Source organism: Mustela lutreola, chromosome 4, assembly GCF_030435805.1.
Source record: "Mustela lutreola isolate mMusLut2 chromosome 4, mMusLut2.pri, whole genome shotgun sequence".
NCBI classification, from domain to species: Eukaryota; Metazoa; Chordata; class Mammalia; order Carnivora; family Mustelidae; genus Mustela; species Mustela lutreola.
Window position 1 is genome coordinate 69955873 of NC_081293.1, and position 144179 is coordinate 70100051.

The window sequence follows — 144179 nt, forward strand, 5'->3', positions numbered from 1 at the left end:
GCAGGGCCCCATCTTCAATTGTTTACTGAAGTAGCCACTTCCCACCCAAGATACACTGTAGGGTTCATTCCACGGTCATGGTCATGATCCTCCTGCTTGCAAACACCCACTCCCCTTTCTCTGTACTAACCCATCAACACCTTTAGGAAGGATACTTCCCTCGCCTGCTGCATTGGAGTAAGGGAAGGACAATGAAAGAAAAGTGTAATTTGAAAGACAAGAGATACAAGCTATTATTTGTCGAGTGAGGCAGATTCTGTATAAGTGTGTCCTAAAGATAACCTTCCTAATACACAGTAAAAGGAACCTGCTCCCCCTCATCCCCCCGCCCCGGAGAGGTGAGGCATCTCAGCCAAGTGTGTGAAGTTCAGAGTATAGCATAAGAGTGTACATCTGTCACTGTTTTTCAATTTTTCAATTTATTTATTTTCAGAAAAACAGTATTCATTATTTTTTCACCACACCAGTGCTCCATGCAATCCGTGCCCTCTATAATACCCACTACCTGGTACCCCAACCTCCCACACCCCCGCCACTTCAATCCCCTCAGATTGTTTTTCAGAGTCCATAGCCTCTCATGATTCACCTCCCCTTCCAACTTACCCCAACTCCCTTCTCCTCTCTAACACCCCTTGTCCTCCATGATATTTGTTATGCTCCACAAATAAGTGAAACCATATGATAATTGACTCTCTGCTTGACTTATTTCACTCAGCATAATCTCTTCCAGTCCCGTCCATGTAGCTACAAAAGTTGAGTATTCATCCTTTCTGATGGAGGCATAATACTCCATAGTGTATATGGACCACATCTCCCTTATCCATTCGTCTGTTGAAGGGCATCTTGGTTCTTTCCATAGTTTGGCGACCGTGGCTATTGCTGCTATAAACATTGGGGTACAGACGGCCCTTCTTTTCACTACATCTGTATCTTTGGGGTAAATACCCAGGAGTGCAATGGCAGGGTCATAAGGAAGTTCTATTTTTAATTTCTTGAGGAATCTCCACACTGTTCTCCAAAGAGGCTGCACCAACTTGCATTCCCACCAACAGTGTAAGAGGGTTCCCCTTTCTCCCCATCCTCTCCAACACATGTTGTTTCCTGTTTTGTTAATTTTGGCCATTCTAACTGGTGTAAGGTGATATCTCAATGTGGTTTTAATTTGAATCTCCCTGAGGGCTAATGATGATGAACATTTTTTCATGTGTCTGATAGCCATTTGTATGTCTTCATTGGAGAAGTGTCTGTTCATATCTTCTGCCCATTTTTTGATATGTTTGCCTGTTTCGTGTGTGTTGAGTTTGAGGAGTTCATTTTAGATCCTGGATATCAACCTTTTGTCTGTACTGCCATTTGCAAATATCTTCTCCCATTCCGTGTGTTGCCTCTTTGTTTTTTTTGACTGTTTCCTTTGTTGTGCAGAAGCTTTTGATTTTGATGAAGTCCCAAAAGTTTATTTTCACTTTTGTTTCCTTTGCCTTTGGAGACATATCTTGAAAGAAGTTGCTGTGGCTGATATCGAAGAGATTACTGCCTATGTTCTCCTCTAGGATTCTGATGGATTCCTGTCTCACGTTGAGGTCTTTTATCCATTTTAAGTTTATCTTTGTGTACGGTGTAAGAGAATGGTCGTGTTTCATTCTTCTACATATAGCTGTCCAGTTTTCCCAGCATCATTTATTGAAGAGACTGTCTTTTTTCCACTGTATATTTTTTCCTGTTTTGTTGAAGATTAATTGACCATAGAGTTGAGGGTCCATATCTGGGCTCTCTACTCTGTTCCACTGGTCTATGTGTCTGTTTTTATGCCAGTACCATGCTGTCTTGGTGATCACAGCTTTGTAATAAAGCTTGAAATCAGGTAACGTGATGCCCCCAGCTTTATTTTTGTTTTTCAACACTTCCTTAGCGATTCGGGGTCTCTTCTGATTCCATACAAATTTTAGGATTATTTGCTGCAGCTCTTTTTAAATTTTAAACTCCTGGTGTGCCTGGGTTGCTCAGTGGGTAAGCATCTGCCTTCAGTTCAAGTCATGTTCCCAGGGTCCTGGGATCAAATCCCGCAATGGGATCCTTACTCAGTGGGGAGTCTGTTTTTCCCTCTGCTGCTCCCCCTCCTGCTTGTGGTCTTTTTCTCAAATAAATAAAATCTTAAAAAAAAAAATTAAGTCCCAAGCTTTTTCCCTCCCACGCCTCCCACTTATGGAAATAATTAGCTCATGATTGTATGCCTTATTAATCATATTGTGTTTCCACACAATGGTTACAACCATTTTAGAGAATACATAATTCTGCTTCCGTAGGATGGCATTTGGGATTTTACTAGGAAATTTTGCATCTCCTGGTTTGAGGTGTCCTTGGATCAGCTCCATCAGATACCACGATGAACCCTGATCTAGTTTGTTTTTCTCACCCTGTGTGATGCTGCATGAAAACAAGTTTGAAGCTTATTGATTAAGCCCAGCAACTCAATATCAAGATATAAAATATAATCCATTTGGGGGATATAAATGAGAGGGGATTTTTTTTTGTCTGTTTCAGTTATGTTAAGCTGTTTTTGGTGAATTTTTGACTGGGGTTTACCAGCTTTTTGCAGAACATGTAGTATGATTATCAAAAAAATTTTGTCTGCATTTATCAGTATGGATATCTGGGTGAATTTCATTATCAAATATTTATCTTAAAGATCTTCAAACACATAATTATAAAACTATAACTGAGATGAAATTCAGCTTTATTCTTTCTTAGTAATTTTTTTTCCTAAACATAAACATATTTTATATAATTTATTTTTAGGACTTTTTGATAATACATACATTAGGTATGAAAGAAAGGGCTATAATATTTTACTCTTTTTAAAATCAATTTATTAGAAGAACTGTATATGTGACAAACATTATCACGTCATTTTTGGTGTGATTTTTCAGCAGAGGTGATGATTATGATACTCATATGAGAACTTCGTAAGATCTTAGCTGCTGGCTAAATTACAATAAGTAAATGTTGAAAAAATATCACATTTGGATGGAAAGAAATCTCTAAGATTATGTGCTCACAAAATAGTGTGTGTGTGTGTGTGTGCATTGCTAAAATGTGAGGGAATAATATTATATTATAATCCACATTCTTGAATAAATGAGATTATTTGCATGCACATTATCATTAGGCAATAAAATTATCTCTTATAAACACTGAACTCTACGTCTGAAAGCAGTTATAGAGAAATTTCATAGCAGTTTGATACTGATGGGTGAAGGTCTTCACCGCAAAATTTACCAAATAAACAATTCAAAAAAAGCTTCAACCCTGAAACACTTGTTGCCTTGTTCTGTGTTAACATCTACTTGATGGTCATAATCATGAGGCCTTGAGCACAAAAGATATCTTAGTGGATATCAAAATCTGTGCTGGGTCTTTTACTAATTAATCCCAGAAGCAATCAGATCATTACATGAAGGCTGATATCATCCTAATTTTCTCCTGACAAGCTCAACGGAGGGCTTTTGAGGAGCTTAGTGTGGTTATTCTGAAGGCAGAACGTTCTGTGGTAGAACTTTCCTGCACTAGGACTGACCTGAACCACTTCTATTTAAGCTGTACCCCGATTTAGTACAAAGCAGTGATCCAGGACTTACTTGTAATGTATTGTTGCCTTTTTATCCATTTCCATAGCACCCTGCTTGTCAAAGCAGACAGAGATATATTTTGGATATATTTTTAACATGTTTGTGTTAAAAAAATTAATAATAATAATAAAATGACAGCATGTCGAAGGCAGTCCTGAAAAAGTCTGCAGAATGGGAAGTGCCTATGCCTAGATATTTTTCTGTGAAAAGTCATGAAACAAAATTAGTTTATTTCTTTTGACATTCAAGCAAATTTGATTATTTTTACTAATTTATATAGTATCTTAACTTAAAGCTAGCAAGCATTGTGATAGACTTTGGAGGCATTAAACAAAGATTATTCCAGACTGTGCTCAAATCTTCCTGTCATCCACTCGATTCAGTATCTCAAGCTGCTGCCATCCCACTCGCAACCCTCCTTCCCTAACTGACCATTTGTCACTCTCACCACCTGCGAAACAAAGTCTGCTTCTTTTATGGTTATTGCATATAGCTTTATTATAATCGCCAGAGTACAAGATTTAAAAAAAAAATTGTTTACTGGTATATCCCAGATGTCTAGAAAAATGCTAATTACATAGCTACAGAATGACCAATAAATATGTATTAAATGAACACATAAAATGTTTATGCAGTTAATAGCAATGGCCCAGCAACTCTTGAGAACCTCTGAAATTTGTCTGTTTCCAATGAGAATTCGTATTTGGCAATATGGCACTTTTTGGATAAATAGTTATCCAAGTTTTTGGATAAGTAGTTATATATACAAATATATAGTCAATTATTTTCAATTATGAACTAAAAGGAAAACAATTCCAGGTATGGGTTTATAAACTTATAAATCTGTATTTCTCATTTTTGTGCAGCTGAAGAACAAAGATAGAGCCACTGAATCATAGATAAACATTTATTTTTGTATCTTTCTGATGAATACAAAATTGGAAAATATTAAAGCAAAAATTAAAGATTTTTAAAGCTTCTTAAGGAGAACAGTTTTAGCATCAGACCTTTCCATCGTCTTTGCACATTGGGACATAACTTGGATTCACTTTATATTCATTTGATTTCCACAAATAAATATTCTAAGTTCAACAAGTGAATTATTTATAGGTCCTTCATACAGTTGAATTTATTTTCATGTGATATCTTTTAAAGTGACGGTAGTTCCTTTTAAGATGAATCCTAACTCGAGCTCTGGTATCAAGATGTTACATGACCTTTAACAGTACACTGCCTTTCAGAGCACCATTTTATACCCCCCCAAAATGTGGGGATCAGTCTCCATGCCCTCTGAGGTTCTTTCTTCTGTGATTATATGCCTGTGTATCTTAACACTTTTCTGATTATGTCTTTTTATTTTACTATACGCGATTGAGTTTTTATATTAAAACACCTAGTATTAGCAAAAATATCTGGATCTACTTTTAATTTACCATTTCTACATTTATAAAAAGTGAACATGTTATATTAGTTTTAGAATTTGACATATCTTATAGTTTGTGCTATCTACTAAATATACAACATATCCTATGATGTACTGTACTACACACGACATATCTTTTATGTATGATATGTTATATATATAAATATGACTTTATAAAGTTTAAGATAAAAAATATTTGTCATGTTTTCCTTGGGAACTATACTTTACTTTCAAAAGGGGATTGGGGCGCCTGGGTGGCTCAGTGGGTTAAGCCTCTGCCTTCGGCTCAGGTCATGATTTCAAGGTCCTGGGATTGAGCCCTCCATCGGGCTCTCTGTTCCACAGGGAGCCTGCTTCACTCTCTGTCTCTGCCTGCCTCTCCGCCTACTTGTGATCTCTCTCTCTGTCAAATAAATAAATAACATCTTAAAAAAAAAAAAAGAAATTACTCTCATTATCAGGAGCCTGCCTTGTTCTACCAAAATGGTATTATACTTTCATCATCTCATTTACAGAGAAAAGTTAGGTTGCTTAAAAAAACAAACAGACAAAAATCCCAAAACAAAACAAAGAAACCTAATGAATTTAAGGAGCATATTTTGTTAATATTAGTTTAGGTGATAGCTTAGTTATCTTGCCCAAATATGAAGTTAGATACCTTGTCCTGAAGCCAGCACAATAAACTTTCTATTTTTTGGTATGCGAAATACAATGCTAAACAAATTACTGATATTTCAGTTATTTTGCCCCAAACTTTATTTTGTCTTTTCCAAAAAGCCAAAGCAATACAATGTGAAATATACTTGTATTTGTGAATAAATGAATGTACTGAATGTGTATAAGAAGAAGGATTTTTAATGCCAATTATTTTATTCCTCAAGTATAACTACTGTATATGTTAGTGTACATATTTGCGTATATTTAAATGTCCAGGTTGGCTAAAACTTCTTGTTTACTGAAACTAACCACAACATTTTTTATGCTTTATTTCCATATTTCTTGTGAAACTGGAAGAATTAGCTTTCAAATGATCCGATAATATCTGGACCTAAAAACCACTGAAAGTATTGTTAATACACATTTAATGAGAAGTAACAATTTTTAATGATACAGTCACACCTTATGTTGATTTCTGTATATGAGAATATATAGGGAGAATTATAAAAATTTCTGTTTGTGAGAATATATAGGGAGAATTATAAAAATTATATCAGTCCTGGAAGTTATGAGGAAATATTTGATAGGTAACAAGTAGTTTTGCCTTAATTGCATAACTAATCACTCGGATTCACATTTGAAAGTGCGCTTGACTCATTACTTCTTTTTATTAACAGGAATTTGCACTGTCATGTTCCTGAACACTGCATACACGACCTACAAATAAGGTAAAGTATGGCGTATTTTGTTTTATATTGAAGTTGACACATAAAGCCTCTTGTTAATTGTTGAGTAACTGAGAACTGTGCATTGTCAAGAAAACCATAAGTAAATTTTGGGTTTGGAGATCGAAGTTACAGTCATCATTGGTATGTTGGCAAATTGTTACTTTTCTTTCGTTTTATTGAAAACCTCCTTGCATGGAGATATCCACCATTTGCTGCTTATTCTCCAGTGTTAGTAGTTTACGGCAAAATAAAAATGCTTGATTTGACTTAATTTTTCTGCCATCCAGGAAAGACTTTCTTGCTGAGCTTCATGAGGCAACCGTGAGGCCGACATTTATCCCCCACATGTAGAAACATCTGTCCAATCCAATGGCCACAAGGACAGAAGCATAGAAAGCATACATGTGCCAGTGCTAGGAGAAACATAAAATCGATGGTTGTGTGTGTGAAACAATGTTAAGAAAGTGAAAAGAGTCCACTTTAAAAAAAAAAAAAAAACATGGTTCTCTATTCTCAACTTCATATTGATTTATCTGCGTCATTAAAAAGTGAGCAATGTTATTGAGCTGACATAGTATCTGAGACTATAAATTAATGGTAGACATTTTGTTTACCCCTTTATATATACTGGGGACAGATTTTGTAACAGCAAAAACATTTTGATATGCAAATCCATTCACTTGGGCTCTTGATGTCTCCCAAGAGGCTCTTGTCAGTCTACTTTTGGCTATGCACCTGTTAACAGGAAGGATTGAGGGGGCCAGGGCAGAGATGTTCTTACCTGAAAAGCAAATGCCCCTGGTGAAGGCTCGGGCTTCTTAGAGGGCTGGATGGCAGGAAACACGCTTGTTTGAAAGATCCTGTTGGTGTGTCTTGGGGTTCACGTTACAAGGACCGGTGCTATGTTATTGCTCAGAAAGCAAATTATGTCTTAGTCTCAGAAATGAATCAAGGGACAAACATCACAGTTCAATATATTAGTCATGTTTTTTTTCATTCTTAGCTTCTCATCAGAACTTTAAAAACAGTCTGGGTGGAAGAATTTGGAATCTTTCCAATCCTGTATTTCTCAGCTATTTCTCTTCTGGTTTCGGAAGGAGGTGGGAATATGAATACACATATTTCTAATTGAAAATATGAATACGCAGATTTCTAATTGAAAATAGTAAGACAACATTGAAAATTGGATGAAATATAACTGATTTGCCTTTATATTCATTTGTTTTGTTTCTTGAAAAATGTCCTTTGATGCCAGTGGATACTTTTTCCATCTATCACTGTCGATCATATAAGTTTAAAAGAACAGTAGAAAGTTATATGTGATTGGAAAAAAAAAAAAAAAAAAAAAGAAGTCCCTGAACTTATTTAGCTTGTCTTTTCTAGCTACATCTCCCTGAAAATAAGAACTCATTTTTCCTTCAATCCTTGATAGGATTAATAATGAAAGTAGAAAATGTCTTGCAATAAACCAGTCCTAAATTAAGCCATCTAAGTTTTTGCCTTCTTCAGGAATCCTGTTAGTGGTGTAACACAGTTAAATCTTAAAATAATTTTACTAGTCTGACAAATGAAATGCAGTATGTAATGCCAGTGTCCAAACTTCCTCTAAGGAGTTATTCAGAAGAGTGATGAAAGAATTCAGTCAATATTGAACCTGTCCCTTGTCTTTGAGGTATTTGTCTGGGTTTAGGATCAAGGCTCATCCAATGTCATCCAGACACTCAGCTTAAGAATGGTTATGACTTCGGAAGTCTTCTCTATGCGTTTGGTCCAATCTTCTCACTGCCTGAGTGGGAATAATCTGTAGACGTATAATCGCCAAGGCAGGGAATCTAGGATTTCATTTGGATGTGCTCTTTTGTTACTGACTTTTAGGAGAAGAAAGGGGCATTAAGACTATCCACAACCCAAAGGATCATATGTGTCGCTGTTCTGTGCTTATCAGGATAAAAGTGAATATACGTTGTGCTTCTTTTTATTGCTCATTCTAAGAAGCTGACTTTGTAGGTCTATTTTTATGTATGTCTCATATTTAAAAGATAAAGCAATGCACATCCTGTTTTCTTATCTGAATTTTTATTCTTTTTTTTTTTGAATTTTTATTCTTGATTCTGCTGTCAGAGTGATGAATATGTATAGATAGACACCTAGCAAGAGAACTTCTGAAAGTGATGGAGATAAGGAAATGCTTAGTATTCTCAGTAATGGATAAATGAAACGGAAATATGTTCGTCATATTGGTATTCAGTTCTTTTAATCAGCACTTCGTAAAGCAGACTTACAAAGGTTTTTAGCTTTTTAGAATATTTGACATTCTCTACTTTGTATATGCAAGCCCAGAGGACATTAACCAAGCCGAAGGTGACTGCTGTGGCCAATTCCATATGTCCCACTTTTGGAATGCTTCCTTATACGCAGCCTTCCCTCAGGGCGCCTGGGCATCTCACTCTTGGTTTCATCTCAAGTCATAATCTTAGGGTCATTAGATCGAGCCCTGAGTCAGGCTCCAAGCCCAGTGTGGAATCTGCTTGTCTTTCTCCCTCCCCCTTCTGCTGCTCTTTCTCTGCCCCCAACCCCTCACATGCACATTTTCTCCTTCTCTCTTTCAAATAAATAAATAGATAGATAAAATCTTTTAAAAAAATCCTTTTTTTTAAAAGATTTTATTTATTTATTTGACAGAGAGAAATTACAAGTACACTGAGAGGCAGGCAGAGAGAGAGAGAGAAGGAAGCAGGCTCCCTGCTGAGCAGAGAGCCCAACGCGGGACTCGATCCCAGGACCCTGAGATCATGACCCGAGCCGAAGGCAGCGGCTTAACCCACTGAGCCACCCAGGCGCCCCAAAAAAATCCTTTTTTAAAAAGATTTTATTTATTTATTTGAGAAAGAGAGAGAGAGAATGAGTGTGCATGAGAGGGGCGAAGGTCAGAGGGAGAAGCAGACTCCTCATGAAGCTGGGAGCCTGACACGGACTCGATCCCAAGACTCTGGGATCATGACCTGAGCAGAAGGCAGTTGCTTAACCAACTGAGCCACCTATGAGCCCCCAAAATTCTTCTTTCATTCACATGTCATATTTTTTTATTTCTTTATGGACCTTGGTTTCTAGTTGATTGCTACGGTACTGGATTTTTAACACCGATAACCACCATTTTCATCCCAGGCCAGGTACCAGCTGTAACACAATCACATGCCAGATATTTGAAGTCTAGAATGTTTTGATGAAGTTTAACCTCCAGCTCAGTCTGAATAACCTCTTGATTCTCCTTTAAGTTATATTTACTTATTTATTTATTTGTCAGAGAGAGAGAGAGAGAAAGAGAGAGAATGAAAGTGTGCACAAGCAGGGGGAATGGCAGAGAGAAAAGCAGGCATTGAGCAAGGAACCTGATGTGGGATTCGATCCAAGGATCCTTGGATCATGACCTGAGCAGAAGGCAGACCCTTAACTGACTGAGCCACCCAGGTGTCCCCATGTGTCTCCTTTTTCTGGATTATATCCTCCATCCCAGGTGTGTCTAGTGCACTATACCTTTGCTGTGCTTCTCTTGTTTGTAGAGTGATTTCCAGTTTCCTCTATACCTGCCCGCCCATCCTTTGGGGCCTCCTTCAAGCCTGACTTCTAAATTCTCCCCTATATGTTGCAACCTGGCTACCCTAAAGTCATTTTACCTTTACTATGCAATAATGGAACTCCACTAATACCCACCCATTATAAATCCCTTGTGTTCTAATAGCACTGAATAATACATTAATTTATTAGTGCACATTATTGCCCCTTGACTTTGCATTGTACTAGTGTTGTCTCCCTGCTAGATGGCAAATTTCTAGTGGGATCGACCATGTTACTATGAGAAGAGATCAAATAAAAATGTTTCTGAAGCCCAATACTCCAAGTGGCCATGTTCCAGGCATACACTTTACAAAAGTAGTTTTTAGAAAATTGATGATTTAGGGCGCCTGGGTGGCTCAGTGGGTTAAGCCGCTGCCTTCGGCTGAGGTCATGATCTCAGGGTCCTGGGATCAAGTCCCGCATCGGGCTCTCTGCTCAGCAGGGAGCCTGCTTCCCTCTCTCTCTCTCTCTGCCTGCCTCTCCATCTACTTGTGATTTCTCTCTGTCAAATAAATACATAAAATCCTAAAAAAAAAAAAAAAAAAAAGAAAATTGATGATTTATTAAAGGAGAGGTCTTCTTTTTTTTTTTTTAAAGATTTTATTCATTTATTTGTCAGAGAGGGAGCACAAGCAGACAGAGTGGCAGGCATATATATATATATATATATATATATATATATATATATATACATATATATATTCCAGTGTTTAATGATGTAGAGTTTAGGCACCAATCCAATTCTTATATCTTTAGGTGTTTTTCCCTCTGAAGCTTCTATCTTTCTTTGTCATTAACATTTGACAATTCCCAGAGGATGTGTCTTGTGGAATACTTCTCATTAAGTTAGTCTGCAAACACTCAATTTTTAAAAATGGGATCTTCTTTAAATGAGAAAAGTTTCTTTTATAATTATCTCTTTCCATGCTTTTTTTGTTCTGCTGCCTTTTTCTTTACTTTCTCTAATTATAGATTATATCTTCCAGATCAGTCTTCCATCTCATTTTTTTTCTTTCTTTCATGGTTTATTCTCTACTCTTTCACTTTGAATTTTTGGGAAATTTTACTGCATTATTTTCTATTAATATAAATTATTGAGTTCCTTCTTCCAACTGTTCTTTATTGTTTTTTTTTCCTTGAGTTTTAATTTGACAATCTTGTTTTCCTTTGTTAGCAAGATCATGAATTTACAATAAGATCATGAATTAACATTATTCTTATAGCTAGTTCACATGATTTTACTGACAAAATTGAACCTTGAATCTGCAGAGAAAATTAAATTTCTTCTCTTTAGGCTGTAACTAATTTAAAGTATACCTTAAACCTTCATGTTTTATTAGCTAGAAGGAAGAAATAAATAAATAAACCAGTCCAATTTTAATTAACCCAACTATGCAGTATTTAATCTCTCTTGGATAAAAAACAAACAAACAAACAAAAAACAAACAAACAAAAAAACCACAAATAGAAACAAAAAACTCAGTGTTTCAGTGATGCCAATTTCTCCTCCTGCAATCCCCCCCCCCCCGAAAGAAGTGATTTCATGTGCATCTATGTGGTGGTGTGTGGAGTGAGATATATGGGGGAGAGTGTCACCAATGGGATCTCATGATGATGTGAATGAAAATGTGGCTTTAGGCGCTCTGCTTCTTCTCCTCTTTGTCATGACATTCCTTGTTGCCCTGGGTCTTCAGATGGCCCATGGTCTTGCTTAGGTGCCAGTGGTGAGGACACCTTTTCTTTGTTGAAGTGTAACTCTGGAGTTCCATTGTCTGGGCAGTTTGAGACTCTCTTTGAAGCCCTCTGTGAGGCCACTGTCCCTGGGGCAAAGATTCACTCCTTAGCTAGATTCTCAGCTAAGATGGTGTTTATGACACTAAAAAGGGCACTAAAATTCAAAGCTCCCCTCTCCCTCACAACAGTGTGGTTCTTTTTGGTCTGTTTTTGATAGGGCTTCTGCAGTCTGTAAGGCTGTGTGAGGATGGGAAACCCTACTCTGCTCTTGGTGGTATCTTCTTTTACATAACAAAACTTCCTTCTATGTTTGTCCACGTTTGTCACTCTTCTGTCATCATGATTGCTCTTCTCACAAATACCATATATCAGAAATATGGAAGCCAAACTTTTATTCCCATCTTTTCTCTGTATCTGCCAGATGTGGGAGCAGTAATAATCAGAAGGGAGGTTACTAGCTGTAAGTCCTTATTGTTCTGTAGCTTTTATGCTAAACTGAGTGTGAAGACCTTTCTATCCCAACACGGTGACCCAGCTCCCAAGGCTACTGACTCTTTCTATCAGACCGATTTATAAGTTAGAAGCTGAAATTCTTGTTCCTACTCTCAGCATGCCCATCTAAAATATATTTCAATCTTTCCCAAAAATACTGATGTGCTGGGTAGACGAGAAATGATGCCTTGCTACCCAGAAGACATGAAAGAAGCTCATAAGTAATATTCAGTTGTTCTCATAAATTTTATAGAGTGGTGAATAATTTATTTTTCAATCACCTCTTCTATTTCCTATAGTGAATCAGTGTCAATAGGAATACTCATTTCCAATAAGGGGACATGCGATGTCCCCTTTCCTGAGAGCAGTTTTCCTAATACACTCCTTTTCCTCTCTTGACTTGCTCATCTTTTGGACCAGGAGAAAATGCTTTCATATGATTTATATATAATTAAGGAAGGCTGAAGGTGTGTTTTATCTAAGATTGGGTTTCTTGTGGCTGTAATCTTTCAGAGACAGAGAATTTTAGGTACAGATGAGTTGCAAGAAAATCTTTCTGGAGGGTGTCTGGATGGCTCAGTCATTAAGTGTCTATTTTCAGCTGAAGTCAGGATTCCTGAGTCCTGGGATCAAGTTCCACATCAGGACCATTGCTCACTGGGGAGTTTGCTTCTCCCTCTCCCTCCTCCCCTCCCTCTTCTCCTTCTCTCTCTCTCTCTCTCCCAAGTAAATAAGTAAGGTTTTTAAAAAAAAAAAAAAAGAAAGAAAGAAAGAAAGAAAACCTATCTGGAATAGTGACAAGAACAAAAGGCAAACCTGTATTCAGTTTAGATGATCACCTTTGCCATCCTGACCCCTACATAGAATGGTGGGAGATTGTGACAGATTTTCGTAGACTAAGACAAATGGTATCTCAGGTAAGGTGCTACCTCCCATCCAACCCATGGGTCTTGAGCTGCTGTGTTCTTCTGACCTTGACTTTGTGAGGATGTGATGGTCATCCATGACCATGTAAACTGGGGGAAACGTTCTCTCAATTAGATTAACACATAGGGCCCCGACACCTTCCTCCAGTGCTTTCTCCTCCCTTACACCAGCACAAATTCCTTGTTGTATCTGTTATTAGGTGGATTATGCCATCTACATATTTTAGCACCAGGGCACAGTTTTATTCTTTATTAAATTTTACATTTTATTTACATTTTGCTTTTACTTTGTTTTGTTTTACTTGCCAAACTAGATGCCAAGCTCAGTAAGATTGCTTACGGTTCTTGAATAGTTTTGGAATTTTATGGCCTTTACCCTCCTTTTTTTTATTTTTCAAGATTTTATTTAATAGAGAGTGAGTGAGAGCAGAAGCAGGAGGAGCAGCAGAGGGGAAGGAAGAAGCAGATTCCTTGCCAAGCAAGGAGCCCGATGTGGGGCACAATCCCAGGATACTGGGATCATGATCTGAGCCAAGGGCAGATGCTTAACCAATTGAGCCACCCAAGTGCCCCATCCTACTTTAAATAAATGTATTCAGTTGTTTATCAGCTTTCCTCTTTTTGAGCTCTATTTATGAAAAACTGTGATATCTTTTCATGGGATTATTTGATGAATTTTATTTTTATAAAATTAAATTTTTATAAAATTAAATTATATTAAATTTTACTTATTTTTATTTTGAAATACTTTGTTAAGGATTCCTATTATATTAGTTGCTTATCATTTAAGTCAATCTAAGTGACCTTTTCGCTCCAAAGATCAGTCTGCCTTGAACTGTTTTTCATTCTCTGAGCATATGGTGTGTTTCTGAGTCTGTATATTTCCTCAGTCCAAACAGTGTTACCAAGGGCAATATTTCTAAAATGAGTTTTTCTACTTTAATCAATTGTTCAGTAAACCAAGGGTTAAAAATGAAATGGCATCGGCTCCATAGTTAATCTTTTCTCTAATTTTGTTTTTAGATACTACTGGGTACTCTAGGGTTTGGCTGTGAAGTTCTTTGCCTTCCCTTACATAAAAGGTTATTTTGAAACTTTAATGGTTTTCTCTAGGATTTTTTTCATTCTCACAGTAAATAAAACAGATTGTTCATATCCTATCCTGTTTAAAAAATTTTAAGAGCTATTTATTCAAACGCATTTAACATACTAAAACTTCCTGCAGTCTCTCATCTGCCTCCTGAGTTTGTCACCATCCTTCTGTATGACTGATATCACTACAGATAACGTAGTAGAGTCCTGGAGGACTCCACGCATTCATCCCAGTAGGCCAGCATGACTCTGCCATGCACAGGTGTGACTAAGAGCAGCCTGTCCTCTCATCTGCAGGAAGAGAGACTTAGCTGGGACACCTAGTTTTCTGCTCAAGACACTCTGCAGTTCCCATCTATCTGACCTTTATTTTCTCACGTGAATTATTGCTTTATATGTGCATGTTTGGGGCAGGGTTGAACATTCAGTCTCGTTGACAACTCTTGATAAAGAGCAAGCACTTAGTATGTGCCAAGTGTTTACACGTCGGTGACATCATTCAGTCTTCCTAAAAATCCACATAGGTGTTATTTCCCATTCCGTGTGTGGGAGGTAAGTGGACAGAATTATACAGGATTAGTGGAACTGATAGTACACAGGGTCTGTCTCACACTAAGGGCCATTTCTCCCTAATTTTATTTTGCTGCTGCTTAACTGTGCTAGCAGTAAAAATATGGGAGTTCATAGATTTTGAGAGTCATCAATTTTTCAATGATCTAAGTCACTGATGCATATTCCACAATAAATGGGCTTCTCTAAGTGATGCAGCTATATTAATATATATAGCTGATTGGAAACATTATTCATAACACATTGTGTCAAGTGCACTGCATGGAACATTTAACAAGACAGACCATATTCTAATTATATTCTTACAATACAATTAAAGGATTTAAGTCAAGCCAGCATCTGGAAGAAATCACTTGCAAATAGTGTGTCTCATAAAGGACATGTACTCAGAATATATAAAGAACTCTGAAGATTCAATAATAAGAGAACCCAATAAAATAAAAGAAAAACTATCTGAACATTCACTCTAACCGAAAAGATGTTTGGATGAAAAATAAGAATGCAAGAAGATATTCAACATCATGAGAGAGATGCAATTTAAAGCCTACATGAGGTCCCTCTAAACACATATCAAAAATTCTAAAATTAATAAAATCCTGCAAAAGTTTCTGGAAATCAGCTTGGCAATTAAAAAAATATATTAAACATACACTCACCATATGACCTTGCCTCTTCATTCTTATATATATATACCTAAAAGAAATAAAAGCACGTCTTTTTGCAAAGATTTGGATACGAATGTGCACAACACCAACCCAGGAACAACACAAATGTCCATCAGCAGATAAGCATATAAACATTGTGTTATACCAATGCAATGAAATATTCAAAATTAAAAGGGAATGATATGCACAACAACGTGTAGAAATCTCAGAATACTCAGGCAGAGTGGATGAAGCCAGACAAAAGAACTAGCGTGTGTTCTATCTCCCCATGGTTGCATAATTCTAGAAGTCAAAAACTAGTCAATGTCAGAGGCCATTGGCAGTTGGGAGTGGAGAGTTCAGAAAGGGGCAGGGGGAGCTTATGGGGATGGTGGACCTTCACAGTCTTGGTGGTGATGATAGTTTCACAGTGCTTACATATGTGAAACTTGTCAAATTACATACTGCACATATACAAAATACCTTGTATGTCAAAACTCAACATAAGCTCCTAAAAAGTACTTATTGTGGATGGTGTTGAAAGTACAAGTGACATAAAAGAAAATTCCAAATAGAATCCTTCAGTACCAAATCCTTGGTCACCATTGTGGGAGAGCGGAATATGAATTCTAACTGGAAGTTTAAAAAGAAAAAAGTATACAAGAAGAAAAAGTAAAAATGATTGATTTTCCACTGTGGGCTGGAAGTAAGTTGTTTCTCCTGAAGTATGTACAGTTTTGTTTTCTTTTCCTGTATTTCATTGAAGAAAAAACTGAGCCTGAAACCAGAACAAGGAAAGGCCAATTCTATCCAGATGTATGAAATTCATCATTTTTAAATAGTATCACTTAATAATCATTGTAAATATTCAAATGAAATTAATTTCCCCCAAATGAATGTCTTATTATTTTTCATATTTAGACATAATTTTAACATTTATTTCCATTTAATTTAAAATAGCATCACATTACCTTTTTTCATTTATATTTTCTTTATATTCTTTTGAAACAGTGTTGAAATGAAACTATCAGATTTGGTAGTAAATGGACTTGCATACAAATCAGTTAATGAGGAGCAGAAGAGGAATATAGTTAGAATTTCAATGGGTAAATGTAAGCACTTTATTTACATCAAGTTCTTATATGTAAATCTAGACACAATATGAATCAGAGATATGCACATCTTTATAAAGCATCTCTTCATCATAGAAATTTTCACGTGACTTCATTAATAATTACAAAGGCCTGGTGTTATAATGCATTCCCAAAAGATCCCAAGGAGAGGGGAGCAGATATAGAGACTATGATTCATCAGTTCACATGTTCTGGCAGAGTTGAATTCAGTCCAGAAGTGCAAAGGAAGTGAAGTCCTAATTGATACTCTGCCTATTCCTAGTTGTCTGATAACCTCTCAGTCAGATATAAAGATAAGCAGTGCCCTTGGCTGAGCCCTGTCCCACCCTGCTTCCTTGTGTAGCCCTCTTGGGAATTTCGTTAGCAATTTGAAGTTCCAAACTAACAAGTGCAGTACAATCTGTAATTTTTGTGAGCACACCCTTTAAAAGACTCCTATCCAATAGATTTATAAATATGTGAATATGTTATCATTTAAAATACACAAATTAATATCATAAGTTTGTGTACACACAGAATTCGTAACTTGAGATATGCACAGTTTTCTCTGTTACTTTAAAAATGTGGAGGGAAATACTTTAGAAATGTGGAGAGAAATAGGAAAACCTGGGTACTTACCCAGGAAGATCTGTCTTCCCAGAGTAAGTAGAATATAGAAGGGGATTTAAAAAAAGCCTGGAAAATATGATAGCTAGATCATTCTTTTTAAAATTTTTATTTTTATTTTTTACACCTAGATCATTCTTGCAGTAAATAGGTATTGGAAGTAATGACTGCAAAATATCAATAATTCTTAGCTATCTTTCCTGGTGTGAAACTGTAAAAACAGGAGGTTGATATTTCTCTAATGTCAGATTTTAGAATGAATGAGAAAAGCCAAGTCATTTAGTTCTTTTTTTTTTTAATTTAATTTTTTTTCTGTGTGCCAGCATTCATTGTTTATGAACCACATCCAGTGCTCCATGCAATATGCACCCCCCACAATACCCACCACCAGGCAGACCTAGCCCACCACTTCCCTTCCCTCCAAAACCCTCAGTTTGTTTCTCAGAGTCCAGTCTCTCATGCTTCATCTCCCCTTCCGATTTTACCCAACTCACTTCTCCTCTCCTTCACCCAATGTCCTCCGTGTTATTCCTTATGTTTCACAAGTAAGAAAAACCATATAATTGACTTTCTCTGCTTGACTTATTTCACTCAGCATAATCTCCTCCAGTCCTGTCCATGTTGATACAAAAGTTGGGTATTCATCCTTTCTGATGGAGGCATAATACTCCATTGTATATATGGACCATAGCTTCTGTATCCTTATGTCTGTTGAAGGACATTTTGGCTCCCTCCACATTGCTGCTATGAACATTGGGGTACAGATGGCCCATCTTTTCACTACATCTGTATCATTGGGGTAAATACCCAGTAGTGCAATTGCAGGATCATAGGGTAGCTCTATTTTTAATTTTGGAGGAATCTCCACATTTTTTTACAACGTCATTTAATTCTATAAGCTTAGAAATCAATTAAAAGATGTTTTCCTGTGTGAGGAGAAACTAGTCTAACTTTTTTAAAAGTAAAATAAAAATGGAATATTTTCCCATTATTATACACAGATCATATTTATGTGTTCTTTAATTTACTGTCATTCATGTGAATTTCACTTAACTTACAGCTTAATGACCTGTTTCCATATTTGTAATGTATAAAAACAATGCTAGAGAATAAAACTCATTGAACTCTATTGTGAAAGTAATTTTTTATTATCTTCAACAGCTGAATCTGAGAGAGACAGAGACACTGAGACACAGGGTTGGGGGAAAGGCAGGAAGGAGACTGTGTAGGCGGATCTATGGGTTCTTCTTGTAGTAATATATAACTAGATTATCTGTTCTTTTTCTTTTTTCTACTTATGAATAAAGTAATTTATTTCCGGGGAATAAATCACATTGAGACATAAAATAATTTTCCACCAGTGCGGACCACTTCTTCCATATTTTCCACTTATGCAAAATCATTGTGCTTAAAACAAAGCCATAATGACAATTTACTCATTTTGTGTTTCCTTGTAAAATCCTCCACTCTGAAAAACTGGCAATCAATTTTATTGACTGATAGCTGAGTAAAATCATGGCTAGGAAAAATAATTTGAAAGTTATATATATTTTTATTAGATAAAAGATTTTAAAATAAGCTTCTTTTTACACTGAGAATCTCTATAGCATAATGAGATTTGATAACACATAAAAATGTTAGAATCCACTTTATACATGACTTTTCCCCTTTTACCTGAAGGTAATTTTTCAAAGGTGTATATTTGCTGGGATATATAAATATTAAGCTGAACACTTCTTAGATAGCCATATTTTCTTTAAGATACCTCCTGTCATCTAAGTGTAAAATTAGATTGGAGACATTATTCATCCCTTTTATACTGTCTAGGGAAAAAAAAAGCTCTCCAAATTTAACTAAATTAGATTCCAGGGTACTTACACTAAAATATAAGAATATATACATTTACAACACCCATCCTATAAAAGTGTCCAGTAGGAATTTATTCTAAAATTCATTTTTTTTTTGAATAGCCATGAAATGTGTGTGATAGAAATTCTGAAATTGGTTTTATTTGGAGGTAATATTTTGGAACACATTTATTTATTTTATTCTAAAGCTTTTCATCAAATGAAGCTTAAGTACTTTTAAGTGCTGCAGTGTAGTTTTGAAATATAAGCCAGAATAAATTCAAGAGGTAGCTCTTGGCTTCAGTCTTCCCTGGGTGATTATTTGAAAGGGAGAGATGTTTGGGTCAAGACAGAAAAAGAAAACAAAGAAACAAAGAAAAAACACTTCCTCTGTGGCCTGGAACACCAACTTGAGAAGTCACACTCTATCACAGAGGAAATTCCCCTGACAGCATCATTTAAAGCTGGTTTTCTATGGGTTCTCTTGCATTTCACTGAACTAGATTACAAATCAAGCCAATTTGGCATGAACTACATTTACTCTGAGGAGAATAGTGCTTCAAAGCTCATGCTCTGGTTAAAGATGTAAATTGACCACTCATAGCTGTGGTCAGAATGAATGCTACTAATTCACTTCCAGTCCCACTGTCCTCTGTGACCCTAACTGTCAAGACAGCAACAGGAGGCATTCGGGTTGCTATATATATATTTTTTTTTCTGCTTTTATTTTTTTTTTTTAAATTTTTTATTTTTTATAAACATATATTTTTATCCCCAGGGGTACAGGTCTGTGAATCACCAGGTTTACACACTTCACAGCACTCACCAAATCACATACCCTCCCCAATGTCCATAATCCCACCCCCTTCTCCCAAACCCCCTCCCCCCGGCAACCCTCAGTTTGTTTTGTGAGATTAAGAGTCACTTATGGTTTGTCTCCCTCCCAATCCCATCCTGTTTCATTTATTCTTCTTCTACCCACTTAAGCCTCCATGTTGCATCACCACTTCCTCATATCAGGGAGATCATATGATAGTTGTCTTTCTCCGCTTGACTTATTTCGCTAAGCATGATACGCTCTAGTTCCATCCATGTTGTTGCAAATGGCAAGATTTCATTTCTTTTGATGGCTGCATAGTATTCCATTGTGTATATATACCACATCTTCTTGATCCATTCATCTGTTGATGGACATCTAGGTTCTTTCCATAGTTTGGCTATTGTGGACATTGCTGCTATAAACATTCGGGTGCATGTGTCCCTTTGGATCACTACATTTGTATCTTTAGGGTAAATACCCAATAGTGCAATTGCTGGATCATAGGGCAGTTCTATTTTCAACATTTTGAGGAACCTCCATGCTGTTTTCCAGAGTGGCTGCACCAGCTTGCATTCCCACCAACAGTGTAGGAGGGTTCCCCTTTCTCCGCATCCTCGCCAGCATCTGTCATTTCCTGACTTGTTGATTTTAGCCATTCTGACTGGTGTGAGGTGATATCTCATTGTGGTTTTGATTTGTATTTCCCTGATGCCGAGTGATATGGAGCACTTTTTCATGTGTCTGTTGGCCATCTGGATGTCTTCTTTGCAGAAATATCTGTTCATGTCCTCTGCCCATTTCTTGATTGGATTATTTGTTCTTTGGGTGTTGAGTTTGCTAAGTTCTTTATAGATTCTGGACACTAGTCCTTTATCTGATATGTCGTTTGTAAATATCTTCTCCCATTCTGTCAGTTGTCTTTTGATTTTGTTAACTGTTTCCTTTGCTGTGCAAAAGCTTTTGATCTTGATGAAATCCCAGTAGTTCATTTTTTCCCTTGCTTCCCTTGCCTTTTGCGTTGTTCCTAGGAAGATGTTGCTGCGGCAGAGGTCGAAGAGGTTGCTGCCTGTGTTCTCCTCAAGGATTTTGATGGACTCCTTTCGCACATTGAGGTCCTTCATCCATTTTGAGTCTATTTTTGTGTGTGGTGTAAGGAAATGGTCCAATTTCATTTTTCTGCATGTGGCTGTCCAATTTTCCCAGCACCATTTATTGAAAAGGCTGTCTTTTTTCCATTGGACATTCTTTCCTGCTTTGTCGAAGATTAGTTGACCATAGAGTTGAGGGTCTATTTCTGGGCTCTCTATTCTGTTCCATTGATCTATGTGTCTGTTTTTGTGCCAGTACCATGCTGTCTTGATGATGACAGCTTTGTAATAGAGCTTGAAGTCCGGAATTGTGATGCCACCAACGTTGGCTTTCTTTTTCAATATCCCTTTGGCTATTCGAGGTCTTTTCTGGTTCCATATAAATTTTAGAATTATTTGTTCCATTTCTTTGAAAAAGATGGATGGTACTTTGATAGGAATTGCATTAAATGTGTAGATTGCTTTAGGTAGCATAGACATTTTCACAATATTTATTCTTCCAATCCAGGAGCATGGAACATTTTTCCATTTCTTTGTGTCTTCCTCAATTTCTTTCATGAGTACTTTATAGTTTTCTGAGTATAGATTCTGTGTCTCTTTGGTTAGGTTTATTCCTAGGTATCTTATGGTTTTGGATGCAATTGTAAATGGGATTGACTCCTTAATATCTCTTTCTTCTGTCTTACTGTTGGTGTAGAGAAATGCAACTGATTTCTGTGCATTGATTTTATATCCTGACACTTTACTGAATTCCTGTATAAGTTCTAGCAGTTTTGGAGTGGAGTCTTTTGGGTTTTCCACATATAGTATCATATCATCTGCGAAGAGTGATAATTTGACTTCTTCTTTGCCGATTTGGATGCCTTTAATTTCCTTTTGTTGTCTGATTGCTGAGGCTAGGACCTCTAGTACGATGTTGAATAGCAGTGGTGATAATGGACATCCCTGCCGTGTTCCTGACCTTAGCGGAAAAGCTTTCAGTTTTTCTCCATTGAGAATGATATTTGCGGTGGGTTTTTCATAGATGGCTTTGATGATATTGAGGTATGTGCCCTCTATCCCTACACTTTGAAGAGTTTTGATCAGGAAGGGATGTTGTACTTTGTCAAATGCTTTTTCAGCATCTATTGAGAGTATCATATGGTTCTTGTTCTTTCTTTTATTGATGTGTTGTATCACATTGACTGATTTGCGGATGTTGAACCAACCTTGCAGCCCTGGAATAAATCCCACTTGGTCGTGGTGAATAATCTTTTTAATGTACTGTTGAATCCTATTGGCTAGTATTTTGTTGAGTATTTTCGCATCTGTGTTCATCAAGGATATCGGTCTATAGCTCTCTTTTTTGGTGGGATCCTTGTCTGGTTTTGGGATCAAGGTGATGCTGGCCTCATAAAATGAGTTTGGAAGTTTTCCTTCCATTTCTATTTTTTGGAACAGTTTCAGGAGAATAGGAATTAGTTCTTCTTTAAATGTTTGGTAGAATTCCCCCGGGAAGCCGTCTGGCCCTGGGCTTTTGTTTGTTTGGAGATTTTTAATGACTGTTTCAATCTCCTTACTGGTTATGGGTCTGTTCAGGCTTTCTATTTCTTCCTGGTTCAGTTGTGGTAGTTTATATGTTTCTAGGAATGCATCCATTTCTTCCAGATTGTCAAATTTATTGCCGTAGAGTTGCTCATAGTATGTTCTTATAATAGTTTGTATTTCTTTGGTGTTAGTTGTGATCTCTCCTCTTTCATTCATGATTTTATTTATTTGGGTCCTTTCTCTTTTCTTTTTGATAAGTCGGGCCAGGGGTTTATCAATTTTATTAATTCTTTCAAAGAACCAGCTCCTAGTTTCGTTGATTTGTTCTATTGTTTTTTTGGTTTCTATTTCATTGATTTCTGCTCTGATCTTTATGATTTCTCTTCTCCTGCTGGGCTTAGGGTTTCTTTCTTGTTCTTTCTCCAGCTCCTTTAGGTGTAGGGTTAGGTTGTGTACCTGAGACCTTTCTTGTTTCTTGAGAAAGGCTTGTACCGCTATATATTTTCCTCTCAGGACTGCCTTTGTTGTGTCCCACAGATTTTGAACCGTTGTATTTTCATTATCATTTGTTTCCATGATTTTTTTCAATTCTTCTTTAATTTCCCGGTTGACCCATTCATTCTTTAGAAGGATACTGTTTAGTCTCCATGTATTTGGGTTCTTTCGAAACTTCCTTTTGTGGTTGAGTTCTAGCTTTAGAGCATTGTGGTCTGAAAATATGCAGGGAATGATCCCAATCTTTTGATACCGGTTGAGTCCTGATTAACTAGATGACCATCACTATTTTAAATAGGATCTTTTTTATTTTTTTTTGAAGACTTGCTTTACCTTAAAATGGAAACTTGAAAACACATTTCACATCATTTTTTTTTTCATAAAAGAAAATGTTCTTAAAATGAAATCCTTATTATAGATGGCATGTCATTAGAAAGGAGAGGATTCCCAATAGTAGAATGTATATATGAAAGTCTAATCATTTTGGGGAAGAGCAGTGGTGCCTTTTTTTTTTTTTTAAATTCACTGCCCCCTTAGGTGTTAGGAGAGATTTACTTAATTTCTGCAGTCCCCCCCCCCATAGTTTTTTTTTTTTTTAAGACTTTATTTATTTATTTAACAGACAGATCACAAGTAGGCAGAGCGGCAGGCAGAGAGAGAGCGGGCTCCCTGCCAAGCAGAGAACCTGATGTGGGGCTCAATCCCAGGACCCTGAGATCATGACCTGAGCTGAAGGCAGAGGCTTTAACCCACTGAGCCACCCAGGTACTCCCGTTTTTTTTTTTTTTTTTAAATGTATTTTTATTTTCAAAAATTAAATATTTTATTTATTTATTTGAGAGAGACAGAGAGAGTGAGAGAGAGCATGAGTGGAGAAAAGAGGGAGAAGCAGCCTCCCTGCTCAGCAGAAAACCCCATGCAGGGCTCAATCCCAGGATCCTGGGATCATGACCTGAGCAGAAGGCAGATGCTTAACGGACTGAGCTACACCGTGCCCCTGTTTGTTTTTGTTTTTGTTTTTTTTTTTAAGATTCCATTTATTTTACTTGACAGACAGAGATCACAAGTAGGCAGAGAGAGAGAGAGAGGAGGAAGCAGGCACCCTGCTGAGCAGAGAGCCCGATGTGGGGCTCGATCCCAGCACCCTGGGATCATGACCTGAGCCGAAGGCAGAGGCTCCAACCCACTGAGCCACCCAGGCACCCCCCCCTGTTTGTTTGAACAAAGAGTTTGTCTGTTTGTTTGTTTGTTTGTTGTTTACCCAATGATGACTCTTTATAATATCAGTAAGAGCATAGCTATGGAGAAGTAAGTATTTTCTGAGGTTCAAACTATGGAGAAAATTCAACATTTAAAGCATGGTGCCTATGATATTACTTTCATAGGTAAAAATGCAAAATTATAGCAGGCTATATGAAACAAATTTTAATTGTTTTAGCTATAAAGGTAAAAATGATTTTCTAATATGTCTATTAACAAAGGGAAAGTCATATTGTTAAAAGTTCATTTCTTAAATCTGTTACTAATAAAGATAGGAGATCCTTTCTTTTCTTCAGTGATTTTTTTTTCTTTTTTGATGCTAAAATAAAACTTCGTCTTCTATATTCAGTATCTAAATAATGTAGATTTAGTCATTCAACAAGGGAATACAGCTGGGGTCACTCAAGTTTCTAGACTCTGACAGTCTAGTCACGAATGAAACAGAAAAGAAACCTGTCTCCATTGGCACTTACTTTTAACCAATACTAGTATTTTCCATTGCTTTTCCAATGCATTTTTAAAATTAGTAACATGTAACTGGTGACATTGTTGTTCACAACTTCAAAACACCTTTGAGATAACATTTAAAAATAAAATGATACATTATTTTTAAAACTTTAGCTTTTAAGACACTTACTTGAAAAAGTATCACCAATTGGTTAATTTAGATTCCACACCATTCTGATGATTTGAATTAATCTTTGAAAATGGAGGTGCATAGAGTTGAGGGTCTATTTCTGGGCTCTCTATTCTGTTCCATTGATCTATGTGTCTGTTTTTGTGCCAGTACCATGCTGTCTTGATGATGACAGCTTTGTAATAGAGCCTGAAGTCCGGAATTGTGATGCCACCAACGTTGGCTTTCTTTTTCAATATTCCTTTGGCTATTCGAGGTCTTTTCTGGTTCCATATAAATTTTAGCATTATTTGTTCCATTTCTTTGAAAAAGATGGATGGTACTTTGATAGGAATTGCATTAAATGTGTAGATTGCTTTAGGTAGCATAGACATTTTCACAATATTTATTCTTCCAATCCAGGAGCATGGAACATTTTTCCATTTCTTTGTGTCTTCCTCAATTTCGTCCATGAGTACTTTATAGTTTTCTGAGTATAGATTCTATGTCTCTTTGGTTAGGTTTATTCCTAGGTATCTTATGGTTTTGGATGCAATTGTAAATGGGATTGACTCCTTAATATCTCTTTCTTCTGTCTTGCTGTTCGTGTAGAGAAATGCAACTGATTTCTGTGCATTGATTTTATATCCCGACACTTTACTGAATTCCTGTATAAGTTCTAGCAGTTTTGGAGTGGAGTCTTTTGGGTTTTCCACATATAGTATCATATCATCTGCGAAGAGTGATAATTTGACTTCTTCTTTGCCGATTTGGATGCCTTTAATTTCCTTTTGTTGTCTGATTGCTGAGGCTAGGACCTCTAGTACGATGTTGAATAGCAGTGGTGATAATGGATCTACTAATCTTCGACAAAGCAGGAAAGAATGTCCAGTGGAAAAAAGACAGCCTTTTCAATAAATGGTGCTGGGAAAATTGGACAGCCACATGCAGAAAAATGAAATTTGACCATTCCCTTACACCACACACAAAAATAGACTCAAAATGGATGAAGGACCTCAATGTACGAAAGGAATCCATCAAAATCCTTGAGGAGAACACGGGCAGCAACCTCTTCGACCTCTGCCGCAGCAACATCTTCCTAGGAACAACGCAAAAGGCAAGGGAAGCAAGGGCAAAAATGAACTATTGGGATTTCATCAAGATCAAAAGCTTTTGCACAGCAAAGGAAACAGTTCACAAAATCAAAAGACAACTGACAGAATGGGAGAAGATATTTGCAAACGACATATCAGATAAAGGACTAGTGTCCAGAATCTATAAAGAACTTAGCAAACTCAACACCCAAAGAACAAATAATCCAATCAAGAAATGGGCAGAGGACATGAATAGACATTTCTGCAAAGAAGACATCCAGGTGGCGAACAGACACATGAAAAAGTGCTCCATATCACTCGGCATCAGGGAAATACAAATCAAAACCACAATGCGATATCACCTCACACCAGTCAGAATGGCTAAAATCAACAAGTCAGGAAATGACAGATGCTGGCGAGGATGCGGAGAAAGGGGAACCCTCCTACACTGTTGGTGGGAATGCAAGCTGGTGCAGCCACTCTGGAAAACAGCATGGAGGTTCCTCAAAATGTTGAAAATAGAACTGCCCTATGACCCAGCAATTGCACTATTAGGTATTTACCCTAAAGATACAAATGTAGTGATCCAAAGAGGCACGTGCACCCGAATGTTTATAGCAGCAATGTCCACAATAGCCAAAGTATGGAAAGAACCTAGATGTCCATCAACAGATGAATGGATCAAGAAGATGTGGTATATATACACAATGGGATACTATGTAGCCATCAAAAGAAATGAAATCTTGCCATTTGCTACAACATGGATGGAACTAGAGCGTATCATGCTTAGCGAAATAAGTCAAGCAGAGAAAGACAACTATCATATGATCTCCCTGATATGAGGAAGTGGTGATACAACATGGAGGTTTAAGTGGGTAGAAGAAGAATAAATGAAACAAGATGGGATTGGGAGGGAGACAAACCATAAGTGACTCTTAATCTCACAAAACAAACTGAGGGTTGCCGGGGGGAGGGGGTTTGGGAGAAGGGGGTGGGATTATGGACATTGGGGAGGGTATGTGATTTGGTGAGTGCTGTGAAGTGTGTAAACCTGGTGATTCACAGACCTGTACTCCTGGGGATAAAAATATATGTTTATAAAAAATAAAAAAAATTAAAGTCTAAAAAAAAAAAAAAGAAAATGGAGGTGCAGCCTAATTTGTTTCTGTCATTGGTTACACGGCTCCTACTTCCCTGGCTTTTGAGGTGGGAAATAAGATTTCCAAGTACAGGGGATTCCCAGTGTTAATTATGGTGCTTCCTATGGTGAATTAATGCTCAAGACTTTGCATCAGTAATCCACACTTGGGAAGTTAAGAGAAAGGACGTATTAAAATAAATAAATAAATAAATAAAAGTTCTTCTGCCAAACAGTGTTTGAAAGATTTGAAAGATTTTATCCTATTTCTGTACCCTAATATGTGTGAGGCTTCCAAATTATATTATTGAGAAAGAAAATAAAAATACTTCCTTTAAACTATTAACTCAGTACCTATGTCTCTGAACTCAGATAATAAGTGCATTAAATATAGCTTCTGAATAACTCTCATATGACCATATTCATCTGCCTCAAGACATAGAAGAGGCAAAACCACTTCCTTACGTTCACTCTCCCAGAGAGAATACAAGTCTGTTTATCATTCCCCTTTAATTCCTACTGACCCCACTGACATACCCCTCAAAGGTCCCCTGCTCCAAAGCTCCTGAACACACACGGCGACCAAACTATGTTCTCATTTTTACCTTGGGAGAAAACCCCAAAAGTATCAAAGTATCAAAGACATTTAAAATCATCACAAATTGCAGAGGACCTTCCTTCTGCATTTTATAAGTGTTGTTTAAAAGTCAGAAACGATACTGGAAGTCAATGCTGTATTTAATTCTACCTTGCCTGTGTATCTCCATCTGAAATTTCAGTGGAACTTTTATCACAGATATAGAATATTTTTGGAGAGAACCTAGAGTATTCTCCTTTTTTTTTTTTAATTAAGGTGTTTTTTTTTTTTTTAATTACAGTAGAGTTAACTTACAGTGTTGTATTATATTTGGGTGTACAATATGATGGCTCAACAGTTCATACATTGCTACATTGCTCCATGCTCATCGTTAGGGCCCTCTTAATCCTCTTCCACTGATAGCACAACCCACTTCCCCTCTGGTGACCATCAGTGTGTTCTCTAGAGTTTAGGGTCTGTTTCTTCGTTTTTCCTTCTCTCTCTCTCTCTCTTTTACATTTGCCCATTTGTTTTGTTTCTTAAATTCCATATCAGTGAAATCATATGGTATTTGTTTTTCTCTGACTAACTTACTTCACTTAGCATTATAGTTTCTAGCTCCATCAAGAAAATACAAAAACACTAATTCAAAAAAATTATTCTTTTTTCCTTTCAATATAATGCCTTTAAATTATATACAGAAGGGACGCCTGGGTGGCTCAGTGGGTTAAGCCGCTGCTTTCGGCTCAGGTCATGATCTCAGGGTACTGGGATCGAGTCCCACATCGGGCTCTCTGCTCAGCAGGGAGCCTGCTTCCTCCTCTCTCTCTCTGCCTGCCTCTCTGCCTACTTGTAATCTCTCTCTGTCAAATAAATAAATAAAATCTTTAAAAAAATAAAAAAAATAAATTATATACAGAAAAATGTATTTGTAAATGACAACATCAATAGGAAGTCAGCTAGATGTTACATAAATGCATTTTGTATTCCTGTATTTTATCCCATTAAAGACAAAATTTCCTTCAACATATGACATTTTAATATAAATATTACTAAAATCTAGTATGTACCTAATTTCTTATATGGGAATATACAAATTAACATTCTTCCTCCTGATTTAGGGCCATCATTACAAATTTTGATTATTGTACCCAATTTTAATCTGTGAGATAACAAACAAGGACCCAGTCTACTCAAGGGATCCTTGTCAGTAGCACTTTGAGTATCTACACATTACACGTTCTGTTGTATTTGTTGGTTGATGGTGACGAGAGGTGTGGTATGTGAGAACTTAATATGGAATCTGGATATAGAATATTGAATCAGGGTTTAGGGCTTATCCCAAACACACATGAATCTACTTCAGGAAATTGGAAAGATGACTTTAGCTGAATCTCTAATGTTTTATTTTCTTTTTAAATTTAAGATTTATTCAAGAGAGAGAAAGAGAGAGAGCACATGGTGGGGGGAAACAGAGGGAGATGGAAAAAAAGAATCTCAAGCAAACCCCCAACTGAATATAGAGCCCGACTTAGGACTCCATCCTACCGCCCTGAGATCATGACCTGAGCCAAAATCAAGACTCAGACACTCAACCAACTGAGCCACCCAGGTGCCCCTCTCTTCTTTTGAATGAGCTCTGAAGCCAGTTTTGAAAATGTTAACATTAAAAACCATTTTAGTTATAATATTAATCTGGAAACTGTCCTCAAAGAAATATTGACACTCGATAGCTATAAATTAACAAACCGTAGATTCATATTTATTTGTGGTTTTATACAAACTATATTTATGTACTATGCCATATCATAAAGTATGAATCTGCATATATTTATGAATTATATTTTATAAATTAGAATATTGATATTACTAATAAGATTACATTTTTTATATTAAAGAGGAAACCAACATCCAGTGGACTTTTTCCAACATCTGAATATATTTCTTATGCTGTCCTCTGCACTCTAAAAGTACTTTGTTATTACAATTTATTTTACTAAATACTGTTGTACAGTTTTCCATTTTCATGTTGTATTGTATAATATGCATCTTTAAGAACCAGACAGCCCTTAGTTTGACCCAATCTTTGCCACTTTCTTAGTATGTGTCATTGGAAGAACCAGTTAAACTTGATGAGCTTCAATTATTTTGATGCTAAGATAAGGTTTTATAATAAAAATTATATCTTTTCAGAGCACAATAACAAAAACTCATCTTGAGCACTGAACATATAGAAGGCTCAAGAATTATACATATAAATTATTTTATCTATAGCTCACATCTCTGTGGTGTAGGTGTTATTATCATACTTGTATTAGAAAAGAAAAAATTAAGGAACAGAGTTGGAGTCATTTCCCCCACATTGTAACTGTGGTTTTAAGGACTTGATGGTTTCTTCAATCTGCTAGTTGTGAAAATAATGGAATCTGCTCTCTTATGATTGGTATAAATGGAGGATAGTCCAAGGCTGATCAAGCAATGTAGGTTCTGACTCTCCCTATGGTACATCTTTATATTTGTAAATCGCAATAGACACTAATACCACATACATGTGACAAGGAGTGTGTGCAGATGGTGAGCACTTTGGAAATCATGTTGCCCCTGTGATGCTTGATTAAAAGCTCTTGGAGGGTAAGATTCAACATCTTATTTCATTGTTTTATTTCTTTACTTTTTAAAGATTATTTATTTATTTATTTGACACAGAGAGAGAGATCACAAGTAGGCAGAAGGGCAGGCAGAGAGAGAGAGGGGGAAGCAGGCCCTGTGCTGAGCAGAGAGCCCAATGTTCCCGGGACCCTGAGACAATGACCTGAGCAGAAGGCAGAGCCGTAACCCACTGAGCCACCCAGGCACCCCATTATTTCACTGTTTTATCTCTTACATAACAAATAAATGTTGTTCAATATGTCTTGGTTCCTATGTAATGCTTAAAAATGTTAGAATAATTTTCAAGAAATTATTAACATGGAGCACCTGGATGGCTCAGTTGTTAGACATCTGCCTTTGGCTCAGGTCATGATCCCAGGGTCCTGGGATGAGTCCAGCATTGGGCTCCCTGCTCTGCAAGAAGCCTGATTTTCCCTTTCTTACTCCCACTCCTTGTGTTCCCTCTCTCACTGTGTCTGTCTCTGCCAAATAAATAAATAAAATCTTAAAAAAAAAAAAGAAAAAAATTGTTGATAAATTGTTGTCTTTGAGGAAGGAGCTGATGATGGAAAAGACGTGAATAGATTTTGCTATTCATCAAGATGCTAATGTCCTCTCCAATACTTCTATGCCAAATTCTGCATTTAAATTAAAAAAGCAGGGGCGCCTGCGTGGCTCAGTGGGTTAAGCCCAGGTCATGATCTCAGGGTCCTGGGATAGAGCCCCGCATCGGGCTCTCTGCCAGGCAGGGATCCTGCTTCCCGCTCTCTCTCTGCCTGCCTCTCTGCCTACTTGTGATCTCTCTCTCTCTCAAATAAATAAATTAAATTAAATTAAAAATGCATATATTTTATGCAAACTGATTTCTATATGAATACATGCTTGCATCTTTATTAAAAAGTAATATTTGTTTCCTTGAGATGCTCAGTGTTTAATAGTGCAGGAAATTGTGTTATTGAAAATATCAATCATACATTGACCTCAGGGATATAATTGATTAGATGGAGCTTCTTTAGCAGCAAGTAAATTGGTTAAAAAAAAATATGCATTATACCCATGGACCAATATTATAGAGCTTATATTTTTAATGGCTTTATGGAAGTTTGATAATGATAGCCTTAATCTGTAGGTAGTTATTTTCATTAGATGCTGAATTTGAAAATATGTAGACTATAAATCAACTTTATTATCAATCAGCACTTTGCATATCTGACTACAATATCAAATTACTGAGTGTATAATGGAAATTTCCAAGTTTCTTTGAATAAACAATGAGATTTCTCACAGCTGTGGCTTTATTAGAATAAAATATAAGCCAAATGAAAAAACTATTTCAAACTGTAAACCACCAAGTGATAGGTAGCTAAGGTTGTGAATAAACTATTTAAGTATAAAAATACATTAGAAATTTAAGATGGCTATTATTTCTTTTGGATAATGATTTACTTTTTTCAGATACTTTGATTTCCATTCTAAATCTTAAATAAAATTTTAGGTTACAACTTCTTTACATAGTATTTTTTTTTCCTAGTCATTTTATTTACAAGGGACTTAGCACAGTGAGGTTATAAGTTATTCATTAGCATAAAGTTTTCAAATCTATTTGCTGTCTGAAATGTGCAGTTGGTTGCTTGGCTAATGGGCAGCAAGCCCACTGGAATAGTTCGCATTCTTCTCCTTGTATCGATAGAGTCTTTATGTAAGAAAAAACTAACATGGATGTTGTTATGTTCCCACCACAAAACTATCACGCTGAGATAATTTTCTGGAAAATCTAGGAAGATTATACATTTTGTAGAAGCTACTTTACACAATTATGTTTAGTCCTTTAACAGTTCACAAACTTCACGTTGAAATTTTTATTTAGATAGATTTCACCCATTGGTTATCTCTATTAAATTTTATAACTACTCATAACCTTATCAGGGGATAATAATACAGAATATAAGTGATTTTAGACTAAAATACCTGACAACATTATTAAACCCTGTAGACTTATATATTTAAAAAAGTATGCCTAAAAAATGTGTTTTAGTTCATTTCAGAGTTGGTAGCATTTATAACCCAAAAGGTCAAATTTACCATTTATTTAAGACAAGCCTGCCCAGAAAATTGGTGTAACTTATGGAATTTCTTACCTTTAGAAATCAGTTTTTTTTTAAGCTTTTAGAATTCATAGAATAGTTCTAGAACATTTCCAACATGACAGGTTTGTCCTTTGAGACCTTGGTTTGGTTTGGTTTGGTGCCTCAACACTGTGAGATCTGCTTGGCTAAGAATGGATGCTGAGGCATTTCTCTTTTCTTAGAAATGAGAAGTCAAATATCACATTTTCCGGACTGTACTTTCCTTGACATATTTGGCTTATCAGAGATTGATGGCTTGCTCTTGTGATTATTTCCTCAGTCCCATAGTTGCAAGACACTTAGTGACTCAGAGAAATTGTCCACTTCATAATCTAACTATACCAACCATGATGCAAGGATATTTGTTGGTGAGGGAATTAAAAGTTTGTATCATCTTCATCACCAGACTAAAATGGTACCTGTAAAACTTCCCACTTAATCTGATGAAATAATCTAGGGCAAATGAATGCAGAGTTATATTAAGATATAAACTGTAATTATGCTAACATACTCCATACAGGGATCTACAAATATCCCCAAATGAGCTATTCACTGATATGTTTGATTAATAGATTGAGTAGATACAGATTGACTTAAAGTACATAGAGTAGATATAGATTTTCTTTGAAAATGTTACTTGGGAACTTTCAGAATGTTTCTAGGCCATCATCCAGGTTGAGTATTTTCTGAGCTGAAGTGGTTCTGTTTCTTGTAACTTGAAGAAATGAACGAAAGCATCAGGAAATTGCTTTCTCATTGTACACAACATTTATAATTTCTCTCCCCTCTGGCTATTTAGTAAAATTAGTAAATAAATATCTGCTTGTTCCGGGAAAAAAAGTAAAATTATGTAAGAATAATTACTTCAACAAAAAGATGAGTTAAAGATGATTTATTTTGAGCCTTCTTAAGCATGCCCACTTGCTTTGATCCCAACTCACTCGACTAAGGAGGCTAGGTCTGTAATAGCTCTTCCTGACTCACAGCCATGCCCACACCTTGCTTTGTCCAACCCGCTATAGCAAAATCAATTGTTTCGTCACCTTTCTTACCTTGAAATTGTTACAATCACAGCAGTTTATCACTCGCTTATTTTTATTCGGATGCCATTGTCTGAAGATATGAAGGGATGTAGAGGGCATTTTATAGCTTTTCAGTCATCAAGCATACACTGCTTGATCTTCATGAGGATGAAAATATAGTCAAAATTAGGAACTAGAATACTTTATATGTGGGTCTCCTTTACAAGTATAAGGTAATACTGATTTGTTGAATAAAAACAATTTATTCTAAGCCAATAAACATTCAGTTATCTCAACCTGAAAAGATGGAATATGATTTTTTTTTTTTAAAGAATCTTCCTATGTGTTTACTTTATTCTATTAAAGGAGAGGTCTCAGGCAGACTAGAGTTTCATTGGATTTTCCCTTTTTCTCCACACATGCTCGTTTTTCTTGGGATGCTAAGCTAATTCTGTGCAGGTTATTATAGTTTTCTTCCTCTAAGACTTCTTCTGTAGCTGGCTGGTTTTTTTTTTTTTTTTTCCCTAATTCTTTGTTTCTGGAATTCAGAATGCATAAGAATGGCTGACCTCACTGTTTATGGCTGAGATTTATTCTCATATCCTCTGAAGAGTCTGGAAGTTACACCAACTCCAGAGAGCCAGAGGGTTCAGAATCTGAGTTTTCTTCTTACTGTCAGGCCAGAGACCTTAGCTGTATAACTTCTGATAAATCTATTCAGTTCAAGCAGCGCTACTGAACCCTGGCTGCACATTGGAATTAATTTAGAGATCTCTAGGTCCTGAAACTGAACTAGAAATTCTGATTTAATTGGTCTGAGGTATGGATATCTTAAAGCTCCACACACAATTCTAATACGTGGTGACCGTTGAGAGCCACCCTTTAAAACGGGGCTCAGATCCTAAGATGGCCATGGAGCTACAAGGGAGGCTCAGCGTTCCAGGGCTTGTTTTCAAAATAAGTAAACACTTCTCACAAAGTAGCCCTGTAAATAACGGTTTCAAGACTCTTGTTCTGTTTTGATTCATTGTTGTCCATCTAGTTGAGCTGAATGGGGGGATAGGAGTGAAAGAAAGGTATATGAGATATTTTTAGGTGGAATTTTGATCTAAGCGCTGGAAACCAAAATGGTGATGTTGGGGGTTCATACCTTCAGGTGTGTTTCAAAAATAACCCTAAAACAAGACTGCTAGGCTTTAATAGATCACTGTTTCATGCAGGTGAGTGTTTCTCAAACTGACTCACAGACGTCCCGTAGCAGAGTCACCTGGGGACGTGCTGAAATGTGAAATACCAGAAATTTGTGTGTCATAATCTGAGGGCAGGAGCTTGTCTTTCCAGACCATTACCAAACACACTTGGTTTAAGAGACACAGTGTCTTCAGCTCACACTCTGAGCGGTACAAAGAGCAACTCACCCTGCTTCTTAAAGCTCAGCATCTCTGAGTAATGCCAGCCAGCCTGTCGATCCTGATCATATGCAGATCTTCTTTCCTGTTTGACAAATTATTGGACCTCAACCATCTGCAAGGCAGTGTGCTCCCTGAGCAGGTATACACATCAGGAAAAGACTCAATAGTGCTGGTACTGCAAAGGGACAATGGGGCTGAACAGAGTTATTTACCTTCAAAGCCTATGCACGTAGGATATATTATGCAACTCCCCATTTTTGAGAGGATGGAGTGTTGCTAGAGAGAATTCGTGCATCTAGGTGCTTCTGAAGTATTGGCTGTTGGGGGCACTCCCTATGAAAATGTGTCTGTGTATAGAGCAGCAGGCTCCTGGGAGAGGCACTAGCTGTTTCCTGGGAGACAAAAAATATATGTATTGTTACGTTTTACCTCTTAAATCCCTTCACTGGTTGGGCGTCTGACCTTGAGGATTGCTCTTAGGAGGTCACTATGCTTGAATAAATATACAGGTAGCAATTATAAAGCTCTTACAATATGCCAGGCAATGGGACATGTGGTTTACAAGCATTATCAGGTTTTCATGCTGCAGTCCAATGAAGAAAGTACAACTCTTATTTCCGTCTTCTACAAAAGGAAATTGATATGTGAAGAGGATACAGAAGCCACACTACTGAGCGGCAGAGCTGAGCTGTAAGCCCATCATTCTGATTTGGAATCGGAACGCCTATTCATGAGACATACCACATGTGCTTCCTTACAGGAGGACTCTGGGCACTTGTGTCTGAGTCCGAGGGCTGATGTCACAAGCTCTGTGGCTTGAAGCTACAGAAATCTATTCTCTCCTGGATCTGGAGGTTAGGAGCTTGAAGTCAAGGTGATGGCAAAGCCATCTTTCTCTGACGTCTTGGAGCAGGACTATTCCTCAGACGGGGGTACGCTGCGGGCGGACTTAGGCACGCCTTCGTCCTCAGCTATGCACCTGCCATCCTCCCTTCACGGTCACACGGCAATTTCCTTGTGTGTCTGTGTTTCCCTGTCATGGTTTCTCTCTTACTGTAAGAATGCTGCTCATTGGATTAGGGCCCTCCCTAGTCTACTGTGAGCACCTCTTATCTCCGTTAGACCCGCAGGGAACATATTTTCAAATGAGGTCACGTTCACACTTTGGCAATAGACATGGGTTTTTTTTGGGGGGAGGGGAGGATTAGTGTGAATGGGACACTACTCAACCCAATGAGGCATTCATCAATGCCTTGTGGAAACTCTGAAGCCATGTGACTGTATGTGGGCTTATATTTCTGTTAATCAGCCTTAGCTCCCATGACATAATTCCACTGAAATACTTACCTTATTATTTTCTCCCATACCATGAGTCCTATGATTCCTGTAACATTTTTAGGCTGAAGAGAGTGGAGAGTGTGACACAGTCCCTGTACAATAGAGTATGTCCCAGTTCTTTTATATCTTAAGGATCCACCAAAACAAGGCAGTCCTATATGACAGACTCCACTAACAGTTCTGATTAATGGCATAAAAATAATACTGATTGCTTCATAGTTCTCTCCAAAGTCCACTTTCCAGTTCTTTCTGCTTAGTCTGTGATCCACTGATGGTGATAAAAATATGCAGAACAGGGGCGCTGCGGTGAGTCAGTCAGTGAAGCATCTGCCTTCGGCTCAGTTCATGATCCCAGGGTCCTGGGAAGGAGCCCCATGTTGTTAGGCTCCCAGCCTTCTTCTCCCTCTGACCCTCCCCCTACTTGTACATGATTGCTCTCTCTCTCTCTCTCTTTTCCATAATAAATAAAATCTTTTAAAAAATTAAAAATAAATTTAAATTCTAACTCTCCCCTAGCATACTCTGCTTGTATCTGGGCATTGTCAAAAATGAATGTGTCTCTTGGATAACATTGGATACGATGAGGGTAAAACACCGAACAGCAAAGTGTGAAATGCTTGGAATGAGCACGCATCTATTAGAACAATCTGAACACAGTAGACACCCAGTACCTCTTTGCTGAGTGGTTGAAAGTAATCCAAAGTCAAACAGTGCCCCAAAAAATAGCAAACACGAGGGCCCCAGGTGACTGTGTTTGGAGAGATGGCAGGTGGGAATCTCTGGAGACTGTGTCCCAGTATGCTCCGCCACGCACGCTTAGAAGGGCTGCAGAAAGCATGCTGTGGATTTTTTTTCCCTCCCTGCTGCCAGAGCTGGCTGCCTGGTCCTTCGTGGGTATCTTGCCTCTTGGACTGCCTAGGAGTTGGTGGTGGGTAGCTGTGGTTTTTGCTTGATGCTAATCATATCCTGCAGTTTATTTTTGATACATAGACTGAACTCTGAAGATATCACAATTACCGGATAAGCGTTTATTTTTGTCTTTCCACAAACAGCAAAATGACACTGTGTTCATTTCTTGTCAAACAAGAAATATTCCTGAGAGACCTTTTTCTTGTTCAGTGCAAACTCTAATAAAATTTGACAGCAGAGAATGTTTTTCTTTGGGTAAATGTTTGGCAGGCAGTAGATAGCTGCTCCAGATGCCAAGTTGTTAATTTTATCCCTCCAATCTACTGTCTTTCCATTTGTACATTTCTTTCTCTGTGGAGAGGCTAAAGGGCTCTGGCATGATTTTAATTTCTTACAAGAAAAGAGAAAAAAAATGTTATACACCTGGGATTCTATTCAACATTCTTCCTTTTAGAATTAGTTGGGGGGAAAAAAAGGAGAGAAAAATAAGTTTTAAATGTAAATACGGAATTGTAGTGAGATTGAGAATTTGTAAGATGTTTTCGTCTTAGAATGAATTGATTTTTAAAGTATGACTATAGAATTAATAATAAAAATAGAGCACTGTGGAGTGACAGGCAGTAGCTTCTCTTGGGGAAGAGTATGGCTCAGTGTATGGACCTGTCAGATTACAGTGTTGTGTACCTGAAGGTAATGCAACATGAAAGAAAGAGAAAAAAATAATTAGAAAATACTTGTCTTCTTTGGTGTTAAGTTTTTGGTTTTTTTTTTGTTTGTTTGTTTTTTGCTTTTTTTTGGCTCCTAACAATACCTAGAGCTTTTTTAAAGTGTTGTATGCAAAAATGAAATAACCAAGAGATGTCTTGGTTTTTCCACTGACTTTCTGTCAGGAAAGGAAATGTCTGTCCCCATTGACTGCAGTAAACTTCACAGAAATCCCTCTCCAAACATGGATCATAACCCAGTCAGCAAAGGAGCTGGAGTTACGATAATTGGCTTAAATTAATCTACTGGGGTAATAATGGTGTTAGGAAGTTGAACACAATGCCTTCTATAATAACACTCCTTTGGATTAATGTTCTAATTAAATGAAAGAACTGAAATATTCAGAACTGTGCCTGGAACACCATCAGGGTTCATTGCATTGTTAGTATATATTTTTTTTAAGATTTTATTTATTCATTTGAGAGAGAGGGAGAGGGAGAGAGAGAGGGAGAGAGAGAAGAGAGAGATAGAAGCAGGCTCCCTGTGAAGGAGACAGCCCGATGCGGGGCTCCATCCCAGGACCCTGAGATCATGACCTGAGTGAAGGCAGACATTTAAGCATGTGAGCCACCCAGACGCCCCACATCGCTAGTATTCTTAATAGTGCTCCGTGATTCTCAAAACTCATATCTACTTGGCTGCCACATCCTGGGTTTTAGGTTTAAGAGAAGCTTCCTTTTTATCCCAACTTTCATAAACACGTTGATCAGATCCAGTCTGTACTACAGTGTTTTTACTGGTTGTCTTTCTCCTTCCCGTCACAAGCCCTGTTTCCTGAGGCAGAAGGATCACTGTCTGCCTATGTTCTTTGTCCCTTCCTCACAGAGGGATACGGGGGGCCTGCCCTTTCTTAGTGGCTCTGGAACAGCTCAGATTGTCTGTTCTCCTTGTCCCAGCTCTGCAAAATATTCTACTATTGGGTTTAATCTACTTGGTGTTCTGTTCATTTTTCTGATTCAACATTGTCTTCCCATGTGCTACCCACATTTCTATGTTTTTGTTCTTCCTCTAGCTTCAGTTCCTCTCTTAGTTTAGACAACGAGAGTGCCTGTAGCACAATTCAGAGATATTTACTGACATCTATCTGCCTTTATGGAGGCCCCCTGGGGTCCCTGCCTCCAGGACTAACTCCAGGTTTGAATCCCTCCTCTTGGATGCAGGCTGGACATAATGCACTGTGGATTCTAATGAATGGAATTCAACTGAAGTGCCAGGATATCCCTTCTGAGACTGGTGTGCAGAAGGAAGTGGCATCCTCCTGGGGCAGTGTCCCTGTTTTTTTTTTTTTTATCAGAAGTGCTCCCTCCAGGGGGAGTCAGTGAATAGGCTGTGAGTGCAGCGGTATGGAGAAGCATGGAGAGCGGGTCCATACTTCCTGGAGACTGCATCCAGTCGCACTGTGCTACCCACTGTGCACTGGGTCATCAGCAACCTCCAGAGAAGGCTTGGTGCAGGTTTACCCAACTAAGCATTCTGTCATTGGGAAGCCTCTACATTTGGGACAATGTGTGACAATGGCAATAGACAGTTAACAGGAGTTTCCCTGTAACTTTGTGTCACATCTCCATATTTTAATCCATCCCCTTCATTTCTGCTTCTGCTGAGTCACTCACTGTGGCTATGGCTTCTTTTGGCAGTTTTACCTACAAAGTTGCACATGAAAACTGTCTACTACAAATGGACGTGATTTGTGATTTTGACTTTCTCTCCTTCCTGTCCTTGGTCAATTTCCCCTAATTTCCACTTCACACTCTGTAGGTACCTGTATCTCCTGTTCTCAAGGCCACTAATTTGTGCCTGCTAGGTTTTTCTTCCTGACACATTTATCTCTTACATGCAAAAAATCCCATGTGTGGTGAAGGATCACAGACCAGCCGTTTCTCTCCATTTCTCAGTAGTGTCATATTGCTGAATTTATGAAACTTTCATTTGTTAGAATTTGTGGGACTCGCCCACTCCAGATTCACACTGATCCATGCAGCATGATGCATTTTTAGAGAGACTTCGTTAAGGAGAGCTTTAAACATGGTAGCTTATTTAACTGATTAGGTCCAATTAGGCAAGTATTCAAACATAACTGCTACATTTTTGACATCATTAAAAATCATTACAGTAGAAGAACGATATCACTCAGAGCTTGTCCATTTCCTACACACAGACTCCCTGCACAACCTCACAGCTTTCCTTCCGACGACAGGAGGTTCAGTGCCAGTGCTAACCCGGGCCCTGACATGGCCCATCAAAAATAATGACGCTTGACAAACACAGCTTTAAATCTCCCTCTTCGCCTCTCGCGGTATTTTTTACCCCCAGCGCTTCAGTCCCCTGTAAATAAAAACAAGAGCTGTTCTTTATTCTGGCTCTTGCTTTCTGATGAAGGAAAATGGATGGCATAACAGCATGTGAGGAAATACAGTATCTTTATAAAAGTAACCTTACGTAACACTCTTTTTGCAGTGCCAGCTGGGAAAACAATGTTATAATGGTAAGAAAGGAAATATCACGGTAACTACAGTCTTCTATAAAAGATTAAACCAAGATAAAAAAGTTTTATGCACTATGTGTGTCCTAATCATAACTTAACGAACATTAGTGGTAGGAATATGGGAAAAAATGGGACTCCTGGGTGGCTCAGTTGGTTAAGCATCTGCCTTCAGCTTGGGTCATGATTTCAGGGTCCTGGGATCGAGTCTTGCACTGGACTCCTTGCTCAGTGGGGAGCTTGCTTCTCTCTCTCCCTCCCCCTCTGCTCATTCTCTTTCTCTCTCTCAAATACATGAGCAAAATCTTTTTTAAAAATGCCATATAAAAATATAAAAAATTATAAAAACAAATGAAACACTTAGGTGTTTCTATGATCATAGGTATATAATTGCAAGAATTGATAAATGTTTATTTCTACCCCTTTCAAAAATGGCTCACTATGATTAAAATGGGCATATGGGCATAAAAATTGCTCACACCATGGGGTGCCTGGGTGGGTCATTGGGTTAAAGCCTCTGCTTTCGGCTCTGGTCAGGATCCTAGGGTCCTGGGATTGAGCCCCGCATGGGGCTCTCTGCTCAGTGGGGAGCCTGCTTCCTTCTCTCTCTCTCTCTCTACCTGCCTCTCTGCCTATTTGTGATCTCTGTCTGTCAAATAAATAAATAAAATAAATAAAATCTGTTTTAAAAAATTGCTCACACCTCTTCACCAAAAATAACAAAACATTATTCTTCCCTAAATTCTCCCCTCCTCTCAATTGACAAGTTATTTGACTGAATGTGAAATTTCTGTTATTTCCATTAACATTTCTTTCAGCCTTTTACCAATATATGCTACAAATGTTCTAGTTATTTAAATTTTTGCCATTCCATCTGCTCAAGACAAAAAATACAAACTGAGTCAAATATTTTCTAGAAACAATTATGGATGCCCATCTCAGTACATTTACTTTCACTGAACTTGTGTGCCATTATCTCATTGTTTAAATCTTACTTTTGCGCCAAAATGACTGCATTCTATAAAGGCATATTGCTGGTGCAACATTTTATACATGTTTCCTCTCTCACGATTCCCAGAAAGTAGTTCTATACTTAGGGTGTGGGCAAACCGATCCCTAGGATACGGGACAGTCACAGGACCTATGCTATGAGAGCAAATGCTACCAGGGTTTCTCCTACAGTCAACTGAAAGTGGATTGAATTAGAAGCTCCATGCAGAGTCCTGAAAATCCATGGTAATACCTCCTGTCCCGAAAGAAGTGAGCACAAAGCGCGTCTCATCTTCATCTGCTTTGGTTCCATACATCTTCTCCTCCAGAAGACAAGGAGATGAAAGATATAAGCGGGGATGAATTTCAAATCCTTTCATGAGAAATGACATTAAAATAGCTGTTATTTGAGCTAGTTTTTTTTTTTTTTTTCTAGATTAAGGAGAAAGGACACCCAGATATCTTAATACCAAGAAAATAAATGAATCAGACAGATTGAACAAATCTGATTAAAATGTTGGAATATAACACCTAAGAGGAAAGATACTAAAGAGAAATTTTTATATTTGGATTTAGTAGAGTCAATTCTGTATGGAAAAGATGGGGGGAAATGACCCTAACAATCACCTATGGGACAAAAGTGCCCAGGAAACCCAACTACCATGAGGTTAATCTAAAGAAATAATGGTCTAAGTTTGCGAATAACCAACATAGTGGACAAAATATCAATATATTGAGAAAATCATTTGTTAGATAAAATTGATAAAATCTGTCTCGCATCTTCAGTGGAGCAAGAAAACACAATGGTAAATATAGAAATAAATGTATATTGTCCAAAACTAGGTGAAGAAACAAGTTATTTTTGCCCTGCTCTGACCAGATTAGAGCAGGAGTTACAGGCTGTGTCTGTGGTGTATATTTTATAAAATTCATTGACTTATGAGGACACATTGCTGAAGAGTATGACCAGTTTACCAAAAGCCTGGAAAATCATATTAGTTGGAGCATAAGAAGCAGACATTTACATAAGAAAGAGAGGAACATGAATAATATTACAGCCTTATGTTCCTATATCCAGCATGAGACAGTTGTTGGTCATGTATGCGAAGAAATTATAGTTGATCCTTGGACAATGAGGGTTTGAAATACATGAGTCTACTTACATGTGGTGTTGTTTTTGGTTTGTTTGTTTTTTGTTTTTGAGAATCACAGTATAGTGCTGTCAATTTATTTTTTTCTCCCTTACAGCTTTTTTTAAATAACATCTTCTTTTCTCTAGCTTACTTCATTGTAAAAATGCAATATATAATACACATAATGTACAAAAAAGGTGTCAGTCAACTGCTTATGTTATTGATAAGGCTTCTGATCAATAGTCAGCTATCAGTAGTTAAGTTTGGGCGGGGCTGGTTCAAAGTTATATACAGATTTTTACTAGGGGCTAGTGGGGGTTGTTGGTGAGCCTAAACCTCATGTCACTCCAGGATCAACTGTACTTTACGGTCCTGAGGCTTGAACTGCTTAGCTTGCCCTTGTAAACTGTAGATGTCTCTATCAGGAGCCCACAAGGGGCACAGTTGTAGTTCAGTAAATGTTAGGTCCTTTGTATTTGACTGAAACAAGAAAGCACCTGCTGAGACTGGGGATGGGGTGGCTGTGAGGGGGGCTGCACAGCCCGGCAAGTCATCCTTCAGTAAAGCTCGTGTGCGGAACGGGATGAATTTTAACTACAAAAGTCGTAGGGCAAAGAAGACAGATTTCACAGTTAGAGGTTGAAAAAAGTTTTCAGAAAGAAGATGGAAGTCCTCTAAGAAGGCATTTAAAGTCTGTTTCTGGGGACAAGTATCCAGAGAGAATGAGAAGGAGAGAGGAGATATAAACAGTGTGGTTCGGAAGGACAAATATGAAAGGATTACGCTCATTGTAATGGAAATGAACTATTACTAGTTAGAATTGGGATTTATGAATACTAATTTGGAGGGAAGTACGATATATAAATGAGAGTTATTAAGGTGTCTTTGCAAACAGAAGCAGCTTCGTATTTCTCCCCACACAAGAAAAATGAGAAGGCGAGGAAGAGCCATAAAGAGAAAATGTGGTGATATGAATTCTGTCGAGACATTGCTAGAAAAGATAATAAAAAGAGGGCTTTGCCCCCAGGAATAATGATGCTCTCCTAACCTGTGGCCTCGCTGATTTAACTACCTACCGTATTAACATCACATCATACATAAAACCACCTGTATAGATGTCTTTTAAAACTAAGGAAAACCCTAAAGGAGGAATTATCCCATTATGGTCCTATCATTTTATTTTCTTATTCAGTGTATGCGAAACTGTCCAGTAGCTGTTGTTTTCCAGTAAGCTGTTGTATTTTGAAATTATGCTGCATGAGATAACATCTTGCCACTCACCACAAGCAACTTGTCATCCTTTGCAAATTATATATACAAACACATTTATATGCATATGCGTAATTGCATTATCAGAAAGGGTTCAAAAGTGAAATGAGGTATAATAAAATTGTTATTAGCGTATAAAAGAATAACCATGGGAGGATTGCATGCACATCTGGTGGAGCCTATCACTGGTGTTTAGAAGGGTTCTTGGTCATAGGAACTGTAATTCCATCAAACATCAAAAAGCAAGCTGTAAAAAAGTACTTAAACTGAGCAAAATGGTTGCAATTTGATGGGTATCCCTAACACCAGGGCCCAAACCCACATCTGAAAACCAGGGCACTAAAGTCAAGGGACAGAAAATGGATTTCAAGCCCTGTCATGATAGCTATATGAGTCAGGAAAAGCAAGTATACTCCCAAAGTGGAAGAATTCTTTGTTAAATAGAACTTTGGAAGATACTAAACATTTAAATCATATAAATGATCAGTATATTAGGGGGTACTGCTAGATCAAAGATTTAGAGATTTTGGGTTATAAGCCCGATTCAACTGTTACTGAGTGGGAGACTTGTAAGTCCTTTAAGCTGTCTTATAATTTTTAATTCTCTATGAATTCTGAGTTTGAATTACAAACAAACAAACCACCTCAAGAGAAGATGTCATTGAAAGCCATGAGGATCAAGTCCGAGGTCTGTTCCAGCTGTTCTCATTGGGATGCTTGCGATGTTGGTTTTTCACATGCTGTGGATATGGAGGGGTTGTGATGCAGCCCAAAAGGCGAAAAACCCCATTCTCAGACACGGAGCTATTTGTAAGAGCATGTATAGAATCACCATATGGGCATTTAGTGAAGCTGGTATCAGGCCCACAGCTAGAAATCGGAATTCTGCAGCGAAAACCTTTTGGTTTGTTAGGGATAAAAGAGATCAGTAGAGATCATGGCATAAACTGTGAGGCCACCTGAACATCAGGTCCCAGCTGACCAGGGGGCTATTGCTGGTGTTTGTGCATTTACAGGGAAAACTAGGTGTGCCCTGAACAGCGGGCTCCTGGTTCCTGCAGGCCGAAGATAAAGGAAGCCGGGAACTAAGGGCAAAATCTTATATAATGCCGCCTATGACTATTTTCTTTTTAATTTTTTAAAAAGATTTATTAATTTATTTTCGAGTGAGATCGTGCAAGTGAGGAGGGGTGGAAGGAGAGGGAGAGAGAATCCCAAGCAGATTCCTCATGTTCAGCATGGGGCCAATGCAGAGCTAGATCTCATGACCTTGAGATCACGACCTGAGCCCAAACCAAGAGTCAGATAGTTAGCTGACTGAGTTCCCCAGGGACCACGACCATATTCTTTTTAAAAATAGATTTGGAAGCTATATAAAGCCTACTGGAGTCTGAATCTTTGGAATATTTTCTAACAGGTTTCTAGGGATGAAGGCTTCTGATTAGACTTCTTGAGATTGTCTTGTGTGCTCTTCTTTGCATATACCTGTTAGTTCTGCTTCCTGAGTTAGGGGCGAGATAACATTGTGCCCTTCCCACTGAAAGCCTCGATGATGTCAAAAACCCTCGTGGACCCCAACCCTCATATAACAAAGTCCTCCATATTGTGCATGAATCTCAATTCCCACACAGAAAAGAGGGAGAGGATGTCCAGGTGATAAAGTTTCAATCCATGAAGCACTTTGCTTGTCTAGAAGACATACCACTTATTCACAGATTTTTTTTTTTTTCCCCAGAAAACAATCATTAATCAATATTGATTTATCTGTATATCCAGAGTTCACATCTTTTGTTTTCAGGGGCCAAATATTCATTCAGATATTGAGAAATACAGAACAGAATATAGCATATGTGAGGTCACATAGTAAACCACGTGGAGAGAGACCAAGAACTCTTGGTGAAATTTTTGTAGCAATGTCTTAGACCTGTCTTGGGGGAGCATATTTCTCAGGGTGGAAGGTGATTCTTGGAATGAGGTTTTATTTTTTATTTTTATTTTTACTTATTTTTATTTTTTTAAATTTTGTATTAACATATAATGTATTATTAGCCCCAGGGGTACAGGTCTGTGAGTCGCCAGGTTTACACATTTCACAGCACTCACCATAGCACATACCTTCCCCAATGTCCATAACCCCACCACTCTCTCCCTACCTTCTCCCTACCTTACTTTTATTTTTTTAAAGGTTTTACTTATTTATTTGACAGAGATATACAGCAAGAGAGGGAACACAAGCAGGGGGAGTGGGAGAGGGTGAAGCAGGCTTCCCGCTTAGCAGGGAGCCCAATATGGTTCTCGATCCCAGGACCCCGGCACTACAACCTGAGCCAAAAGCAGACGCTTATGACTGAGCCACCCAGGCGCCCCTGGAATGAAGATTTAAATTCTTGTTTATTACTCTTACTGCAGCAGTCACAACTCAGGGCTAATGGATTGGCAATAAAAAGATACTCCAATAGTAATACTTATGATATTTTGCTAGAACTCGTGTCAGAGAAATTTAGGAATTCTGTGGAGTGGAAACTGAGTTGAGCCCGTCATCCTTCAGCTAATTTGAGAAAATGTTTTGGTGAAGGTAAAGATGACAAAGGGTGTTTGGAGGCAGAGTGTTGCAGTATCAAACAAGTCAACAGTCTCTTGCATGTGCTGGCAAAATTCAGACCTGATATAAATATAATATATGCATATATATGCATATGTGTATGTATTACATATTTATATTATGATGAATACCTAGTACAGTACCTAATGCCCCTGGTGGGTTCTGGACAAATATTTCATCATCAAACCCAGTATTTTTTCAATGAACATGTCTGTTTAGTTCAGGTTTTGCTCTCAAATGCATTTAAATGAATCTTAATGAAAAATAAAATAAAAACAACTTTGGATTTTTCAGAGTCTTTTAGTTTCAGGAATACAAATAACATATGATTACAGTGGCATCTTAAAATTGTTATTTATCTATATTCTAAAGTATCTAAAACTCATAAAACTAAAAGAAATTCTGAATATTTTATCACGATATTTTTCACATTTTTACAGGAGCTATCATGGAAAGCTCAAGTATCATATTGCCTGGGAGCCTTCCCTTTCAGATCAGGGTGTACCCTGGGCTAATTTCACCTGCCCCGAGTCCTCACATCCTCCATCTGAGGCACTTTATGCCTTTCTCCCTGGTGGTCTTTCCGTGTCCTGCCCTTCCTGGGGCAGGTTTTCCTGGGGCAGGTTTTCCTGACCAGAGGGGTTGCCGTCCTGGGAAGGGAAGAGACATTACAGGGTCAACCCAACTGATACACATTTTCTAAGGGGGGCTTCTCAGCAAGAGCAGAACCATTAGAAACAATTCACTTTATCCATATGTTACACTTTTTCATTCATACCTTGTGACCTCCCTAGAAACCAAAAGCAATCATTGATCATTCCTCTTTGTCATTTGTGACTGCTGACCTACGGGGTGGCTTTTTCTGCATCTGCTAATATAATAGAGCCTTGGAAAAGAGCAAAGCATATTATCAGCTGGATTAACAGCAATGTGTGTATCCCATTTAAGCTCTTGTTGTATGCTGCAATAAAAAGGGGTATTAGCTCAGGCTGAGAGCTGGCCAATTCTCAGAATGACCAATTTACCAATTTGAAAAAAAAAAAAAAAGAGGAAAAAGAAGTCTTACTCTAAAATATACATTTTGATTATCTTGATTACCACAGTTTGTGTTGAATATATATAATACTCAGAAAAATATTTTGTGTAATACAATAAAAATCCAGGGTGTTGTAAAGAATATATTAGGTTACATTGATTATTATTTAACAATCTCTAAAAACAGTTTTTATAATCTTATATTTATGGTTCTTTTTCCCAGTTATTCAAAGGATTCTTTTAGCAGTTTTTTTTAAGGGTTTTTATTTATTTATTTGACAGAAACAGAGAGACAGCAAGAGAGGGAACACAAGCAGGGGAACTGGGAGAGGGAAAAGCAGACTCCCCACTGAGCAGGGAGCCTGATGTGGGGCTTGATCCCAGGACCCTGAAACCATGACCTGAGCCAAAGTAAGATACTTAAGGACTGAGTCACCCAGGTATACTTGCCAGGTTCTTAATCACATATTAACCTTAATTTGCCATTTATAATAACTAGTGCTCCAAATTTGCTATTATATTTCTCTAATTTTTTTTTTTTTAGTGTTTTCAGCACTTTTATCTTAGTTGATTTTTGAACCTTTTATCATAAGATCACTTTTCTGGGATGGTATATATTACTAATCATTGTGTATTCGTGTACTGTATACTACTTTCTAGGTTTTCTCACTTCCTTTTTTCTGTTTTAATCATCCCACCCTCTCATGTTAAAACTTTCTGCCCTAAGCTACCAACACAATATATTCTGATTGCTGTTTGGTAGAAATCAACATTTTAGTATTTCACTTGACATACGGCGTTTCCAGCCACTTCTGCCTTTTTTCAAATGTTTTTGAATATTATTTTCTTGGAATCTAAATGTAAGCACTCACCTTGTAATTTGCCAAATCCTCAAGTAGCTATCTGACTTAATTGCACACTTGTAGTGATGGGTAACCAAAGCTTGAGCATTTTATTATTTTTTATTTGGCAAGTGGCATTAGGACCTAACTTTATGTTCCTTTTCCCTTACATTGTCTTTCTCTTTGTTGAAGCTTTCCCTTTGTTCATCCATCATTCTCCTCACCGTGATAAGCGTCTTTAGGAATGTCATTTTGAACACTTTATCGAGGAATCCATTGATCTCCGTTTTCCTTAAGGTTTCTGGACTCTTACCTTGTTCTTGTCTTTGGAGCACACTCTTCGTGTCTTCATTCTCCTTCACTCTGCGTGTTGGTTTTGTGTCTTTGATGAAACCACCACCTGTCCAGGTTCTCCCAGGGTCACCCAGGTAGAAGAGAGACCCTGTGCTTCAGCCTGGCCTGGCTCTTGAGTGTTTCTTCCACTCCAGCAGCTGTCTACATCCCCTCCTTGTTCCCAGTAGCTCAGTAGGACCTGCCAGAGTCCCCGGGGGAAGGCTTGCTGCAGGCTGGCTGGAAGCCAGACCCTCAGGCTGTAGCTCAAGTGAATACCTTGACCTCTTACGGGGAAGCCCTAGGAGCTTGTGGCTTCTGCCTGCTCCTTCTGTGCTGATCCCTAGGAGGGTTAGTGGATTAAGGGATGGTTTCTTTGTGGGGCACCTGGGTGGCTCAGTGGGTTCAAGCCTCTGCCTTCAGCTCAGGTCATGATTCCAGGGTACTGAGATCGAGCCCCGCATTGGGCTCTCCGCTCAGCAGGGAGCCTGTTTCCCTTCCTCTCTCTCTGCCTGCCTCTCTGCCTACTTGTGATCTCTGTCTGTCAAATGAATAAATAAAATCTTTAAAAAAAAAAAAAAAAAAGGATGGTTTCTTTGTTCGGCACATGCCTTTGTGACCCGTGAGCTCAAGCCCCACCAGCCACCAGAGCCAAGCCATCAAGGGGTCCATCCCCCAGGGGGCAGCCTTTTAGAGTCTGGATGTCAGATGTGTGCACAGAGCTCCTCCCCAGGAAGTGCTGGGGATTTGGAGTGGGCTGTATGGAGCACAGGAGATGTTGTCTGCTGGCTTCTGGCTTCCTTGCTCCCCGGTAGGGGGGAAGGTGGGAGGAAGAGACACTGCAGTTTGTCCCTAGATCATTGACAAATTAGAAGCTTAACCCTTAGGCTATAGTCGAAGAGAGGCAAACAGGACCTCCTGAAGGGAAAGGCTGGGAAGAGGGTATTTTTGCTGGCTCCCCTCTATGTTGAGCCCGGAGCCCTGAGCCCAGAGTGGGAGCCACCGTGAGTCCAGAGAGGCAGCCAGAACTCACTGATTCTTGTGGGCACAGCTCTGTTTGCTCTCAGAGCTAGGTGTTCTGGCTGTGGAAGGCTTGATTAGCAGGGTGCTAGGTGCTGCGTCCAAACTGTACCCTCCTCAGGGAGAAGCTGGGAGTTGTGTGTTCCCTCCCTATTCCGCATCACTGTGTGGGGGGCAGAATTTATGGTGAGAATGTGTCTCAGCCCCTCCTACCCTTTCCCTGCAGGCATTTTCTTGTTCCCCTGATGTGTAGGAGTCATTCAGCTAGTTTCTGGATTTCCTTCAGAAGGAATTGTACCATATGTAGTGTAGACAGAGTGTGTCCGTGGGAGGCGGGGAGTTCAAGAGCCTGCTGCTCGCCGTCCTGGACCAGAATCTGTCCCTTCCATTTTATAGTCATCTGAAATATATCAGATGCTGGGGGCCAATCTGTTGGGAAATTTTGGTTATACTACATTATAAAATAGACATTTTCATATATTAAATATATTCATACGAAGACTATGTCATCTTTTGATTCTTACAGTTTCACAAATAGAATATGTATATAAATATTCCTAAGAAGACTAAATTTTTCAACAGTGAATTGATAGGTATTATTAAAAACTGCTTAAATCATATTATGTCATATAAATTGCATTTCATCTTTAAATGCTTTCTTTTGAAAATTGGTAAATTTTGAAAATTTAGAGAATTTGTCTACAAATTTTTATCTAATTACCTTGGAATTTCATTTTTTTAAGATTTTATTTATTTATCTGACAGAGAGAGAGTGCAAGTAGGGAGTAGCAGAGGGAGAGGGAGAAGTAGACTCCCCGAAGAGCAGGGAGCCTCACACAGGGCTCCATCCCAGGACCCCGGGATCATGATCTGAGCTGAAGGCAGACATTCAAACTACTGAGCCACCAAGGCATCCCTAACATTCATCTTACACTATCATAGACTGTGTCATGATGTGCCCTACAAAGTAGTCATAGAATCATTTTAGTAATTACAGATTTCAAATGGTATTAACTGAGAAAAAAAACACACATCAAACTCAACCACATTATTAATATTTCACAAATCCTAGAGATACAAACATAGGAACTTATAGTTAACATTGCTTCTACCCTAATGTAAGATGCTGTGGGAGGTGTATTAAAACCTGCCAAGTCATGATCAAAGCATAATTAGTATTCTATGTATGGCCAGTGAATCAAAATATCCCACTGAAACAGTACTTTTTTTTTTTTTTTTTAAACAGCCAACTGGAGAAAGGAGAAAAGGACCTAGAGATTGAAGTAATGATGTAACAGCAGGTGCATTGCATGTTTCTGATGGCCTAAGTTAAAGCCTCACATTTAGTCACAGAAGGAACAGAGAGAAGCAGCCAAGACACTTGGAAAGAGGTTGGGAAAGATTAAAAAAAACAAAAACAAAAACAAAACAAACAAACAAACAAAAAAAACAGTAAGATAATTAAGCCATCGTTCTTACAAGGGACGGACTCAAACAGTTCAGATCCCACAGCCCAGAAGTAAGCAGAAGTCATAGCAAGGTCTTTGTGTGGATTCAGTGGCTTGCTAAAGACCAAAGTGGACAGTAAGTCAGTGAGTACAGTTTTTCTCATTTAAAAAAGAAAATAAAATTTTCTAAGCTTCAGTACACATTTCACTGAGCATTGTATTAAAAACAACAAAACAAACACAGCATACATATTAATAGGCAAATAAAAATGTGTACTTTTGCAAAAAAAAGTTATCCAGTGCAATTTGGCTTTTTTTTTTTTTTTTCAATTTTTCAGATAGCAAATTAGGATATGAAGGATACTAAAGATATTTCTGGTCTGGCCGCATTGGTGTCCTGTGGATCATTAAATAGTTTTAGAGAGCATGTTCTCACTGGGGTAGGTTTCTGTCCATCTTCTTCAGTCTTTACTTGTCTAAATCCTAAAAATGCTGTCACCCTCAGCTTAAATATTACCTTTTCAACAAAATCTCCTCGGACCTCCTTGTCTAAATTAGTCGCCAGCTTTCATTTATAGAGCAGATTTCTGGAGACTGAATGAAACAAAAGTATCTGAAGATGGTAGGATCATGCAGGCACAAAATGAACACTGAAAACACTGCATTATTTATACTGTTGTTGCCAGTCATTATTAGATCGCATAAAGTGTGTGGGTTTGGAATTCAAGTCCTGACTGCCACTGGCCAGTATTTGGCCACTGGAACAACTTTCTAGAAACTTCTGGATATCCATTTTCTCTTTGGTAAGGGAGTCAGAGGAATTATAGCTAATTCTTTAAGGCATAAAGTAGAAGTGGATGTGGAGGTAGGTGCTTGATAACAGTTTTTTTTTAAATTTTTTTAATTTATTCATTTAACAGACAGAGATCACAAGTAGGCGGAGAGGCAGGCAGAGAGAGGGAGGGAAGCAGGCTCCCCACTGAGCAGAGAGCCTGATGCGGGGCTCGATCCCAGGACCCTGGGACCACGACCCGAGCCGAAGGCAGAGGCTTAACCCACTGAGCCACCTAGGCGCCCCTTGATAACACTTTTCATTCATACGCACACTCTTGCTAGCCTTCTCTGCTATGTACTTAAATGGTTTAATTTGCTGCAGGAAAGTAGCCATAAATACAATTTCAGTGTGCTATTACTAAGGAGTGGAAGTCTGAAAGTCCCCATGTGTATTTTATGGTATGCAAAGTTGAAAAGACCTGAGTCTCCAATTTGATTCCAGGTAAATTGATCTGTTCCTTAAATTCTAACAGGAGGGTGTGACCCTGTAGGCAGGGAAGTTCTGAGTGTAGTTAGACAGTGAAACCAAACTACATAAGGATGATTAGTGTTTGTGTGAAGGAGAAGATAAAATATTAATGGAAGAATTCAATATAATTCTAGAAGATAAATGAAAATATAAGGCAATTAAATACATACTAATCTATAATGTACAATGTGAAATCATATGACAAGGTCATGCACCATTGCAAGACTCTTTGCAAAGACTAACTTGGGGAAGGAAGTTTTTGTTTCCATCTTTCAGTATCCACATTGCTTAGATTAAAAGCTACAGTACAGGGCAAACAAACCAATTCAGTTTTCACCATTAAGAATCCTGAAGTTTGGGGCACCTGAGTGGCTCATTGGGTTAAGCCTCTGCCTTCAGCTCAGGTCATGGTCTCAGGGTCCTGGGATCGAGCCCCTCATCGGGCTCTCTGATCAGCGGGGAGCCTGCTTCCCTTCCTCTCTCTCCCGCCTGCCTCTCTGCCTACTTGTGATCTCTGTCTGTCAAATAAATAAATAAAATCTTTAAAAAAAAGAAAAGAATCCTGAAGTTTAATGGCTAATATTCATCATCACTAGCCATCAGGGAGATTCAAATCAAAACCACATTGAGATACCACCTTATATCAGTTAGAATGGCAAAAACTAACAAGGCAAGAAACAACAAGTGTTGGGGAGGACATGGAGAAAGGGGAATCCTCTTACACTGTTGGTGGGAATACAAGCTTGTGCAGCTACTTTGGAAAACAGTGCAGAGGTTCCTCAAAAAATTAAAAATAGAGCTACCCTGTGACCCAGCATTTGCACTACTGGGTATCTTACCCCAAAAATACAGATGTAGTGAAAAGAAGGGCCATATACACCCCAGTGTTCATAGCAGCAGTGGCCACAATAGCCAAACTGTGGAACGAGCTGAGATGCTCTTCACCAGAGGAGAATAAAGAAGATATGGTCCATAGATATGATGGATTATTACTCACCCATCAGAAAGGATGAATACCCACCATTTGCATTGACATGGATGGGACTGGAGGACTTGCTAAATGAAATAAATCAAGTAGAGAAAGTCAATTATCATATTGTTTCACTTATTTGTAGAAAATAAGGAATAGCATGGAGGACATTAGTAGAAGCAAGAGAAAAATGAAGGGGGATATTGTAGGGGGACACGAACCATGAGAGACTATGGACTCTGGGAAACAAACTGAGGCTTTTAGAGGGGAGAAGAGTAGAGGGATGGATTAGCCCAGAGATGGGTATTAAGGAAGACATATATTGAATGGAGCATGGGCTGTTACACACAAACAATGAGTCATGGAACACTACATCAAAAACTAATGATGTACTGTCTGGTGACTAACATAACATAATAAAACAAAATCCTGAAGTTCAGACCTTCACATTTTTAGCAGATTCAGGAAGACTAAGATAGAACTAAGGGGCAGATACTCAAATCCTGAAAATATCTATCAGTGACAAAACTACTTAGGGATATTCACTAATTTGAAGCTGAGACCAGGAATTCTAAGCCAAAACTTTACATAAATTGCCTTTCACACTGTACATTCTGATGTAGCGTAGGATACGTAGTGACGTGGGTGACCCATAAAGCAGAGTGATATACAGTGTGTGTACACAGGGTAGTGTGAACCCTGGGTGCGGGGACATATCTGAATGTTGTAGAAGACCCACATCTGTTCTGACAGCTTTTCATTTTTTTAATTAAAACTATTAATTTTTAATCTTGGCTTGTTTATTTATTTATTTTCCTAAATTGAACATCATGTTGGGAAGGGATCATCCATTCATGAGGCCTATTACCCAAAACAATTAGCATATTGGCAAGGAAAGGTTTTGGCTTAATAATTGGATACAGGTGGAGGAAAGTAATGCCAAGGTTGACTCATTAGCAGGAATGACATATCCTTGCCCTGCTCATCCTTCCTTGCATCTCCTATTAAAAACAAACACACACACAAACAAAACTACACTGCTAGAAAACCTAATGATCAGCAAGAGTCAAGTTTACGTATTTCAAATAGAAAGTTGAGTGTGTCATGGTAGTCTAGTTTCAGATGATGCCCCGAATACCAAGACATCATCAAAGGAGTTAGAGAAAAGAACATTTTCTTTCAGGCATTTCCAGATAGTCTCTGATATTAACACTTAATATGCAGTAAAACTAAATAATTAGTACAAGAATACAAAACTCTGGGGTACCTGGGTGGCTCAGTGGGTTAAAACCTCTGCTTTCGGCTCAGGTCATGATCCCAGGGTCCTGGGATCGAGCCCTACATCGGGCTCTCTGCTCAGCAGGGAGCCTGCTTCTTCCTCTCTCTCTTCCTGCCTCTCTGCCTACTTGTGATCGCTCTCTGTCAAATACATAAATAAAATCTTTAAAAAAAATACAAAACTGTGCACAATTTTTTTAAAAGAAAATAAATTATGGGGCACTTGGGTGGCTCAGTTGCTTGAGCGACTGCCTTCAGCTCAGGCCCTGATGCTGGAGTCCTAGGATCGAGTTCCGCATTGAGATGCCTGGTTGGTGGGAGGTCTGACCTTCCCCCTCTCATGCTTGCTCTCTCTCATTCTCTCTCTCTTAAATAAATAAATAAAATCTTTAAAAAAAAAAAAAGAAAAGAAATTATGTACTTGATTGTTTATGTGACACAGTCACATTCCACAGTCCCCAGATTCCAAATGCATTTCAAGGAAAATTTCTTGCAGACGGGGAAAATTCCTGTGTTTTAATTTGCTTACCCAGTACCCGGCATCGGAAGCATTTAGAATGTAATATCAAGGAAATGAATTATTTCAGGTCAAATCATGGTCCTTTTTTTTAAAAATTTATTTATTTATTTGACAGAGAGAGATCACAAGTAGACAGATAGGCAAGCAGAGAGAGAGAGGGGGGAAGCAGGCTCCCTGCTGAGCAGAGCCCGATGTGGGACTCTATCCCAGGACCCTGAGATCATGACCTGAGCCGAAGGCAACGGCTTAACCCACTGAGCCACCCAGGCGCCCCAAATAATGGTCCTTTTGAGTTCAAACAATGTCATGTATTGAAGACAGTAAAATGTCACTTTTCCATTTACATTCTCTCTGTGCCGTTCTTCTGGGTTTTCTTGGGATTTACACTCCACTCCCCTTTACCTTCTCTGTGGCACTTGCTTCGTCCCTCTGCACGTAGACTCAGCAGAGCAGGACTGTCTACTCAGCATTGCACACTGACCGGCCACAGCAGAACAGACTCTGTAAAGGATGTGAGCACAGCAGATGCTCAACGCTCTCCTGAGGCCCTGGTCTTCATGGACCACATAGGCAGAACTCAGTGTAGCACGCAGTACCAATAGCAGTTTGGCTAAACTTCAAAGAGGCAGCCAGCCTTTTGAGGGGACCGAGAATAAAGTGTCCCATTCCTGATCTGACCCAGCCTGGATGGAGGAGCGAGCCCTGGGGAGTGGGTCTCCATTTAGATTTCAGTGTCCACTTCCCGCTTAGGCAGAGTCATCAGTGGGAGCCCACTGCCTGACCATCCCACAGGGTCCTCGGCACCCTCACAGCTAGTATGTGGCATTTCGGAAATAACCACTCCATTCTGTGTCTACTGCTTTCTTGTCACAAAGCTAAACATCTTTTAAAATTATAAAATTAGCAAACTACACATTCTAGGAGGTAATAGAGCACACTGCAAAGAAAAAAAATCCATTTCCTAAAAACTCTGATTTGAAGAATCCTTTAAAAATCCCTCATTCAATGGGGTGCCTGGGTGGCTCAGTCGGGTAAGCATCTGACTCTTGAAATATCGGCGTGGGTGGTCATGTCCTGGTCGTGATCTCAAGGTTCCAGGTTCAAGCCCCATGTTGGGCTCCAATTCAGCAGGGTGACTGAGATGCTCTGATCTTCTCTCCCGCTCCCTCTGCCCCTTCCCGCTGTGCATGCTCATTTTGTCTTTCTCAAATAAATAAGAAAATCTTTAAGAATAACCCTCAATGTGATTCTACATTAAACATTTAAGTCTTTATCCAAACATATTTTTTTTTTACTATTTAAAAAAAAAATTGTAAATATTTCTTTTAATTTATTTATTTTTGAGAGAGAGAGAGAGAGAAAGAGCAATGAGATGGGGGGTGGGGGACAAGAAGAGAAGGAGAAGCAGACTCCAGGCTGAGCAGGGAGCCAGATGGGGGGTTTGGAGACCTGAGTCAAAGGCAAATGCTTAACCAACTGAGCCACCCAGATGCCCTGAACACTATTTTTTTTAATTAAAAAATAATAGAACAAGAAGAATGTAACAGAGAATATTAGTAGTTTAATCCTCCTCTTAATGTTGCTCTTTGAGGCTAAACCTAAGATAATTATTGTGACACAATTAAATTCAGCAGAATTTTTTAAAAATAGTTATTTTAACACAATTTTCTGACACACATCAAATCATAAAATGGTAGTCACCAGGCTCATAGCAGAAATTTATTAAAAAGTTCTCACAAAAACCTTATTGAGTATTTTAATAACATTGATGAAATGAAATTGAACTTTGTTTCTCAACTTCCTAATTTTAATGGCATTATCAGTGACTGCTGGATGCAGATTTGTATTTCCACAGATGTCAAAAATATTCTGAGAGATAGAAGAAAAAAAAAAAAAAAAGCATACAGAAGCCCTTCTCTGGCCACAGATAGTTTCCAGCAGAGGGAGAGTCAGAGAGAGAAGAGATAGATGCACAGGGAGCAGGAAGGCTCATGTCTGTATACCTGTTAAAAGAATGAGAAGAGTCATATGTCAGTGGCAGGGCTCCAGCCCCCAAGAGATGTTCTTGAGTCCCGTTCTGCCCCCAAACTGTGTCTTAACATCTTGACTTCAACACAGTTTGTTCTGTCTCCCATTCTCCTGCTATACACACACACACACACTCTCTCTCTCTTCATAAAATAGAGATTTCTGGCAGCATGACGATACTTTCCTAAGTCATGGAAACAGCACGACACCTCTTCTGTAACCTCAGTTCATCGTATGTGTGAGCCAGATGGAACTGGCTCTTTAGATTTCATTATGCTTCAGGTATCAGCTCTTCTTTGCGACAAGTGGTTGAATATATAGAGTTATTTTTGCTTCTTTTAAACCGTGCTCCTCTTATCTCAGTCCAGTAACACTGGGCCGTGTATGAAAGGTTACAGCAGCTGTACTCTATTATGTGTTGAGACAAGCAGGCTAGGTGCTGTACCCCAGGTATTTTCTTGTTTTCTCAAATAGTCAAAGGCTAAGCTATGGTTATGATTTTTGTGCTCGTTCTCCCTTTACTTACATTTCCAAAGTGGGAACTCATCACCCTGATCCCCGTCTTGAGCATCTGTGATACATCAGGGACCATTTCCAAGCCTTCACTTGCTTATCTAATCATTGTACTGCAATTACGGAAGCAAACTTATCTAATAAGCTACGTCATTTCCACAGCCCTCAACGTATTTCAATGAAACTTACTTTATGTTGCAGAAATGATACAATGTAAGGATTAAGTCAAAGTAAAGTGTACATTTCTAGGAAAGCTTAGCCACTATTTGAGTCTCAAGTCCATGAGCAAAACCTTCTGACTGAATTCTCTCAGGACGTGAAGAGAACGTTAAGCGGTAGAAGAGTAAGTAAAGATCAAGTGTCAGCCTGTCAGATGTCTGTAAATCACAATTAAGTTGTTTTCTAATTATAGATGTATTCCTCGGCATTCAGCTCCACTCCAGCATGTCAGGAAGAAATGTTAATATTCTGACCCTGAGGTCTGGCAGCATTAGACCTGCCTGTTACGTTTACATATTAATATAAGGTGCTTCTTTGTTTGTCTCCTATGCCTCTCTCTTGCAGCAGGATGACAATTACTTCCCTGCCGGCGTCCTTGGATTGGCAGGCAAGGCTCTCCCTGTGCCGTTCTCACTGACGTTCCAGAAGCCAGGTGATACAAAAACAAGGAGAGGAAGCTTTATTGAGACATTTTAAAAGGCTTCCTGGATGTTGGCTAAGGAGATAGACTCCAGTGTTACATTTCCCGAACTATTTGAAATATATGGTAGATTCCCCTGACTCTTGTAAAGATTATAAAAACCAGCAATGGGCTTTTTATGGTATGTTATCAGTATTTCTCTTTCTAATCATCAACTTTTATTGCATTTACATCTCCTGACGCTTCTTCTCCTCAATAAAGTCTCACTTCCTCTTTCTTGGACCATCTCAAACCTTATTTGCTCTGGAATTTCGTCATGGCCAACTGTTTGCCATAAAATAGTAGAAGCGGTCTGCATTCTCTGGTCTCATTCTGCACCATGAAGAGTAACAAAGGTTTGATTTATTCAAAAGATGTTGTAGTCTGTTTCAAAGAGATTTGTTTAGATGAGAAAATGTAATAGAAAATGCAGCTTAATTTTACTGACAATCCACAAACATAAACAAGAGATTCTCTGATGTCATTTTATAAGTCAGGTGAGAAATTATAAGCAGGATCATAACAGCCAAATCCACACATTTTTGAAGATCAGTTCAACTTTGGGATGCCAGTGTCTGCTGTCAGCTCAGGTCATGATCCCAGTATCCTGGGATCCAGCCCAGCATGGGGCTCCCTGCTCAGTAGGGGGCCTGCTTCTCCCCCTTCCCCTGCTCATGCTTATTTCCCTCTTTTTCTGTCAAATACCTAAATAAAAATCTTAAAAAATATAGAAAGATCAGTTCAACTTTGTCTATAGCTATAGCATTCCACATTCCTCATCTATGTTTACATGGCAAAGTCAGAAGGAGAGCCCTTAATAAGTTTCTGTAACATTTATTTTAAAACTAGAACCTTCGATAAGTCCTTGTAAGAGTTCATGACAGAATTTTCTTCTGGGGCTTAAATCCTAATGTGTTCACAAAAATTCACTGCTATAATAGAAATGGAAGCAAAGGGCAGGTCACCAGATACAAAGCATGAATTAATACAACCATAGAGTACCCAAAAGAAATACATCTTGTTAAGGAAAGGGTGCTCATAATTTAAAGAGTGTGCTGGATTGATAAACAAACAAACAAACAAACAAACCTATAAAGTTATAGGCACTCTCCCAATTAAATAATTTTCATTAGTTCATTCTCTCTTTTTCCGGACCTTCTGTGTCTTTCTCCTGCTCTCTTTCTCTGTCCCTCTCAATCTCTCTCTCACACATGCACCCACACATAGCTCCATACCCACACATATTTGCATAGATTCCTCTTTGCCTTTTCTTCTGTCTTACATATTTGAAATTACCAAGAAATTTCATGAATTTTGTGGTAACTTTAGGGACAAAGTCCAAGTCCCTTGGCATAATTCAAGCTCTTCACCTGTGACGTGATTTATTCTCATAATTCTAACTCTTTTTTCCCTGTGGCAACAATTAAATATGTTTGCTAAAATGAGGTCTAGCAATGCAGAACTATCCTATCAAATAAAACATGGTTTATATCAGAGTAATATCAGTCTAGATCTCTTTATAAGCATATGTGCAGGTAGAAAAAGAGATAGGTACAAGTTTAACTGTTTCACTAGAATGATAAATGTATTTATGAAAATGGATTATAATATGCATATATATTTAATGGAAATATTAAATACAATTTGCTTTCATTTAAGAAAAGAAAATTTAAATGGAAATCAAAGCAATTGATGAATTTCAGATAGTAACTTTTTAAGATTCAATTAAGATTGACAAGAAGATTCCAAAAATATTAATAAGTTAAAGTCATTATGTCTTAAAATACATTTTAATATTACTCAGTGTTGATTGACTTGAAATAAAAATTTGAGAAGACAGCCTGTTATTATATCTCCTAATTTTATGAATCACATTATTTTCTTAAAAACCTTGTGGCATGTGGCAATAATAATTGCATTCAGTTTTTTAATGATTTCTCACTGTTTTTTTTTTTCAATTTAATTGTACTGTATTCTCTCTTCTTGCCCTTTAAACATGGTTCTTTCCATGACGCCTGACTTCAATATTTTCCTTAATTTTTAATCAGTTCAAAGTATGTGTTTGTTAAAGACTCATGGTAATTGTATTAATAATTCTTTTTTTCACATTTAAGAAAGTTTCCATTGTTTTTGTTTTGTTTATCCATAAACAGTGTCTTGGCTGGTTATATCTTCAGGCCATGCTTTCTTTAGAAATTTGAGACACTGTCTGCTGACTTCTTGTTTTCGTTGTCATTTGGGAAAACTCTCAAGCGGCTTAAATTTCACTTTTTTAGGGAATTTGATTTTTTGGCCTTGGCAGATGAAGAAAATTTGTCTTAATGTGGAATATATTATAGTCCTTATGTCCACATTTTCTAGAATATGATTTGTTCTTTCAAAATGCATATTCTGTTCTTTATTTTTTTTCAAAACAATGTCCCTGAAATATTTTGAACATCTTTTAGATCCATTATAAATTAGTTTAAGTAAGTTCTTTGTTTTATTTATTTTATTTTTAAAAAAGATTTTATTTATTTATTTATTTATTTATTTGAGACTGAGAAAATATGAGCAGGGGGAGGGGCAAAGGGAGAAGCCAGTACCCCGCTGAGCAAGGAGCCCAACATGGGGCTGATCCCAGGACTCTGAGATCATGACCCAAGCCAAAGGCAGAAGATTAATCGATTGAGCCCCCGCCAGGTACCCCATTTTATTTTATCATTAATTTTTTTGAGCATAGCTGACACAGATTATAACCTTACTTATAGGTGTACAACACAATGATGTAACATCTCTATGCTCTCCACAGTGGCAGCTCCCACCTGTCACCATCCCATAATGTTACAGTGGCATTGACTGTATTTTCCATGCTGTACCTTTCATCCTTTTGACTTATTCCTTCCATAACTGGAAGTCTTTAAGCCTCTCTCTCCCTTTCCTCTTCTTCCATTTTGTCCATGCCCTCCATCCTTGTTTATTCTCTCTCACTCGCTTTCTTTTCTTTTCTTTTTTTTTTTTTAGATTTCACATATGAGTAAAATCATATGGTATTTATCTTTCTCTGACTGACTTATTCCACATAGCATAATGCCTTCTGGGTCCATCAATGTTGTAGCAAATGGAGAAAGTTCATCCCATTTTATGGCTCTGTAATCTGTCTCTCTTTGTGTGTGTGTGTATATACATACATACCATGTCTTCTTTATCTTTTCATATAAAAATGACCCTCAGGTTGCTTCCTGATACTCAAAGATACTCAAAAGATACTCAACATCCCTCATGTAAACAATGCTGCAGTACACCTAATCCTGCATGTATCTTTTGAATTAGTATTTCTGTTGTCTTCGGGTCATGTACTATATATAGTAAACCCTAAGGACTCCATCACAAAACAAAACAAAACAAACAAACAAAAAACTTCACCAAACCAAGCAAGCAAGCAACCAACCAACAAACAAAAAATGACTAGAAGTAATAAATGAATTCAGTAAGATTGCAGATTATAAAGTTAATAACCAGAAATCAGTCATATTTCTATATCTTAATATTGAAGTATCAGATGATAAATGAAGAAAACCATTTAATTTACCATTGCACCAAAAAAGAATAAAATATTTAGGAATCCAGTCAACCAAAGAGATGAGAGACTTGTACTCTGAAAATCATAAAACACTGATGAAAAAAATTGAAGATGACACAAATGGAAAGATGTTCATGTTCATGGATTGAAAGAATTAATATTGTTAAAATTTCTATACTACCCACAAAAATCTACAGGTTCAATGCAATCCCAACCAAAGTACCAGCAGCATTTTTTTCATAGAATTGAACAAATAATACTAAAATATGTATAGAACCAGAAAAGACCCCCAACAGCCAAAGTGGTCTTGAAAAAGGAGAACAAAGATGGACCTATCAAAATCCCAGATTTCAAGATATCTTACAAATCCTTAATAATCAAAATACCATGGTACTAGCACAAAAATAGACACTTATATCAATAGAACAGAATAGAGAACCCAGAAATAAACCCACACTTAGATGGTCAATTAATCTTTGGCAAAGCAGGAAGAATATTCAATGGGAAAAGATGGTTTCTTCAACAAATGGTTCTGGGGAAACTGGACAGCCACATGCAAGGGAATGAAACTAGACCAATTTCTTATGCTATGCACAAAAATAAATTCACAATGGATTTAAAGACTTAAATGTGAGACCTGAAACCATAAACTCCCAGTAAAAGACACAGGCAGTAAGGTCTCTGACATTAGCTGTAACAACATCTTTCTAGATATGACTGTACAGGCAAGGGAAACAAAAGCAAAAATAAGACGTTGGGACTATATCAAAATAAAAAGCTTCTGTGCAATGAAGGAAATCAATATAACTCAAAAAGAACCTGGGGATAAAAATATATGTATATAAAAAATATATGTTTATAAAAAAAAAAAAAAAAAAAAAAAAAAAAAAAAAAAAAAGAACCTACAGAATGGGAGAAGATATTTGCAAATGACATATCTGATAAAGGGTTAGTATCCAAAAATATATAAAGAATTTATATAACTGACACCCAAAAACAAATAATCCAGTTAAGAAATGAGCAAAAGACATGAACAGACATTTCTCCAAAGAAGGCAGCCAAATGGCCAACAGACACATGAAAAGATACTCAACATCCCTCATCATCAGGGAAATTCAAATCAAAGCTATGATGAGAAATCATTTCACACCTATAAAAATGGCTAAAATCAAAAACACAGAAATAGTAAGTGTTAACAAGTGCACTGTTGGTGGGAATGTAAATTGGTGCAGCCACTGTAGAAAACAGTGGTCTTCAAAAAGTTAAAAAACAGAGGGTCCTCAAAAAATTAAAAAAAAAAAAAGAAATACCATATGATACAGTAATTTCCAGTACTAGGCATTTTTAAAGAATTTTTAACTTCTGTGATAAGTTGCTCTTATATTGGACTGTCATTGCTGTAATAACTATTATCTTCTCTCTGATGTTTTCTTACATTCACTCATCATATGATATATATATATATCATATGATTTATGATATATATATATGTTATATATATGTCATATATCATGTATATCATTTATGTAATCTTCAGAATGTCATACTGTTAATTGTTCTGCGATGGTATCATTTAAAGTCATTCATTAGTTTTGCAATTTCCTTATTGCAATTTATTGTTCTTTCTTTCTTGCATTTTTTAAAAATTTAATTCCTGATACTATGAAACTTGTCAGTAAAGTAAAAACTTCTGGTAAGATAATTTCTTTTGTTCCCAGGAGAATATTTTATTCTGTACTGGATTCCTCATATGTCTCTCTCTCCATATGTGTGTGTGTATACACACACACACATACACACACACACATATGTATATACCATTTAAAAACTTCTATTTACTTGCTTAGATATGAAAACAGATAACAGCTCAACATGGGTAGATTACTTTTTCTTATTCAACAAATATGAAATTTCTTTATTTTGAAAATAAAGCTCAGCAGAGACTCTGAGGTTTGGACACATATGCACACATGCATATGTCAGAGAGAGTCAAGATCATGTTTCTTTTCTTTTCTTGAGAAATTTTATTAAATCTACTCTAAAATTTTCACTCACCTGGTGTTTATTTTACCTCAGTAGGGAATACCTTCCTTTTCTGGTTATTCAGTCAACTGGGCTTAAAACCATGAATTTTTAATTCCTTCAGATTGACTTAACCTCTGTTCTTCATATCTTTCTTGTCAACCCGCCACCCCCCAGGAACTCTGTTTTCTTTCCAGATTTGAGGATGTTGGTGATGAATCTCAGAAAGTTTTTGAACCAGAATTATTTCTCAGAAGTGGGGCTGGAATTTAAAGCTTTGTGTGTTCCAATAAAATCGTTAGCTGCTTGCACTAGTAGATTCCTCTGTTTCTTTGAAAAAGCATATGTCTGTTTATAATCTTGTCTTTGTGGGCTCTTTCTGAGTTTTTAAGAGGTTTTCATTTAATTGTTTTCAGTTTTAGCCACATTTTTCTTACTTTTTTTTTTTTTTTTTTTTTTTTTTTTAATATGTCACACTTTATTCGCCATCTGTAGGGGAAGAAGATTCTTTGGCCTACTTAAATTGGAACATTTTACTCAGTTTCCTTCCAGGTGATTTTCAAATAGGCATGCAATTTTTGTATAGAATTTTGTGATAACAATGTCTTTGAAACTTGATGAGTTTGTGAGAATGCTAAAATGCAATTTCTTTATGATGATTCACTGCTCTGTACTGAATGGGGACTATATGACCATGGGGGTCTGTGTGCACAGGGCGGGGGTATGCGTCTTGGTAAAGATGTGTGTGTTGTGAGGTTGTAAGTATTCGTATGTGGGGTAGTATCTATTTGCATGGGAGGATACATGCATTTGCCCAGGGATATATGTACAAATGTCTATGTGGGACCATGTATATGGAGGGTTGTTGGTGTGCATGTGAGGAGGGAGGGGTGAGAGAGAGAAAACATTTCTGTATGAATGGAAGCTTCTAATGTTGGCAAAACCAATAACAAGTTGAGAGGTCAATGTCATGTCATAAATGATGTATTTCTAGGTTTGGAAATAAATGTTGACACTTGCCACATTGCTAGTATTAACTGTAGACTCATTAGCTGTGATCATGAGGGTGCAATTGTCTCCCTTCTTCAGTGTAGCTCTACAGACAGTGTTCCTTGAAATTCTTTTCTTTTTTTTTTTTAAAGATTTTATTTATTTATTTGACAGAGAGAGATCACAAGTAGGCAGAGAGGCAGGCAGAGAGAGAGAGAGAGGAGGAAGCAGGCTCCCTGCTGAGCAGAGAGCCTAATGTGGGACTCGATCCCAGAACCCTGAGATCATGACTTCAGCTGAAGGCAGCAGCTTAACCCACTGAGCCACCCAGGCGCCCTTGAAATTCTTAATTGTACTATTGTCTCTGTTAAACATAATATTATAATTTAGTAGCTGACTAAGCTATCGTCCTTTTTGCTCTGTAGACTGTCATAGCACTGAGCTTCTCCCAGAGAGTTATTCACTCCCACTGTAGCTTAGTCTTCTCAATAAGAAACTGCCGGGCGTGACCGATGCAGTTAATTGACCTTTACCTCTTGAATCCTGTGCTGCATGAAATAAAGGTCCTCAGCAGATTTTTTAAAAGTTGAAAATACAATGGGTGCTGCATCAGCATGAACCTAAAATGGGCAGAGGTTAACACAGTACATGCTAGGATAGAAAAAATGGACACTTGTAGATGCAACATTGTAGCTTTAAGAAGTTCATTTTCACAAATAGGAAGGACAAAGGCAATAGTAGCATATTTTCAATGTTTCGTTCATTATTAATCAGTGAATATTGCCTATACAGACCATATTAGCCAAGGCATTTTATGCATGGATACAACAGATAGTCTATAGCATTTGTTCCAATATTACACCTTGAAAATGTTAAATATTCGCTCTCCAAGAACATATAGGGGCAGGAAATTCTGTTTTGTGTTCAGATTTTTCCCAAGCTAACTTTAACTCTTCCTCCCTTCCTTCCTTCCTTCTACTGTTCCTGTCCACATCTCTCTCTCCCCATCTCCCTCCCTCTCTTCCTCTCTTCCTCTCTGCTCATAGGAGTTACCTTACATAGTGTGAAGAATATGAGTTTGGGGGAATTTAAGAATCTATGTTCAGGGGTGCCTGGGTGGCTCAGTTGTTAAGTGTCTGCTTTCGGCTCAGGTCATGATCCTAGGGTCCTGGGATTGAGCTCTGCATCCCGCTCCCTGCTCAGCGGGAAGCCTGCTTCTCCCTCTCCCACTCTCCCTACTTGTATTCCCTCTCTCACTGTCTCTCTCTCATTCTGTCAAACAAATAAAATCTTTAAAAAAAGAATAAGTTTAAGTCTCAGTAATAAAAACACTGGACATAGTTCTATTTTAGATTGATGATAGACATTGTGTTAGACATCAGATACCCATTACAGTATTTGATGTATGAGTGTTGTTAATAGTTCCATTTTATAAATGAAGAAGAAATTAAGACTGTGAGAGATTAAGTTACCTGGCCAACAAATGGCATTTGAAGAGTCAAAGCCGTTTGGGGTGTGTGTGTGTGTGTGTGTTGTTTTGTTGTAGTTGTTGCTTGTTGTTTGTTTTGTTTTGTTTTCCCCTCACTCTAGAGTCAAAGGTTCTAACAATTTGGTCATATAGATCATTAAAAGATTTCAGTACTGGGATGCCTGGGTGGCTCAGTTGGTTAAGCAGCTGCCTTCAGCTCAGGTCATAATCCCAGCGTCCTGGGATCGAGTCGCACATCGGGCTCCTTGCTTGGCAGGGAGCCTGCTTCTCCCTCTGCCTCTACCTGCCACTCTGTCTGCCTGTGCTCATTCTCGCTCCTCTCTCTCTGACAAATAAATAAATAAAATCTTAAAAAAAAATAAAAGATTTCAGTACTAATTAACAAATACTCTGTTTTTCAGGATCCCAGTTTACCCACAATCAAACACTAAAGAGTCTGGTAAAGTCTTTAAGAGTCCCATGAACTGAGACTAGAGTCCATTCTGGTTAGTTGGTGCCAGAATGTACTGACTGCTAACACATTTGTATCACCCCTGTGTATTATTCAGTCTTCTCCAGAAAAGAGAGGTCAGTAGGGTGGAAGGCTGGGGGTAGGGGGGAGAAAGAGAGAGCGAGTGAGAGAGAGACAGATATAGGGGGAGAGAGATGGAGAAAGGCAGATATTGATTGACTTTACATAATTGTGGGAACTGACAAATCCAAAAACTAATAAGTCAGGTTGTAAACTCAGGGAGGAGTTGCTTGCAGGCTTGCCTCTGAAAACCACAATAAGGGTCAGCAGGTTAGAAATTCAGACAGAATGTCTCTGTTACAGACTTGAGGGGACCTGACTCTGTATTCTCAAGGCCATTAATGGTTTGGATGAGGCCACTCAAATTGTAGAGAGTAACCTGCTTTTCTCACCCTACTGATTTTAAATACTAATCCCATGTTTAAAAAAAAAAAATGCAGTCATAGCAATGTCTAGAGTAATGTCTGTCCAAATAACGGGTCAGCATTGCCCTGTCAGATTGATACATAAATGAGTGATAATATTTGTAAATATCTGTATCTTACTAATGATGCAATCTTGAGACAGTTACTTATCTTTTTTGAGACCCTGTTTCTTATCAGTGACATGCAGCTAATGATACCTTGGTGTCTAAGACCCATGCATTGTGTATATATGCAGGCATATATCGTTAACATATACATATACGTATAACTTATGCATAGAGTCTATTTCTTATTCTGCTTCTCTTGGGTGAATATAGAACTGTCCCTCATTAGCTCTGCAGTCCCAGTAATTTCTCCCTTATTAGCCTTCAGTGTTCTCACCTATAAAAGGTAGCAAATGAGAGTAGAAGTCCTTGAGTTCTCATCTGGCTGGAATATGTCATCAATGTGTAGTGTCACCTTCAGTGACATTTGTTTGTATCATGATTCATAAAACCCCGAAGTGATCTCTATATTTAACTATTGACAGTAGAGATGTTGTCATCAGATGGCACTGATGATCAGAGAAACAAGGTCCTCATTTTTCTACCAGTGGGGATAGTTTCAAACTGGACCATCCACAGTCCCTTGTCTGGTTGCCCTGGTGACCACAGTCATATGTTTGTGGGAAACGAGGTCAGTACCTAGGGAACACGATTTTTTTATATTATGCCAACCTACTGACCAGGATTAGGACTGAGTGGCTCCCAGGGTGAGATGTACCTGCACAAGAAAATGTATGAATATTAAGACAGGAAGCTAAGCATTTCATAACAGGATTAAACTCAAATGCCATTGTTTACGATTTCTAGTATTTTTATTTGGCTGGCTAAAATGTATCTCTACTATCTTTCCCTATTTTTGTATCTAAATAAAATTGGCATTTAATGCAGACATGTTACCAAAAAAATGTCAGGCAATGCCTGATTTACATCTAGCATTGATTATCTGTGCTCAGAGTTAATTCAGGTCCAAGTGGACGTCTGTGACTGATTCAGATGGGCAGTAATGGAATAGCATTGCCAAAGCTTCTCCTGGGGTTCCTCAGCCTGTTCCAAAGAGAATCTTCATGTTGACAGCCAAGAGGGATATCAGCTGTCTGAAAAGGTTTTTCATGAGCCCACTTTGGCATCAAGTTAGAGAATGAGGACATGAAAGAAGCTTTAGATATGTAGATGTTTCAGGAGCACTGAAAAAAATCTGTAAAAATAAAACAGTTCATATTTCCTGGATTAAGAATATGTACATCTGAGGAAAAGATAGCTAAATGAACATGCAGATATCTCATCTTCAGTGTGTGCACTAGGCAACTGGTTTTGGGTTTTATTTTTCTCCAGCCAACCTAAGTCAATGGGTGGTCTTACTCACACTGGAAGCTGTCTACAGAGGACCTCAGACTCTGTCTCTTCTCTGTGAATGGGATCTAGTGAAATCCTCTCCCCAGCTGGCCACTTAATAAACTAAATGTTTTATGGTGATAGAACCCCTGAACTCATCAAACTGCAGAGCATTTAATTACACTTTTCTTTTAAATGTGATTTGCACCCAGAAGTGAAAACATACCCATCGGCGTGGGGAGTTCTAGCTCATTTCTTTTCTGAGTGATTGAGCTCTTGGAGATGATGCTGTATTCGTAGAATGCTAGTTTGTTTCTGCTCCAGCAATTCTGTTTCCAAAGCTGCAGTATATGCTTCAAATAAGCATTGAGAATTCAAGTTGTAAATCAACCAGATCTCCACTCAGAACAAACTGTAAACGTACTCCCACAAGTTAGCAGACAGCTCATTTTGAAGAGCCAGTAAAATGGGGAAAAACGTTACTTTAAAAATCATCCAGTACTAATCTTTATTGATATTATGAAGATGCTGGTGTTTCTTTTGAAATGTATTTAATATTTAACTGCATGAATTATTTCAACTGTTGAAAATGTTTTTGCTGTCAGTAACCTTGTCCTTTTATTTGATGTTCCCATTAAATATCACACACACAAAAATGAAATCTTAAAAGCATGAAAATAGTCAACATAGTTTTTGTTTGTTTGTTTGTATTTTTTTTTTAAGCTTAGGACTGAAAGAAATACATTATCTTTTATCCTAAAGTTCTATTTTCAGGAATTGAAATAGAAGTGCTTCTGTGGGTGATTATATTTATCAGAGTGTATTGATAAACACTGGGTACATGTGCATAGTGATTACTTGCTTGTTCTGAGGATAAATTAACTTTCCCTAAGGACAGTCACCTTCTCCTAGGATACACAGATCCATTTCACATTTGCGCATCATTGTCATGATTTAGTTGGTAGCTTCTCCGCTACTCTACCCTTGCCTCTTAATTTTATGACTTTGAGGAAAAGCAGACAATCTATGTGCTGGATTCCACCCTCCTCCATTATTAGAGAATATTTTCAGGTGTTTGTTGAGATATATGGCAGAACTTGCTGTTTGCTCTGAACATTTTTATTTTCTTGAGGTAATAGCATTATTATAATTCAGAAGTAAAACAGATTTCAGTGTTTCAATGTTGAGATAACAGAATTAAGTGATCTGAATAAAACTGATAAAACACTCTCCCTGCAAACCTTTATCTATGAGGTGCCACCAGTGTTAGAACAAAGGAACCAAGAGATATTTGCAGACAAATGGGCACATTTCTCCACTTGCAGAAAGGGACAAGTCTACCTCATCCTTTGCTAGGACAGTGTACAACCAACAACAACCACAAAAGAGCCTCCAGGAGCTTCAGACACAGAAGGCATATGATGTAGGAGAAAGGGAGGGCTTTATTAACAAACAGAAGGAACCAGTGCTGCCTAACTAGTCCACATTGTCCTCTCTGCTCTCAAACAGTTTGGAAGGCTGGTGATGAGATGCATAGACTCCATTCTGTGCCATAAAGTAAGCAAGCATTCAGTCCCGGCCTTTTGAATTGAGCACAGAAATCTAATTTGGGTCGACTAAACTCCATTTCTGGCCCCACCACTTGCTAGATGCTCAGCTTTGGGCAACCTGTTATGTGTCTGTGTACTTCCAACTTCCCACTAAATAATGTGCCTGACGATAGTACCCGTTTCCTGGTATCAGGGGTAATTTCATGAGATTTTATGCTCACGGCATCTAGGACAGTGCAAAGCACCAGTGACCCAAACAACATTTACTTTTACCAGGATACTTTTCTGGGGTATTATTATTATTATCATTATTATTATTATTGGTTACAGTTCTCTAATTAGAATTTAGAATGAGAATCTAGGATTCAGACTGACCTCATAACAAATCTATTTTCGCTTGCACCACTATTGCCTTTCCCAGTTTTGTTCGCAAGTACATTTTCTTCACTAAAATCAAGCAGAGGCTTTTTCGAAATCCTTCCAAGGCCTATCCATCATACCCGGAGTGAAATCCAAGTCTTTTTCTACAGGCTCTGTCCATAACCAGGCCTGGAAATCCGATCTCATGTGCCTCTTCCCAGAGCTCAAGCCTTTACTAAATATCCCATGTTCCTGCCGTTTTGGGGGGAACATTCTAAGCTTACAGAACTCCAAGGCCTTTGCACTCCAAGTTCTCCCAGACAGAGAGTCTCTTATCAGGGTCATGCCATTCAGGCCTCCACGTCAATCTCTGCCTGAGAAAGGACTTCCCCAACCTGCTCCCCATCCTTCTTTGTTTATTTACCCAATTTGATTTTTCTCTGAACCATGGGCCTGTCTCCAGTACCACATATCTGTCTGTTTTCTGTCTCTTCTGTAAGTTTCTATATGTCACATGTGGGGTAATATTCATCCCCAGAACTGCGTCTGGTACATAGGAGCCCCTGAAAATGATTATTTGTTTAAATGAGTGCCAGGGTGAATAATGAATGGAATAGCCGAGTGAATGCATGTTTAGGATAACTCATGTTTCAACAAACAGAAGAACAAGAGAAAATACATTATCACCAGCAATCCCATTAAAGACGAGATTGTTTTCTCAAGGTGCAGGCAAACACACACACACACACACACACACACACACACACACACACACCTAGTTATGTAACATTGGTAAGAAGATTTGATGGAATAGTTACATTCCAACTTGAAAGCAAATTTTTTTTTTTTTTTCCTGCCAGAATCTCTAAGTATAAGTGAGTAGAAGTTAAGTCTTTTGCTAAAGGTCAGAATGTAAGTCAAGTGCAATAAAATCTACGGAACTCATAAGGTGACTTGTAATGAACTTATAAGCCTGGCTGTACAGATTATCAAGATCCTAAATTCTTGTTCTGGATCTGCCTTTCTTGTTTTTAGCACCCCTGGGAAGTCTTTTTCCTCTTTCTCCAAGGCTTATCAACAGCACAGTCCTATGATCGGATTTTATGATATTCCCCATGCTCCATTAATAGGTAGTGGAGTCCATGCCAAGATATTTTAATGCTTCTAATGTACTAAATATTTTACTGAGAACTATATCTAAAACCCATGCTTCCCTGAACACTAGTTGATATTCAGTCCAAAACATGAGTGCTTAGGGTAATTGATCACATAATCCACAGCATTTATGAAATATCCAGAACAAAAGAAAATTTAGTTTTCCAAATAAGCTATTCAGTTTTACAAATGTATGTGTGTGTGTGTGTGTGTGTGTGTATTCTTAAACAGCAGCTGATCGGGGGGAGTGTGATTGAATCAGCAGAAAGCTTCTTCTATCACCTAGAGCAGAGCTGTTGGAGCTCCAATCTCTCCTCACCCATACTGAAAATCTGCTTTGTACCTACATTGTCAAGCATCATGTTCAGAGAACTCAGAACATGGTAGATACAATAAATATCTGTTGTCTTTGCCAACTAAATGAGAGTGGTGATTAGCTCTATAATAATTTTAAAGGTTTCAGTAAGCTCAGCAGGCAACTTAATAAGATGCTGTTGCTTTCTGCCAGGTCTTCCATAGTGAAAATCAGGACTCTGCTCCCAATGGAGAGAAGGGGAGGGAAGTGGATTTGATTTAAATGGCTCTGTACTGAAAATTGCTTTTTCTCTCACTGTCTATCTTGCAGACTTCAGGAAAAAAAATAATTAACACTAAAAAGTACAATATTGTAAATTTAACAGAATGAAGACATTTTGAAAGCAAGACTCAGGAGGCTAATACGTGATTTTTAATGGGTCATGTTCGAGTCACTGGTTTCAACATTGCCCAGTTTGGGATTAGTGGATGTTGCCATCTGGTGTTTGTTTGACAGTTTATGAAAAAAGAAGCATTCACTCCAGTGTTTCTTGAACAAACATTTGAAAACCATTATAAATATTTGTATTCTTCTTCGTACCCTCAAGAGAGACTGTAGCACTTTGATACAGAGTAGCTGTTCCTTCAGAAAGCACTTGAGCAATGACAATGACATTGCTTATACCAAAATCACTCTCGGGCTACACAGCTGCCCTCAGCCAGAGGTGAGCTGCTGGTCTGGCCATCTGCTACCATAAGCCATATCCTGGCTTTCATTCCCAACGACACAGGTATTCCTGTATGTGTACTTGGAACCTGGCTCCTGGCATGCTCACAAGTCCAATTTGAGTCTTCTTCATGTTTTCAGTAGGAAAGGTAAATAGCTTTCATCTCAAGAGACTCCTAGTGACTGCTCATGTTTCTATAGAGTGCTGTGTCTAAAATCCTGAGTGGGCTTCCAAATTCAGTAGAAAAGAATGTTAGTGTTAATTACATTTTCTAGGGAGTGGATATGCTCATATACTTCCTTTGTATCTGCCTTCCCTTGTATAGATTATCCTTTTTTTTTTAAGATCTTATTTATTTGACACACACACACAGAGAGAGAGAGAGTACAAGCAGGGGGAGTAACAGAGGGAGAAGGGGAAACAGGCTTCCCACTAAGCAGGGAGCCCAATGTGCGGCTTGATCCCAGGACCCCAGGATCATGACCTGAGCCAAAGGCAGATGTGTTAACCGACTTGGCCACCTAGGTACCTGTAGATTATCCTATCTTTTATTATTTAACAGACAGGGAAAATGAGGACTTTTTAGCACCTCATTCATATTTTTAATGTGGGTTTTTAAAAACACGTGTCTTGAAATCTTCTTTAATTTTTTTTTCCTCTACAATGTACTTTCTTAGATTTTCAATTTATTTAGAGGGAATGTTGCTTTACTGAGTGTAAAATGTAGACCGTTACAATGATTTATGTCCATTTACCATCCACTGCATTCACTATCTTTTGATTTCAGAAGGATTTCATCTGTATACATTAAAATATCCTATAAGATATTCATATAGGTTCTTGGGGGGATTTTATTTGTTAGAGAGAGAAAGGATACACACAAGCAAGGGAGAGTGGAGAGGAAGAAGCAGACTTTTTTTTCACTGAGTGGGAAGTCTGACACAGGGCTTGATCCCAGGACCCCGAGTTCATGACCTGAGCTGAAGACAGACACTTAATCAGTTGAGCCACCCAGGTGCCCCAGGTTTTGTTCTAAATGTGACCTAAGCTTTAAAATGTACTTGGAAGAAAAATGGTCCTTTATATTTACCTGAATGTTTGCAATTTTGGTGCTCTTCATTATTCCCTGAAGATCAGAGTCTCTATATAACTTTCATTTCCCTTCTGTCCAAATAATTGCCATTAACATTTTTTTGGAAATAATATTCTATAGTCAACAAATTCTCTTCATTTTCTTTTATCTAAAGACATCATTATTTTTTTTCTTTTTACTTCAGTTATGTTTATATTGTTTCTGACTTTTTTTTTTTTTTTTTTTTTTAATGTAGACTCCATGCTCAGTATGGAGCCCAACATAGGGCTTCAACTCATGACCCTGAGGTCAAGACCTGAGCTGAGATCAAGAGTTGGATACCTACCTGACTGAGCCCGCCAGGAACCACTATTATTTCTGACTTCTTAAACTTTTCCTAATGTAAGAACTGGTGTTAAAGAACAACTTGTTGAAGAAAAGTGTTATTTCTACAAGCATGCGAGAATCAGGGCAGATGGAGTTGGAGGGAACAGAAAAACATAAAGATAAAAAATAAAATACAGGGGCGCCTCGGTGGCTCAGGGGGTTAAGCCTCTGCCTTTGGCTCAGGTTGTGATCTCAGGATCCTGGGATCGAGCCCAGCTTCAGACTCTCTGCTTGACAGGGAACCTGTTTTCCCCTCTCTCTCTGTCTGCCCCTCTGTGTACTTGTGATCTCTCTCTCTGTGTCAAATAAATAAATAAGAAATCTTTTAAAAAAATAAAATAAAATACAAAAACCCCACAAAACTACAATTAAAGTCAACATAGTCCTTGCTCATCATTCTAAAGTTTGTTAAATTTGCTTCTGATCTATGAGGTTTGATAGATGGCTTTTTCCTCTTGCTTAATGACTATTTGGATAGTCCATCAATTTTAATATCCTTTACTTTGGTTTTCTTTACCAAGGGAATTATTTTATTTCGGGGGGGGGGGGCGTGATTCTTTCTTTCATTTAGGATACCTGGCCCTTCACTAGAGGCTTTTCTCTTCTCATCCAGCTTGTCTGTCTTCTCTCAGCTTTAATTTTTACCTGTGAAACAAAGTGTGAATGAGGTCATGCACGCTCATGTCCTGTTCCTGATTATATCATGCCGTTCTTGGTCACTCATTGCAGTCTTTTTTTTTTTTTCTTTTCAATTTTTTTATTTTTTATAAACATATATTTTTATCCCCAGGGGTACAGGTCTGTGAATCGCCAGGTTTACACACTTCACAGCACTCACCATAGCACATACCCTCCCCAATGTCCATAACCCCACCTCCCTTCTCCCAACCCCCCTCCCCCCAGAAACCCTCAGTTTGTTTTGTGAGATTAAGAGTCACTTATGGTTTGTCATTGCAGTCTTTGTTTTAAAGTCTAGTTTGTCCAATGTAAGTATCCATACTCTGGCTTTCTTCTGGTGACTATTAGCATAATAAGTAGTTGTCCATCCCCTCACTTTCAATTCGCAGGTGTCTTTAGGTCTAAAATGAGTCTCTTGTAGGCAGGATATAGAGAGGTCATTTTTTTTTTTAAACCCTTTCTCTCACCCTGTGTCTTTTGAATGGAGCATTTAGTCCATTTACATTCAGAGTGATAATTAATAGATATGTATTTAGTGCCATTTTATTACTTGCTTTGTCTAATAGCTAAATTGTATGATACAGTTGAAAATTTTGACTCAATGTTTACTTGAATGTTTTACACCAACAGAGTAATTTTGTTTTTAAGTATAAACCAAAGTCAGATTTACAACTTCCTTTGTCTCATATTCTCTCTCTCTCTCTATACACACACACACACACACACACACACATATATACACACACATATACATATATAAAAGATTGTCATAGTGCTTCAGTGGATCTATAAATTATTTCTTTTGGGTGGGCTGATCTTATTTCAAATTTTTTTATTTCAGTTGTGTCTTGCCCTTTTATATTCTTCTCACACATCTACCATTGTAAGTCTATGTTGAACATAATTAATTTTGATGTGATCAACCATACTTTTATTAAACTATCTTATGTCAAGAAGAATTTCTACAAAGCAATCTAAGGCTGATAGAAAGTTCCCAGATATTGGACCTGCAGATTGATTGATTAGCTTATTCCATCAACAAACATTAATTGAGTCTATAATGAGCCTGGCCCTTTGCTAGGTTCCTGTGATACAAATATAAAAAGATAATTTCCCTGCAACGTAAGGAGTAAAGATCTTAAACAATAATATAAAGAATACAGAAAGAAGTACTAACTCTATCTGAAAGCATCAGACAGTATTTTGCTGGAGAGGGATACTCTTCATGGTAAGAATTTTTATTTAAAAGCTGTGAGTGCCCTAAGAAATTGTCATCTGCTGCCATGATGGGCTTACATATTCAATAAATCATTCAAAATTAGAGGCTGCAACAACAGTCTGTATACTTAGCAAATATATTACAGAGAATATGATGCTTCCTGATACTATATATGTTTTGTGCAATGTGTACCGACTCCATAATATCACTGATCAATTCCATATTGTAACATGCAAAAAGGAACATATTGGTGATGTCAGTGAATGTATCAGTAATATTTGCTGATTAGTCAAGGTGGCTGGGATTAGGATCTTACCAGACATGAAGAACACTTACATTGTTTAAATAGGGTATTTTTAATTAAGAAATTAAAACATAACCTTTTCATATTTTAGGGGAAAACGTGGTGTTACTTCCACGCCTATATTCTGTCTCTGTACATTTTCTCTGTAGTGTGGGGTTCAGTGAAGAGGTACTGTTCATTTATTTCCCATGAAGACTTGTTTATTTCCCATGGGTTGCTGGCATCCTCTTGATCGTGTCCACAAGGTCACGACCCTCTCACCTTCTGTACCTTTGCTTTCCCATCTTTCTCTGTTCTCGGAACTGTCCATTGGAACACCTGCTAAGAAGCTAGCAGAAGCCTTTAGGGCCTTGTTATTTAGCACAGAAATCACAGTAATGGGTAGAGAGAGGCTCATGGAGTACTGGTGAGACCTTCTTGCTCTTTCTTCAAGGTTGTAGGTGGGAAAAGGCCCCAGTTAATCCTACCAGACACCTTGCAGCCTGTCAGCTGTTTTCCACAATTGTTTCTGGGTTTTGTTGCTTTTTTTTTTTTTTGGTCTGTTTTTCTCCTCTGAGGGACCTTGAAAAATGACGGTTGATGGGTTCCGTTATCAAAGGAACAAGACTGATACAAATTGAAAGTTAGGTAAAGCTTTATTTTTATGCCAGGCATCAGAAACCAGACTGACCGGTCAGGGCCGCCTCCGAAGAGGGCAACCCCGTCCCGATCTCACAGGCTGCTTTTATAGAGCATAACCGCAGAAGCCATACCTCAAGGTACATGGCTTCTATCGTTAGGGCGTTTACTCCCAGAATCGACACCCAGAACCGATACCAGGAACTGCTGGGGCATTTAGAACTGCTGGAGCGTTTATTCACGGAATGAAGTCCGTAGATGTAAACAACAATATGGCTACTAGGCAATATGGAGTCGCTCTGGCTAAGCAGGCCCTAATAGTTAAACAGGTTTTAACATTAAATTGGCCCTAACATTGGTACTTTGGGTCAAGCAAGGACTTTTACTTCTGGTTTCTTGCTCGTTCTGTTAATTACAGTTTAGTGTCCCCTACAACAGTGGGCCTCAGTATGTGCATCCAAGTCCTGTGATACATACATGTCCATACATTTAAGTCCTGTGACAACACTTGGGGATCCATTAACAAGTGAGAAATGTTTATAGGGACTAAGAGAACTGAAAAAATCAGATAGTACTCTCAAGTTTTATGACAGCACCCCTGCGGAAATTCTTCCACATGCATTCAGATAGAAGATGTAAGACTTTCCTTGGAAACCCCAGAGCCATAAAGATGTAATCCTAATACACTTTGACAGTGGGAGTGTGGCAGGATCTGATGGTATGCTTGGCAAGTTGTAGACTTATAAGAATTGAAACTAAATTCTTTTTGCCTTTTCTGTTACAACCCTGGGAATGCAGGGAAGAGAAATTGCATAGATGATTTGAGAAAATCCTACAAAAATATAATCAGGTATCATTTCTTAGGTTGTATGTAGCTTTTCAAAAACACTTATCTTTTTAATCATCTTTCCTGAGGCAGTTTCTTTTTTTATAATAAGGCTTTTTATTTACTTATTTATTTGAGAGAGAGAGAGAGACAGAGAGAGCAAACAGGGGGAGGGACAGAAGGAGAGGGAGACAGAGAAGCAGACTCCCCGCTGAGCAGGGAACCCAATGCGGGACTCGATCCCAGGACTCTGAGATCATGACCTGAGCCCAAGGGAGATGCTCAACCAACTGAACCACCAGGTACTCTGAGACAAACAGCTTCTGTTAGGCTTTTCTAATTTCAAAATTATGTGCAGAAATGAGCTTCAATTGAACAGACCAAGGCCAGATAGCACAGTTTGGTATAAGATTTGTTATCTTGTGGCTTATTTTTCACTGACAAGATAGATTATTACAACAGGATAGTATAACCATTAGTAGCTCTGGTTTTAAGATCAGGAAAAAAAAAAATCTGGATTCAATTTTGATGTCTCCTACATCAACCCCCTCTGCATTTCATTTAATTTAGCATGAATAGAAATAATATAAAAGGTACATACTTCACACGGTTGTTGGAAGTAGGTGTGAAACTGCCATGAAGTGCTTAGAGCAGAGCTGGGTTGATACCTGCGTTTGTTGCTTTCCACGGTAGCCAAGCAGAGACGCGGAGTCTGTGTCCTCAGTGATAAAATGCACGTGGTGATCTCATCCCTCCTGAGGCAGGTTGACCACAACCACACAGTCACCTAAGGGGGAGACTCAGAGCATCTCACTCTCATGCAGTGACATGCTGAACCATGCTGGGCTCTGAAGCAAAATGAAAATGTATACTTACAGGTGTGTGTGTGTGTGTGTACGCATGTGCTTATATCTGCTGGTGTTTGTTTGTTTGTTCTTTTCCCCAAACATTGCATTTAGATATTATTATTTGTCTTGATAAGTGAGTTTTGGGGGGCTCTCAAACATGTACAGGGTAAGTGCCTCACTCACTAGCCCTGATCTCATAGGCCCTTCCCAGGACTGTAGCAAACTGCAGAGAATATTTAAGATCAATCATCATGCAAAAACCAAACCAAACCAAAGATAAAAAAACAACCCACACCAAAACAAAACAAACACTACCTTAAATTCCAAATCCTACTGCTCCTGCAAAGTAGAAACTTGATAGAGAATTTATTGAATTTGATAAGAATACTCAAAATTTATAGTAGTGCAGCAAAGGGAATGTCTGAGGTATCAATAACAACAAGAAGATAAATCACAGTAACTAGAAGACTGAATTATCTTTCAATTATCACTGGAGGTATTAGTGTAACAAAATTGCTGTCATACAAGAAACAATCAAGGATGATGAGTCCAAAACATGTAAGAAAAAAATAAGTACTAGCAATTTCTATCATGCATGCTCATTTATTTTGAAAAAAAAAAAATCTGTATATTGTGATGCTAGTGGCATAGGCCAACTATTAAAAAATGTAATTAGTCATGATTTATTTTCTCATGTCAAATAAATGTTCTCTTTTGCTTTTAATTTTACATTTTTTTAAAAGAAATTCAGAATTTTTTTAAAAGAAAGTCAGAAAATTTTTTTAAAAGAAAGTCAGAAAATTGTCTAAGTTTTAGGCCTTATGAAAAGGGCACCGTCACTGTCCCTACCAGTGGAGGGAGAAAGAAACTTAAGCAGACTCCATGCTCAGCTTGGAGCCTGATGTGGGGCTCAATCCCATGACTCTAAGACTATGAACTGAGCTGAAACCAAAGGTCAGAGGATCAACCAACAGTGTCACTGAGGCACCCCTTGTAAACATAAAATTGAAGGAACAAAGAACGACCGGTTGTGATCTGTGTGATTTCTTTCTACTTTAGAACAATTTTTGCAACAGAAAGAACCAGAAAAGCATGAAGGAATTACATTCTTGCATCCAAGAAGACCGAGGGAGGGCATTGATGAGCGGTAAAGTGGGCATCAAGAGGGACGTGGAGTACTGTCAGAAACAGAACGTCTCTTCATATCAGTGAGTGGATCACTATGTAGAGCATGGTGATGGCAGAAGGAGAGCGTAGAGGGGGTAGAGGTGCATGTTCAGGGTCCCATCTACCTTGGGTTCTCTAAACCTTTCATAGCATCAGAAGGAACTTGAGTAAATTCCTCCTGCCCTGCTAAGATGACGTTCCTGCCACTGTTGGAGTGATTTCTGTAGGGAAAATAGCAAACTTTTCACATATTTGTGAATATGTGAATAATCTAGATAGCCCTTGAGATTAATTTCTTGGTTATCAATTGGATTTTTTTTTTTTTTTTTTGGAAAACTGGTGATGAGAGCAATTGATACTACATCAAATGTAGTGCAGCCATAAAAAATGCAGTCTTGCTATTTGCATCAGATGTGGATGGAACTAGAAGGTATTATGCTAAGTGAAATAAGTCAATCAGAGAAAGATGATTGTATGATCTCACTGATATGAGGAATTTGCGAAACAAGACAAAGGATCATAGGAGAAGGGAGAGAAAAAAGAAATAAGATGAAGCCAGAGAAGGAGACAAACCATAAGAGACTCTTAATTTCAGGAAACAAACTGAGGGTTGGCTGGAGGGGAGGGGAGTGAGATGGTTGGGGTGGCTGGGGGATGGACATTGGGGAGGGTCTGTGCTATGGTTAGTGCTGTGAATTGTGTAAGACTTATGAATCACAGACCTGTAGCCCTGAAATAAATAATACATTATATGTTAATTAAAAAAAAATTAAAAACTACGTAAAACACATTACCTAACGTATCATTTTTATTACTGAACCTTAATGAGAAAATAACCTCTAAAATCATGGGCATTGTAATATCTAGGAATATTTTTTTACATTTAAAAAAATTTTTTTATAAACATATAATGTATTATTAGCCCCAGGGGTATAGGTCTGTGAATCGCCAGATTTATACACTTCATGGCACTCACCATAGAACATACCCTCCCCAATGCCCATAACCCAACCACCCTCTCCTTTACCTTCCTCCCCCACCATCCTCAGTTTGTTTTGTGAGATTAAGAGTCTCTTATGGTTTGTCTCCCTCCTGATCCCATCTTGTTTCATTTATTCTTTTCCTACTCCCCAAACCCTCCACATTGCATCTCCACTTCCTCATATCAGGGAGATCATATGATAGTTGTCTTTCTCCAATTGACTTATTTCGCTAAGCATAATACCCTCTAATTCCATCCACATCATCACAAATGGCAAGATTTCATTTCTTTAGATGGCTGCATAGTATTCCATTGTGTGTGTGTGTCTGTGTGTGTGTGTGTGTGTGTATATATATATATATATATCGATATAGATATATCCCACATCTTCTTTATCCATTCATCTGTTGATGGACATCTAGGTTCTTTCCATAGTCTGGCTATTGTGGACATTGCTGTTATAAACATTTGGGTGCACGTGCCCCTTCAGATCACTACGTTTGTATCTTTAGGGTAGATACCCAGTAGTGCAGTTGCTGGGTTGTAAGGTAGCTCTATTTTCAACTTTTTGAGGAACCTCCATGCTGTTTTCCAGAGTGGTTACACCAGCTTGCATTCCCACCAACAGTGTAGGAGGGTTCCCCTTTCCCCACATCCTAGCCAGCATCTGTCATTTCCTGACTGGTTAATTTTAGCCATTCTGACTGGTGTGAGGTGGTATCTCATTGTGGTTTTGATTTGTAGTTCCTTGATGCCGAGTGATGTGGAGCTCTTTTTCATGTGTCTGTTAGCCATCTGGATGTCTTCTCTGCAGAAATGTTTGTTCATGTCCTCTGCCCGTTTCTTGACTGGATTCTTTGTTCTTTGAGTGTTGAATTTGCTAAGGTCTTTATAGATTTTGGATACTAGCCCTTTATCTGATATGTCATTTGCAAATATCTTCTCCCATTCTGTCAGTTGTCTTTTGATTTTGTGAACTGTTTCCTTTGCTGCACAAAAGCTTTTGATCTTGATGAAGTCTCAATAGTTCATTTTAGCTAGGAATATTTTTTTAAAAGAGGAAACTCTGTTAGTTTCAATTTTTTTCTCAATAAATGATGCTAAACAAAAGTCAGTTATCACTTGTATGAATGGCAAAGAATTTCAGGTTTTTAGATTTCAACTAATTACACGATTGAATATGAACAAGCATTATGAGTTAAAGACTCAAAATATGGGCAAGGGAGATAAGACACACTAATTGAATTTGTTGTTGTTGTTGTTTTACGTATAAGATTATGAGAGTTGCTATGTCCCTTATATTAGTTATCATGAATTTTTAAAATGTGATATTAGGGACCTTGCATGTCCTCAATGAAACAAATCCAATCAAACCATCAGCAAGTACTTTCTTTTATTTTTTAGTACTTGCAGTTACTTAATTGTGTCCCCAGATGCTATTCTGAAAGAATTTATGTTCTAAGAAAAATCAGTGTTCTAGTTACTTTTGTTGTATAACAAATAGCTTAAAGCAAAAATAAAAAATTTAGGATTCCTTGTAGTTTCTGTGAGTCGAAGTGTCTGGGAAGTTCTGACCCAGCAGTTCTGGGTCAGGGTCTGAAAGTTATAGTCAGATGGTAAAAGACATTCAGATTGGGGTGAGAGAGGGGCAGGGAACGGGAGAGCTGTCCAGGCCTGTCTTGTTCTTCCAGGAGACCCACAGACTCTCCTGCAATCTGTCTCCTGGTCTCAGCACAGTCAGGACTTCAAATTATCCTCTCAAGAGGTCTGGATGGAACCTGGGGGATGTGCTATGGTTAGTGCTGTGAATTGTGTAAATGAAAACACTTATCACCTAGTTTCAGAAGTCACACAGCATCCCTGGCACTGGAGTCAGAGTGACAAGCCAGCCTAGGTTCGGGGGAGAGATCGTGAGACAGCTCTTAACAGGAAGAGGGACACATTGTAAGAGAGACATGTGTGATGAGAGATACGGAGGTGAATGTCTCTGTGTGGCAAAATTTGCCACAATTAGAAATCACCTAATAGTTTCACTGAAGAGACCCTAATAATGAATCAGTCAATTTGATTCTCTTCTGAATAAATAAAAATATTTTTCTTTAAAGATTGTTCCATTCTAAATGGAGACTTGCCACATGAACATTTTTTTTTTTTTTCTTCATTAGGGCTGTATTTTAAAAGCAAGCTTCCACAAAAAAACTGGAAAACAAAATTGGGTATAAATACCATCCAATAACCACTAAATGTCTTTGGTTAAAGCACCTGCCTGCCTGTGATTCTCGGGTCCAGATGAGAGCTCAGTGCACATCCAAAGGAAGCAGAATTTGAACCTGATGCTAAATGACAAATGATCCTGAACTTCATGACCATTTAAGTGCCGCAGTGGCTAGATTAAATTGCTCTGATGCAGAATTTCTCCCAAGTATAGGTTACTGAGAAACATAATATTGCTTGAAAATGTATTTAGGTGCACTCATCCTTCACAGACCAACACTCATGGCTCTTAGTCATAACCAGGCTTAAGCTAACACGATTCCCCTAGAAAGGGAGGGAAACAAGAGGACATGTCTCTCATGTTCCAAGATCAAAAACTGGATCACAGCACTCACAGCATCAAGTCTGCCAAACATGAACATTTTAAGCTAGACTTTAATCAATGCATTATGATGTATAGGTAGATTAAATGAAACAAAAATAATCTAGATGGCACAGATGATGAAAAATGAAGAAGATGAAAAAAAGAATTATAGATTTCCATACACCAGACTTTGAGTAGGAACTATGTACTAAGTTGTATGGGAGGAGCTAGGAAGGTATAAGTAAAAATGAAACTGTCCCTTCCTTAATAGAGTTTCCTATCCTCTGAGGTATTTAGGCACATAAATAATTATAATTCGAGAAAGAACAAATTGTATGCTTTTAACCTACGTATGACTGTGAAGTGGATTTTAATAGTTGTCACATGTGTAGGTAAGGCTAGTAAAATGAAAAGACCTCCGGGTGTCTGTGTCATTTCATGAGTGTCTTAACACTTTTGGTAACTAGCATTTCATTTATGGAAATGGGATGATAAATGGGCTTTCCAAGAGTACATTGTATTAAGGACATTTCTGGGCCCCATAGTAACCCCAAAGGCACAGTGTGTAATTCATTAGAAGATAGGTTCAGTGCAAAGACTGGATTGAAAATGACCATCAATTGTTCATCTTGCTACTCTTTACTTACGATTTTACCAATAGAATGATCTCCATGGTAAAGATCCACAGCAGTGATATTGAAGTGATCTGCTGGGCCACAGGATGAATCTTTCCTTTTTTGACAAATTCATACTCACTTTGGATTTCCTTAACATGGAGACAATTGATAGAGATGATTAAGAATGTGGGTTTTAGAGACAGGCAGATTGATTATCTTGCTCTGCCTTTTAGTGCCTGTTTGATCCCAGGAAGTTAATTTAATATCATTAAGGCTGTATTTCCCCATTCTTCTATTGGGGATTATAATGTTGACTTTAAAAGATTCATGGTGATTGTTCTAGATAAGGTGGCTCATTATTATTATAGCTTCTAAGACTATTCCTCAAGTGTAGTATACAATGAATTTTTTCACACAGAAGGGAGTTATTACAGTACACTCTCAGATAGATTTTTATGGACATTTCTTTTAATATACTCTGTATATTTACTATAATACAATTTCTCAGTATATTAAATAGTATTTTTATGAGGTGGATCACAACAGAGTCTGGTCCTTGTTCCAAGATTTGCGTGGTTGATAGTTAAGGTTTAGGTTGCTTTCACTCAAATGAGTACAAAGAAGCAAGTAAGTCAATCGAAAGAAGAATATACAGACGGGCAGGCTTACTTTTATTAAGATAAAACTAAATGTATGAGTTTCTCTTGGGTAGCACTGCAGCCCATAAAGTAAGAGGGAGAAACTGTAAGGTCAGTGTAGCTTTGAACTGCCAAATTACCACATTTTATACCATTAAAATATAAAGCCATGGGACAGCATTACTTTAAGAATCTATCCTGTATAGGGTACCTGAATGGCTCAGTCAGTTAAGGGTCCAACTCTTGATTTTGGCTCAGGTCATGACCTCAGGGTTGTGAGATTGAACCCTGCATTGGGCTCCTTGATCAGCATGGAGTCTACTTGATATTCTCTATCCCTTTCCCTCTGCCTCTGTCCACTTTCTCTCTCTCTCTAAAATAAATAAAACTCTTTAAAAAATGTATCCTGTAGACATATAGGGAATATTTCTTTCTTATATATTTGTATTCTTGTCCTATAGCAGATCTGTTAAATCTACCCTCTAGGGAAACATTCACATTTACTTACTGTTAATTTTGTATATTATTTTTATTTCATTACTTTGGTCTAATAAAAGTACATTTCTTTTTTTTTAAGATTTTATTTATTTATTTGACAGACAGAAATCACAAGTAGGTGGAGAGGCAGGCAGAGAAAGAGAGGAGGAAGCAGGATCCCCACTGAGCAGAGAGCCCAATGCAGGACTCGATCCCAGGACTTTGGGATCATGACCTGGGCCAAAGGCAGAGGCTTTAACCCACTGAGCCACCCAGGCACCCCAAATAAAAGTACATTTCTATGGCTTTTGTTTATTCCCTCAGGAATGACCAGATAGTTTGTTGAATTGAGAACAGTTTCCCACCCCCCCTGCCCACATAAATCAAAGGGCATAAAAAAGTCTTAGTTTCTCATTTCCCTTTGGTAAAACTTTATGTCCCCAAGCATGGCTGGTGTTCTGACACAGTGATTTATGTTTGCCTTCTGGTGCTTTCAAAGAGTTGTTTCCTAAACAACTAATAAAGTGGCTTGAAACGATTCTAACTTAATAATTATGTGTTTCTTTCTCACTCAGCATCTTGTAGAACCTCAAATGATCCACTAGATTTCAGTTAAATCCATTACCAGTTATTCTGCATACACTGCAAAGTCTTGAGCTATGAAAGAGACAGACCTGAGCTTAAAGATGGGCTTTTGTATCCATTTACTTAATACTATTTAAATATATATTAAGCATTTTCCAATTGTCAGGTACTGTCTTAAGTACCAGGAATAGAATACTGAGGAAAGCCTATGAGCTAACAGTGCATGGAGGAGACAAGTAAACATTTACTGTGCAGGGTATGTTCCAGATATTCAACTGGTATACAGGAGGGACATTTGACTAACAATTGGGTGAATGAGGGGTTCCTGGGTGGCTCAGTGGGTTAAGCCTCTGCCTTTGGCTCATATCATGATCCTGGAGACCTAGGATTGAGCCCTGCATAGAGCTCTCTGCTCGGCAGGGAGCCTGCTTCCCTTCTTCTCTCTCTGCCTGCCTCCCTGCCTACTTGTGATCTCTGTCAATTAAAGATAAAATCTAAAAAAAAAAAAAAAATTGGGTGAATGAGAAGCTGTCACACTGCAGACTCTAGCGGAGATGTACAAGACCCAAAGGTGTGAGCAAAACATCCTATGATGGGGAGTTGGAGTGAAGATCAAGAGAGAAAAAGTGTTGCAGGCAGATCTAGAAGCAAGTAGAGAAACCCAGAAGCAGGTGCATATTTAGTGGGGGGACAGCAATAATGTACTAGAGTTAATGTACAGAATAGAGCTTTTTTCTGCTGTGAAACATGGTGGCTGGATCAGAAAAGATCTATTATGCTATTTGAAGGATTTCAGCATTTACTATCTGCAAGTCATTGCAAGGTCATTTTTCTCTAAGCTCAGCTTTCTCTTTTGTAATTATGGAAATAATGTCTTCTGTCATAGACTGAATGTCTGAGTCCTCCCAAAATCCGTATGTTGAAGCCCAGTTTCCCAATGTGATGGTATATGGAGGTGAGGCTTTTGAGAGGTAATTAGGTTTTCATGAATGAGGTTATGGGAGTAAAGCCCCCGCATTGGGACTGGTTGAGATTGGTACCCTAAAGAGTGGAGGAAGGGACCAGAGCACACACTCGCTCACTCCCATGCATTCAATATCTTCCTCCCCACCCCTTCATCTCCCTCCTCCCTCCCTCCCCTGAGGTTATAGCAAGATGGTGGCCATCTATGAATCAGGAAGAGTTCCTCCACTAAGAACCCAACCGTGCCTCCAGATCTATGAGAAATAAATGTCTGTTATTCCAGCCACTCAGTCTGTGGGGTAATTTTGTGAGAGCTTCCGAAACTGACTAAGACAATTACATTGAGAAATTATTGTGAGGATTACATAAAAATCATCCAGTTCTTTTTGCCAAAAGTCTTACATGTTACATACACATGTTTAATTTTTTTCTGTGCTGACATTTCCATACTTTTTCCATCAAGTAAAACTATTATTTAAAGATAAATTCAAATAAACAGATACTTCCGTTCATTGTATTAGACGCTGGGCTTATAAGAGAGACCTATTTGTTGGTCTCATCACACTTACAACCCTGTGGACAAGATCAATACTGAACAACAAATATAGGGATAAATAACAATATATACAATGTTCTATTATGGAAGCATATACATTAGCTTAGAGAATAAGCTGCTTAAATGTTCAGGAGCTTGAAATATTTAAGATTTCAAGAAAATGTAAAAACTCAGTTGGGTGTATAGTGTGTGTACAGAGTGTGGGTTGGAGATAAAATTATTTTTTTTCCAGTAGAAAATATAGCTTTTGTGAGTGCTACAGGAATAGTGTTCAGAGTCACTGATGTGTAGGTAGTCAAGAGAGGAGTGTAATGAAGGAATTCTGTAAAGAAGAATGAGGCCAGATTTTAAGAGATTGCCGAGAACATGAATGGATTCCAAATGGTGACCTCAATCAGAGATGTTACTAAAAAGTGACTTAATCAGGATGACTTTTCAGACATTCCTTTGTGATATGCAGAATCAATTGAAGAGAGGCAGGATTAGATATGGAAAGTTCAGGGTCTCTTGCTTTATTTTGAAGAGCAATGGTTGTGGTGTCTAGAGGCTGGAGAATAAAGAATAGTTTTCAGATATGTTCAGGAGGTATGGATCGCATCACCAGTGTGTCCTTGATTAGAGGGGAAGTGAGAGAACATTAGGGGTCTGAGGTGGCTCCCCGATTTCTGACTCAGGTAACTGTATAGATGGGATTGTCTTTTGTGGACAAGGGAACACAGGCTGCATGAACACTGGGGGGTTAGTGTAAGTGATAGAGGGATCTCATATTTCTTGTGAGTTTTTGGCACATCCTAATGGAGCCATCTAGTAGGCAGATGTGAATGGGGATGGAGATGTGCTCTAGACATGAAAGCTGGGGAGTCATCTGCTCCATTAGAAAATCCATGGATTGGGAGGGACTGAGCCCTTGGGAAGGAGAACATAAGCTAGAATCTGGGTGTTTTTTTTTTAAATCTGAAGAATAAAAAGAGCCATGAGAAGACACTGAAAAGGAAAAGCAGAGGCTCAGGAGGACACCAGGAGCACGTGGGTTTTGGTAATGAATGATATGGTAGTAGGACAATTTTTCAGAGTTTTCGCGAAGTCCTGAAAGGGGAAGGGAAGGGAAGATTGAGGATCTTGGGACCTGCATGAGAAGCAGTGAGATGTTCAGTAGGTGGTGGAATCCACATTAAAATGTCAAAGCAGTAAATGTTAAGTATGGATGATCTTCGGGAAAAGAGTTTGATATTTAAGGGAAAAGGAGAGAGTGGCATACATGGGAACAACCAATGACTTTATTTACTTATTTATTTTTCTGTATTTTTCAGTTTGTCTCTCCTATGAGTTGGTTTGGGAAGAGAATTTGATGATGTGAGAGAGAAAACTTATTCTTCTTGATTGTGTACATTTTTGATATTTGAGATTGTGGCATGAAGACGTTTTGTAACTGATAGTCTCCTAACATTTCACCACTTCTGTTACCACCTTGATGAATTAAGAGTTATAAAGATGTACTTATTTTGGAGAAGGACTTACATTTATGCTTGCTTAGCAATTTAAAATCTGTTGAAGTGGGTTTATAAATGCTGGATAGGATTGGAGGTGAGGTTTTGAAAAAATGAAAAAAAAATCCTATTCTGACGAAAGCATGGTTTGTAACTATTATTCTAAGAACAAGTGACCTCATTCATCTCTTTCAATTCAGATGACAATCAACTTCGTTCCTCTTTACTGAGATATTTCTAAGAGTCCCAGTGAATTTTCAAATGTTAGTCACGTAGCTATCATTGAATTATTATTGAATGTACTATTTCTTAGAAATTGGCAACTGCATGAATGTTAAAACAGAACTGCACGGGGAAAGGGAATGATGAGTGGGATTAACTAAATCATAGACCTACCCCAATCAGTGCAAAGGGGTCAGTGTTTGGACTCCTGGACAACCATGTTTCTTCCCTCAGAAGTTTTTCTCAGGTAAACATATTCCATTTAATTATGTGAAAATACTATTAGAAACAAAGATTCAGATTTGTTTATCATGCCAAAGATTATGTTGCATTTATTTATTTATTTATGAGGATTTTATTTATTTATTTGTTACACAGAGTGAGAGGGAACAGAAGCAAGGGGAGCAGGCAGAGGGTGAGGGAGGAGCAGACTCCCCACTGAGCAGGGAGCCCAATGTGGAACTGGATCCCAGGACCGTGGGGTCATGACCTGAGCTGAAGGCAGATGCTTAACTGACTGTGCCACCCAGGCATTTTGTTTTTTGTTTTTTGGGTTTTTGGTTTTTTTTTTTTTTTTTTTTTTAGATTTTACTTAAATTCAAGGTAGTTAACATATAGTGTATTATTAGTTTCAGCGGTAGAATTTAGGGATTCTTCGAGTACACATAATACCCAGTGCTCATTACATCACGTGCCTTCCTGAATGCCCATCCCCCAGTTACCCCATCCCCCAACCATCTCTCCTCCAGCAACCATCAGGCACTTATTCTTTATATATTTTTATGTAGAATGGTTCCAACATATTTCAGAAACTCATTAAAGATGTAGAACAACTATAAAAAAATTTTTGAACAAAAATAGTCTCAAACTTGCAACCGTAGCTGGATAGTGGAGTCCTCTTACTGCAGATCCTTTTTGCTCTTCTCTTCTTATCACCATGCATTACAGAGTTATGATCTTAAGAAATTCCTGTCTCTTCTAATGTTAACCTGAAGTTTAAAATAGTATTAAGACAGAAGATCACCAACAGCTTGCTTTAATCGAATCTATTTGCTAACTAATTGGCTTGTATTTTGAAAAGGGGGGAAAAAACACTTTATTTAGGATTCAGTTAGGTTGCAAATTCAAACTCCAGTTCTACTATTACAATTCTAACTTCTGTTATCATTGCAAAAAGAAGATCAGCTTCCACGCATATTCTTACATTAGAACCCCTTATTAATACAGGCGAGCAGAATATATTCACTGTCATTCTAGGGGTATTTTCCTTTATGTTTGACTCATTTTAAGGTGAAATCTAGATTAGAATATATGTGGGTAAACTCAAGAGATTTGGGTACCAACAAAGTTATATAATTTTACATATTTATCTATTCCTGTAACAAATTTTGATATATGAATCATGTAACATACATGTGTTTTTGCCTTCAGAAAGGGGAATTGATTAATATTTATTAATAAGTCCCTTCTAATAATGACAGATGCAGATCACATGATTTTTTAGCAAGTATATGAATTGGAAGCCAATAAAACTTGGTGGTCAGTGGACCACCGAACTACCAGAACACCTTGATGCAGAAGGCATGCATTTTATTTTGTTTGTTTGTTAATATTTTATTTATTCATCTAACAGACAGAGATCACAAGTAGGCAGAGAGGCAGGCAGAGAGAGAGAGGTAGGGAAGCAGGCTTCCTGCTGAGCAGAGCCAGATGCAGGGCTCAATCCAGGACCCTGAGATCATGACCTCAGCTGAAGGCAGAGGCTTTAACCCACTGAGCCATCCAGGTGCCCCGGCATGCACTTCTTAATACAAGTTTAGGATAGTACATCAGTGGGATTCCATAGCTACAGTAAGGGAAATTCTAGACCATATAGCAGACTTGGGAAAAATAGGTGGAATTATTCTTGGGTATATGAAGGGTGAATGGAAAAAATCACACCAACGATAATGCTTCTGAGATGAAGAAGGGGCATCTGAGATGTATTGTGCCTCAGTATTACACACAGATCTTCCTGTCTCAGAGGTCCAGAGGGTGATGAGGAAGGAAATCCAGAGCTCAATTTCTCATTGATTTTTGAAAACTGACTAGATTTTCCTGAGTGTTTATTTTTTTTTGGGGGGGGCACTTGGGAAGATTTAAAAGCACACAGTTTAAGACTGCAAGAAACTATTACTTTTCAGCAGAAAGTATGTTAGATGTGTGATCAGATAGAAGCAGAGAGGTGTTTGCTCCAGATGTAAGAGTTGTTTTTCCCAAACTGTAATTGTTCCGGATATAAGAGTTGTTTCCCCCAAACTATACTTGTAAGCTGCCACACCCACTATGATTGAAGTTAAAATAACCTCTAAATAGCAGAGGCTCCTGATGGGAACATACCCACATTTGTTCTCACTGTTCGAAGCAGTTGGGGGGAGGGGCATCTGTGTTGAGTAACCTGACAGCATCACCCATGTCCCTGTCTCCCACCTGCTTTCCTGTCTTGCCCTTTTTCGATGATCCAGACTCCTTTTGAGGAACACCTGCTCTCTTACGTGCTTGGCCTCAGCTATCCTGTTTACTACCGCAATGCTGATCCCCAAACCTTCCCTGGCATGTCAGTAGCACTCAGTATCGAATGAACAGACCTGTGTCCTTGCTTCTTCCCATAGAGGACATGTGCATTAAGAGCTGGTGAGATTCTAGAAAATGTGCTAATGATACCAGGCAAATGTGTGTGCAATGAATCTACTTCTGCTTAGGATGCTGGATTTCACTGTTGTTTCATTGAAATGCATTTGCTGAGCTTATAATTTCTTACGGACGGTGTTGGCATTTAACATTGTGATGCTCTGAATTATAGGATTGATATATTTGCTTTGTTGGCCAGGACATCCCTTATGAACTTCTTCATTCATTGATGCACTCAGGACTGTGTGACAATGACAGGGACAACCAAAGATGTCAATACACTGGAGTTTATGTTTCCTTTGTTTTCATCTATTAATTTAAGGAAAGTCACATCTAAGAAAATGGTACTAACCAAGAATGTTGGCAAGAGCATGATTAAGATTTCAGTGATCTCTGGCAAATCTAGAATCTAACAGCTCACCTAACATGCTAGAACAAGAGACTCTGTGGGTCTAATAACTGGAAAACAATATTCACACTTAAAATGATGTATGCAGTATCCCCCAGGGTAATTTATGCCCTTTTACTATGGCCATACTTGTATCAGTTTTTAATCATCTAGACGAGGAAGAAAAATATTGTTTCTCAGTCTGTCACTGTTAGTCTAGCTTTTTAGTTCAATCTGTTTGTTTTTCAAATATTTAAATTCTCTGTAGAGTCAATTCAACAAAAGAAAGTGAACATAAATGTAGTTAAAAGTCTGTGGGTCTTGGAAGATATCCCTGCTTCCGTATTTCCACCTGTTCCCATTAACTACGAAATTATTCTGTCATGTCACTTTGAGTCTGGAGTGAAACCTGATCTTGTTCCAAAATACAGGACATGGTAATCTGTCGCTATGGAAATTATGAAGCCCTTTTAAACGAAGCTAGAAAGCAGTTATAAATTCCTTCAGTCCAGCGGGATATAGAGGTAAGGGAAGAATATACAGTTTGGAGACATCTGAGTAATTGCCAAGAAATAAATCAACTGTCCATAATCCTTTAAGCTCAGGGTGCTGGGGTGACTCTGAAAGATGGCCAGGGGAGCTTCCAAGGAGACGGGCCGGCTCCCCCCTTGCTTCGGGATGTTGGGTGAGCAGAGAGCCTGCACCCAGGCCACACTCCCAAGCTCACTTCGGTGTGCATCTCTGTGGATGAGAAACAGCTTGCTGGCCTTGGGAATGACCAGGCCCTCTGTGTCCCCTCTGCCCATAGAGCTTTGTTTGGGGAAGCCTGGCAGATGGGCCTGCTGCTTTGACGGAATGACAGCTTTCCTTCAACACAGCAGTTACTGATAGCTTTTGGAGGAGGCAGGGAAGGACAGAAAGAGCAGACTGACTTAAGAACTTGGGGAACAAGTCTGTCTCCCCAGATTCTGCTCTTTGAAGTGAACTAAAGTAGTGGTTACTGAGTCAAAGAGAAACCAGTGTAAATCAGAGAGTAAAGCAGTAGAAGCCTCAGTTACAGCAAACCTTAGTGATCTGTCTTATTTCTTTTAAAAATAATATTTATAATTTATAATCTAATCTTGGGTCTGGTATAGAAAGCACCAGCTTTCTATAATATTTATAATTTATAATAATATTTAAAATTTATAGTCTAATGTTGGGTCTGGTATAGAAAGCACCAGATTAAAAAACAAAACAAGGGGCGCCTGGGTGGCTCAGTGGGTTAAGCCGCTGCCTTTGGCTCCGGTCATGGTCTCAGGGTCCTGGGATCGAGTCCCGCATCGGGCTCTCTACTCAGCAGGGAGCCTGCTTCTCTCTCTCTCTCTCTGCCTGCCTCTCCGTCTACTTGTGATTTCTCTCTGTCAAATAAATAAATAAAATCTTAAAAAAATTATAAAAATTATTAAAAAATTATAAAAAACAAAACAAAAAGAAACTAAAAAACAAATGGAGGAAAGGGAGGAAGGAAGGGAGGGAGGGAAAGAAAGAAAGAAAAAAGAAGGAAGAAAAAAAGGAAGGAAAAGAAAGAAAGAAAGAAAGAACGAAGTAACTAATATTTGCTGATACTGGGGCTCCTGAAGGACTACAAAATGTGTATGAATTTAAAATTATCGTTTTAGAATTACAGATAACTGAGACCATTTTAAAGTCAGCAAAACATGGTGCTGAGGATTTCTTTCTAAGCCCCAGGGTAGCAGAGTGATGAAGGTGATTTATAAAACTCTTAACCCTGTCACCTGAAGTCCAACAAGGAACACTTTTTAAAAAAATATTTTATATATTTTTTGATAGAGAGAGACACAGCAAGAGGGGGAGCACACGCAGAGGGAGTGGGAGAGGGAGTAGCAGACTTTTGGCTGAGCAGGGAGCCCAATGTGGGGCTCAGTCCCAGGACCCTGGGACCATGACCTGAGCTCAAGGCAGATGCTTAAGGAGTGAGTCACCGAGGTGCCCCCAACAAGGAGCATTTTAATTACCAAAATAATTCTATAAGTACCCACTGAATGGCTTCATGTGTGTTTATGTGTGCATTCACTTCTCTCTCTCTCTCTTTCTCTCACATGCACACACACACACACACACACACACACACACACACAGAGAGAGTCTCTGTAGGGTAATAGGCTTTAAGTTCAAGGAATCTAAGAGGATACCTTGCTAATCCTCAGACTTTTTATGGAAGGTGGGGAAACAAAACAAAGCTAACTGAAGTTTTATTTTTACCTACTACTAAGAAAAGAAAAAAGAAAAGTTCCTGAGTCCTCAGGAAATTATATAAAAGTGTAATTCATAGTAGGTACTGCCTACCTACAATATGTGGTCCTTTAATTCCTCTACTGCATGTGGCTTAAGGTTACATTGAGATTCTTTTAACTTTTTCTGTTTATTTTTTGGAAATATTTCCCTCAGCAATTCTGGTCTTAAATATAAACTATTTAAGTATCAAAGTGATTGGATTTCAGTAGGAGTTTTAACATATTGTTTTTTTTTTTTTTCTGATAAAATAACATATACTTTTACATATGTTTTTAAAAATATTGAAATTAAGCTCTGATGGTTCAGAATCTTCAATTACTTTATTTTTTAAAGTATTATTTATTTATTTATTCATGGGAGAGAGTGAGAGAGAAAGAGCACGAGCAGGGGGAACAGTGGGCAGAGGGAGAAGTAGGTTTCCTGCTGAGCAACAAGGCCGATGCAGGACTCGATCACAGAACCCTGAGATCATGGCCTGATCTCATGGCCTGAGCTGAAGGCAAATGCTTAACCAACTGAACTACCCAGGTACCCCTCAATTACTTTTATTGTTTTAAGTTACTATTTATATCTAGATAGATGCAGTTTTGTGTCTCTCTGAAGGTATTAAGTACAGTAGGAGTCAACCCAGTGTTCAGAATTCTAGGGTAGCCCTTTGGTCTCTGCATGGACTGCTACGCAGCATCCCCTCTCCTTGAAGTGGGAGACTTGTACCTACCTGACTTATAACCAATGGGAAATGGCAAAGCTTCTGGGCTGTCCATCTTACAATGATATCCCATGAGAATATCAGGCTTTTTCTTGCTGGTATGCAGAGAGAGCTTCTCCTGTTGGCCTAGAAGACACCAACAGCCGTGCTATAAGCTAACGAGGGATCCACAGGGGAGAGGAAACAGGGACATCCTCCAGCCCCTGAGCACAAGCACCTACCAGTGGTCAGGGAGACGTCAAGGTCAAACCAGGACTCTGGGTCATACCATCATAACCAAATCAAGTCTACAAACTTTATTTTGGTATGATGGGTCATACCATCATAACCAAATCAAGTCAGCTCATCTGAATGAGCTTTAAAAAGACAGTTTTCTTAGTTGAGCCCAGCCAACAACTTGATCACAGCTTTGTGTGGGTTCTTGACCTGGCCCCAGGACTCCTACAAAGTATGAATTGGCACATGCATGTTGTTTTAAGCTAAAGTGGTGGTAAATTGTCACAAAACAATGCAATACTAACACATGTAGCATAGAAGACTTATAACTGAAAAGGGGCAACATGAGTAATACAGGGTTACTTTTTTTTTTTTTTTTTTGGTTCTATTTAAGGCAACAAAACTATTTTATAATATCTACACTTCTCTCTTTAGGGAAAAGAAAAGTATCTTTAAGGCAGGTACAAAATAGCTAAAAAAGTAAGCAGTTGGTATTTCAATAATATTTTATAGCAATTACCATCTTCTTAAAACTTTTTTTTAGTTTTATTTTTCTGGTTTCAAAAGATTTTAGGTCATATAAACTAGTCAAATTATTTTGATCTTATAATTTTGTCCAAACTTAAAATTAATTTTTCTTTTTGGAAGCCCATCAGATGTACATGGAAATAAATACCCTATTCTGAATTCAACATTCTTTAAGAATTAAGTTTTTAAAAAATTATGTGGTGCAAAAACAATGAATACTGTTACGCTGAAAATAAATTTAAAAAATACATTATATGTTTATAAAAATAATAATAAAAATATTTTTAAAAATATGTGCACAGTTTCAGCATCTTCACATATTTTAGTCACATTATGTATGTGCACACATAACTATGTTTATGAAATTAGTTATGGCTTTCAACACTGTCCTTGAACTACTGTATTATGTCCCCAAATTGCTCTTCTAAAATAATCCGCCTGTTGGACACTCAGCACAGCTAAGTATTAACTGGAGATTATGCTGTCCATACCCTTGAAACTATAATACAGGCAGGTCCTAGGTGGAAGGAAGGAAGGAAGGAAGGTAGGTTAGAAGGGGGAAAGTCAGGAAAGGGGGCTAGGATGAAGGAAGAGAGGGAGGAGGGGAGGGAGAGAGGGAGAGAGGGAGGCATGAGGGGAAGTAAAACATTGCTGGACAAAACGAAAAACAAATAAAACCAAAACCTTTGTTAACTAGAGCTACCTTGCATCCTGACAATAAAGGGGTGTCAAAATAAAAAATAAAGTTATATAAGATGAAATAATGACAAAGGCTTATTGGTGTGTGTCCAGGTAACCCCCAGCCCCCAGGTCCCTGGTCGAGGGTTTATTGTGTGGTTGTTTTACCCACTAGCTTTGAACCCCAACTTTAAATGACCATGGACATTAACAAGCCTAGAATGGCTTGATCCCAGGCAACTTGGTGAGACACTGCTTGTAATGAGTAAGGCTCTTTTGAAAATACTGCTGATGCTTTTGTTCACTAAAGCTTTAATCTGGGTTAAAAAGAAGAAGAAGAAGCCTTCTCTGTTTCTTTTTGCTTTGAATCTCCTATTGACTCAAGGACTCAGTCCTCATTCCTGAATGTTAGACAAAATCCTCTTAGGTCTTGCTTTCTCAATGAGGTATATGTGAGAATAGTGTATGAGTTAGTAGTATTGGTTTGCTTAACTTTAATTGTATGCTCCGAAATGCTTCCTACCAGCAAATGGTAGTCTAAAGCCCTAATGAAACATTTTATTTAGTTAGTTTACAAATTTGCCAGAGCTCGTGAATGGAGTGAGCAATGTTTCAAATCTCTTGATAAGAGGAGACGTAGCTTTGCATTATAATATATACACATGCTGTTGGTAGGTATAATAGAAACCTACTGTTAAGTCAAAGTCGCCCCCCCCCCAAAATTAGATACGGAAAATGAAACTTGTATCTTTGGCCGGCTATTTGCTTTTTATTGTTCATTAAATCCCTGTGCATGGATGAACTGGCATGAATACAAAAGTTTGTGGTAATCTTCACAGCTATATGTAGAATGTAGCTGGTGTTGGCATGCAGTTGGAGCATTATGGGTATCCCATCGCTCTGTAAAATGTGCAGCATTCATTTTTATAAAAAAAAATCCCTAAATGTTAATATAATTAATTTTGAGAGTTTTTAAGTAACACAAAATACATATTTTGCACAATTACATACAAAAGTGCACGTGATAGATATTCAAGTAGTTATCTGTGGAAGAGGAGGTGAGTGAAAGAAGTGGTGCTAAAAGGGAATGTAAGAAATAAACATTCATTAAAGGAAATATTTGTGTGTGGGGGAATCTACTGTGGTTTCTCTGTGGTTATATATAACTACCCTATTTCTGTCCACCATTGTACCTGTGTGTGTGTATACACGGTAATGTAGTTTCTAAGAGAGGATGCATACTATTTTTCTTCAGTTTTAAAATTTGATCACCTATTTTATTTTGCCACATTTTTTATGATTAGAACTTTAAAGGATGCATAAGCGTCCTTTAGGTCATATAATACGGTTTGTATATCCACATCGCCATTGTTGACTGCCTTTATTTTTTTAAGGTCTTATTTATGTATTTGACAAAGAGAGAAAGCACAAGCAGGGGGAGTAGCAGAGGGAGAGAGAGAAGCAGACTCCCTGCTGAGCAGTGAGCCTGATGTGGGGACTGATGTAATCATCTTAGGACCCTGGGATCATGACCAGTGCTAAAGGCAGATATCTAACTGACTCAGCCATTCAGATGCACCAGCTGGCCAACTTTAATGAATCATTTTTAACTGTAGAGATAACATTTTGTTCATGTTCTAAAATAAATGAAATCCTTGCCTTCAGTGTTTAAATGTTTTTAAATGTTAAAAATGTTTAAAATCTTTCCAAAGCATGTAATATAACTAATTTCTTCATTTTTTTAAAGATTTTATTTATTTATTTGACACAGAGAGAGAGATTACAAGCAAACAGAGAGGCAGGCAGGGAGAGAGGGGGAAGCAGGCTCCCTGTTGAGCAGAGAGCCTGATGTGGGCTCGATCCCGGGACCCTGAGATCCTGACCTGAGCCCAAGGGAGAGACTTAACCCACTGAGCCACCCAGGCACCCCTAATTTCTTCTTCAATAAAGTAAATTAAAGTGAGTTTTATGTATGTTTGATTGGCTGCTGTTCTTTAAAGTATGAAACTTTGGGGTGCCTGGGTGGCTCAGTCCGTTAAGCCTCTGCCTTTGGCTCAGGTCGTGATCACAGGATTCTGGGATTGAGCCCTGTGCTGGGCTCCCTGTTCAGTGGGGAGACTGCTTCTCCCTCTGCCTGCTGCTCAGCCCCGGCTTGTGTGCTTTCTTTCTTCCTCTCTCAAATAAATAGTCTTTAAAAAAATTAGATTTAGGGATTCCTTTATCTGGAATTTCCCACATGAGCTGACACTCTCTTGTCTGCACCTATAACCTAATCATACCAAACTTTATGTTAAAATGATAATACTAATACCTAAAAATTACCACATATATGCAATATCCCATTAAATTATAAGTATTTGCAAAATATTTCCCATTTAAATCTCTTAATGAACCTGTGAGGTATAGATACTATTACTACTATAATATTCAGATTAGAAATCAGAGTCTCAGAGAGGTTAAGGAATTAGTCCAACGTATAGGGCCATCAGATCTCAAACACTTGCATCCCAGCCTCAACACTCTTACATGGGATGCTGATATGTCCCCTAAATTGTAGACATGCCCACAAAACCATGCGGAGGCGTAATGTCTTTAGTGAATAGCAGGCTCTTTAGCAACATAGTTAAATGGCTTTGAAAATGCCTGATTTTTTGCTCCCTACGTGAGAAGGATGACCAAGAGTTATGAAGCCCAGTTACTAGCCAGCCCATAGAGTCAGGTCCTGAAGCCATATCCAGGTCCAGTTCCTAGCTCATTGCAGTTCCCAGCCTCTCTGAGGTGTCTTCTTTCTCAACGGCACCTGCCACTCAGTCCACTTTGCTGGAATCCCCACTTTGGAATTAGTTACGGATTGCCATGACTGTGTTCCAATTCTGCCATACACCCTAAACCACAGCCAGGCTATGAGAATATGTGTATCTGAAGTAGAAGTGTTTTCTTCATTCTTTTTTATTCTGCTGCTTCATAGGACCTTAGTCCATAATGGTTCCCATTTCCATGTGTATCTCTCATGCAGACCCGATTTCTACAGACATTTGTGTTCTCTGATTTGAGAGCTCTTCTGGTCTCTGCATGTCCTGGATTATTGCTTCTGGCCCTTCAGAATTCTGTGTTCCCCATTCTCTGTCCACCATGAGCTCCACCACTCCTTTCCATATTGCTAAGGGAAGGGAAGCCTCATGGTGTTGACTAAGATAGAGTATTTTACAGTGTTTAAATCCATTCATTTTGAGGGTGTATTGGACATGCCCATTGGTGTGTTGGACTTTTAGGTGTAACTTTATATGTGAGACACTTGGCTAGAGGCAGTAGGCTTACAGACCTAAATTAAATAAGACCTGGCCTTTGTGGAACAGAGGGAGTTAAGGATACATGCAGATACATGCAGAACTCTTCAAGTGCCATCTGTAAGAGTTCACACAATAATATTGAATGACCGACTCCCTTCGACCAACTTTTTCACTCCTAGAATGTCATACTAATAGAGTAGAATAAAAGATAGTTCAACAAATATATCAGAATTAAAAACTAAATGTCAAAACAGGGGCACCTGGGTGGCTCAGTGGATTAAAGCCTCTTCCTTCAGCTCAGGTCATGATCCCAGGGTCCTGGGATAGAGCCCCGCATCGGGCTCTCTGCTCAGTAGCAAGCCTGCTTCTCTCCTCTCTCTCTGCCTGCCTCTCTGCCTACTTGTGATCTCTGTCTGTCAAATAAATAAAAAAATAAATAAATAATCTTTAAAAAAATACTAAATGTCAAAACATAAGTATTTTGTGAAATAACATATCTGTGTATATGCATATATATTGAAAGATCAGTAATGATGCCTTAGATCTAGATTTATTGACAAAAGAAATGTCCATGGCATGTTGCTAAAGGAAAAAAAAAAAGAGGTTAAATGTGTGTAGAATAGGATTCAATTTGAACTTAAAGTATGTGCATGTGGGGTGCTGGGTGGCTCAGGTGATTAAGTGCTGGACACTTGGTTTTGGCTCAGGTCATGATCTCAGGGTTGTGAGACAGAACACCACATCGGGCTCCTTGATCAGGTAGAATCTGCTTGAGATTTTCTCTCCCTCCATCCCACGGGTTGAATGCTCTCTCTCTCTCAAATAAATAATAAATAAAATACTTAATTTTTAAAAAATGTGTGTGTGAGAGAGAAGAAAAAGAGATGTAGAGAAGTCGCCACCATATTTCTCCTGCTGTCTCAAGTTCGTGCATTTTTCAGTGGCTTTTCCCTTTTGTTCATTGTGTTTTTAAATTGGTTCTCTGAAGCTCATGCAAGGTCATCCTGTACTATATAGTGCATTTTTTACATCTTATTAAAAATATATTTTTTCCTAAAGCTTTAAATATGGTGCTTTAAAAAGAAACAAAAATCAGCTATTGTTGCCCATAAGAGTTTAATTCATAATAATCTAATTCCTCATAGGAGGTGAGGAAGAGATGAACTTTTCTATATTCTAGTTATCTTTCTGATGTATCAAATTTATAACTAACCATCACCAGGAATGAGGCTGACTTTTTCATTCGTGAAAACTATGCTTAATAATTCATGTCACTGAAAAAAATATTCATAACAGCAGTGGTTTTATTTAACCAGTAATATCAATTCCACATCAATCATTCCATATCAGTTCCATATCAATCATTCCACAAATGTCATGTTTCAGAGAAATGATAAGAAAGTCTCAAACAAAATATACACAAATTTCTTTAAACATTATTGATAAAGACATCTTTATTAAAGCATCAATATTTAAACCTTTACAACATTAATTCTTACAACTGTGAAATACATCTGCCCCGTTACCCCCAGTCTTCTGTGTCTTGAAGTAAGCAAGTGATTCTGTTTGTGTGAGTTGTAAATAAAATAAGAGCAACTGGGTTCTGCCCAAGGGCTCTGTGGGTTTACCTATGATTCATCTGTTATTTAATTATATATCTTTTTCTGTTTGACGTTCATTTGGCCGACTTCGGATCATTTTCACATTGCTCAAGATTTTTTTTTTTCCCTCTCCTTTGGAAAACTGAACTTGGAAAATAAGTAAATTTTGCATTAAATGAGATGTTACCCTCTGTGAACATATACATCCAAATACGGTAACACTCTAGAGGTATTGTGTGATACATACTTTTTTCTTAAAGAGACTGAGTGATAATGATACATAATTCACCTTGTTCATGAGGAAGATATGGGATAGGGGATTCTATCTGTGTCCTTGTCACTTTTTCATTTTTATTTTTATTTTCATGTTTATTTTTTTCACCTTTTCATTTTTAAACAACCTCAGGGTCTTCAGTCTGTTGAAACCACTGCTCTAATAAGTACTGATGTTGCTTTCATTTTTAGATTCTTCCTGCTCAGGGTTCAGATGAGCATGTGGGCAAATTTTGGTATGGGCTAGAGTAAGTTCTAGGCATGACAAGTTCCTTAAGAAATGTGCACTTGGGGGTGCCTGGGTGGCTCAGTGGGTTAAGTGACTGCCTTCGGCTCGGGTCATGATCCCAGGGTCATGGGATCCAGACCCACATCTGGCTCCCTGCTCAGTGGGGTGTCTGCTTCTCCCTCTCCTTCTGCACCTCTCCCTGCTCATGCTCCTTCTCTCTCAAATAAACAGATAAAATCTTAAAAAAAAAGGGGGGGGCGCCTGGGTAGCTCAGTGGGTTAAAGCCTCTGCCTTCCGCTCAGGTCATGATCCCAGGGTCCTAGAACCCAGCTCTGTATAGGACTTTCTGCTCAGCAGGGAGCCTGTTTCCCCTCCTCTCTCTCTGCCTTCTCTCTGCCTATTTGTGATCCCTGTCTGTCAAATACATAAATAAAATCTTTTAAAAAAAGAAATATGTTTTGTGCTTGAAAAAAAAAAAAAAAAAGAAATATGGACTTGATTTAGGTAACAGAATAACCGGTGTGTTAGTGTGTTTCCACTAGCTTACATGTAAATTTGTTGTGAGAATCTTGGATTAAGACGTATGTTACTACTTTTCTCATAATGTGATTCTCCATAATGCCCTTACATGACTTATATGAGCTTTCCAAAACCTGAAAACTGTCTTCTTAGCTCCTAGAGAGTGTGTGAAGTTTCTCTCTGCCCAGGAGATGCAGAGAGGTGGAGAGCTGGCTCTAAGAGGGTGGGTTTAAACCCGGGGGGTGGGTGAGGGCCAGAGCGAAGGCTGGGAGCTGGAAGGGGCTTCAGGGATTATGGTGACTAGTTGCTAATATCCTCCCGGATGTAAGCTGCTGAACTTCTTAGCACCGATGGGGTAAAACAGAAAACAGCCACACAAAAGAGCGGAGAATCACGGGCCGGCTGAGAAAACACAGTGCAATAAAGCGGCCGACACCGATGAGGAGCGGGGCATCAGTTTGTCTTGGGGGCTGCGGCACCTGCTACTAATTGGCGTGGTGAGCTCACCAGTCGCCGAGTGGTCTCACGCACTCCGCTGCCCTGCGTGTGGGGGAGAAGCAGGCCAGCTAATTGCTGTTGCTCTCGTGCCAGAGAATCAACGTGCGGAGCTAATAGTGACAGATAGAGGGCAGACGGATTCCTGCTCGCAGCTCCGAGTTTGCCGCTTGCCATAACTGAGGCAGCAGGCATGCAACTCGGCACGGGGACAGGGATAGTGTGCCTCCTGGCTTAACATGTGGAGGGGCTTTTTTAAAAGGAAAAAAAAATAATAATCCCTGGTAACATTTTTTGGATGATGCAAGTCTGGATACTAATGCCTCCCAGAAACAAGAAGCAGTCCCTGTGAGCAAATCCTCTGGGACCTGGAGGGTGAGCGTTGGCTGTTTTGAAAGGGATGTTCAGGACGCAGCCTTGGCAAGAAAACTTGCTGCATAATCTTCCACGGGCTGAAGATGAAACTTTAAACCGGCAAGTAAGTTGCTTTTTTCTTCCCCCTCCTGTCCCTTAATCTTTCCTATGTGAGGCAGCGGGAAGTACAGAGAAAGTTAAGACTTCTTGCAGTGCTGTGAGTCTGTGTCATGCTATCACTTTGTGTCCTGCTTGTTCAAAGAATAGAGTGGGGATGGTGTACAATTATCTGTTGCAAGACGAAACACAGCTCTGTCTTCTTGTTCTTCTGGATCCCTGCATGTGGGCTTACGGTTTTGTTGAGATGCTAATGTAAAATTTAGGAAGTCCCATGCTTCGGAGTTATGACTCTCTGCAGCTTGACCTGTTTTTAAAAAATGCGAATGCTCAACGACTTTCTTCTGCCGCTTCTTTCTCCCTGACAAAATGTAGAAAGAGGGAGAGAGTGTTGATACCATGTTTTTTTTTTTTTTCCTTTTTGTGCGCAAATGCACCTGTGTGTCATTTCATTTTATGAGTGGCCGTTGCTGGAGATTATCGTTAATGGGGAAGTGTAAGAGGCTAACTCTGCCCCACAATGACTATTCTGTGATTTGTTGGGATCTGGAGGGCCCTGATGTTTTCCCTAGAGATATGTTAGTGTATTAGAATATGTGCCCCTTTACAAAAGTGTCGGGAAGCATTAATCATTTAGAATTTGGATCCAGGTAGACTTTATCTCCCAAATGCAGAATTAGTGCTAGGTAATACTAACAGCTTGCCCACTTTGAGGTATGGCCTTTACTTTAGAAGCACACTCTGGATGTCGCAGGGAAGGTGAGCCTGAGGAGCAAGTTCCAGGCTGACGGGTCTCTGTAGTACGTGGAGGTGGTCGCCGATTTGATGAAGTTGTGGCAAGCATGCAGGGGTTGGCCTGGCGGGGCAGTGGTCCCTGTTCACGGGGTGAGCATGTCGGCCTCCCATCAGGCTGACTCCAAGTCCAAACTCATTTGCTTTCAGGAACAGAACTGAGTGTCAAAGCTAGTAACCGAACACTTGCAGGGCAGAGTTTTTGTGTGGCTTAATGTCAGAGAAGCAAACAATTGTAAAATAGGTACATATTGAAGCATAGACGGTTTCCTCTCATTTTCAAGGCAACGTGGAAGGCTTTTGCACACACTCTCACAGAGTTACTGTTCACTGCAAATTGGTTCTTCCATTCGCTCTTTGCTTTTGTTCTGCCTTGGCTAAGTGTGAGTCAGTGTATGTATCTTTGCATGCGAGTCTTCAGATTTCAGAAACTTGATCCCTTGACTGTGTGCTCATTCTCCTCTGAAACACAGGTACAGCCTCATGCGTGTCCAGTTGCACGGACTGGGGCCGCCCTCGCTTTTCACCTCCTGCAATGATGGGGTGAGCAGGAAATGTGCATCTTCATCCCTTCACACCGAAATGACCCCTGGATGTTAGCCATTCAGGGATCTGAGCAGATCAGAGCATGTGGCTATCTTACTGCTAGCTGGCTTTTTGGAATATAGTGGGATAGAAGTTTGAGTACTTTTTATAAAGAGGTTAAATAAATACTTCCATTTTCTGAGAGACTTTAAAACTTAAATCCATTAATACTATTATTTGATAAGTGCATGTCCAATCGAAAACAGTAGTTTTAAAAAGAGAACTGATAATTACAATTCTAAGCATAAAAGAACTCAGAGTTTAAGTCACATACCTATTGCAATATTTTTCCTCAGCCTTTCTACGTTTCAATTGTGTAAAATGTGTGTTGTGGTTTTTTGTTTGCTGGTTGGTTTATCTATTTGGTTTTCTTTTACTACCCAACTTGAACAGCAAACCAGCAGATGTAAATTGAAGCCACTTGCAAAAATTCCCCAGTATTTGTCGGTACCTGGACTCAGGTGGAAGTTAAAAGCAAAAGGCAATTATTATTTTTTCTCATCAAGGAAAATAACTCTCTCTCTTTGATCACAAAATGTGTGTCAAATAAATGTATGTTGAGTAATTATTGATTCCTTTCAGTAATCACTTGATCATGTGGACTTTGACTCCCTAAATAAAAAATGAACCTTTACAATCATAGTAAAAAAGTAAAAGAAAGAAAATCATCCTATAACTGTAAATATTTTCTAAGGGTAGATGAGTGTTCCCCCCATTGTTGTAACTGTGCAGGTGCAAGTTCAGACAAGAGGGACTTTTGCTCCTACTTACGTGGAGTAAAATAATACAAAACGTTTCCCCTAAGTTAGCTGTTATCTCGTCTCAGAAAGCCCCTGTATATGTTTACCTGTTATTGCAACCTTCACACTGAAGAAAATCTTAGGGTTTTAAGTTTTCCCCTGAACCCCAACCTAGGAATATATTCACATCGGCAGAAGCAATAATCCCACAAAAGGACGTATTGCTTCCAAGAGGAGGGAGCATGTTTATCATCTGAAAGTTTAATTTTACTTGGGACTCCATGTTATGAGTAGGTTTCCGTCATACTCCTTTTGTTGTTCGAGTTTTTCTTTTTTTTATTTTCCACCCCTTCTTTTGAAAACAGTTTGTCCTCATTTGTGGGAAGGTTGGTGTCCTGACCTCTGTGTTTCTGGGAAAAACTGCAGAATTACAACGCTGAAAACCAGGATCACCTGATAGGGCGACTTTTCGAAGCTGTTTTTGTTACTCTCAACTTAAACTCTGTTCAGTTGTAGATCTGCTTTCTCTTTTTATAGTTTTCCTTTTGTATTTGTCACCTCTCTGTAATATGACAAACTTTGTAGATTCATAACAAAGGGTGGCACGTGGGGCCTCCTCTCAGAACCTCCACGCTCAGATGCCCCGGGTCGTGTGAGGATATATTTGGGGCACCTGTAGGGACTCAGAGTTGACTTCAGGTAAGAAACAGGAACTGCTGCTAAGGAATGCATGGCAAGATTATGTTCTCTGGGATGGGCGCCTGGGTGGCTCAGTGGGTTAAGCTGCTGCCTTCGGCTCAGGTCATGATCTTAGGGTCCTGGGTTCGAGTCCCGCCTCGGGCTCTCTGCTCATCAGGGAGCCTGCTTCCTCCTCTCTCTCTCTGCCTGCATTTTACTTGTGATCTCTCTCTGTCAAATAAATAAATAAAATCTTTAAAAAAAAAAAAGATTATGTTCTGTGGGTAGAGTCTCTGTGCGAAATCCAAAGAATCAAAGCCCTCAGAAATGGAGTTAATGCATACCTTTCATCTAAATCAAATCCTAGAGCCCCTTAGATTGGGAGGATGGCAGGACCCGAGAATTTACACAGATATTCCCAGTGCAGCCATTACTCCTTTACATGTGTGAGTGAGAGACAGGGGGATAGGGGTGGGGTGGGGTGCTGATATTGAGTGTGGGCTTGACAGGCTGACTTTGAAGTGTCATTGCCACCTGTGGCATTCACACCAAAGTCCCACATTTACAGGGCTGTGGAGATACACGGCACTTGGTTCCAGCCTGCAAACGTGTCACACACCAAGAAGTGAGATGGGCACACACACGCACGTGCACACAATTTATTAATTTACAGAAGGAGCATGGAAGCCTCTGCTTCTGGTACAAAGACAGTTCTTGTCCTTGGAAGCCTTGGCACATTCCCTAAACATTTTTGCCTCAGTGACCACATCTGTAAAAGTCAGCCCATCGGAGATTTTGCAGGGATCGGCTAAGATAATGAATAAGAAACTGACAAATGGCTAATAATCTAAAGTACAATTAGTTCTAATCTTCTAGCATTTACTTCTCAAGATGATCGAGTGTGTGTGTGTGTATGTGTGTGTCTACAAACAATAACAGCAGCAAGACACTTTCCACTCTAGTGAATAAGAGTTTCTACCTGAGCACCATCGTGGATAAATCTCCTTTTATCTCAACAGTTGTTTAAAGGTTGCACTCAACCTTAAATATCAGATCATGGCTATTGAAGCTATAAATGTAAAAGGCAAGGACAGTCATTATTTCGAGAAACTAAAGAAAATAAAGCATTTCTTTCCTTTGGGATGGTAAATGGAAAAATTCAAAGCTTGTTTATTGTGTTCTGTGATGGATTTAAAAAAAAAAAAATGACAGGAGGTGTGACTTTCTTTACGGCTTTTAGAGTGTAAGCTTTCTCAGGCCATGGCAGATGTGTAGTTCCCATTACTTTGAGAAGTCATTCATTCTAATGCCCAGTGAAAGGGTGGTTTCAGACAGAAGTGAGCACTGTTTGCTGACAGGGAGGAAAGCGGCATGTGCGATGAAGTGCGTCATTCAAACCGGAGCCCAGCTAATGAATGCCCTCCCTGTTGTTTTCATGGAGGTGTTAGAATGAGCCTTTTCTGATTCTGCATCACTGAATCCTTATGGAAATGCAAATTGTTTATCCAAGGACAGTGACTTTCCTCTTTGCTTTAGCATTTACGGGACCTATTTCTTCAACTTTGCAGCACACCACTGGCATCCAGAGAAGGCTCATTAAAACTAGATGAGAGGTTGTTATTTCTTTAGAACCTTAAGTCCCTGTCTGAGAAATGGGGAGAAGTCACAGAGAGACACTCACAGACCAGTAGACTCAGAAAAACCCAGAGATTGTCTGCAAAGAGCAAGAGAAGTAAAGAGACTCCCAAAAGGAAAGATACAGGAAGTTAGAGACACGGGGTGAAAGCTGACAAACACTGAACAGGGGCCCAAGAGAAACTCCGGGAGTAGGGGTAGAGGCAGAGAGACAGGAGAGCTGCAGGACAATGTCAGGCAGGGGGAATGGACAGAAAAAGACTGATGGATTTCCAGAAAGATTCGTGTGCAGGGAAAAGGGAACAGAGAAGGGAAATTGAGAGAGAAAAAGAGAAACAGACCAGAAACTGAGAGAGAGAGAAGCAGAAAGATGGAGGAGAGAGAATGTGATACAGGGATGGAGAGGTAAGGCAGAGAGAGAGGGAAGGGGTGGGGGGAGTCAAGGGGAGGGAGAGAGATGGGCAGGAGGCAGGGAGGCTGGGAAGAGAGCAGGAGGAACTGGGCCTCTATCCTGCACCGGCCCCTCCTAGTGATGAGCTTGTGTCTAAGCTCTAGGTCCTGGTTTCTGTCTGTAAGGACGCCATTCAGGGACAGAAACCAGCCCTGCTCCAGCCTCAGGAACCAGGGCCGCCTGAGTTCCAGGGTTAGTGTCTCCCATATGCCCATCCTCATCCAGAGGAGGACCCGACAGAGCAGACTTTGGGGTGGGGGCCTCTATCTCCGTGCCGGCTGTAGGGAAGGGTCTCCACTGGAGAAGCGGCTGCTTCCTCACCTGGGAGTCTCAGATACCGTTTTCTTCCTCATCGTCTTGCTCAGGGAATTAGGTGAAAGTGCGTATTTCATCCGTGTTTCACACAGAGTGGTTTACTCTTCACCAATGAGCTCAGTGCCTAGAATTTAGCAAGGGCTCTAGAAGGATCTCAGGGATGAACGCATTTTTTTTTTATATAATTTTTATTTTTTATAAACATATATTTTTATCCCCAGGGGTACAGGTCTGTGAATCACCAGGTTTACACACTTCACAGCATTCACCAAAGCACATACCCTCCCCAATGGTGGTGATGCAACATGGGGGCTTAAGTGGGTACGAGAAGAATAAATGAAAGAAAATGGGATTGGGAGGGAGACAAACCATAAGGGATGAACGCATTTTTGCCCGGAGTATTCGTTCCTATGGAGTCAGGAAGAGCTGAAATGGTATCTTGGTGTTTCAGCGGGAACCCCTGCACTCCTGCCGTTGGCCCCTTCCTGAGGGTGGCTGCTGAGCTGCGGAATTCCCATGCCCCCGGGGTCCCTGCTGTGTACCTGACTTCTTGAAGAGCAGGAATGTGAGAGCTGTGGTCAAGCACACGTGTCTGGCCCTGGTGGCAACTTTTGGTCTTTTTTACTCCTCTCCTCACTCAAAACCGGGACTATTTGTAGAAGAGACAGGTGATGGGAATTTGGAAATGAGGGAGGCATGGAGGTGGCCGCGGGGACTGGATGTGGACAATTCAATTAGAAGAAGGCACGCAACTGAGAGAGGAGGAGGATACCATAAAAATGAGATAAATGTGCGCTCCCTTTCCTGAACTCCAAGACAAGCTGAGAGGAAGGTGTGTGTGTACAGTTTATAAATGATAATGTACATTGTGGAGCTATAAAGTTATCCCTGACTGTCAGGCAGATAATGAGAACATAAAACACTTTACCAGAAAATCATTGATATGCTCAAAATTTCAATTTCAATTGTTTTCTTTTACTTTTCTTTAATTCTTGAATTTTTAAACACTGAGCTCTCTTCACTAAATAGATTCCTTCTGAGTGGCTGTATTTGGAAGCAAGCAATCTAAGAACGTATGCAAGCATTGGATTTTTTCCAGTTTTTTTGATGTGTTGTCAAATTTGTTTGATAAATGAAGAAAATAATAAATATCGAGTGCCTACTGCATCCCCAGAAGTATTCTCAGTACCTTTGAATATGTCATCTGTTTAACCTCTCCGAGGTAGAAGGTATAGAACAGGCGCTCCCCTCCCCAATAAGCTTGACTTCTGAATATCCCTGCACGAGTTTCTGCATCTAAGAGGTGCTGACAGTTTGTTAAACAACCTCACTTTCTGTCTGATGCCGTGTGCATGGAATAGAATGTTCTGTTTTGGACCATTACCGATTGTTACACTGGCATGCTAATACTTTACAGAAAATGACAGTTAGCAAAACTTCTGGGCATTTTTACAAGGTTTATGGAGAAATTTTCACTCAGGATATACTGAATTCTATAGAGCATTCATTATATGAATTCTTATTTCATATTCACAAATGAGGGTGAAGAATAGAATAAAATTCAACAGAACTTCAGATAATAAGGCTTCACTTTATTACAGTCGCAAAGAGTTTTTCCAAATAATGGTAACTTCAGTTACCATCAGAAAGATATTTTGTGAATGAGATAATGCTAAAGCAAAGAGCATTTCTCGTATTTATGGGGGATAATACCTACTTCCTAAACAGTTTCCATTTGGATGTAGATCTTTTTTTTTTTTTTAAACACACAGACACATAGGCATATATATACACATTCACAAATCAAAGCAATTTCTTAGCACTTATGTTTTCTTAAAGCAGGTGTGCATGGTTTAAAAAATCAGATTGTGCAAATAATTAAATATATACTAGTTTCTTCTTCTCTAACCAAGTCCCCACACAACTTTGTTCTACACTTTTGGGGGTGTTTCTCCTTTATTTCTACTTATACCTCTAAATAATATGCTTATGATGTTACCTCTTGATTTATTTATTCAAAGTATTATTTCCTATTATGGTACTATTTGGTTGCTTTTATTATCAGCACACTTTTTATTCTATCTCATGTTCGAAATAGAGTAAGATATCATAAATTCTAGTTACTTTAATATGCAAATGCTCTGCCAACAATAAGCTATGATTTTATTTTCCAGTTTTTGTTTTTCTATATTTAATATATGGCTTACTTATGTTTACTTTTCTGAATATCTCTCTTTTATTTTTTTCCGCAAAAATATTAAATTCCACAAATGATTCCACAAATCATTCAAGTCAGTACAATTTCCCCAAGTGTTTGGAAACATTAGTGGTCTAGTACCATTATTTTCCCAACATGGTGACCCTCTTTTCAGTCATACTGGGATACAGACTTACACTGGTGTATTGCCGCTGAGACAGGCATGAGGTCCACTGCCCACTGGGACCCCACAGCTGCCAGGAGTGGGGGTGGGGGAAATAGAGGGCTGTTCCCACTGCTCTGTGGCTGCAGGGCTGGGGGAAGTGGTGGCTACAGTGTACAAGCTCAGCTTTCACCCTTCTCTAATTTAGTCTGCCTGGTTCTTGACTGGAGTGGAGGCTTACCTGATGCACTTCATGGAGGGGCTCTCTGACGGGTATTTATTTGTGACTCCTAAGAGAGATTGATTGATTATAAGGAGTCAGCTCGTGCACTTAAGGAGGCTGTGTGTCTTGAGATCTCTCTAGCAGGCAGCTAGGGAGTGGGAGAGCTCATGGTGTGTGGTCCAGTCCAGAGGTTAGGGGCAGACCAGAGTCCCAGCCTAAAGACCCTCAGAGAGTGTGAATCCTCCCTTAATCAGCCTTTTTGTTCTGCTCTGGCCTCCAGCATGTGTGCACAAGAAGGATCCAGTGCCCAAATTAGAGGACTGTGTAGACGTGGGTTTCAGAGAGGAGCCTGGCGCTGGGTGTGCAAGTGTAAGAAAAGACATGTGAGGGCTGAGCTCTGGGGCTCTCGAATCTTGGAAGGACCCATGTGTCCAAAGCCGTTGATGGTTCCAGAATGACAGGAACCAGGAAACAACACTGGTTTCAGCAGCTGGAGCATGTGGGTGACCATCGCGACAGTTCAAGGGTGTTACTGATTGGAAAGCAGTTGACCTGGAAGTATTTTGGTCATTGTTCTTGTCATTACTTTTGCATTTTTGTTTTCCAGTTTGCACTTTCAAGAGCTCCTTTCTTGTTCTTGTTAATTTATTTGCTTTTTTTTATTATTAATTTATTCTCTGATCTTTATAAAGACACTAGTTATAGCTTTGTTTATGTATTGACTGAGACGTCATTTGGCTCCTTCTGTAATATTTTCCCTCCCAACCCTAAGTGATCGGTTAGTCATGCCTCTTCACTCTCATGTAAGAATGTGTTAGTTAGGGTAGGCAAGTCATGGAAACAAGTACACCTTCACAGGTCCTTGTTGAACATTTCTATTTTGCTCACATGACTGTCTGCTGGTTATAACGTGGTTCTTATGTCAACGGGATGTTGGGGGTCTGGGGGCTGATCTTCAACAATGGCACCCAAATGTTCTCCGAATTCCTCATCCAGGCAGTTCTCCGTGGAAAACAAGAAAAATATGCAAGAGAGGTTATACGGGTCAAGATAGAACTCGGTGGGACACATGTGACTTTCTCGGACATTCCTGTGCCTCGAACTCAGTCACCTAGCCACTTTTAATTGCTATGCAGGTTAAGACACTCACTTTTGTACTTTTGAAGTGTGTCCAGATAGAAGAGGGAATTGAATTTTTATGAACAGACAGGTGTCTGTGTCACTAAAGGCAAGTCATTGAAATACTCTTCAGTGGTTCCTGTATTTGCTCAGGACTTGTCAGCAGGTGTCAAGGATATAGGCAGAGAGATAGCTTTGTGTGTGATGACCCAGAGTCCACGGATCTGTGACAGCATCTTCAGAAAAACACTCTGATGTCTGAGCTGTGGAATAGGGAAGACTTAGAGGACGAGTGCTCAGCACGTGGGCAGGGATCTAGGTTATTCAATGGATACCCTCCTGTAGGATATCCAGCTGACTCCAGCACCCTCCACTGCTTGTCCTGACATGCCCTTTATTGAGCTCCCCATACCGTATGTTCTGCAGCATCAGTGGGGATGGGCTTTTTGACATAATCACTATGTCCTCACTTCTGACATTTGCTGTGTAATCTTTTGTACTTTGCTACATAAGTTTCTCGTCTTCCACTTCAGATTTGTTGAAATCACACATTTTCTTTTGCTGCTTCTTTGTCCTCATGGTTTCATATTTCTTTAAGTTTCTATGCTGAACTGAGTGTGTGGAGGATAACAGATAAGTACTTTTGATCAATCTATATCTTAATATCACAAATTTGTGTTTGAAAACCAAGTTAAGAAAAGGAGTTATGAAGAATGATTGGTTGTATTTAAACATGGAATCTAAAAATTAAAGTGTTCATTGAATATCTTTTATTGATAACAAGATACCAGAAAGATATCAATTGCTTTCTGTAAACTGGTGATTATAATCATTGCTTCTTTGGAAATAGTTAGTTTTGAAGCTGTATGTCAGTTCCTTTTCAGTGAATTATATTTGCAGCTATTAAAGTCAACTTGAGCCTCTATGTTTTGCTACACACACACACACACACAGACACACACACATACACACACGAGGCCAGGCTTCATATCACACTTATTTCTGCTGCAATGCAATTTACTGTGGAGCACGGATGTTGAAGGCACATCGGGAGGAAGGAATAGCTGTTACACAGCTCATCAGGAAATTCTCTCTCCTGCAGCTTTTCAGCAAGTCACAGGGTAGGAATTTAACAAGGAACAAAATAGAAACAAGATTTTTGGATAAAGTACAACATTCACACGAAGAATATGTCTTCAGGGGGCTTTATTTTTTATTTATTTTTTTGGCTGTATCAGAGATCCTTGTAAAGGTTATAAAATATCTCGGTTGTCAAATTAGTTTTAAGTTATGAATGTTTTTGAAGCCACCTACCATGGTTGAGGTGCTTATTTTGCCGTGGAGTAAAAATCAGTCACAGTTTCTGAGACATTCCCTGTCATTTCCCCTGGCCCTGGGTAGTCATCAGGATTCTTCTTGTGGGAAGTGATATTGTGCCTTGAGAGTCTCATATAGGAAATTATCAGGTTTCCAGGGGTCCTTGATTCTGTAAAGAATTAGGTACATATGTCTGAATTCAACTTCAAATGCACTGACCCATTAAATGAATTTTTGAAGCCATTGCTCTGTTTCCACAACCCTCTGACAGCCTTCTGCTGCTTGTCTGAGATGTGTAATAGTGTGTCCCCCTACTCAGCCCCACACAGTCCCTGCTATGGCCAGTGCACCCTCTCAGGCTTGATCTTCCTGTACCCATCCACAAGACCTGGCATTCTGACAACTCCTTCATCTTTAAGCCTCTCTTCTCTCTGACTTTTCATGGCAAACATTTCTCTTTTGTTCTGTTGTTACTGCAGTTTGGTTTTAGAGTCTGTCTTTTTTTTTTTTTTTTAATATTTTATTTATTTATTTGAGATAGAGAGACAGAGTGAGAGAGAGCATGAGAGGGAAGTCCAGAGGGAGAAGCAGACTCCTCATGGAGCTGGGAGCCCGATGTGGGACTCGATCCGAGAACTCCGGGATCATGACCTGAACAGAAGACAGTCGCTTAACTGACTGAGCCACCCAGGCGCCCCGAGTCTTACTTCTTAAGATACCCTTCAGGTTCATTTTTTGGCAGTTCTTCCTTAACATATGGCTCACAGGTTCACATGTTCCAGTGTTCTTCCTCACTGTTCTCCTCTTCCCTTCTTCCACATGACTTTCCGTTTCCTGCATGTACTGTTGAGTTCTTAACTCCTCCGTGTCTGTAGATGGCAGCTAACATCCTACCTCCAAAACCTCCATCTGTCATTCCAAAGCTGAGTTCTGCAGAACCAACCACCTTACAGACGTTGCATGGGCGTTTCAGGTTCATGGAGTGTGAGCTGGGTTCACCTCCGCTCCTCTTCTCCCCTGGATCCTATTTCACTGGTGAATAATAACCAACACCACAGGGCTCAAAGCCTGAGTATCAGCATTTGAATTCTGCCCGTTTAACTGTCCGTCCTCCTCCTCCATGGCTGGAGAACCAAACTCTCCTCCCACGCTTCCCTGGAGGTCCTCCTCGTTTCTCATGGGATCCCTAACTGCCCTGTTTCTCCTCTTCCCACTCTGCGTGCAGTTCTTCTCCCTTCTCCAGACTTCCTTCTTCCTCTCCAGTGTGTGCCAACCTTGTTCTAGAAGGCTTTGTTTCATGGTGCTATGTAGAAGCTGCGTGCTTTCTGGGTGGGAGGTTTAGGAACCCTGCATCAAGCACCTCTATCTGGACCCCTTTCCCAGCAATGATTGCTCACTTTGTGTTTCTGGGTCACATCTTGAGAATTCTTGCAATATTTTAAACTTTTTATTATTATATTGATTATGGTGGTCTATGACCAGTGAGTATGACTCCCTGAAATCTCAGAGGATTCATAGAATTTATTAGTAACCAAATATTTTTAAATTATGGTATGAATTTTTTTTTTGATGGACTGCTATTGCACACTTAAGAGGTTACAGCATTGTGTGAATAATAACTTTTATATTTGGTGGGAAACTGAAAAATTCACTTGGCTCTATTTATTGTGTTATTTGCTTTGCTAGCATGGTTTGGAATCAACTCCTGGTATCTCTCAGGTATATCTGATAATCTCATTCCTGCTTTGCTGAGGTATTTTAATATTTTCCCATTATGTTCATTGAGACTCTTCCTTGGATCCTTTCTCTCTACCTAAGCAAGTTTATTCAAAAGAATACAAAGGAAATGTATTGTCCTATGTAACTGAGAACCCAGAGATGTAGATCTGACTTGCTACAAGGATTTCAGACTTAAACATGACTTTGAGATGTTTCTCCCCATTTACTTTCTTTCCTAGTTGAATCTGTCCTCCAAATCCTGTGTTGGATGTTGGCCTCTATGAGCTCGCACCATCACAGTATCGAGGGCAGAAGAAAATAAGGAAGTCTGTGCTTTGATATTGTTCGATCAAAAATCTCTATATGGAGTCTTCTTGGTTCTGATTTACCTAATTGCTTTATTAGTCCAGAGGGGAGGATGAAAAACATTTTAAGTCAAGACAGATCTTTCTTGTGACTAATCCATACTTCATATCTTTGATTTCTATAAACATTCTAAGTCAAAGACTCTACTCTCAGTTCCCTGGAGAAGGATCACTTCTAGACAATATAGTAACAATGTGCCTTGGTTTGCAAAAGAGAACACTTGAAAAATAACTGAAGCAGTAAACACTGGAATAGCTTCTTACACTGAACCAAGTGCAGTCTTTCGACACCAGTGTTGTCACATACCAATGTATGAATCCTTCAGCATGTTCTCTAAAAAGTCAAATGCAGACTTTCAAATATATATACTTTTGAAACGAAGGACTGTACCTACCACGTATCACATAAACTATCAGTATGTTATTTGCAGAGAACATGGGTCCAGAAGTATGGTACAGATTGTTATGTTTGATTCTTGGCATTCTTTTTTTTTTTTAGTTATGTCATATTAGTCACCATAGTACATCATTAGTTTGTGATGCAGTGTTCCGTAATTCATGGTTTATTCACCACACCCAGTGCTCCATGCAACATGTGCTGTCCTTAATACCCACCACCAGGCTCACCCATCCCCCCATCCCCTCCTTTCTAACAGCCTCCATTTGATTCTCAGAGTCCACAGTCTCTCATGGTTCATCTCCCCCTCCGATTTCCCCCAATTCACTTTTCCTTGCCTTCTCCTAACATCCTCCATGTTATTCCTTGTGCTCCACAAGTAGGTGAAACCATATGATAACTGACTCTCTCTGCTTGACTTATTTCACTCAGCACAATCTCTTCCAGTCCCTTCCCTGTTGATACAAAAGTTGGGTATTCATTCCTTTCTGATGGAGGCATAATACTCCATTGTGCATATGGGCCACATCTTCTTTATCCATTCGTCCATTGAAGGGCATCTTGGTTCTTTCCACAGTTTGGCAACTGTGGCCATTGCTGCTATGAACATTGGGGTACAGATGGCCCTTCTTTTCACTACATCTGATCATTTGCATTCTTGTGGCATGGATTTTTTTTTTCTCTTTCCATCTTCATGTAGGGTATTTTTAAAAACTTTTAAACTTTGGAGTATAATTTATAAACTGCTTTTAGGGTGTACTTGTTAGAAAATTTTAAATTAAAAAAAAATTAAGCAGTTTAATTAAGCAATACCATGTGATTCACTTTAAAAGGGAGATCATGTATTACTTTTATGTAACCTGACATTCTGTTTGAAGGTAAGATATCCATAAGTGGACAGTTTAAGGAACCAGTTTTTGATGTTACCCTTCTTGAACAGACCAGCAAAATCTAGAACAAACATCTGTGGTAATATTGCATAACAATAGAAATATAAATACATAGTTAACCTTGAAAGGAGGTAGCAAAGATAATTACAATGAGTACAGACTATAAAAACACCATAGTAATGGGATAATATCATTCCATATTTGATTTTATTCTCCTTGTGTTAAAATAATAATTGTTATCGGGGCACCTGGGTGGCTGAATGGGTTAAAGACTCTGCCTTTGGCTAGGGTCATGATCTCAGGGTCCTAGGATTGAGCCCCTCATCGGGCTCTCTACTCAGCTGGGAGCCTGCTTCCTCCTCTCTCTCTCTGCCTGCCTCTCTGCCTACTTGTGATCTCCGTCTGTAAATAAATAAATAAAATCTTTTAAAAAGCTAATAATAATTCTTATCACAAGAAAAGAATCAAGAGAAACTGTCCCAACTCACACAGTGAAGAATAAATGCCAACAAACTCTGATTTCTTGTTTCTTTGAATTGACATGGATCCAAGAATTTATAACTCTGGATTCTAGAAAATACCCTACTTATTAGAAGTGCTGCTGCTATATTTATATTTTTCATATTTATATTTCCAACAGCAGTGACCTGTATGGTGCCAACAAATGCTTATTAAGTGAATAAATCAGATTTGTTTTTCAAAACAGCTTTTTCTTGTGACTAATCTATACTTTATATCTTTGATTTCTATAAGCTGAGCATTATTAAAGACATTTGAAAATTGAATTGCTTGAATCCTTGGAAAATATTGTTGCGAATCTTTTGTTTATAATTTCATCCAGTATTTTGAGTTATATTATGGAAGACATTTTTACAGAAGCTCTTACTATAATTAGTGGCAGATACTGAAGCAATGTCACAATGAAGTGCCTGTTCTTGGTGATGATACATGTCATAGGCAATTCATTCAGAAGCTACATGAGAGGATTCAACTGTGGACTTCCCAGATGATGTGATTGCCTTAAAATATCCTCTATCACAGATGCACCGATGAGTGCAGGTTCTCAGCCCGCTGCCAGTTTTGTTTCATACATTTTACAATCACACCATAGTGACTGGTGGTGATGATGAGACTTTCCTGTTATCCCAGACCTCAGTCATTGATTCTATGTTCACATAATGAGAGCTATGGAAGAGTAGACCGGTTGTAAATGTGGCATACAGTGCATTAGTTGAATGAATACGGAACAAATTTTTTTCTATTCAATTAAAGTTTTCTATAATACCATTGGATGGCCATAACTATATTTATTAGAATGAGAAGTATGTCTGTTTTGTTTTTACTAAATTAAATACATACATCTAAATAGCTATTTAAGAAGTTCAGTATAAATCATTGAAAAGATTTGGGGTATTTATTGTCTTGGTGTCTTTAGAGATACTGAATAGATGGGAGCATCCAAGGCAAGGCTATTCTTGTTGCGCAGTAGAAGTTAAGAAGCATCCCTTCACTGGGGCACATGGCTGGTTCAGTTGTTGAGCATCTGCCTTCGGCTCAGGTTATGATCCCTGGGTCCTGGATTGAACCCTGCATAGGGTTCCCTGCTCAGTGGGAAGCCTTCTCCCTCTCCCACTCCCCCTGCTTGTGTTCCCTCTCTCACTGTCTCTCTCTTGCTCTAATAATTAAATAAAATCTTTTTTTAAAAAGGTCCTCATTAAATGCTTAGAGTGTAATTTACAAATACATATACTTTTTTCCTGAACCTCTGGAGGATTCTGACTGAATAGCTTAATCTTCTTTAACCCACGAAAACATGGATAATCCACTGAATGAGAAAACTGATATTGTTTCTTACCATTTTACTCCTTTCCCTATACAAAATTCACTAAGCCCAGATCAGACTTCATTAGTGAAAATTCTCAGAGGGAAAACTGGTTTTCTGTGTATACCCTATTAATAATTCTTTTGTGCACATAAGAAAAGAAAGTATGAATAATGTACACCTCTATGCAAATGGAGATATTTGTACTTCTTCTGGTCAATTATCATTTCACAATACCTGTTGGCATTTTAATTTTTATATTAACATTATCATATAAATATGTTGAAGGAAAAAGGAAAGTAACCTTGTTATAAATTTGTTTCTAATTTGATTTGTTTACCCTGAATAGTATATAGACTAATACACACAAACTTGGTAAGTCATGGTTTCAATTACAATTATTTTTGTCTTTATGTATTTAATCATTATACTGTTGTTTTCTTGTTTATGCATACCAATGTGATTAGAGGGTAATTATACCCAATAGTTGGTTCTTTCTATTGTCAAAAGATGTTTGGAGATTCTGACATCACATGATGATCAATTACCATTCTGAGGCATGTGGACACTGAGGTGGGATGAGTGATCACATATTAAAACTAGCATACAACCCCTGTATCAGTCATCTCTTGCTAACATAATGCTGTGTAACAAGTGACCTTAAAATCTCAGAAGCTTGGAGCAAGACAAAACAGCTCTGTGTTCTCGACTTGGCTCAGGCTCAGCTAAGTGTTGGCTCTCTGTTGGCTGATGTCTGCTTTCCTTTGCTGATAGTACGGGGGCTACTCGGCCATGCTTCCTAAGTCTCTAACTGTGCAAGCTATTTTGGCATGGTATCAATCAGATGGAAAAAGCACAAAAGATAGGGCAAACTCAGACACTCAAGTGCTTTGCAGGCTCTCCATCTGTTAAAACAAATCATGGCTGGACTCAAGTCTGAGTGGGAGGACCCTGCTAAGTTACATGGCAGAAGGAGAGGGTGCAGGGAAAGGTGGAAATTAGAGCCATTTGGGCAGCATATTTTATATATATATATATATATATATATATATATATATATATATATACATACATACATATGTATGTATATATATTTATATATGTGGTTGTTTACATGCATATATACATGAATTATCTCAAAATATTCCTGTTAAAAGATTACTAGAAAATTGCTTCAGGGACTTAGCATTTTCAGTAGTGGAGCAAGAAGGCAGGGAATTCAAATGGTGGCACATAGTGGGGGAGGGTCAAGTGGATGGCATGTCTGAGGAATCTCTCTGTGAGCGGAAGGACCCCGAGAACTCAGAAGTGTAGCAGTCACAGTCTTGTGCTGACAAAGAACTAGCACACCTGTATGGCCACTGGGTAGCAGATTAGGAATTGGAGGCAAGATGGCATTCTGGTACCCCAAAGTAGACACCAGGAACTGGAGACCACAGAGAGGTAAGTGTGGATCGCCAGAGCCCACTCTGGCTGGTAATGCCATGAGACCCAGTTCCTGTAAGGAAAATAAGGGAAAATTAGGTACCTCATCAGTGTCACGACTCTGCTTCTGGATTCTGGAATAGAATGAGACGTTGCTTTCTGAGTCTTGGGAGATAAAAGATAAGGAAGCCAAGATTATTGCTTCTTGCTGGTGGTGATTTAAATCTAGAATAATGGGAAACCACACAGATCCCTTTTCCTACTCAAGAAAGGAATTCAACGGGGGTATAGTAGATGTTAACTTTGTAGGCTGCACATGAGGACTCCTTCAGGATTCTGTTCCCAGGCTGTTTTCAGTTCAGCTGTTCCTAGGTGCCTAACCATAGGAAGGAAACATCTAATGTTAGAATTGAGGGTGGTGATTAAACAATAGGATGTCTTTTCTGAGTTCTATCTCTGAAGAGACAGATGGAGGTAGCTGCAATCCCTGAGGCCAGCATTGAAGATTTCTACAACGAACAAAAACCACTTTTTTTCATGCCTCAGCCTGAGGTTATAGGGCTGGAACAGAGGGGCTTGAAAGTTGAGCAGCTATGGGCATTTATGTTGGCATCTAACCTGACCACAAGGAGAAATCGGAATCCTGAGATCCTGCCTTGAGGGTTGAAGATGTTGGGGGACCAGTGCTTCTTAGGAACATTCCATCAGACCAAGAGGGGCCCAGTTACAGCTGTCACTGGTGTTCAGGGAGTGATTCTGTCAGTGCTTCCTCAAACGGTCTCTCAGGGTGGGTGTGGGGTGCTTACAAGGCATCACCCCATATGGCAGCTTATTAAGGGATGGAAAATGAAGGTAGGAGGGACACCTGGGTGGCTCAGTTGGTTAAGCATCTGACTCTTGATTTTGGCTCAGGTCATGATATGAGGGTTGTGAGATTGAGCCCCAAGTTGAACTCCATGTTCAGCTGGGGGTCTACTTGAGATTTTCCCAATGTCTCTCTCTCTCTCTCTCTCTCTCAAAATAAACGAATAAATCAGGAAGAGAGGAAGGGAGGAATGGAGGGGGGAAATGAAGGTAGGAAAAGAGGAAGGGTTTGAGGGAGAAAAACACACACATCATTCAAATATTGATTCTGAGCTATGGGCCCAGGTGCAGCAGGGAGGGAAAGGTTGAGGTGAGATCCTGCTGGTAAGGAAAGATTGAGCAGTTATTTTCCCCAATAGTGAAGGTTCTAGAATAAACAGTTGTTTTTCAAGGGGAAAAAATAAGAGAGAAAGGCATTTTTTATAGCAGAGATCTAGCTTTATGCTGTCTTTGCTGCCCTTTCTTTCTTTCTTTCTTTCTCTTCTCTGTATCTTCTCCTGACCTGATTTTTTGTCACATTTGTGTGACTGAGGTTTGTTCTGTTCTGAAATGCAGATATATTTCTATTCTTCATCATTGTTGTCTCAGAGCTTAGGGATAGTTGGTGACTGACATGACAGGTAGAAAGCCGCTAGTGAGTTTAACATGGAGTCAAGGGAGTGGGGTGGTCAGAGGAAGAAAAGATAAAATAAAATCTCATGTAATAATTTAATTCATTCACCTGTTATTAGTTCTCCATTATTCACAGCCAAAACAAGAGTGATTTAAGGGTATAAAGAAAGTAAAAATAAATAGTGTGCTCTATTATATGTTTATACAGGTTTATATACATAGATATCTACTGCTTTTGGTCTTCTATCCATTTTCTCCTCTGGTGATAGCATTCTATTTTTCCTTGAGAGACAACCCTCTCTACCTCAGGTCTAATTCATTTAGCTTGTTTGGTGATAGCCCACTCATCATTTCAATGTGTAAACACAGGAACATGCATGATGAATCAGAAGCATGGTGATTGCCCAACCCAGGAAACATGTCCTAATCCAGGCTAAATAGAGCTAATTTGTATCACACCTGGGAATTTTCATGGTGACTCCCAGGAGAATGCCTGCTAGAAAATATGCACACATATGCCCACATAGATCATGAGTTGTTTTTTTTTTTAGAGCATATTCCCTGCACGTATTTATTTAGAAATGTGCCAGAGAAGGGTTAAATTTGGGGGGTAGGTACAATGCAACCAAGGTGAATGTTATGAATTCGTTGTATGTCCCCTACATTTGCACATTAATTTTACTACTCTTTTCCTTGTGTAATCCCAAGGAGATTATGAATCTGAGTTAGTAGAATTGGAACTAGTTTTATTTTAGGTCTACTGAGACTGTTTGTGCCCATAGGGCTGCCTGAGTATGGGTCTGAAAGGGAAGTGTTGAGAACTGTAATTGCAGTGTCCAACATGGGGCACTCTTGGAACAAATGAACATTGAGAGAATGAACTCTTTGTCCCCAGAGGAAAATGAAGACACTTCCAGGGACCCAGGCTACTGGGACATCTTCTTTGAATAGACTGGTGGTGTCCTGTCAGACCAGGGAGCCTTCTCTGCCTGGGGTTTGGGAGTTAGCCTCCTGCTCTGTTGGGCTACCTGAGCCTCCAGGGAGGAGGGTCACTCAGTAGGAAGGGGGAGCCGAAGGGGATGATGTAGACTTCTTTGTTACTCATGTCAGTAATTGTTTCTGTAACTACTTGGAAATAGAGGAGATTTGATGGCTTAGTATTTTGTCATCTTATCTTGTTTGACATTAATTGAATGTTGCTCTTAGTTAGATGATGGGAAAACAATGGAACTCACATTTAACCAGATGCTTCATGGGTCATTATTAGCCCAATTTCAAAGATCTAGAAACTGAGGTTCACATAGTTTAAGAAAGCAAAATCCACTGATAAATTGTAGAGTCATGAGGAGACCCATGTATGTTGGCTACACAGCCCCCACTTATCCCAGTGTCCTAATACCAGCCAGTGCAATCATATGGTGTTCTCAAAACCTGCCCTCCACTGATTGTATAATCACTGCTATTGAGTGAAGACCAAGTTCTTGTCAAGCCAAGTGACTAAATCATGTCTTCTACATAATTCTTCTAAAGACCCGTCAGTTCTGTTGTAGAGATTTGTTCTATAACCTCACTGATTAAAGATTATATTTTATTTTTTTAAAAGTCCCTTATCCCAAGCCTTATGAGCTCATTTGAATTATTTGCCTGTGTGTTTTCCATGCCCTGTGACAAATCTAAATTACTTGAAACCGCACAGTCTTTTTGTATGATTTCTTCTGTCTACATGTAAACACACAACACCAGCTGTTGAGGTAATTGGAAAAAGGAACCTTGCATTTGAAACATTCCTTCATATGGGTAATATTCTTTCAAAGCACTATCCTCCTTCCAGAAGGAAGGATGTATCTAAAGGAAACAGATGGTAAAGATGTTTATGGAGCTACCATATTTAAATTCAGTGGGAAGTATACACATTTAGAGAACTAATATCCAATAGGTCAAATATAGAAAACTAATAAAGTTTGCTTGAAAAAAAAACCTGACAATTTTTGTTTTAAAGTATTTTGTGGGCTCAGTGATTCATAGTACATTTATTGGAAAAATATATTAGTGTGATTGTTCCATAAGGGTTACTTTATTCCCATGAATAACTTCTCATTAGTTGTAAACTACAACCTCATTTTAATAATGACATTACAGAGAATTAAAAAAGTACATTAAATGTAAATGTATTTTGACAGAGCATATATCATTATCACAAAGCCATTGGGATAGGAAAAGGGCATATTAGATTCAAGGAAGCATGGTTTCTTCCTCTAGTCAACAACTGTCTACTTAGATATGTTATTTTTTGCGAGGCATGTGCGTGCCATGTTAAAAAAATGTTTGACATTTCCCATATGGCCTGGATCCCAAATGTATTGTGTTATAAACTACTGATGGCATTTATTTTAAAAGAGGTTTGGCTAGAAGTGAGAGAGAAAGTGGGACGTGAGCTGACTTTTCCATATTGCAGCTGTCACTGTCCTCTACCACAGATAATGCACATCGAGTTCTCACCTTTATATTTCTATTTTGGGGACAAGATGGCAATTTTTTTCCGTAAGGAGCTTTTCATTTTGCTGCAGCATTTTAGGCTCCCGTTCAGGCTTTGACTTTTGTCACCAGACAAGGGTCTCAATCTTTCAGAGCTCCCAGGATCAATCAGCTACCGAGTGTCTCCAGAATTGTTGGTTCTCATTTGTTAAAAGACAAAATTTATTTTCCAGAATTTTCTTTTGCAAATGCCTTATGAACTAACAAATACAAAAGGGGCCACCTTTTCCCAAATTTATTGAGATATAACTTACATATAATGTTATTTAAGTTTAAGGTGATGTTGATTTGGTACATCTGTATATTACAAAGGAATTATCCCCATGGCTATCACCTCCATCCCATCACATAAATTACTGTTTCTTTTTTGTAGTGAGCACATTTAAATTCTACTCTCTCAGCAACTTTCAAGTATATAATTATGATGAGCTATAATCACTAGGTTGTATATTAGATTCCTCAGCACTTATTAATCTTATTACTAGAAGTTTGTAACTTTTGACCAGTATCCCCTCATTTTCCACACACTTCCAGCCCCTGGTAATCACGACTGTGTTCTCTGTTTGTCTCAGTTTAGCATTTTAAGATTACAAGTGAGATCACACAGTATGTGTCTTTGTCTGTCTTATTTCACTTAGCATAACGCCCTCAAGATTCATCCAGGTTGTTTCAGACAACAGGATTTCCTGCTTTCTCATCAGGGAAGAAGCCTCACGTCTTTATTCATGCATCCGTGATGGTCATGGAGACATGTTAGCACTCCCGTGTTCCCTGTAGCATTATTCCCAATAACCATGATATGGAAAGGGCCACATTATTATTCACGTCTCAAATCCTGGTGCCCCAAGCCCCTTTCCTCAGTTAGAAGTTTGTCAGGTTCAAACCTCCTAGCAGAGGTTCCTTTCCTCAAAATGTTTCTAAGGATCTTTGATTTATGAGAACAGCTCATCTTTGCCAGTTTATGCTGATAATGTCGTGAAATCTCACACAGTTTGTTAGCAAAGAGTATAAAGAATAATGCACAAAAAACTAAACCAAACCAAACCAAACCAAAACAAAACCCATCCTCAAAAGAGGTATTTCTCCACATCTCCTTTTGAGATACTTTGGTTGCATATCTGCTTTGGAGAGCAAACCATTCTGTGGTTCTCAAGGCTTACGGGTTTTGCATTAGACAGTTGACCTAGAGTCAGTGAACTAAGGACTTTCTTGCTTCTCTTATGTGGATAACAGTGAATGTATTTGAGAAGAACTTTAGGAAAAATGTAAATTTATTACTGAAATCAAGCAACACACAGTAAAAGCCTAAACAATTCAGGTTTTTTTCCCACTGCTTTTTATAAGAATGAGTGCAAATATTTTTCATATGGTTACAATAACAGAAATCAACACCAGCCAGTTAGCTCCAGAAAGAACCCATTTGGAGGATATTCAACCCCAGAACTGAAGCTTTGAGAATGAAACCCACAGATACACAGTGCAGTTAGTCTCCAGGGTCTAAATAGCAAAGTCACATTGACAATATTGACAGAGTTCTACCAACTGAATGGATGAGGTCCATTCATTTTCTCATTCCTGGTTATTGCACTCACAATTCAAATTACTGGAAATGAGAGCAGGATTCACTTAAGCTCTGCTAATTCTCTATTATATTCAATGTTTGGCTAAGTGATTTACATTCTAAGAAGAATTTATGTTGAGCCAGAGCATCCCAGGACAAAGAATCAGGGTGCCATTATCAACAGAAAGTGGAAGAAATGGAGGAAAAAAGTAGCAAAAAATAATGCCATCTATACCTAAGTGTGCTTATGTTTATGACTGAATCTTGGTTCTAACCTTGGCTGCTATGAATCCTGGTGGAGTTGAGATTATAAAGGACATGGATCTTTCCTTGCTGAAGAGTTGTGTTCACCACACTAGGCTCCTTATTTCATCACAATACATTTTGGCTCTGGAATGTGCTGCTTCTTTCCTAAATATCTTCTTCGGAAGCTATCATAAGGTCTATGTTGTTTTTAGCATTCTGCTTCTTCAAAGAGCATCAGAATTCTCTGTCCTTCCTGAATTAGAAGTTGTACAAATGTAAGTGAGAGGAAACGTCTCTTCATACAGCAGCAGCATCAGAGTCCCATAAAATCAGGCCACTGGGACCAAGGGGAGGATGAAACCCATCTACCTCTGGGCGACACCCCCAGCATCACCAGTCTACATACAGCCCTTGACATGCAGTTTCTTGTTCTGGTATCTCAATCTAACGTGATTCAGTTATTAGAGTCTTTGACTTCTTCATAAATTGTGATGGTATAACTGGTCTTCCATTATCAAGGACATTTCAGTTTATTTCAGTAATTAACATGAAATTTGTTCTGACCATTAAAGAGTAGAGGAATCTGAAGGAGAATTTCTTTTAGAACTATATTTAATGTGGGGCCCCTTGGTGGCTCAGTTGATTAGGCGTCTGCCTTCAGCTCAGGTCATGATCTCAGGGTCCTGGAATCGAGTCCCACATTGGGCTCCCTGCTTAGCAGGGAGTCTGCTTCTCCCTCTGCCTCTGCCTGCTGCTTCCCCCAACAGTGCATGTGTTCTCTCTCCCTCTGTCTAATAAATAAATAAAGCCTTAAAATAATTATATTTAATGAAGACTGAAATAATTAATAATCCTAGATATATCTATATCTTAATTTTAAGGAGGATTATGCATCATTCTAACAGGGTAAAAACATCAATCAGAAGCGAAAGCATATCTGGCTGTACAACCTTTATAAAATTAAGTAAGAACATATGCTCCTCACATACTTTGTGCTTTCCATACTCCATAGCCCTTCCATAGAGCAGAAAATATTTCAAACTTATCCAGAGAAATACTAGCTGCTAAACCTCCCTAGAACTATTAATGAGTTTTCTGAGTGGCATTTGATAGAGTGACAATATCCTCAAAATCCTGGACTCCTGTAGTATAAATAGGGTATCGGCAATGAACAAGTAAGCACACAAAACACCTCTCTACTCTAGAAATGTATGCTGCTAAATGCAAGGGAATTCCTCAGTAAATCAGCCTAAGACTCAATCTTCGGTTGAATTTATACATGCAAGTATGTGGCTTTTGTGTTAGTTTCTTCCTTTCTTTCCCTTCCCCTTCTTTTCCTTTTTTTTCCCCCCCTTTCCCTTCCCTTTTTTCCTTCCCTTCTCTTCCCTTCCCTTCTTCCTTTCCTTTGTTTTTTTCCCCCATTGTCAGTAGATGACTATAAAATGTGGTGAAAGGATTAATTGCATCTTGGATGTGGCAATTAAGGTTTTTCTAACAACTCTTCCTCGCTTCACGTGTCTTGGTCACTGTCTTCTGATCCTTTCTGCACACGGTATGCACACAGGTGATAACTCTCTTCAGGTTCATCCTTTTGCTAGCTGCACTCTACTGATCTCCTGAACTGACTCATTTCCAGCAGGACCGACTGCAATAAAGGGATGCTCTAAAATCCTAGGCTACTAGCTGACATACTTGGGAAAACTCTTAAGCGGTCTTCACTTCATGCTTGCTTTAAATTGCTTATATTTTCTGTTGGCAAAACATTGTTTTCCTTTTTAATGTTCATTGTTTCCTTTTCAATTATTCTTCAAATAAGTATAAAAGAGAGTTTCAAAAATTATTTCAGATTAGAAAATCTGAAAGAAAGATTATGTGGAGAATCATAGAGAAGAAGGAGCACCTTGAAACTGCAAAAGGAGAAAAGTGTTACTTAAATTGGACAGATGCTTATGTGAAGTGACTGGAGACTTATCTGAGTCCATATTACCTTTTTATGTCAGCTTTATTATGAAGAGAACTCCTTACACCCTTGAAATTCTCCTCTAGCCCAGAGGAAGTGACCCTCTTATAGGTAGTCTTGGCTCTTGTCTCAACCCTGCTTTGGAGTTCTGTTTCCCCTTTTGAATGGATACCTCCAAGACTGTTTTTTTTTTTTTTCCTAAATTGAAATATATTTGATATATAACATTGTGTAAGTTTAAGGGTCACAATATGTTGTTTTGATACACTTATATATTGCAATACAGTTGCCTTATAGTATTATCAAATACCTTCTGTCAAGCCACATAATTATTTGTTTTTTGTGAGAGGAATAATTAAGATCTAGTCTCTTAGCAAGTTTGATTATTATAATACTGTTGTCTATGATCTATAGAATATGTCTATGTATAATACAATGTTGTCTATGATCATTCTATCACACATTAGATCTCCAGGCCTTATTTATCTACTCATTGTAAGTTTATACCCTTAAACAACATCTCTCCAAATCCCCAACTCCTCAGCCCCTTGTAATTACCACTCTACTCTCTGTTTTTTTTTTGTTGTTGTTGTTGTTGTTTGGTTCAGATGTCTTTTTAGACCCCTTATATAAGTTATAACATATAGTATCTGTCTTTGTCTGACTTATCTCATATAACATAATTACCTGAATGAAAGTCCATTCATGTTGTCACAAATGATAAGACTTCCTTCTTTCTCATGGCTGAATATTTCATTTTACACACACACACACAAATACGCACACCCTGCATCTCTTCTTGATCCATTCATCCATTGATAGAAAGTTGCATTGTTTCATAGAGACATTGACCAGTGGAACAGAAAAAAGAGCCCAAAATTAATTTGCTGCATTTATAGTCAACTAGTATCTGACAAGGGAATCAAGAACACCAAACAGATAATGGGTAGTCTCTCAACAAACGGTTTGGAAAACTGGGTAACCAGTAACCACATACATAAAAACGAAATTGGACCCACCACTGTATTACACCACTCAGAAATGTGAAGTCTATATGGATCAAAGGCTTACATGTAGGACCCAATACCAAAAACGCCCAGACAAATACATGTGGAAGAAGTTCCTTGACATTGGTCTTGGCAATGATTTTGGGGGGATGATACCAAAAGCTCAAACAACAAGCCAAAAATCAACAAGTAGAACTATATTGAACTTAAAACTTCTTCAGAGCAGAATATACCGTCAAGATCACATTTTCATTCCCCAGAACAGTCAGCAGTGTTGACCACTGGCATCTTTTGACTTGAACCCCAGTTTAGAAGCTGCCTTCCACTGAAGAGAGGTGCCACGAGTCTGTCCACACTCACCCACGCTAGCCAAGGCGCCAGCACCCAATGACTGGTCTCCCAGTGGTGTCCAGGTTGACGGAGAAGGTGTTATGTAAAGATTTCCAACACTTGCATCAAGGTGAGACAACTCTAAGGTGCTAATTCTGAAACAATTACACACAAATAGCTATAACAAGTCTGTTTCCATGGCAACCAACCTAGGTCATCCTTTGTGATATTTCCCCAAACAAATCCAACACGTCAAACAGAAATTGATATTTTAATGAAGTTTGAACACAAATGTTGAGTTCATATTCTATACAACATATAATTAAAAATGATCTTAAAATGTATTGCCCCCACTTCCTTGTTTTTTAGTTTTTTTTTCTTTCTTTTTTTGTTTTCTTAGAGACTTCCTTTTGATATTTGTGTCTCTCACCCTGCCTCCAATCTCCTTCTGTTGTTAAACTGGGACTGTCTCCTGCTCCTCACCTTGCACTGTGGTGGCTTCACCTCTCCGTCCCCCACCCCCATCAAGAGAATTAGGGAACTACAAAATATGGTAAACCAAAGCCAGCCCCTAATAAAATCAAGCCTTCTTTTAGGGGAAAATCCTGCTTGTGGACTATTTTGTGTCCCCCCCCCCCAACACTGTTTGTGAGTGTGTGTGTGTGTGTGTGTGTGTGTGTGTGTTGTATTCCCTTTAATCTGCACTAAAAACTGAAGCATTCTGCAACATGCCCTTTCTTGCCTCCTCTCTGTTGGGCTGCTCTTCTCTTGCACAAGCTCTAGACCATCAGTGCAGATGATTTGTAACTAGCAATAGAAAACCATTGTTCTCATATTTAATTAGAGGCTAGGTTGAGGTCTTAGGCCTACAGATAAAAGCCATTACTGCATTTTTATTTGTACTCTTTTGATAGCACAGTTGCAGTCTTGTCCAAATGCCCTGTGCTTCTAGATCCCAGATGACTTACACTGGGACTGGTCAATTTTGTCAGCAGTTTGACAAATCATTCCTTGAATTAAAATGTCAGTTGATAAAATAATTTCATTGTGTTGAGATCCTATGGGCGGAAATTGCAATAAAACCTCAGTATATAAAGTCCATAATCTTGTTAAGATAAAAACATAATGACAGTAAATCAGATTATTTCTGGGATTACTATTCTGTCCGAGACTCTGTTGGCCATTTATTTTCAAGTTTTTGAGGCATTTCTCTTCCTTGGATTCTCAAAAGGTTACATGATGTATTTTTAGTGGACAGTAACAACATCTGTATATTTCCCACATAATTGGATCATACTTTTGTCCTGCTAAATTACATTTAGGGTTTAATAATCCATCAGTATGATTCAGGCCAATTGCTTTGGAGGGCATATTATAAAAGTGATGCTTGTGTTTAAGTAAATTTCGAAGAGGAAAAAAAAACTTTTTTTTCTTTTTCTTTATTAAATAGATTATCTTCAAATCAGGGGGATATATAATAAGAAATAAAGCTGATATAATATAAAGGAGTAAATGTCAGAAACTGAAAGTAGTAAGCCCCTAATAATGACTTACCTAAGATTTCAAGAGCTGTGGTTTCTAATATTTATTCACTCATTAAACACTATGCTAAGTTTTGACATTTAGGTTTTGCCTACTAGTGGAGTTTAAATGAAAATAATGGCCTCTGAGGCTTAGTAGGTAATACTGTCTGGAATAACTAACCATTGGTGAATTTAAATATGTAGGGCTTGCTACACATAGGTTTCATTTAACATTAATTTATATGTGTATACAATTATGTATACCCATGCAAGGGGTTTATTCTTGGAGAGATGTGTATTTAAAATGTGCTTGTTTTTCCTTTTAGTTTCATGGTATAATACACTCATATAAGCCCATTCATTCTAGATTTCAATCTGCCAGTTTATAGTAAGCCCTGATTGTTTTTACTGCTCTTAATGATTATGACACTAATGAATTGGAACACTGTGAAGAATGCCAGTTCATCTAGACTTGAACTTTTATGAAGTGGTAAGCAACAGGCGTTAAGCAACATACTGCCAAAGAAAAGACTCGGGTCTTACTCTGTCACAAAGCTGACCACGCGAAAAATTAGCTTATCCTTATTGTACGAGGCAGCTAGATTTTTTTTTTTTTTCTTTCCAGCCAGATTGATTTTGACAGCATTACATGATATTTTCTTGATATTTTTGCAAATGACAAAAATAAAAACACGTAGAAACAATCAAGAACTTTGAACAGTAGTGTCCCTAGTCAGAGGTGAGAAGGGCATGTTATCTAACATATTTATAGATAAAAGCAAGAAGTGCCGCAAGGAACAAGTCCCCATGGGACAATAGGACAATTCTTTCTGCCACCTCCAAAGCCCTCATAGCGAGAAGATTTAACTAGGTTTCTCCCTTCCTCATGTGACACTGAAAATGAGTGAGGGCTGAAACTGTATCCACAGATGTGGGTGATTAAGCCCGGAGTCAGGACCCAGATGCTAGCTACCCCAGCTTTTTGAAGATCTTCTTGTGTCTGTCTTTTGACACCCCACATCACTGATGAACACAGTTTTAATTATTAGAAAAAAAAATACATTTAGGAGCCTTGAGCACTTAGGTACATTTGTATCTCATGTGTTATCCATGATTCATTTAGGTCTGATTTCCCTAAGACAATGTGTTCAAGTTATACTGTATGTTCTGTATTATACCACTATCAAAGTTATAGTTATACTGTACCAAGTTATCGTTGTAGTTATAATACAAGCATTTTAAATTATTTATTTCAAAAGTAAATATTAGAGGGACACCTGGGTGGCTCAGTGGGTTAAGCATCTGCCTTCAGCTCAGGGCATCATCTCAGGGTCCTGGGATTGAGCCCCACATCTGCTTCCCTGCTCACCTGGAAGTCTGCTTCTCCCTCCCCTCCCAGCTTGTGCTCTCTTTTCTTATCTCTATCTCCCTCTCTCTCTCAAATAAATAAATAAAATCTTTTTAAAAAATAAATATTAGAAAAATAGTACATATTGATAAATATTAGAAAAATGTTCAAACATGGACATTACAAAGCATAGAGCATGCTTGAAATTGTGCATGTAATGTCTCTTCCTACATAAACTTACTTAAGCCTTGGAATTCAGCTGAAAGGCTGATAAATTAAAAGTAACAACTTAAATTTATATAATATATGGCTACAAAGACATGTTGGAAGTTTCATTGATTTCAGGTTTTTAAGTTTCCATTCCTTTCTCCCATACAACAGGGAAGAGGAAAACACTGAGTACACTAACAGGTGTATTTTCCTGTTAGATGTCTCTATACTTAACAGCTGACAAAGTGTGTTTTGTGCTGTGACACCTAATACCACCAAGTATTTAATATGCAGCCTTCAAACCCTCTGTCTTTTTGCAGTATGGTACCATAAGGAAGATTTTTAGACGTGACTTTGTCTGCATTTACACGTATGAAATTTAAGAAACAAAACAAACAAGCCTAGGGAAAAGGAGAGAGATGGAGACAAACCAGGAAACAGATTCCTGGGGCACTTGGGTGGCTCAATGGGTTAATTGTCTGCCTTTGGCTCAGGTCATGGTCATGGGGTCCTGGGATAGAGCTCTGCACTGAGCTCTCTGTTCAGCAAGAATCCTACTTCTCCCTCTCCCACTTCCCCTGCTTATGTTCCCTCTCTCCCTGTCTCTCTCAGTCAAATAATAAAATAAAATAAATAAAATCTTAAAAAAAAAAAGAATAATAGACTCTTAACTACAGAGAATACAGTGATGGTCACCAGAGGGGTTGGAGGGAGGGGAAAAACAGGTGATGGGGCTTTAGGAGTACACTTGTTTTGATGAACACAGGGTGATGTATGGAAGTGTTGAATCACTGTATTGTACACCTGACACTAATATTACCCTGTATATAAACTAACTAGAATTTAAGTAAAAATGTCAAAGAATACTTTTCACTTACTAATTTATATTAGAATAGTGATACAGACCAGTCTATATATGTAAGTAAATAGAAGATGTATTTTATAAATGTTTTAGGATGGGGATGCCTGGGTGTCTCAGTCAGTTAGGCATCTGCCTTTGGCCCAGGTCATGATTCTGGAATCCTGGGATTGAGCCCCTTATTGGGCTCCCTGCTCAGCGGGGAGTCTGCTTCTCCCTCTGCTGTTCACCCCTTTCATTCTCTTTCTCAAATAAATAAATAAAATCTTTTTAAAAAGTGTTTTAGGATGGATGTGTGAATTAATATTTTAATTAATTAGTTTTAAAGAGTTATTCATTTGGGGGAAGGGGTAGTGGGAGAGAGAGAGAGAGAATCTCAAGCAAACTCCCTGCTGAGCATGAAGCCCAACTGGTGCTCAGTCCCAGGACCTTGAAATCACAACCTGAACTCAAACCAAGAGTCAGATGTTTAGCCAACTGAGCTGCTCAGGGGCCCAGATATGTGAATTTAAATCAAACCTTAATTGTTCTTATTCATTCTGTGTTTAAGTATCAGTATAACAAATCTTTATAATTATGCTTAATTTTTATTTATCAAAATGAATGTGTATTTTCTTGATGTTATTTCACATTAGCAATTTTGTTAAGCCCTCTTCAGTTTGTGAAATTATCGTTGGCATACTAATTTTTTCATAATATCTGAAACAATTCAAACCTGTTGGTGAAATTTACTTAGAAACTAAGCCCTATAATTTCATCACTGAATCCTGATTAGTTTGAACCATCAAGTTTTAGAGATTTGTCTTATAGTAATAACCTTAAAGAGATCATTCAGGAAAATATATTATCAAATGTCTAGCTTAAAGGTATTCAATTAAATGATGATACAGAAAATAAGAGTCAAATATATGTTGTTACTGTTTTTTGTTTTTTTCCCTGAACGGATCACTTTCAGAGCATTTAAATCTACAACAGTTTTGACAAGGTTAAATTCCATCCAAAGTAGTAGTTTCTTTCTCCTGTTCTCTTTGCCAGCATCTGTCATAGCACACACAGTTGGACATTTAACTTCAAACACAGTTAACCATTGTGGGGACATTAAAACAATATTCTGGCAGAAGGAGGCAGAACCGTGGTAGTTGAATCATCCCTGAGCAGCTGATTCAGAGTTGCCATCTGGGCCATGAGGGTTGTATTAACAGTGTAGGAAGCCTTCCTGGGCAGAGGGCAAGGAGGCATGAATGGTACAGCATCATCTCAAGAACATATCCCAGATAGATTCTGATATTACTATTTACAGTTCACTCCTGCCCTAAATACTTTCCCATAAAACAACTGGATTCTTAGAAGCAAGTTTTTTGTTTTTTTTTTTGTTTTTGTTTTTTTGTTTTGTTTTTTTAAATAAATCATTAGAAGCTTGCAGAAAGATACCCTTTTCAAAGAGAGGCTAAACCATCAAGTTGCAGGAAGGACCAAATGACAGCTCTGGGGTCTAGAGAAGAGGAGCTAATAAGAATTTGTTTTAGGTAATGGCTGCTGTGTAAATTAACTCAGCTTATTTTTGCTCCTTGGGGTAAGTCCCTGTAGCATAATCCAGTTGGTTAACTTGTTTCCAATGTCAAGCACTAGGCCAGGGGAGGGTGGGTAGACCATTCTGATGGATGGAGGTAGGAGAGTTGCATATATCAGAGGAGATTTTTCAAAATTGGGGCCCCCTTAGCAAAAGAAAGGCAAGTGTTTGCTAAGCAGGTACAGTCCCACTTTACCCTCTGCATTTCAGACTTCCCTGAACCAAACTGAACTCTCAAACATAAGCCAAACATCTTTTCCTAAAATGGTGAGTCTTTTAATGTCAGCATTTAGACTTTACTAATAGGATATAATATCACTCATGATGAGGTTGCTCAGAGGAAGCCTTCAATGCTTGATAATGAGTGCTAATGAGATTTGATTTTTGTTACTCTAAAATGAAATGAGCTCTGCACCTAATTTGATCACTTGTAACCTTACCGGCAAAATCAAACAGAATAATGGAGTGAAGGATGAATGTGATATCACATGGTATCAAGGTTATCACTTTAAACCCTTAGCAGAATCAATCAACCCATTAAGAAAGACTTCTCTCATCTGAATCCAGGCACGTGCACCTTCCATTGCCCGTGCCTGAGTGCTAGCTGTCCACAAGAACTTTCTTCAGTGATAGAAATGTCCTATATATGCGTTGACAGGTATAATAGCTTTCTGAGTGTTTGCTTTCATCTGACAAGCAAGCCAGAAGGAGAGACCTATACAGAAAAAAACAGAATGTATCTGCAAAAGAACTCAATAGAGATATTGCCAGAAGAAGAGAAAGATTACGTCTATCAGTGTTCTGAGTTGCAAACAATAGATTTCTTACCAGCAAGATTATAACAGGAAGAAAATATGATCAAGGGATACCAAATGCTAGTTTGCCTGCTGACTATGGGGCAGTAGATTCTAGAAACCTTGTCACAAATGTTTTCCCCAAGGGGGAGGCTTCCACTCTCACCATCCACAGAATAAGCTCTATACAGAAACTGTTCTTTCATGCTTTATTGGGTTGATGTCTCCTGTGACGGTGACACATTCGCGGGTCCCTTGTTGCGTGCTGGCATCTGACACACAAGGAAATCTAGGTGGCTGATTTTCTGTGTTGTGTGCACGGGAGGCACAGACTCAGAGGATGAGTTTACAGAGGGTGCTGAGTTCTCTCACATCACCAATATTCCAGAGAAAAGTGAATTTAAGAAAGAACAAAACTTCATGACTGCATCCTCCACCATTATTCACTGTTCTGAGAAATATTCCGGCAGATGCCACAAGCATCTTTTAACTTAACAAAACCTTCACTTGTAGGGGCACTTGGGTGGCTCAGTGGGTTAAAGCCTCTGCCTTTGGCTCAGGCCATGATCCCAGGGTCCTGGGATGGAGCCCTGCATCGGGCTCTCTGCTCAGCGGGGTGCCTGCTTCCCCCTCTCTCTCTGCCTGCCTCTCTGCCTACTTGTGATCTCTGTTAAATAAATAAATAAAATCTTTTCAAAAAAAGTTCACTTATAGATGATTGGTCAAAAGCAAAATCTTCCACTGTAGAATTAAAAAATGGAATTCATATTCTGTTGGCAAATGTGCCTTCTGTTCTGTTCAGTATGCATAAGCCCTGCGGTGATTGGCCATGTGAACCCACTGTCATCTTCACTTGTTTTACTGTTTCCTGTTTCTGTTGATCTCCCTGTGAAGTTACTTTGTGACTTTGATTATGAGTGTTTAAAAGTAGATTTTTTTTTTATTCCACTTAGCTCCTATAGAGGAACAAACTATTCATAGAAACCTGATATGTGTACAGAAATTTGTCTTCAGATCCTTTGGTTGCTTGAGAGAAATGATGAATTTGTCATTTCCATGTAGGCTTTCATGATGTAGATGGTCTAGGGAATGAAAATTAATAAATATTTCCATGCAGAGTCTCAAAGCTTCATTTGTTCCCAGCCAGAACCGTGCTCTTGGTGTAGCCGACTGTCTAGGTTTCAAATGTGCCTTCCTCTGGAGTTGGAATATTGAAGCCTAGTCCCAGTCTGTACCATTCTTTGCTTTCTAGATGTAGGAGATAAACTCTTCTTTGTGGGAGGTTCTTGTCTTTTTTTTTTTTAATTATTATTACTTTTATTTTTTATTTTTTTATATGTTTTTAGCCCCAGGGATACAGGTCTGTGAATCACCAGGTTTACACACTTCACAGCACTCACCAAAGCACATACCCTCCCCAATGTCCATAATCCCACCCCCTTCTCCCAAACCCCCTCCCCCCAGCAACCCTCAGTTTGTTTTCTGAGATTAAGAGTCACTTATGGTTTGTCTCCCTCCCAATCCCATCTTGTTTCATTTATTCTTCTCGTACCCACTTAAGCCCCCATGTTGCATCACCACTTCTTCATATCAGGGAGATCATATGCTAGTTGTCTTTCTCTGATTGACTTATTTCGCTAAGCATGATACACTCTAGTTCCATCCATGTTGTCGCAAATGGCAAGATTTCATTTCTTTTGATGGCTGCATAGTATTCCATTGTGTATATATACCACATCTTCTTGATCCATTCATCTGTTGATGGACATCTAGGTTCTTTCCATAGTTTGGCTATTGTGGACATTGCTGCTATAAACATTCGGGTGCACGTGCCCCTTTGGATCACTACGTTTGTATCTTTAGGGTAAATACCCAATAGTGCAATTGCTGGGTCATAGGGCAGTTCTATTTTCAACATTTTGAGGAACCTCCATGCTGTTTTCCAGAGTGGCTGCACCAGCTTGCATTCCCACCAACAGTGTAGGAGGGTTCCCCTTTCTCCGCATCCTCACCAGCATCTGTCATTTCCTGACTTGTTGATTTTAGCCATTCTGAATGGTGTGAGGTGATATCTCATTGTGGTTTTGATTTGTATTTCCCTGATGCCGAGTGATATGGAACACTTTTTCATGTGTCTGTTGGCCATCTGGATGTCTTCTTTGCAGAAATGTCTGTTCATGTCCTCTGCCCATTTCTTGATTGGATTATTTGTTCTTTGGGTGTTGAATTTGCTAAGTTCTTTATAGATTCTGGACACTAGTCCTTTATCTGATATGTCGTTTGCAAATATCTTCTCCCATTCTGTCAGTTGTCTTTTGATTTTGTTAACTGTTTCCTTTGCTGATACAAAAGCTTTTGATCTTGATGAAATCCCAATAGTTCATTTTTGCCCTTGCTTCCCTTGCCTTTTGCGTTGTTCCTAGGAAGATGTTGCTGCGGCTGAGGTCGAAGAGGTTGCTGCCTGTGTTCTCCTCAAGGATTTTGATGGATTCCTTTCGCACATTGAGGTCTTTCATCCATTTTGAGTCTATTTTTGTGTGTGGTGTAAGGAAATGGTCCAATTTCATTTTTCTGCATGTGGCTGTCCAATTTTCCCAACACCATTTATTGAAGAGGCTGTCTTTTTTCCATTGGACATTCTTTCCTGCTTTGTCGAAGATTAGTTGACCATAGAGTTGAGGGTCTATCTCTGGGCTCTCTATTCTGTTCCATTGATCTATGTGTCTGTTTTTGTGCCAGTACCATGCTGTCTTGATGATGACAGCTTTATAATAGAGCTTGAAGTCCGGAATTGTGATGCCACCAACGTTGGCTTTCTTTTTCAATATCCCTTTGGCTATTCGAGGTCATTTCTGGTTCCATATAAATTTTAGAATTATTTGTTCCATTTCTTTGAAAAAGATGGATGGTACTTTGATAGGAATTGCATTAAATGTATAGATTGCTTTAGGTAGCAGAGACATTTTCACAATATTTATTCTTCCAATCCAGGAGCATGGAACATTTTTCCATTTTCTTTGTGTCTTCCTCAATTTCTTTCATGAGTACTTTATAGTTTTCTGAGTATAGATTCTGTGCCTCTTTGGTTAGGTTTATTCCTATATATCTTATGGTTTTGGGTGCAATTGTAAATGGGATGGACTCCTTAATTTCTCTTTCTTCTGTCTTGCTGTTGGTGTAGAGAAATGCAACTGATTTCTGTGCATTGATTTTATATCATGACACTTTACTGAATTCCTGTATAAGTTCTAGCCGTTTTGGAGTGTAGTCTTTTGGGTTTTCCACATATAGTATCATATCATCTGCGAAGAGTGATAATTTGACTTCTTCTGTGCCGATTTGGATGCCTTTAATTTCCTTTTATTGTCTGATTGCTGAGGCTAGGACCTTTAGTACTATGTTGAATAGCAGTGGTGATAATGGACATCCCTGCCGTGTTCCTGACCTTAGCGGAAAAGCTTTCAGTTTTTCTCCATTGAGAATGATATTTGCGGTGGGTTTTTCATAGATGGCTTTGATGATATTGAGGTATGTGCCCTCTATCCCTACACTTTGAAGAGTTTTGATCAGGAAGGGATGCTGTACTTTGTCAAATGCTTTTTCAGCATCTATTGAGAGTATCATATGGTTCTTGTTCTTTCTTTTATTGATATGTTGTATCACATTGACTGATTTGCGGATGTTGAACCAACCTTGCAGCCCTGGAATAAATCCCACTTGGTCGTGGTGAATAATCCTTTTAATGTACTGTTGAATCCTATTGGCTAGTATTTTGTTGAGTATTTTCGCATCTGTGTTCATCAAGGATATCGGTCTATAGCTCTCTTTTTTGGTGGGATCCTTGTCTGGTTTTGGGATCAAGGTGATGCTGGCCTCATAAAATGAGTTTGGAAGTTTTCCTTCCATTTCTATTTTTTGGAACAGTTTCAGGAGAATAGGAATTAGTTCTTCTTTAAATGTTTGGTAGAATTCCCCCGGGAAGCCGTCTGGCCCTGGGCTTTTGTTTGTTTGGAGATTTTTAATGACTGTTTCAATCTCCTTACTGGTTATGGGTCTGTTCAGGCTTTCTACTTCTTCCTGGTTCAGTTGTGGTAATTTATATGTTTCTAGGAATGCATCCATTTCTTCCAGATTGTCAAATTTATTGGCATAGAGTTGCCCATAGTATGTTCTTATAATAGTTTGTATTTCTTTGGTGTTAGTTGTGATCTCTCCTCTTTCATTCATGATTTTATTTATTTGGGTACTTTCTCTTTTCTTTTTGATAAGTCTGGCCAGGGGTTTATCAATTTTATTAATTCTTTCAAAGAACCAGCTCCTAGTTTCGTTGATTTGTTCTATTGTTTTATTGGTTTCTATTTCATTGATTTCTGCTCTGATCTTTATGATTTCTCTTCTCCTGCTAGGCTTAGGGTTTCTTTCTTGTTCTTTCTCCAGCTCCTTTAGGTGTAGGGTTAGGTTGTGTACCTGAGACCTTTCTTGTTTCTTGAGAAAGGCTTGTAAGGCTATATGTTTTCTTCTCAGGACTTCCTTTGTTGTGTCCCACAGATTTTGAACTGTTGTATTTTCATTATCATTTGTTTCCATGATTTTTTCAATTCTTCTTTAATTTCCCGGTTGACCCATTCATTCTTTAGAAGGATGCTGTTTAGTCTCCATGTATTTTGGTTCTTTTCAAACTTCCTTTTGTGGTTGAGTTCTAGCTTTAGAGCATTGTGGTCTGAAAATATGCAGGGAATGATCCCAATCTTTTGATACCGGTTGAGTCCTGATTTAGGACCGAGGATGTGATCTATTCTGGAGAATGTTCCATGTGCACTAGAGAAGAATGTGTATTCTGTTGCTTTGAGATGAAATGTTCTGAATATATCTGTGATGTCCATCTGGTCCAGTGTGTCGTTTAAGGCCTTTATTTACTTGCTAATCTTTTGCTTGGATGATCTGTCCATTTCAGTGAGGGGAGTGTTAAAGTCCCCTACTATTATTGTATTATTGTTGATGTGTTTCTTTGATTTCATTATTAATTGGTTTATATAGTTGGCTGCTCCCACGTTGGGGGCATAGATATTTAAAATTGTTAGATCTTCTTGTTGGACCGACCCTTTGAGTATGATATAGTGTCCTTCCTCATCTCTTATTATAGTTTTTGGCTTAAAATCTAATTGATCTGATATAAGGATTGCCACTCCTGCTTTCTTCTGATGTCCATTAGCATGATAAATTCTTTTCCACCCCCTCACTTTAAATCTGGAGGTGTCTTCGGGCTTAAAACGAGTTTCTTGGAGGCAACATATAGATGGGTTTTGTTTTTTTATCCATTCTGATACCCTGTGTCTTTTGACAGGGGCATTTAGTCCATTAATATTCAGGGTAACTATTGATAGATATGAATTTAGTGCCATTGTATTGCCTGTAAGTTGACTGTTACTGTATATGGTCTCTGTTCCTTTCTGATCTACCACTTGTAGGCTCTTTCTTTGCTTAGAGGACCCCTTTCAATATTTCCTGTAGAGCTGGTTTGGTGTTTGCAAATTCTTTCAGTTTTTGTTTGTCCTGGAAGCTTTTAATCTCTCCTTCTATTTTCAATGATAGCCTAGCTGGATATAGTATTCTGGGCTGCATGTTTTTCTCATTTAGTGCTCTGAAAATATCATGCCAGCTCTTTCTGGCCTGCCAGGTCTCTGTGGATAAGTCTGCTGCCAATCTCATATTTTTACCATTGTATGTTACAGACTTCTTTTCCTGGGCTGCTTTCGGGATTTTCTCTTTGTCACTGAGACTTGTAAATTTTACTATTAGGTGACGGGGTGTGGGCCTATTCTTATTGATTTTGAGGGGCGTTCTCTGAACCTCCTGTATTTTGATGCTCGTTCCCTTTGCCATATTGGGAAATTCTCCCCAATAATTCTCTCCAGTATACCTTCTGCTTCCCTCTCTCTTTCTTCTTCTTCTGGAATCCCAATTATTCTAATGTTGTTTCGTCTTATGGTGTCACTTATCTCTCGAATTCTCCCCTCGTGGTCCAGTAGCTGTTTGTCCCTCTTTTGCTCAGCTTCTTTATTCTCTGTCATTTGGTCTTCTATATCACTAATTCTTTCTTCTGCCTCATTTATCCTAGCAGTGAGAGCCTCCATTTTTGATTGCACCTCATTAATAGCTTTTTTGATTTCAACTTGGTTAGATTTTATTTCTTTTATTTCTCCAGAAAGGGCTTTTATATCTCTCGAGAGGGTTTCTCTAATATCTTCCATGCCTTTTTCGAGCCCAGCTAGAACCTTGAGAATTGTCATTCTGAACTCTAGATCTGACATATTACCAATGTCGGTATTGATTAGGTCTCTAGCCTTCGGTACTGCCTCTTGTTCTTTTTTTTGTGTTGAATTTTTCCGTCTTGTCATTTTGTCCAGATAAAAGTATATTAAGGAGCAAGTAAAATACTAAAAGGGTGGCAACAACCCCAGGAAAATATGCTTTAACCAAATTAGAACAGATCCCAAATCGTGAGGGGGGAGATATGGGATAAAAAGAGGTTCAAAAAGGAAGAAAGAAAAAAAAAAGAAAAAAGAAAAAAAAGAAAAGAAAAGAATTTTAAAAAGGAAAACAAATAAGAAAAATATAAAAATGAAAAAATATATATATTGGATAAACTAGTTAAAAAACTTTAAAAAAGGAAAAGGTAAAAGTTAAAAAAAATTTTTCCAGAAGGCGAGAAAAAAAAACAAAAAATGAAAAAGAAAAAAATTAAATTAACTGCAAGACTAAAAAAAATCACAGGGAAAAAGCCATGAGTTCTGTGCTTGGCTTTCTCCTCCTCTGGAATTCTGCTGCTCTCCTTGGTATTGAAACTGCACTCCTTGGTAGGTGAACTTGGTCTCGGCTGGATTTCTTGTTGATCTTCTGGGGGAGGGGCCTGTTGTAGTGATTCTCAAGTGTCTTTGTCCCAGGAAAATTGCACCGCCCTTAGCAGGGGCCCGGGGTGAGTAATCTGCTCGGGTTTGCTTTCAGGAGCTTTTGTTCCCTGAGCGCTTTCCTTTCCGTAGAGTTCTGGAGGAGGGGAATACAAATGGTGGCCTCTTGGTCTCCGGCCCGGAGGAGCCGAGAGCCCAGGGCCCCACTCCTCAGTGCGCCCTCAGAGAACAGCGCCCAGTTACTCCCGTCTGCCTGACCTCCGGCCGCGCTCCGAGCTCACGGAGCCTGCGACCGGTTCAAGGTAACACCAAGCTGTGAGCTTACTGTCGGCTCTGTCTCTGTAGCTGGCTTTCCCTTTCCAATACCCGCAACCTCTGCGAAACTCAGACACCCCCGATTCTTCTGTGACCCTGCGGGACCTGAGGCCACGCTGACCCCGCGTGGGCTTTGCCCCGGTTTAGCCTCTGGAGCGATGTCCTTCAGCGAAACAGACTTTTAAAAGTCCTGATTTTGGGGACGCCTGGGTGGCTCAGTTGGTTAGGCAGCTGCCTTCGGCTCAGGTCATGATCCCAGCGTCCTGGGATCAAGTCCCGCATCGGGCTCCTTGCTCAGCAGGGAGCCTCCTTCTCCCTCTGCGTCTGCCTGCCATTCTGTCCGCCTGTACTCGCTCTCTCTCCCTCTCTCTCTGATAAATAAATAAAATCTTTTAAAAAAAATAAAAAATAAAAGTCCTGATTTTGTGCTCCATTGCTCTGCCGCTTGCCGGGAGCCGGCCCCTCCCCCCGGGGTCTATCTTCCCGTCGCTTTGGATTCACTTCTCTGCCGGTCCTACCTTTCAGAAAGTGGTTGTTTTTTCTGTTTCCAGAATTGCTGTTCTTCTTCTCTTCGATTTGCCGATGGATTTTCAGGTGTTTGCAATCTTTAGATAAGCTATCTAGCTGATCTCTGGCTAGCTGAAATAGTCTCAGCCTGCTACTTCTCCGCCATCTTGACTCCCCCATGTGTAATTATTATTATTATTTGTTATGCTATGTTATTCACTACATAGTACGTTATTAGTTTTTGATGCAGTGTTCCATGATTCACTGTCTGTATATAACACCTAGTGCTCCATGCAGTCCATGCCCTCCCTATTACCCATCACCAGGCCAACCCATCCCCTAAAACCCTTTCCCTTCTAAACCCCTCAGTTTGTTTCTCAGAGTCCACAGTTTCTCATGGCTTATCTCCCTCTCTGATTTTCCCCTCTTCGTTTTTCCCTTCCTTCTCCTAATGTCCTCCATGTTATTCCCTATGTTCCACAAATAAGTGAAACCACATGATAATTGAATTTCTCTGCTTGACTTATTTCACTCAGTGTAATCTCCTCCTGTCCCATCCATGTTGATGGAAAAGTTGGGTATTCATCCTTTCTGATGGATGAGTAACACTCCATTGTATCTGTGGACCACATCTTCTTTATTCATTCATCTGTTGAAGGGCATCTTGGCTCTTTTCACAGTTTGACTATTGTGGATAACGATGCTATGAACATTGGGGTACAGATGGCCCTTCTTTTTCACTACATCTGTACCTTTAGGGTAAATACCCAGAAGG